Source organism: Leptodactylus fuscus, chromosome 5, assembly GCF_031893055.1.
Source record: "Leptodactylus fuscus isolate aLepFus1 chromosome 5, aLepFus1.hap2, whole genome shotgun sequence".
NCBI classification, from domain to species: Eukaryota; Metazoa; Chordata; class Amphibia; order Anura; family Leptodactylidae; genus Leptodactylus; species Leptodactylus fuscus.
This window is the reverse complement of record NC_134269.1, coordinates 53,516,526-53,660,704: the sequence shown is the minus strand read 5'-3', so window position 1 is coordinate 53,660,704 and position 144,179 is coordinate 53,516,526. Positions and strand designations below refer to the sequence as shown.

The 144,179-nt window shown below is 42.1% G+C and overlaps 2 protein-coding genes across 2 annotated transcripts; both read left to right on the top strand.

Moving 5' to 3' along the window:
- Positions 1-3,181: 3,181 nt before the first annotated feature.
- Positions 3,182-25,063, top strand: ALDH1A3 (aldehyde dehydrogenase 1 family member A3). The gene is made up of 13 exons (XM_075273194.1): positions 3,182-3,352; positions 8,172-8,276; positions 13,848-13,988; positions 14,341-14,470; positions 17,871-17,932; positions 18,039-18,167; positions 18,412-18,525; positions 19,266-19,368; positions 20,589-20,773; positions 20,981-21,145; positions 21,861-22,018; positions 22,909-22,983; positions 23,520-25,063. The coding sequence occupies exons 1-13, from the start codon at positions 3,257-3,259 to the stop codon at positions 23,590-23,592; spliced, it is 1,536 nt and encodes a 511-aa protein (XP_075129295.1). The 5' UTR covers positions 3,182-3,256; the 3' UTR covers positions 23,593-25,063.
- Positions 25,064-59,848: 34,785 nt separating this feature from the next.
- LRRK1 (leucine rich repeat kinase 1) lies at positions 59,849-133,235 on the top strand. Its single transcript, XM_075273198.1, has 34 exons — positions 59,849-59,962; positions 73,323-73,467; positions 85,182-85,345; positions 89,724-89,895; positions 92,566-92,745; positions 94,016-94,161; positions 99,502-99,731; positions 99,813-99,937; positions 101,869-102,032; positions 102,572-102,709; positions 103,766-103,878; positions 104,929-105,005; positions 105,077-105,206; positions 105,583-105,695; positions 105,769-105,983; positions 106,789-106,953; positions 107,200-107,372; positions 107,717-107,837; positions 109,206-109,365; positions 110,235-110,511; positions 114,872-115,043; positions 115,451-115,614; positions 115,861-116,000; positions 116,848-117,091; positions 117,250-117,416; positions 117,595-117,792; positions 118,556-118,836; positions 121,838-122,032; positions 123,965-124,116; positions 125,042-125,159; positions 125,302-125,415; positions 127,642-128,480; positions 131,279-131,380; positions 132,996-133,235. The coding sequence occupies exons 2-34, from the start codon at positions 73,401-73,403 to the stop codon at positions 133,171-133,173; spliced, it is 5,994 nt and encodes a 1,997-aa protein (XP_075129299.1). The 5' UTR covers positions 59,849-59,962; positions 73,323-73,400; the 3' UTR covers positions 133,174-133,235.
- Positions 133,236-144,179: the final 10,944 nt, after the last annotated feature.

Genomic DNA, 144,179 nt, shown 5'->3' with positions numbered 1-144,179 from the left:
CTTTCAAAAATAGAAGTATTAGTTTATATCTATCAATTAAAGAGGACCTTTCATCAGATTGGGCACAGGCAGTTCTATATACTGCTGGAAAGCTGACAGTGCACTGAATTCAGCGCACTATCGGCTTTCTCGATCTGTACCCGGTGTAAAGCGCTATCGGTCCCGGTACCGTAGCGCTTTTGTGTCAGAAGGGCGTTTCTGACAGTTAGCCAGGGACGCCCTTCTGCTCAGCAGTGCCTATCGCGCTGTACAGTGGAGCGGGGAGGAACGCCCCCTCCCTCTGCTCACACAGCTCGTCCATAGACGAGTATTATCAGGAGGGGAGGGGAGCGTTCCTCCCCAGTCTTAAAGAACAGCGCGATAGGCGCTGCTGGGCAGAAGGGCGTCCCTGGCTAAGTGTCAGAAACGCCCTTCTGACTGTAAAGCCCTACGGTACCGGGACCGATAGCGCTTTACACTGGGCACAGATCGGGAAAGCCGACAGTGCGCTGAATTCAGCGCACTGTCAGCTTTCCAGCAGTATATAGTACTGCATGTGCCCGATCTGATGAAAGGTCCTCTTTAACAAAATAAGGTACATGGACAAAAGAGAAATCTAAATTGCATCAATGTTTAGCTGTGATCGGTTTTTCCAGCTCTCTACAGAGACACAAGCAGAGCAGTCAGCGCAGCATCTGATTCTGTACAGCCTTAGCTAAGCAAAGCCAACACAGCTGAAGGGTCACATTGCTCAGCTCACTATTTCTGTTTCTTTGTCTCAGCGATTGGAAGGGGATCTCAGGACTCAGACCCCCTACCAGTGAAAACATTAAACATGTCACTGTAACAAGCAAATTTACATTTTAGTCACCTTCTACATATTCTATTAAGCAGGTTGATACAGTTGTAAGAATATACACACACACACATATATATATATTCTCTACCGTTAGGTGGTATAAAACAATTTTATTTAGAATACTGTACTTAAAGAGGTTTCTCATCTCCACAAACTAAAGGATAGGGAATAAATTACATATAACCAGCACTGATCACAAAAATGAGGTGTTTTACTATTCAGACTGGGGAACATAACGCACCTGTTCTACTTATGCAAACTTACTATGAAAATCGCTTTGGAAAAAACTGTGATGCGTTGCCAGCGTTTCCATAGGTATTATTGACATGCTACAAGCATTTTTGAAATCACAGCCTTTCTGCTGAGGATTATTTTCTGTAATGTGTGGATGGGATTAGCCAGAATTACACAGATCAGTGTGCGGACTGACAGTCTGGGCCACACAACTCTAGGCAGGTTCCTATCCCAATCCTTTTTTTGTGGCTGTGCTTTGGCCGCGGCACAGGCCGTCATGGCAAGCGGTGAGCACATGGTTGTGTGTCATTAGCTTAAGGCTAAGGCCCCATGTTCACCAGTTTTCCTCTGGGGACTTTCTGTTACAATTATATCTATGGGGAAGCCGCCCACGTTTCCGTAGATATAATTGACATGCTGCGATTTTCAAAACCACAATGGTTTTGGAAATCGCAGCGTGTCTCGCTGCGATTTTTTCTGCAAAGTGGGGATGGGATTCTCATAAATCCCATCCACTTTGCAAGTACTGTAAAACGCCGCAATTTTTTCCCGTGGTGTTTCCGCCACGGGCAAATCGCAGCGTTTCCGGCTCGTGGGGCCCCGGCCTAAACCCCCATGTTGCGGAAACGCAGCTTTTTGTTGCAGATTTTATTGCAGTTTTTTGAGCCAAGGCCAGGTGTGGATTGAGCAGAAGGTAGAAGTATAAGAACTTCCTATATATTTCCCATTCCTTTTGTTGCCATTTTTAGCTTTGGCTTTAAAAAAAACGCAACAAAATCTGCAACAAAAAAAAAAGCTGTGTTTCCGCAAAGTGGAACCTCAGCCTTAGGGTGCATTCACACTGAGTAAAAGCTAGCTTATTCTGAACGTAAAACACGTTCAGAATAAGCGGCGTCTAAAGCAGCTCCATTCAGTTCTATGGGAGCGGGGATACGAGCGCTCCCCATAGAAATGAATGGGCTGCTTCTTTCACTCCGTGCAGTCCCATTGAAGTGAATGGGGAGTGCCGGCGTGTACGCTCCGGCATGAGCAGAGCTTGCCGTATACGCCGGCACTCCCCACTCACTTCAATGGGACTGCACGGAGTGAAAGAAGCAGCCCATTCATTTCTATGGGGAGCGCTCGTATCCCCGCTCCCATAGAAATGAATGGAGCTGCTTTAGACGCCGCTTATTCTGAACGTGTTTTACGTTCAGAATAAGCTAGCGTTTATTCAGTGTGAATTCACCCTTAGAGAGCAGTGACTCCCTTAAATGATTTCCAGGTACAGCAGTTTGTCCCTTTGTGGCAGTGCCTGATATCTGATTTATTTGCCTTGACAAACAGTGAAGTGAGCGTCTCAGCCCCATAGAGTAAGGACACATATTCAGGTTTTGTTGAAGCTGTTTTTTGAGCCAAAACCAGATGCAGAGGTGTGAAAAAAAACAATGCGGAGTAAGCATGCTTTTAAAAATATAAGTTTATTTTTATCCCTTAACAATATTATACGAATGAACCAAAGAGAAATCTAAATCACATCATTATTTCCACACCTGCTTAAAACTTTTGCACAATGCTGTATTTATCTTTTTTTTAATCCACTTCTGGTATTGTCTTCAAAAACTGCTCAAACAAAACCTTGACGTGTGTCCTTGCCCTTAGATCTGTTGAGGATAGGCTACTAGAACATATTACAAGGCAATATGAGCTGGTGCAATGCATGTAAAAACTTCTGTGTTCACAGTTAAGATTCTTCAGTGAGTGTCCACAAGCCTGGTATGGGAATATCACAGCTAAATGACTACATAAATGAATGAAGTTATGTATGGAGGTAAATCTGTGAGGTTTATAGGAGACCCATACAGACCTGTGTATGTATACAGCTCTACATGGAAATCCTGGGAGAGATTCTTGTCTTTCCAGACTGTGATCACACTAGATCCCAGCAGCACATCCAGCACACAGGGATCCCAGGGTATACTGTCATATATAGTGTATGAGTGTGATATTGGGAAGTTGTGAGGGGCTGGTGGGGGTGTGGAGGGGCAGCTCCTCCATCCAATCACATCCCTGTCCTCCTCCTATGTCAGGATGCCTCTGAACTTGTCTTATTAAAGGGAGAGCAGCTCCCCTACAGTCCACAGAGCAGGAACCCAGCAACACAGGCTGTACAGGGAGATAAGGACACATAGCCTGCTGCCTATCATGACAACCAATGGCACTATAGAGAATGGACTGGCCGACAAGAAAATCCCACTGCTGCCCAGACCCATCCCCAACCTGGAGGTCCTGCACACTCAGGTAACACCTGCAGGCTACAAGCTGTATCTGCACCATTACTAGTCACACTGCTAGAGAGGATAATATTGGAGAGTGGGGGTATTATCATACAGACTACAGGGGACATACTACTGACCCATTCATCACTTACCATTGTGTTATATTGTATCTTATATACTGTATGAGCACAATGATGACACCTGATGTAGTGTAAGCTGCTCCTTGTAGTATGTGTGATGATAACTACTTTACATCATATATAACTATGTTATTGTTATAGATAATACATAGATACATTGTGTCATCTATATTAAGAAATAATGATAAATAAATTAGGACATAGATAGATCTGGATTATACATACTACACATAAAAAAACAGTGACAATATGATAGATAGATAGATAGATAGATAGATAGATAGATAGATAGATGGTGCGATCATATACAAATATATGCATATAATAACAACACTAGACAGATAGACAGATGAACAGATCTGGATCATATATAGTTATACTAAGCTTATAATAACAGCAACTTTAGGTAGATAGATAGATAAATCATCACTTTTTTTTACTATTCTCCTGTAGAGTGCCATCTAATTTGGATAGATAGATAGATAGATAGATAGATAGGTAGTATGGGGCAATAAATCATCACATTTTTTATACTATTTAGCTGTAGAGTGCCATCTAATTTGTTTAGATAGATAGACAGATCATCTATATCTGGATAATATATACTGTATATATATATATATATATATATATATATATATATTATGCCTATAATAACAGCAACATAATATATACTTCCCTTATCCCTTCTATACACAAAGGATTTGTCTTTACAATTATATTTCATAGATAGAAACCACAGCAGTCATATATTTTATTTATATTTGCATACTGTTAATATATCTATGTTATATGCATATATTAACAGTAACATAATAGATAGATGGATCAAATATAAATATACTTTACATATAATAACGTTAACATAAGATAGAGAGAAACTAAGATACTACCAGCAGTCTACAGTCTATAGTTAAAATACTACCATGGGATACATATAGGTAGTAGATGCAAAGTATCATATAAACCATTTCTGTACTATGAATACAGCTCAGCTCAATGAATTATAGCAAGTAAAAAGATGAGCTCTGCCACAACTCAGCCCTGCTACACCTGTAGATTGAAACATATATATATTGAAACATATATATATGGCATGCAAAATCCATGTGTAAACGTAGACTGTAGTAATAGTGTTATTTGTTACATTGGATTCCTACATTCAGAATTGTATATGATACAATAATTATATATTCAGCTCTGCATAGGAAACTGTCTCATTGCAGGCAGGTATATGGGCAAACAGATGCTTGGACAGATGGACTTCCCCTATAATAAACTAATAAACTAGATTTTGGCAACATATATGTGTTGTAACCGTAGGTGTATGTACTGCATAGAGACCAGGTATGAATGCTTATCTATGTACTTAATAGAGAGAAGCACTTGTCAACTTGTATCTCCATCCTATACAAATGACAAAATATTGTTAAACCTCATGTTATATCTATACAGATCAGTGTGACTATAAACATATAGCAAACATCAGTATATCATATATGTAGAAAGGTTAAATGCATACCATCTGCAATATATATATATATATATATATATATATATATATATATATATATATATATATATATATAGCTTAACAAGCAACATGAATGCTTGTCCCAAACCTTGCAAAGTATAGGTTTACTATACCTATACCAATGCACTGTCTCAGGGTATGGCATTGACACCAAATTCATATAATGCTCGTTTATTATCAGAATAAATCCTATGACAAATGGGCTTAGTCTGGCAATGAATTATAGAAACTTCAGGGTATACAGATTATCTATGGTTTTCTTAACAGCCAGAAAGCTGTCACACAGTTTTATGACAGCCTGCGTCTGCTCCTTCATACACAGAGTATAGGCTGCTGCAAGCAACAGCCTATATTATTTTGAGGTTATCACATAACAATGTTGGAAGTGGTGAACTTCTTGTAGCTGCCTGGCTTTCAAAGGGAATGATTTCAATTTTGGCACTATATTGGGAAACTGCTGTTTGAGACTAAGGCTACACATGGATGGTCCACTGCGATTTCTGCAGTGGATAGCCTGTAGAAGACTGGTATGTGGCAAAAACAAGGTCACAATTAGCTTTGAACCTTGATCCCTAGGGGGTTGGCTTGGCTTTCAGCACATTCAGCACATGCTGGGCGTCCAAAACCCGCAGCACAAGACACTTTACTGTCTGAATAGTACTTGTTTAAATCCTATCCAATGCCATGTTACTGTATATTAGAGCAGTTTATCCACTGGCAATGCGTCCATGGCTAACACGCTGCAAATTTGTCATGTTTTCTCCAGGCTATAAGGGCGAGTTTACACCTGCGCCCGGTCTCCGCTTTGTGGATTTCTGTCTTCTGTCTGAGAAACTGGACAGGAGACAGAAACCTGGCAGTCAATGTCCGCCTGTGAGCGTCTTGTGCCTCTCCGCTGTGAAACCAGTTTTTTTTTAACCAGACACAAAGTCCTGCATGTCCTGCATGTGTGAACCTGCTCTTATATGGAATTTCCAGGCCTCCCCAATGTTTTTCATGCCGAAGATCTACTAGGGATTAAGTCATCAATATATGATCACTTGGGATCTGACACCTAGATGTCACATCGAACAACTGATCCAGCTGCCTCTGGTCATCATATGACCATGGAACGTATATTACATGACCATGGACTGGGAGTAGGCACATTGAATGACAGCAAGCAGAGATCTAGAAAACAGTGAGGAATTGATACAGAATATGTATTGGAAATTTGTTTAACGTTTTATTATATAAAAATGTAACATTTGCCTCTGAATATTGGTCGAAAGTGGCCAAACCCTTTAGGTAATAGGTGCAGAACTAGAGCCCTGTCCATTATATAGCATTGTCACTGGGGTACTGCAGCTCTGGTCCTATCACTATAATAGTGGTGTCTTCTGCTATAGCTTCTGTTCTCAAAGACAGCTGAATCAGCTGGTAGGTACAGGGTCTGGGTGTCAGAGCCCACTGATCAGATACTGATGGTTATCCAGTGGAGACAATCACTGATAGGTAGGCTGAGGAAATGGTACTAAATATAAGTGGAACAGAGAAGTTCCCTTGAACGTTATGGCTGATTGGTGTACAGTCAACAATATAGGAAAAGGGAAAAAAGGAAAAAACAGCCCACTCACAGTAATCCCCAATGTTGTCAATGGTCTGTACTTGATCTGTTGTTTGAGTGGAGAGGAGATGCATGGATTACTAAACCTCATTGGCCTGAGGTGTAAACTTAGAGCAAAAAGAGAAAAGCTTCCAGCAGTCGATCCCATCCAGTTTAAAACATAACTTTTAATTTAGGAAAACATCTTAACAAAAAGGGAATTAAAAACAACAAGTATGTCCATGATGGATAGTGGCATCTGGCTGACGCGTTTCGGAGACACTTCTCTCCTTATTCATAGCCTGATTAGGGCGTTGTCGGTATAGGTCATTTAATATTGAGATGGACAACCTCTTCCATAGTCATGTTTTATCAGGCAGCGCATTAGACAGAAAGTTCAGAGTTTTCTTTTGCAGACTTTCTGTTACAATTATACCTATGGGGAAACCGCCAGCATTTCCGGACGTCTAACTGACATGCTGCGATTTCCAAAACTGCACTTCAGTTTTTACAGCAAAGTGGACATGGGATTCGCTAGAATCCCATCCACTTTGCCCTTACTGTAAAACGCCATGGCAAATCGCGGCATTTCTGTCCCATGGAGTCCTGGCCTAAGATGTGCCTTCAGTTTTGCCAAAATTGGACATTATAATATTGGAAAGCCAAGCAGTCAACAGCTAACTTTGTCATTTCTTATATCCAAGGTGGATTGTCATGTCTTTGTCTGTTTCCAAGAGACAAGTGACTATTAATGCAGATGCTTTTTCATTCTTTGGTTGAATTCACATTATGTACAGGTGGCATTATGTGATACATGTATGACAGAAGTTGCATAATTATATGGAAGCAGGCAGACTGAGTGTGTATTGTGCCATGTATGATACATATACAACAAATATAACATCAATGAGAACATAAAATACAAATCGTATACCACGTTTTCTCTGTATGGGTCACATCGTAACCATGTATTCCAAATACAGGAAAACTAGAGAAAACTGGAAAAAAACTGAAGGAATACTCAACATAAATTAGAAAAATAATAACTTTATTGGTAACATATTAAAATTGGGAAGGAAAGTAACCAGCAGACAGATGTGGGTCACCCCTAATCCTAAAAGCCAATGACAGGGTAGATATCAAAGGTGTACACTAACATACAGTGACAAGATCATAGCAATGGCTAACTGACCGTATTATCATTATCATTATTAGTTAGCCATTAAAAAGGTATCAACTACTGAAGACTATCAAGTTTTTGTTTTTGTTTTTTTATATTTATATTTAATATATAATATATATTTATTTTTATATTTATTTTTTATATTTTTCTAATTTATGTTGAGTATTCCTTCATTTTTTTTTTCAGTTTTCTCATGTATGATACATAACATGTCAATGTCTTGTTATTGCATGTGTAATAAAGGTTTTAGTATTCAGTAGTGTATACAGGGCTCTTTCATAAATGTCATGACTATATTCCTATACGTATTAAAAATCCTGATTATCTCATATATTTGTTACTATATATTGCTACACGGTATATTACGGAGCCATCATGTCTGTTCATTCATTCATTTAGATATTCCTGAACAATGACTGGCACCAATCTGTTAGTGGAAGAACATTCCCTGTGCATAACCCGGCCACTGGCAAGAAGATCTGTGATGTGCAGGAGGCAGACAAGGTGAGAAACAATAGCGAATACAGTATGCAATCCTTCACCGATTTACTTTAACGGAGAAATAGAACTCTAGGCAATATATCTGATTTAGAATAATATAACATTATAATAAATATAGTGTTGTAGGTCAGTATAACATGTCATTTGTTCAATTAGCTCTCTGCTGATTCAGGGCTTAGGAGTCTAGTAGGCGGTCATACTGAGTGATTAACAGTCTGCACACTCACACAGGGAGGCCTATCGATCATTACTAGGACCGCCCACTGGACTCCTAAACCCAGAATGAGCAGATTTAAAGAAGATCTTTCATGTCCTCATCAATGTGCGGTTTTATATACTACTAGAAAGCCAACAGTGAATTCAGCGCACTGTCGATTTTCCCGGTATGTGCCCCAGTGCTGGAGATATCAGTGCCGTTTCAGTACTCACATCTCCCCACTGCCTTACAGCCTAGCGTCATCGCTGGGGTTTGTGGAAAGCTCCCCCAACTGTATTCTGACACAGCCTTGTACAGTCAGAGGGGGCGCTCCTACCGCCCAGTGGTGACGCTGAACTGTAAGGAACCTTCCCATCTGACAGTACAAAGCTATGTTAGGCACGGAACAGTGGATGTGGGGTATCTTTGGCTCATAAAGGTCCATGCACTAAAGATGTGCCACATTAACATCCATTTAAGCCAGAAAACTAGCATAGGTGAGTTGATAAATCTTCCCAAACGTTAATGGATAGCAGATGCCTCTATAGAAAAGGCAGTACGTATTGAGAGCAGATGTTGGAATATAGGAGAAATGAATGATAGAATATGGACATTCACAGCCCTACATGTAGTTGTAATGAGGCACTCAAGATGTACCTCAATATGTTCCTCTAGTCTGCGCCATCCTGGAGGGTCATGTACATAGAGAAAAGATGTATTTTTTAATTTTTAATCGTTTTTCGAAGTGTGTTAGTTCCCATGGTGGTCATGGCAAAATGACCTCCTTATATGTACTGTCCAGTAATATGCTAATGTTTGGTTATTAACACATAACATCACAGGTAGCTTGGGATGGTGAAAGAGTTAATGGTGGTAGTTTAAGATAACGTGTTCCTATCATTTAATTTTATTACATGTGTCAGTACTCCATTACCTTATAGAACCAAAGAGAACTTTATACAAATACTTTTAGGTGTTCAATGTACTGTTCTGTGTATCACTATGTACAGTCCTATGAAAAAGTTTGGGCACCCCTATAAATCTTAATCATTTTTAGTTCTAAATATTTTGGTGTTTGCAACAGCCATTTCAGTTTGATATATCTAATAACTGATGGACACAGTAATATTTCAGGATTGAAATGAGGTTTATTGTACTAACAGAAAATGTGCAATATGCATTACACCAAAATTTGACCGGTGCAAAAGTATGGGCACCTCAACAGAAAAGTGACATAAATACTTAGTAGATCCTCCTTTTGCAAAGATAACAGCCTCTAGTCGCTTCCTGTAGCTTTTAATCAGTTCCTGGATAAAGGTATTTTGGACCGTTCCTCTTTACAAAACAATTCAAAGTTCAGTTAAGTTTGATGGTCGCCGAGCATGGACAGCCCGCTTCTAATCATCCCACAGATGTTCAATGATATTCAGGTCTGGGGACTGGGATGGCCATTCCAGAACATTGTAATTGTTCCTCTGCATGAATGCCTGAGTCGATTTGGAGCAGTGTTTTGGATCATTGTCTTGCTGAAATATCCATCCCCGGCTTAACTTCAACTTCGTCACTGATTCTTGAACATTATTCTCAAGAATCTGCTGATACTGAGTGCTATCCATGCGACCCTCAACTCTAACAAGATTCCCGTTGCCAGCATTGGCCACATAGCCCCAAAGCATGATGGAATCTCCACCAAATTTTACAGTGGGTAGCAAGTGTTTTTCTTGGAATGCTGTTTTTTTGGACGCCATGCATAACGCCTTTTTGTATGACCAAACAACTCAATCTTTGTTTCATCAGTCCACAGGACCTTCTTCCAAAATGAAGCTGGCTTGTCCAAATGCGCTTTTGCATACCTCAGGTGACTCTGTTTGTGGCGTGCTTGCAGAAACGACTTCTTTCTCATCACTCTCCCATACAGCTTCTCCTTGTGCAAAGTGCGCTGTATTGTTGACCGATGCACAGTGACACCATCTGCAGCAAGATGATGCTGCAGCTCTTTGGAGGTGGTCTGTGGATTGTCCTTGACTGTTCTCACCATTCTACTTCTCTGCCTTTCTGATATTTTTCTTGGCTTGCCACTTCTGGGCTTAACAAGAACTGTCCCTGTGGTCTTCCATTTCCTTACTATGTTCCTCACAGTGGAAACTAACAGGTTAAATCTCTGAGACAACTTTTTGTATCCTTCCCCTGAACAACTATGTGGAACAATCTTTGTTTTCAGATCATTTGAGAGTTGTTTTGAGCAGCCCATGATGCCACTCTTCAGAGGAGATTCAAATAGGAGAACAACTTGCAATTGGCCACCTTAAATACCTTTTCTCATGATTGGATACACCTGGCTATGAAGTTCAAAGCTCAGTGAGGTTACAAAACCAATTTTGTGCTTCAGTAAGTCAGTAAAAAAAGTAGTTAGGAGTATTCAAATCAATAAAATGATAAGGGTGCCCATACTTTTGCACCGGTCAAATTTTGGTTTAATGCATATTGCGCATTTTCTGTTAGTACAATAAACCTCATTTCAATCCTGAAATATTACTGTGTCCATCAGTTATTAGATATATCAAACTGAAATGGCTGTTGCAAACACCAAAATATTTAGAACTAAAAATGATTAATAGGGGTGCCCAAACTTTTTCATAGGACTGTATTACCTAAAGGCTATTACCTAATGTTCACTCTTTAAAAAAAGTAAAAAATAAATCAACTTTGCATATGTTAGGGAGCGTTCACACTACCGTCAGTCTCAGACAGGTAGTGTCCGCTCCTAGTGTCCGTTCAAAATCTTGTGTGGACAGTAGCAGCGGACATTAGCTGTGTCCGTGACATTCTGCATTCATTTAAATGGAGATCGGGTGTGTTCTTTTACACTCCGTGCCTGTCCTTAAGTGTCCGTTCCTAAAGATGTCCGACTTTTCAAGTGGACAGAAAAAACCTACATGTCGGGTTTTTCTGTCCGCTTGAAAAGTTGGACATCTTTAGGAACGGACACTTAAGGACAGGCACGGAGTGTAAAAGAGCGCAACCGATCGCCATTTAAATGAATGAAAGCACACGGACCCCATAGACTATAATGGCGGTCCGTGTGTTTTTCGTGCACTGCCTGCCCGAATCTTGCGGACATGAAAATAGATCACAAAGTACTTTCATGTCCACATGATTTGTGCGGGCAGCACACGGACCGCATTATAATCTTTGGGGTCCGTGTGCTTTTACTGCACACCGCTTGCCAATGCGTTTGGTATCCTGTTCGGGGGGTCCCCATGCGTACTCCCCCGAACGGATTACCAATGCAGATGTGAACAAGGCCTTAGATGCAATGGAGCAATTCAAAAATATGGTTGAAAAGATGGACATGGCCTTTAAGGTTTACCAAAGACATTTTATTTACTTGAAGTCCCATGATGCAGAATTCTCAGAATTTCTTTCCACCTGCATCCCTAAGAACACAACCCTGTTGACACCTGCACAGAACAAATGCATCTGTATAAATAAATGCTTTTTCTGCTGGCTCTTGTAGTATCTATCAGAGGGAATATTAACTTTTTCAATATAACAAGGCAGTTCATGAGGCCACGCTGTGCAGGTGGAGACAGTGTTGTGACATGGAATAACTTGTGGGAAGAAAGTCTGAGCTGTCTTAAGGAGCCTCAGGAGAATACAGTTTTAGAATAAGAGATGGATCCACCTCTTATTAAAAACAGAATTTCCAGTCTAGACCCAGTTTCTAATACTAAACTAACTCATGTTTATCTTCTATGTACTGTATGTAGTCTGAACACATGTAGTCCTTGTTGCTTTGACACATCATTTGTTAAGAAAGAGAAGTTGAAGCACATTGAAGAGTGGTATAATAACTTTCTGCAGAGTCTGAACATAGTCCTTGCTTGATTTATTTCCAGAGAGGTTGCTAGGAGAAATATAGTGATCACAATGTAGCGGCGCTCTGTCATCCTCGCTTCATGTGCTTGTATGTTTTTTAATAACACAAAGGTACTTTTACCTCTTGGAGAAACAGCTATGCTCTCCATGGACAGATCAGCTATCAGTTTTCAATTGCACATGTCAACTGTATTCAGTTCTCTCCTTTTATCCATGATACAAATCAGCACTTGGATGGAGAATCAGCTTAGAGTGGAATACAGACGTCTGCTAACATAGAACAGTTTAGCTTTGTTCATGGTTGCTCATTGCCAAAACACTCTTGAAGAACTGAGCTGAAGTATCTATGAGAGCAGCAGATTCAGTAGACTGTATGGCAGTCATGTTCTCCAGAGATTCCACCACTTACCCTATATTTTTTATTTATGCTCTGTCAATACCTTTTTATATTGACAGTGCTCACCCTTTAAGGAAAACATGAGTCCTTTGCCATCTTCCCATTTCCTCCCAACAGTCTGGAGAGGTTCAGCTACCATCTTCCTAGCAGATACATCTCCATGCTTCTGTCCCTCACCAGCTCTGCCAATACTAACCCAAGACTATGCAGTTACTTTACCCACTTGTTTGGAAGCTTTAGATTAGTGTAAACCTCTTTCTCCATTAGTAGATGATCAAACCAGTTCAGTCATATTGGGTAGAGTATGTTGCACCCAGCATTTAGCTATTACTTTTTTGGATACAGTGTTTTATCTTCCACCAATTTCTTAATATATTTTCATACAATCTCCTTCACGCAACCCAGCAAACCCCACTGGAGGTTCTGTAGGATCTATAGTACCATAAATAGTGTCAATTACAGGATCTTCTTCCACAAGTACCACATCATGTTGCTAGACTCGGACATATGACCTAAATCTATAATCTCCACTATGTACCTACGACATTTTGCAAAACTCCAGGACTTCTATAAAACCTATGCCATAAAAATTATTGGGCTCTTCTCTGTCCTACACTTAAAGGGATTCTACCACTAAAACAACATTTTTTCTATTTACCACGTTGGAATAGCCTTAAGAAAGGCTATCCTTCTCCTACCTTGCTCAGTCGCCTCCGGCCCGCAATTCTGTAGAAATACCGTTTTTTACCTCTATGTAAATGAGTTCTCTCGCAGCAATGGGGGCGGGCCCCAGCGCTCAAACGGCAATGGGGGCGTCCCCACTGCTTCCAGAGAACTCTCTCCAGCGACGCCTCCATCTTCAGCTGCATCCTCCCCTTCTCTCGTCTGGGTCAACTCCGACGCCTGTGCAGTTGGCTCTACTTGTGTGTCACTGGCAGAGCTCTGCAAGGTAGGAGACGAATAGCCTTTCTTAAGGCTATTCCAATATGATAAATAGAAAAAATGTTGTTTTAGTGGTAGAATCCCTTTAATGATAAAACTTCTGAGGAGGCCAGCAAGGCGTGAGTATCATATGAACAATTATTGTGATGTTTTCTAACAGGCAGATGTGGACAAAGCAGTGGAAGCGGCAAGAACAGCGTTCAATAAAGGATCCCCATGGAGGAGACTGGATGCCAGTGGTAGAGGGAAGCTTCTTCATAAACTAGCTGATCTTTTGGAGCGAGACAGAGTTATTCTGGCTGTAAGACCACTTATTACATACCAATTTTATTTCAGTTCTGTTCATAGACTGTTGCAAGGAATATTATATATAACAGTGGGATGTAACCTGTAAGATATACTCTGGGAAAGACAAAAAAGAGAGGACCTGTCAAATTCCCATGACATTCATCATACAGCATTTTATTTAATCAATAATATTTGTCCCCTACTTTTGGTCTATAATTGAACAACTCCTTTAAGCTGTGAAAACCTGTTATTGAAATGAGTGGATGACAGGCCATAAGTCTTCATAAGACAACCCGTATAATTGTATACTTCTTATCTTATGACATTACCATATTTTACTTATAGCCACAACAATTATTTTGCAGACTTTAGAGACGATGGACACTGGAAAACCATTTCTTCATGCCTTCCTGATAGACCTTGAGGGCTGTATCCGGACTTTGCGTTACTTTGCTGGATGGGCTGACAAAATTCAGGGAAGGACAATCCCCGTGGGTACGTTCTGGTTTTTGGTTTACTGTGAGGCTTTCTTTTCTCTATGCTGAAGAATCTTCCATTTGCATTATTGTAATGTATTGCAAAGGGTGGCAGTGAAGATCTTCATTGCATTAGGGCCTTTTTACGCTGGGGCTACAAGGCGATTTTGGCCACCAATCTTATTGCATGACTAAGAATGACTGTGTCACCTTGTGACCACTTGACTAATGTACGTGATGAAAGTTGCATTGCAACCTAGTGTACTAGTGGATGTCGCAACTTCCAGTCACAAAATAAATTGAAGACTATGCAATCTTTTTGCCATTAGACGTTTAAGTCGCAGGACCCTTGGGTTGCAATGTGTCTCCATTCTCTTACATGAGAGAAGGGCATAACATTCTTTGGTTGCGTCAAAGGCGTTGTGGCCAAAGTTACTGTGTAGCCTAAGGCCCAATTCACATCTGCGCGTGGGTTTCTGATTGGAGAGCCCGCTTAGGGACCCCTGAATGGAAACCTAATATGCATAAAAAAGCGGTTATTTTAGGAAAACTGTGGACACCATAGATTATATTGGGGACCATGTGGTTTCTGCACGAAAAATGCAGAGAGAAAAGTTCTGCTTGCAGGATTTTTTAATGCGGAGAGTAGAACAGAATGGCCTAATGCAGATGTGAACCGGACCTTACCCTTACAGGGGTCAATAATTGCTTGTTCGAGTGTAAATATAGGCAGTGATCAAGTGAAAAATAAAGATTCATTGGACTGTCATTGATTACATCTTATTCCTAAATCCATCTTTGGTCAGCAGTAAATCAATACCTCTGTAGATGTCTTGTACATCTGAACTTTATAGTATCTTAATGCCGTATACAATCATGACTACTTGCAACTTGAAGACACTGAAACATGGAGACCGCATCTAATACATAGATGAATCCTTTAGCCTTTAAGTTATCGAAACCTCAGTGTAAGAGTCCTGGACTCCTGCAGATTGTATGTCTTGTATAGTTACATATTAAAACTTTTCACAGAGGATAAATAGTGAGGGCGATTAAAAATGTACTTTAATATTACCAGAGAATCATAGAAAACCATTTCCAGGCTGCTTCTTTGATAGGTTTAGTATGGAGACAGTGAAGAACTGACAATATAATAATAGAAATGGTTTATAGTCATTCTTCTCACCATATTGTCAGTGTGGCATTTTGTTTTAATGTCTTGCCAAGAGATTATTTTCCCAGAAAAAAGGCAAACTATTGTTACGTGGTAATATGATTAGAACAAGGGCTCTACTTTACTCCCTTGATGGTAGGAACACTCCCCCTACTTGTGAGAAACTGAACTACAGGCTATATGAAAAGAACACCTTTTGAATAGAGATGAGCGAATAATAAAATATTCAATATTCGTTACTCGTTTCGAATAGCCGCTCAATATTCAACTACTCGATTGAATATCGAACCCCATTATAGTCTATGGGGAAAAATTCTTCGTTTCAGGGGATCCCACCATTCCACTCAGGAGGGTCACCAAGTCCACTATCACACCCCAGGAAATGATGCCAACACCTCTGGAATGCAACTGGGACAGCAGGGGGAGCATGCCTGGAGGCATCTAACACCCCCAAGACCCTGTTTTACCCCACCATCACAGCCTATCAACTACACACTTTCCACACTCAAAAAAACCTCTATCAAAGTGGGAAAATACCTGGAAACCTTCCTTCTTCCCCAAATGGATGGACACAAACCCCAATTTAAGCTAAAGAAACATTAACAAGCACCCCTTTAAATCAAGTTGCCCATGACAACCACGGATGGAATAGGCAATGGGAAATCCAAAAGCCCCCAACCTTAACTGTCATTGTGTGTGTGTGTGTGTGTGTGTGTGTGTGTGTGTGTGTGTGTGTGTGTGTGTGTGTGTGTGATGTGGTAAGACCTTCCAAAATTAACTTATCTGGCCCTTAACGTGAGCCCTTCCAAATTAAGTTAGAGGCCCTTAAGCTGAGCTACCAGCAGAGATTGAGGCCCTTTAGGTGACTTCAGCCTCTTACCAGCAGAGTTTTTTGCCCTTTGGGTGAGTTGAGCCTTGCACCAGCAGAGTGTTAGCTCCTTTAAAACTCTTAGCCCCTAAAATGGTGGGTCCAAAACCATCACTCTCATTGTGTTGGATTGATGCAGTGGATTGGACTGAGGACCCAGACATTGACCTTGATTTTGATTGTGAAATTGATAACATTTTGGCATCAAGTCCTGGGGGTAACTTTTATTTAGAGGACCACAAAGGGGGAGAATTGGCTGCAACCACTACTACCGGTCCTCTAATATCGGACTCTGCATTACCTCTACAGGGTTCTGATCAGGTGTTAATAGTCCAAACAACATGCTCCAGTACTTTAGATGTAGATCAGAACGCAGCAACGCCTACATCTGCCTGAAGCAGAAGCTGTTGTGCGAGGTCACCACACGCTGAAACCCTAGATACCGTATGTTGAGCAGGGTGTGTGAGCCTGATTGAATTGCTGCGTCTCCCACTTAGCTTTGGGTGGTAGACCCTTAAAAATTGGATTGAGCGTACATAGCCTGACTGAATTTTGGTGTCTCCCACCTAGGTTTTGGGGGTACACACCCTGGATATCTGGATTGAGCGTACATAGCTGGACCTAATTGCTCTGTATCCCTGTTTTGGGGTTACACATTGCCTGAAAAGCTGGTTTGCACGTATATATAGCAAGAAGTAACTGCTGTGGATTCCTGCTATTTTGTGGGGGACACCCCTAATAAAAGCTGGTTTGCACGTATATAGCAGGAGGTAACTGCTCTGTATTCCTGCAAATTTGTGTGTGTGTGTGTGGGGGGGGACACTCCAAAGAAAAGCTGGTTTGTATGTATATAGCAAGAAGTAACTGCTGTGGATTCCTGCTATTTTGTGGGGGACACCCCTAATAAAAGCTGGTTTGCACGCCTATCTAGCCCTCAGCAGATATGTCTCTCTTCCTATCTGTCACCGCGAAATGACACAAATATGGCGGCGGCCGTTCTTATGAATGGGAGGTCACATGTTTTCGGCAGCCAATGGGTTTTTTCAATTTTTTTTCACCGCGTCCATTGTCGTAGTTCCTGTCCCACCTCCCCTGCACAGTTATTGGTGCAAATAAACGCGCCAGGGAAGGTGGGAGGGGATATGAATTTTTACTGCGTATGTCACGTGTTATTCGATTGGGAACGAATACATCGAACGGCCTGATATTCGATCGAATACCTATTCGATCGAATGGTGTTCGCTCATCTCTACTTTTGAACATACATGGTCGCAGATTTTATCTCCTGCCAGGCATTCACAAACTATTATCACAAGTGCGGAGCTTTATAGGAGTGAGGATTTCTTTGTATTATAATATATTATTATGTTCTTTTAGATGAAAGTTATCTCTGCTTTACCGTACATGAACCTGTTGGAGTTTGCGGAGCCATCACACCTGTAAGTATTCTCTCCATAGGCAAATAACTCCAGGTATTATAGGGTCTTGTGGTGATATGTCAGGTCATTGTGTTTGCTAATATTTCAATGTATATAATCCTTGCAGTGGAACTTTCCTCTTCTAATGCTGATTTGGAAGATGGCCCCAGCTTTATGCTGTGGTAACACTTTGGTGGTAAAGCCGGCAGAACAGACTCCACTTACATCGCTCTATATGGGATCTTTAATTAAAGAGGTAGGCCTGTATGTCTGTATATGTCAATGTAAATGCCTTACAAGGCTACACCTTAGATACCTGAAGCAAGATGATGGAATATTACACAAGTAGATCACAGCTGACCATTTTGCGAAACTGAAAGATCTTGATGGGTTATCTTGTTGTACGTTAGAAATTAGTTTTGGGGTTGATCGTTTTGTGATATGCTTTGGTAATATAGTTGACGTGAATTGTAAATGGATTCTTTTTTTTCCTTTTGCAGGCTGGTTTCCCTCCTGGTGTAGTTAATATAGTGCCAGGTTATGGGCCCACAGCTGGGTCCGCCATATCTCACCACCCTGACATTGACAAAGTGGCATTTACTGGTTCTACAGAAGTAAGTAGTGGGAATGATCAACCTAAACCTAGCACCACGTATTATAAATCAATATTGTGTAATGACTTCATTGTTTTCTGGACGATTCTTGTACAATCAGTGGTGTAACTAAAGTCTTGTGGGCCCCGGTGTAATCTTTTGTCCGGGCCCCCTAGCTCATCCCTACAGTGAATTCTTGATAGTGATGGTTACGGGAGCTAAAGAGTTTAATCATCCTAAGGATTAGGGTAATCTGTGGGTCTCCTTGGTTTATGGGCCAGATGGAAGCTGCAATCTCAATAGTGCTTATGGGCCCCCTATGGCTCCTGGGCCCTGGTGTGACTGCACCCTCTGCACCCTCTCAAGTTATGCCCATGTGTACATGGTCATGTTCATGGAATACAAATTGGCCCGGTAAAAGGAAATATACTGAAATTAGGATTTTAGTTTAGTTGCCAAAATAAAATGCACAGTTTATGTCTTTCAGGACAAATGCTAAATTTCATAGCATGGGATTAATAGTGTTAGTAGAATTGTTTTTGTATATAATTGCAAAAATGAAAATTTTATGTGGAATACAACAGAGTCATATCAGGATTGCTTTTTTAATCTCCTATTTATTTGTAGTTCTTAGTAATAAAACATGATGAAAGTCTGAGTGTGAAGTTACGGCGCCATCTAGGGCTTCTAAAGCATAATAATGAACATAATGGTTGTAAAAGGTATGAAATTTGACCTTATTTGTGCTTTTTTGCATTCAGGTTGGAAAACTGATCAAAGAAGCAGCTTCTGCCAGCAATCTGAAACGCGTCACTCTGGAACTCGGGGGTAAAAACCCCTGTATTGTCTTTGCTGACGCTGATTGTAAGTTTTAATGTATTGTGAAACATTGCAAATTATTTTGTACCCTTTTTGCCCTCAATTAATAACTTTATATTCATCATAAATAGTATGAAATTATACATATTGACATACATTTTTTTAAATAAATACTAGAGGGAGGACCCGGCTTCACACGGGTATATTACATTTTATGTTTGTGTAGTGGCCCCATAAGAATTGTCCAATTTTGCACTGGTGTATTTTGTATGTAGTTTGTGTGAATGTCCATAAGCGTCATGTGATTATGTGTGTCTCATTTTGGATATCAGTGAAAAACCGGTGATCAGTTGTTATGGATAACTGTAAAGCTGTATCTAATCCTTCCCCATGTAGTACTGTGTTTAGATGCAAGTATCCAATCCTTGTTGGTGTGGTACTGTGTGCAGATGCGCGTATGTAATCCTCCCCCTTGTGGTATTGTGTGAAGAGGCACGTATTTAATCCTCCGGCAAGTGAAACTGTGTGCAGACATGCGTATCTAATCTTACGGCATGTGGTACTGTGTGCAGACGCGCATATCTAACCCTCGGTCGTGTGGTACTGTGTGCAGACACACATATCTAATCCTCCCCTGTGTGGTATTGTGTGCTGCTACAATAAGTGTTTTCTGCCCACACAAAAAAGTGTACACATCCCATGTAGACAAATGCTTATTGGCTTAACAGAACACATGCATCCTCCATGTTGAAAATGGCTATCACAAAATTCTGATGTTACCTACATTTTGCTGCCAAATTGGTCAAAGTGAATAAATATGATAAAATAAAAGAAGTGATAGTCCACAGTTCACTCTCGCTTCTTCCTTCACTGATGCAGTTCTGGCCCTTACCACTAGGTTTTGTTGGGGTCACTGGCTTCTGTGGTGATGGGGGGTATTGAGCACATCATTGCTGCAGTGCTACAAGGACCAACTCTACAGATGGAAGTGGCGGGGAATTAAACTAGTGAACTTCTTGTTTTATCATGTTCACTGACTTTGGACGGCTTTTGGAATACTTATAACTTATATATGATATAGTGAATTCAGAAGATAAACAATAGTGGGATTCGACTTATTTTTCACTGAAGAATGTCATTCTCTAATATCTATATATAATAATATAATATCTATATTTCATTCATTTATGTTCCTTACTTATATGGCACCGTCATGTTCCCCAGCGCTGTTGTTGTGTTAAGAATCCTATTTATGTTTCTTGCAGTGGAGTTGGCAGTAGAATGTGCCCATCAAGGCGTCTTCTTCAATCAAGGCCAGTGCTGCACAGCAGCTTCCCGGGTCTTTGTAGAGGAATCCGTGTATCCAGAATTTGTCAGACGGAGTGTGGATTATGCAAAGAGACGGCTTCTTGGAGATCCTCTTGATCCTAAAACTGAGCAGGGTCCCCAGGTACATGCTCGGAGCAATGATGTATCTGATATGTATTGTGACCAGATATAAATGCTTCACTATATTACTATATTAAATCGAGAACAGAAATAAAAAAAAACATTATATTGATAATGATACTTTCCAAAAGTGTTGCTATATTTGTAGAAATATGTACTTTAGGTAGATAGACTTTGATCTGACCATATCTATTTCTATAATCCACAGATTGATGAAGAACAGTTCAACAAGGTGTTGGAATATATACAGAGCGGGAAGGACCAAGGTGCAAAGTTAGAGTGTGGTGGCTCTGCCGTGGGAGAACGAGGATTTTTTATTAAGCCCACCGTATTCTCTGAAGTAACCGATGACATGAGGATAGCAAAAGAAGAGGTAACTTAGTGTAGTCTGTGGCTGGTGTAATGAATATAGGCATAGTTGATGGTCACACAATTGATGACCATATAGACATGCAGGCACATATTGTTCCAATAGTGGAGCTTGCCAGACCCTTTTATTAGTGCCTGCTATAATAACAATAGTCATGCAAGGTCTGCATCTAAGCTCACCAGGAGAACAAACATAACATTAAGTTATGGTATATTTCTACAATGTGGGGTCAACTATCTTCAAGAATTCCCTATATTAGCCTAATTTTAAAGGGGGTTTTCAAGTTTGTATTATTGGTGATCTTTAGGATAGGTCATCAATATCAGATTGGTGGATTCCTGGGTGATGGCCTCTTTACTGAATACCAAGCACAACGCTGTGCATTCCTTAAAAGCTGTTCTAGGTATTGCACCTCTGCCCATTCACTTGAGTGAGACTGAGCTGCACACAGACCATATGAAGAATGTATGTGACATCACTGGTCTGTGAAATTGAAGCAGAACCCTCCTGAGCTCCACTGTAACTTTGAACAGTTGATCTGAGGGGTCCCAGGGTATGGTCCCCCACCAATTAGTTATTGGGGACCTCTCCCAGAATAGTTTATCAATATTGAACTCCTAGGAAACCCATTTAAATTGCCTATTCTGAAGAAGTGGAAGAACGTTTGGAAAGACTTGGTTTATGTTTGTGCTTAAGTTTATGTCTGTGCTTACTGCAGATTTTTGGACCTGTTCAGTCTATCCTGAAATTCAAGAGCATAGAAGAAGTGATAAAGAGAGCAAACAGCACAGAATATGGACTGACAGCTGCCGTGTTCACAGAAAACCTAGACAAAGCGCTCAGCATCACCTCTGCTCTGCAGTCTGGAACAGTATGGTATGTATATGGCATATCATGTGGCATATATGGAATATTTTTCCTATACTTTATTAAATTTATTATTATTATTATTATTATTATTATAGAGTTTTCCTCTGTATACCTTCTGCTTCAATTACACCTATACTGTATAATTGTTTCCATAGGTATAATTGACATGCCACGATTTACAAAAATGCGACGGCTTTTGAAAGCACAGCATATCCACTGTGTATATTTTTCTGCAATGTGTGGATGGGATTAGCCAGAATCCCATCCACTTTGCAGGTGCTGCATTTTTTTCCATTGCAGCAAAAACGTGGCATTTATGCTACGTGGGAACCTCGACCTGGCTCAAATAGTCAACTCAGGAAATACGGCATAAATTTCGATACTGTTATAAAATATACCAATGTTAGTAAATCTGGGTCATTGACTGTTCGTCAGCAAGGTCTTCACACCAAACTGCTTTTCTATCTCCATGCCGAACTAATGTGGAGTAAACAAGGCAACCCTTGTAAAATATACTTGCCTATCTACGGTACTAATTTGTTATGATGGAGGGCCAATAACATACAGTGGCGCTCACTATGATGGACCTCGCCAGTCTATAATACATGAGCATCTGTTCATTCCAGTGGCGGGAATGAAATAGTATATGTTGTCCGCTCAAGGAGGAAATGTATGGTTGGCTGTATCTTTTTTTATTGGAGGTTTCTAAAGCTGGATCTATACAATCAGATGATCGCCCTGTAGGTATCATCCTGGAAAGGGGTTGTCTTCAAGAGACAACCACTTCAAGGGTGAAATGTGAATTTATATGTTTTACACAATGGATGGTGAGGCAAAGCTACCATGGTTGGCGAGGTGAATAAGCCTGTAAACTAACTTTCTATCTTGTTTTGTAGGGTTAATTGTTACAACGCTCTCCATGCACAGACCCCATTTGGAGGCTTCAAAATGTCAGGAAATGGCAGAGAACTGTAAGTGTTTTATTGTAATATCTGACATCACATTTTAATTTTCCATTTTCATGCTAATATATAATTCAAGCAAAAAGTGCTCCTTTACTTAAAGTCTCACAAGTTCTATCTCTGCCATAGACTTTGAATGGGATGGTATGGCCCAAGCTCTTCGACTACTCCATGTAACCCTCACCTAATCTAGCAGTCAGAACCCACCATCATTTAATATATGTAGTGCACAATGCTGGTATATGTACAAGGGTTGACAAAGTTGCAGTAATATTTTGCTTGAAAGGTCCGTCTGAAACCTGAGAGGTCTGCTGGACCAAATATGGTCCTTGATGGTTGAGAAGAGCCTGATTGATATTTTGCATTAAGGTCCAAGTGCTGCACACTATGTATATCTGAGCTTGTTCATGTGTGTACAGTAAGCACAATGGCATTCAGGAATCTGGACAGTGCTTATTGATAACTGGTTCTTAGCTGTGTATTCTCATGTGGACATCGATATCTGGGGTGCACAATACTCTTACTAACAACCATTTTCCTTGCAGTGGTGAATATGCTCTGGCAGAGTACACAGAAGTTAAAACTGTGACAATCAAATTATCACCGAAGACGCTGTGAAGAAAACCGGACAGAATAACATGGAGTGGGTACGCTATTCTGCTCCAGCAGGACACAAAGCTATAAAGAACTCAATACATTCCAGAAATGTCTTCACCAATCTGACCCCTGGCTATGGAAGTATCTTAATCCTTGTGCTTCAGCACAGTGTACGACATCTATATAATATTTTTGAGAATATGTGGATGGAGCATGTGCCATCTGAGCGCCTCATCATGACATGGACACAGCTTTGTAAAATATGGACTTCATAACCAAACATACCCATTACTTGCTTACTGAATGAACTCTACTGTTCCTCACAAATTGGATAAACTATTTTGAGAACTAATGTGAGAATATTTCTACTTCATCTGCCCAGCATATAAACTTGTGTACACTTCTGTCCATTTCTGGCCCCATTCCTTGCTTGTATTAGTATCATCTTCTGTAAGTCACTGCTGGACTACTGTATCATAATGGGATAGTAGATCTTAGATAACTGTAATACAGTGAGTTTGGGTCTCAGGACAGTGCAGTCTGGGAAATACAGCTAATGTACAGACTGTATGTACAGTTTACCAAAGGATGCCTTCTCTTGTGGCAGATTTTGTTACAAATATTTCCACAATTGAAAATCAGATCCATTCATCTGAATGTACAGGTACGTGCTGTTAAGTCACTTCATTTGAATGAGCTGATTTTTGCAATACAATCTTCTGCTTGTGAAGGCACCTTAAATCTTCTGCTACTAGACCCTTTCCCAACACAAAATAACAAAGAGGACTGAGTATATGTTGCACATATTTTGCATGTATTTTCCAGATGTAAGTCTTACCCTTTAATATTTTAATCAGAACATCTGGTCATACCACCTAAATACTGACAATATTTTATAACAGTGCCCATAGTCTACCAATAATGCCAGTCAGTACAGCATATAGTGCTTCCTATATAGTAAAGCACATAGGCTTACCTGTTCCACATTTCCACACTGTTCTCAATGTAAGCAGCCAGGAAGTTACATATGACCATACTTTATAATGACTGTTACATGTAACTTCCTGTTCTGGTGTTATGAGCGATGACCACTGGACAAGGATGTTGTACAGAAGCAGAGCTCACTGTTGCTAGCAAAGTGCCCAGCCAAATGTAGAGATGGTCAACTTATCTCCAGTACTATAAACGTATGGAATCACTTCTATAGGGCCTGGTTATAGTGCAGTTATAACACTGTTTATTTTACAAGGGAATATTGGGAAGAGATCCAAAAGCGAGAATAAATTTCCTGCCATCCAAACAGGCTGCACCATATCGCCAGCAGACATGTATATGATCCACCAGCAATATTGTTAAATATCCATTATGTTGCTGTTATATGTAAATTCTGGGTACAGAATATTTTATATTGTGATAAGATAGACTGTATTCCGCTTTTTTTTTTCTATGAACCAGTAAAATATAAAGATGATATATTTATGGAATAGAAAGCAATTAATCAACTATGTTTTTGTATTTTCATAGTGCAAAATAAATACTATATAATGTTTCAAGGACTGAGGTTTCATTTTATTGTAGCATTCCTGGAATTGGGGTTTAAAGGGGCTCTATCAGCAAAATTATGCTGATAGAGCCCCACATATGTGTGAATAGCCTTTAAAAAGGCTATTCAGGCACCGCTAAAGTTATATTAAACTACCCCCCAGTTTTAAAATAAAACCCTAAAACAGAATATGATCAACTTACCCATCGTGCACGGTGGGCGGGCATTCAGGGTCCGCCGTCTACTTCAGCCACGCCTCCTCTTCCAGCGATGTCCTCGGGTCCCGTCTAACTAGCTAACTGACATTGTTAAAAAATGGCACGGGTGCATGCGCAGTAGCATGCTGCTTCTACTACGGCTACTGCGCATGCCCCCACGCCATTTTTTATCAGTGTCAGTAAGCTTCCTATATATTTCCCATTCCTTTTGTAGCCACTGCTTAAAAAATGCAACAAAATATGAACAAAATGATGATACAACCTTACTGGAAGCCACACTATACCTGTTAGGGAATAGCCAGATGATAAATCCCCAGAAGCTGCTGGTGAACCCTGGAGGGAGGGGCACAAGGGACAGTGAGCCCTAAACTGAAGCCCCCCGCTTGCCCTTCCTATTGCCAGACTCTATCCTAGGTAATAGGCGACAACCACGAAGACAATCCCTCCCTGAATACGTGAAACACAAAACGCAGACAAGACGTACAACAACAAAGGGAGGTCAGGTAGCCAGGGTTCGGTAACAAGAGAGCGATGCAGTGCCAAATCGGAGTCAAGAGAATAGTCAGTAGGAAAGCCAGAGGTCAAGGATAAGCATACAAGTAAATAACAGCAAGAGATACCAGAAAGCAAGGGCAATAACCGGCACCAGTGTGACTGTGAGCCAAGACTAAATAGAGAAGGAAGAACCCGCCCAGAACCTGACAGGAAGAAAAGCTGTCAATCACAGGCAAGACAGATTAACCACTTAATGAACAGAGGCAACCTTGGCAGAAGACGGGTGTGGTGCAAATCCAATTAAGGACTAGAGCCGTGTTCACACAGTGCAACTAAAAACCTTAAGCAGATTATCAAACTGCACACGCCTCCGGCGCCGCAGCATGCGAGCAGAGTGTGGCGCAGAGGCCCGAACAGGCAGAGATGTTACAGTACCCCCCCTTTTATGAGGGGCCACCGGACCCTCACCAGACAAACCAGTTCTAGAGGGATTCTGAGTTTTCCCTGCCTTGTATTTTGGTTCTGCTTGAACCACAGATGCTTGAGAACCAGGCAAACATTTTTTTTATTAACCTGGCGTTTCTGATACCACCAGGTTTTAATACCGGAGGGGCGCTCCCAACTTTTAGTAGCTGAGACCTTCTCCTCACTGACACAATCAACAGAATGTAAAGCAATAGAGTGGGATGAGCACTGATCTCCCCACTTTACCAACTCCTTTTTACCCCAATCAAAAATAGGGTTATGGAGCTTCAGCCAGGGGAACCCCAAAATAACATCAGCAGAGAGATTCTCCATAACAAAAAGGCTTATGACCTCTGAATGTGTAGAACCCACTTGCAAAGAGATCAAGGGGGTTTTAAAACTGACTTTACCCCTGGCCAGTGGAGTAGAATCCGCTCCAGTAACAGACATAGGCGAGTCCAGTGGCAAAAGCTCAATGCCCAAAGATGCAACAACTGAATATTTAATAAAATTTGCTGCAGACCCAGAGTCAACTAGGGCCTTGCCAGCAACAAATCTGTCCCCAGAGGACAGAGACACAGATAACATCATCTTATTGTTATTTCCACCAAATACCTGGCTGCCTGAGTGGTTCTTCTGATTACCACTCAGGCACTGAAGTTTATTCGCAGGTGACAAGGGTCTGATTGAGCAGTCTCGGATGACATGACCAGAGGAACCACAGTACAGGACAGGTTATTCCTGAGACGATGTTCTCGTCGTGTTCTGGCGTCCACAGCTCCCAGTTGCATGGGTTCCTCACCAGAAGTGACGGGAGGAAAGGTAGGTTTATCAGAGGAGAGAGAGGAAGAGACAGAAAACTTGGAAGCAACAGACCCTACTCTCTCTTTTAAATTTTCTCGGATCTTGCGGTCAATACGGACCGCCAAAGTCATGGCCTTCTCAAGAGTCGGGGGATCTGGGTGACCAACCCAGAGCTCCTTAACACGATCACATAGCCCTTGTTTAAAGTGAGCCTTTAGTGCGGACTCACACCAACCTGCCGTTACACTGTACTTACGGAACTCAGAGCAATACTCCTCTGCAGAGCGTTTTCCCTGCCGCATAGTGATGTGGTCTGGCTCAGCATAGATAGAGCCCAGGGACTTAAAATTTTTTTCCAGATCAACCCACTCCTCAGCCTCAGCAGGGAGTTTAAGGGCCCAAGCTTGTGGGTCCCCCTGTAAAAGAGATATAACCACTCCCACCATTTGGGCCTGAGTAGCATGTGGATTAACACGGAAGTACAGGCGACAAGACTCCCTGAAAGTTTCAAATTTTGCACGGTCCCCTGAGAAACGGTCTGGGAGTAGCATCTTGACCTTATAAGGTGCCAAAACAGCTGGGGATGGTGCAGCAGCATCAGTTAGGGTCTGAACCTGTTTAGCAAGCTCAGCTACCAGGCCTGTCAATCCCTCCAACTTTGCTGCAAGGCACTGGATAGGATCCATGCTATCAGTAGGGAAGCAATGGATGTAGGTTTTTTCAGGCCGGTTATTCTGTTAGGGAATAGCCAGATGATAATTCCCCAGAAGCTGCTGGTGAACCCTGGAGGAAGGGGCACAAGGGACAGTGAGCCCTAAACTGAAGCCCCCCACTTGCCCTTCCTATTGCCAGACCCTATCCTAGGTAATAGGCGACAACCACGAGGACAAACCCGCCCTGAATACGTGAAACACAAAACGCAGACAAGACGTACAACAACAAAGGGAGGTCAGGTAGCCAGGGTTCGGTAACAAGAGAGCGATGCAGTGCCAAATCGGAGTCAAGAGAATAGTCAGTAGGAAAGCCAGAGGTCAAGGATTAGCATACAAGTAAATAACAGCAAGAGATACCAGAAAGCAAGGGCAATAACCGGCACCAGTGTGACTGTGAGCCAAGACTAAATAGGGAAGGAAGAACCCGCCCAGAACCTGACAGGAAGGAAAGCTGTCAATCACAGGCAAGACAGATTAACCACTTAATGAACAGAGGCAACCTTGGCAGAAGACAGGTGTGGTTCAAATCCAATTAACCCCTTAAGGACCAGGCCATTTTTTGGTTTCGCATTTTCGTTTTTCCCTCCTCACATTTCAAGAGCCATAACTTTTTCATTTTTCAGTTCACAGAGTCACATGATAGCTTATTGTTTGCGGGACAAATTGTACTTTGTAATGGCACCATTCAATATGCTGTGCAATGTACTGGGAAGCTGGAAAAAAATTCAGAATGAGGCGCAATTGGAGAAAAAATGCATTTGCGCCATTTTCTTATGGGTTTAATTTTTACAGCATTCACTGTTTGGTACAAATGACATGTTACCTGTGTTCTACGTGTCAGTACAAACGCGGTGATACCAAATTTATATAGTATTTGAAATTTTTTGATACTTTTAAAAAAATGATAAACTTTGCAAAATAGAAAAAAAAATTTGTGTCATCATGTTCTAACACCTGTAACTTTTTCATATTTCCATGTATGGAGCTGGTTGTGGTGTCTTTTTATGCGGGACAAGATGACGTTTCTATTGATACCATTTGGGGAAAGATACGATGGTTTGATCACTTTTTATTCAATTTTTTAAAGGAGGCAAAGTGTTGAAAAAAACGCTTTTTGGCTGTTTTTATTTTTTTTGCCGCTACGCCGTTCGCAGTACGAGATAAATGTTTTAATATTCTAATAGTTCAGGCATTTTGGAGCGCGGGGATACCTAATATGTTTATGTTTAATGTTCTTTAATTACTTTTATAGCTGATCTAGGGAAAGGGGGGTGATTAGAACTTTTATATTTTTTTTATTTTTTTAATACTTTTAAAAACTTTTTTTTTTTCTTCTGTTACATTTATGATCAGACCCCTTAGGTACCTTGAAACCTAGGGAGTCTGATCGCTCATACTATTCACTGCAATACTACAGTATTGCAGTGAATAGGAAAATCGCAGCACTTCTATTAGACGATGCCTCTGGCATCGTCTAATAGATCTAGTGCAGAGACAAGCCTGGAAGCCTTCAATAGGCTTCCGGCTGTCATAGCAACCGATCACCGCCCTCTTGTGACGTTCAGGAGGGCGGCGATCGGGGAAACATGGCGGCGCCCATGCCGCCGGCGCCGTTTACACACTGCGGTCACGTTTGACCGCAGTGTGTAAAGGGTTAACAGCAGCGATCGGCTCGGGCACCGACCGCTGCTGTTAGTGGCAGGTCCTGGCTGTATTATACAGCCGGCATCTGCCGTGTATGGAGCGAGCTCAGCGTGTGAGCTCGCTCCATACATCCCCATGCGACCCATGACGTACAGTTACGTCAAGGGTCGCTAAGGGGTTAAGGACTAGAGCTGTGTTCACACAGTGCAACTAAAAACCTTAAGCAGATTATCAAACTGCACACGCCTCCGGCGCCGCAGCATGCGAGCAGAGGGTGGCGCAGAGGCCCGAACAGGCAGAGATGTTACAATACCTGAACAGTTGATCTGTGAGGGTCCCGGTTGTCACATCTAATATTGATTAGAGAGTGTATAGCCCCTTTATGTCATATATAATTGTGATCATTCCTCAATGATCAACTTGCTATATTGTTAATCGCTAGTAAATCCACCACTGTCCAATGTGTAAAGGCTGTCAGAGTTCTGTTTTACTCCATCTCACATGCAGTCTACACAGATGCTGCACCCCTTAAAGGCAAATCCATTAATTCTCCATCAGAGGTCTCAGTTTATAACCACAAGTTACAGTCAGCAATTTCAGTAATAGGAATATATTAGGGTATATTAGTGTATTGAGGAAATATAAATCCTTATTCACTATTGGTCACTTCATGTTCATTAATTCTGTCTTCTTCTCCTCCCCACTTCCCTTTTTTCCTAATTATACAGATAATAGCTAACAGAACATTTTCCAAGAACACTTCTGTGAGGAAGAGCCATAAGTCTTGTGATATGTGTTATAATGGAGAACTGAGTGCAATAACTTCATGCCGTTATGCTTACAATTTATTTAGCCTAGAAGACAGAAACACTTCTCTTTAGGCTTATCTTTCACGTTGTTGATTCTGAGCTGTCCATAGACTTACAGTGACTGCTGGCTGAATACTCTTTAGTAGGCAGCCATTATTCTGTCCAACTCCCCCACACACGCATGCTTGGTTCAGTGTGCATATATTTTCTATGAGGAGACAGGAATGAACTACTGCTAGTGTTATGGCAGCAGCTTATTTTATACACTAACTAAGGAATGGCCATGTTCAAAACCAACACGCCCAATCCTTCAGGAATATGCTGGGTGACCATCATATACATTAGATAGATATCAGTTCCAACTTCAGTGGTGACTAGTTAAAGGGGTATTCCCACGTCGCATACTCACCTGTCTTCACTGATGGAAAATCTTCTTTCTTCCTGCTTTGTTGCATCATTGGTGGGCAGGGTTACATATGCAAAATGCAAGAAGAATTGACGGTCTTGGCCAAGGGACTGAAATTTGTCCCCACACAGGACTTTGATGTTTTCTCCACAGTTTTGGATGTCAATAAATTTATTAGAACATTAACTGTCAAAAGACATTTTTACAGTAATGATAATATCAATAGTTCATTAACAGTAGAAGATAGGAAGGATGATAGTGATGTTATGTATGATCATGTACAATCTTATTCCACAACTGATAATATCTTTTCCGACATTTTGTTCAAAGAACAGGTAGCCCTTATGAATTTGATGGATTTGCAAAATGAAAATGTCCCACATAATGATCACTCTGTTCATAGGATTGGGGTCACGAGATCCAATCCCAGTTTTTATCCCCTGAAGTCTCGGGCTCCGGTCTACGGTCTGTTCCAGCAGGCCGTGGAAGCGGACCTCGAGACTCTGGGGGAATCGATCCAGACTACCAGGAATAAAAATCAATATAACGGCAATTTATCTAATACGGAACAAAAAACTTTAAAAAATTTGAAAAGTCGGAAAGATATTGTAATCAAGCAATCCGACAAGGATGGAAAGGTAGTTGTAATGAACAGAGACGATTATTTAAAAGGTTGTCTTGAAATTTTAGAGGATAAGACTACATATAAAAAATTGGAAAGTGATCCAACAGATACTGTACGTAAAAAACTGGAAGGCATTGTGAACAAAGGTGTATATTTAGGAATTTTTTCCCAGGAACAGGCTAAATTTTTAATACCTAGTCATCCAATTATGGCCATTTTTCACGGCCTGCCGAAAACGCATAAGGAACGATTTCCTCCACCATTACGCCCGATTGTGGCGGGTATCGGTAGCATTAGTGAAGCACTATGTTCATGGTTGGATGATTTATTGAAGCCTCTTGTTTGGCGTACACCTGGTTTCCTACGGGATTCAAAGGCTATATTGCAAATTTTTGAAAATTTTCTATGGAAATCGCAATATGTTTGGATTGCGGGTGATGTGGAGCAGCTTTATTCGAGCATACCACACGATGTTGCTGTTGTGGCGTTGGAGTATCATTTATTGAAATATAGTAAGTTTTCTTTACAATTATGTGAGTTTATTTCTGAAATTACACTTTTTTTACTTCAACATAATTTTTTCAGTTTTGATGGAAATTTTTATTTGCAGATTAGGGGGGCTCCTATGGGGGCCCCCTTTTCCCCATCGATAGCAAATTTATTTTTATCTTGGTGGGAGGAGGATTTTGTTTTTTCTTTAAAAAATCCCTACTTCAGCAACATCGTGTGGTATGGTCGCTATATAGATGACCTCTTGATCGTGTGGGAGGGTGACATCATTGCTATTCCTGAGTTCATGACTTATTTAAATCAGAACAATTTGAACTTGAAATTCACATATACATATGATGTGTCTAGGGTCTCTTTCTTAGACATTGAATTTTATAGCAATGTGAGTCAACAAAAAGTGGAAACTAGCTTATATCGAAAGCCTACATCAGGCAATAATGTTCTGCTTGCTAGCAGCTTACACCCACGGCACACTCTAAAATCGGTGCCTTTGGGAGAATTATTAAGAACACGTAGGGCATGTTCAAATGATGCGGACTATCATAATCAAAAATGTATTACCCTAACTCGATTGAGGGAGCGTGGATACCCCGAATGGAGTTTGAAAAGGGCAGTTAGATTGACCGATGATAGAACACGCACGTCACTGCTGGCTAATAAAACTAAAACTGATTTGAAGAGGGCCAATAATAAAATTGTTTTTTCCACCCCGTATTCGAGACAATTCACACAAATTAAGACCATTATATTGAAGAACATACCTATCCTTTTACAGGATAACATCACACGTGAGATACTTAAGGATGGTATACAGGTGGTGGCGAAAAGAGGTTGCTCGTTGGGCAGTCAGCTGTCTCCTAGTCTGTTTTCCAGTAAAAGTAAACAATCTGCGACATGGCTTGATCTTCGTGGTTTTTTTAAGTGTGGCATGAGCAGATGCAATGCATGTCAGTATGTCAACAAAACCAAAACATTTCATAATTCTGATAATACACGTTGTTTCACTATTTCGTCATTTTTAAACTGTAACACAGACCATGTCATATATGTTATAGAATGCACTTTGTGCAGACTCATGTATGTAGGTTGTACAATAAGGTCGGTCAAAATCAGAATTAGTGAACACGTTACAGGTAGTAGCAAAGAACATGAGAGCGCTTCGGGGGTGTCTCGACACTTTTTTCAAAGACATCAGGGCAATGTGTCCACTCTCAGATATTATGCCATAGAGCATGTGTCGAGACCTCCACGAGGAGGCGATTGGAGGAAGAAGGTTCTCCTTCGGGAGGCCTTTTGGATAATGAGATTAAAAACTAGATATCCAGAAGGTCTCAACATGAGATCAGACATTGCTTATATTTATTAAATCTAGGTTTATTATAGTTCAAATATTGTTGATAAAACATTTTTATATTTATTTAGAACAACCTAGCATGTTTCACCATGCAGCACATCTTATATATCAGTAATATTATATAACTATGGGTTAACCAGAGAAATAAGCTAGGTATAGTAGTGAATGCTTCCTACAGCAGGGTTCATCTCTCATGGGAGTAATCATCATGAGACTATGGATTATCTATGAGAATTAGGCAATACGGAAGTATAATGCGCTCCACAGTGCGGTTCATTCCGCACGGGAGATTATCACATGATTCAGTTTATCACGTGATGCTAACAGGTGACCGGGAAACCATAGGAACCTGTCAGGCTTGTACAGCTATATAACGGCGCAGCGGGTAAGTTCATACTTATCTTTATATACATTTTCCTTATGGATAAAGTTATTTATGATGAGGCTATAGTGGTTGTTGTTAATTGTATAAACTTATGTTCAGATATGTATAGTTATGAGAATCTGTATGTTTTAAGCGGCTACGTTAATGATGGTTAATATATGTATATCAGATATTATCCTGCCCTTAATGAATTGTGAGAGTATTAGTACTTAATATGCATAGTGTTTGTATTATAGCTATTTTAATAATAAGTTTTTTTGATATATAACACATAACAAGCACAGCAATGTAAGAGTTAATCGTAAGGGCAGTGGGTGTAGTCAAGCCTCTGTAATGGTTTAAATAGATTGTGTGTAGTCATATGTTTGAGCCGAGAAGAAGGGACGTGTGTCCCGAAACGCGTCGCTTTATTCATAGACTTGACACCATGGTTGCTTTGTAACCTTTTTATTGGAAGTATGGAATAAAAGTTATATTTTATCTACGCTTGCCGCGGAATTTTCTATATACATTCTGGATGTAGCTGGCTTCATTTACCGTTTGGCAAGACATTACATATGCAAAGCCAGTGGCTTTCTATCCCGCTGGCTCTGCATGCGCGCTCCCAATGCAGCATTGTGAAGACCAGTCAGTTCCCCAGCCTTCACAATGCCAATACAGACCCGGCATCCGCTGTAATAGCCTACTGAAGCCTAATGAAGGCTCCCAGGCCTGTGTGTAAAGGGTTAACAGCAGCGATCGGCTCGGGCACCGACCGCTGCTGTTAGTGGCAGGTCCTGGCTGTATTATACAGCCGGCATCTGCCGTGTATGGAGCGAGCTCAGCGTGTGAGCTCGCTCCATACATCCCCATGCGACCCATGACGTACAGTTACGTCAAGGGTCGCTAAGGGGTTAAGGACTAGAGCCGTGTTCACACAGTGCAACTAAAAACCTTAAGCAGATTATCAAACTGCACACGCCTCCGGCGCCGCAGCATGCGAGCAGAGGGTGGCGCAGAGGCCCGAACAGGCAGAGATGTTACAATACCTGAACAGTTGATCTGTGAGGGTCCCGGTTGTCACATCTAATATTGATTAGAGAGTGTATAGCCCCTTTATGTCATATATAATTGTGATCATTCCTCAATGATCAACTTGCTATATTGTTAATCGCTAGTAAATCCACCACTGTCCAATGTGTAAAGGCTGTCAGAGTTCTGTTTTACTCCATCTCACATGCAGTCTACACAGATGCTGCACCCCTTAAAGGCAAATCCATTAATTCTCCATCAGAGGTCTCAGTTTATAACCACAAGTTACAGTCAGCAATTTCAGTAATAGGAATATATTAGGGTATATTAGTGTATTGAGGAAATATAAATCCTTATTCACTATTGGTCACTTCATGTTCATTAATTCTGTCTTCTTCTCCTCCCCACTTCCCTTTTTTCCTAATTATACAGATAATAGCTAACAGAACATTTTCCAAGAACACTTCTGTGAGGAAGAGCCATAAGTCTTGTGATATGTGTTATAATGGAGAACTGAGTGCAATAACTTCATGCCGTTATGCTTACAATTTATTTAGCCTAGAAGACAGAAACACTTCTCTTTAGGCTTATCTTTCACGTTGTTGATTCTGAGCTGTCCATAGACTTACAGTGACTGCTGGCTGAATACTCTTTAGTAGGCAGCCATTATTCTGTCCAACTCCCCCACACACGCATGCTTGGTTCAGTGTGCATATATTTTCTATGAGGAGACAGGAATGAACTACTGCTAGTGTTATGGCAGCAGCTTATTTTATACACTAACTAAGGAATGGCCATGTTCAAAACCAACACGCCCAATCCTTCAGGAATATGCTGGGTGACCATCATATACATTAGATAGATATCAGTTCCAACTTCAGTGGTGACTAGTTAAAGGGGTATTCCCACGTCGCATACTCACCTGTCTTCACTGATGGAAAATCTTCTTTCTTCCTGCTTTGTTGCATCATTGGTGGGCAGGGTTACATATGCAAAATGCAAGAAGAATTGACGGTCTTGGCCAAGGGACTGAAATTTGTCCCCACACAGGACTTTGATGTTTTCTCCACAGTTTTGGATGTCAATAAATTTATTAGAACATTAACTGTCAAAAGACATTTTTACAGTAATGATAATATCAATAGTTCATTAACAGTAGAAGATAGGAAGGATGATAGTGATGTTATGTATGATCATGTACAATCTTATTCCACAACTGATAATATCTTTTCCGACATTTTGTTCAAAGAACAGGTAGCCCTTATGAATTATGTATAGTTATGAGAATCTGTATGTTTTAAGCGGCTACGTTAATGATGGTTAATATATGTATATCAGATATTATCCTGCCCTTAATGAATTGTGAGAGTATTAGTTCTTAATATGCATAGTGTTTGTATTATAGCTATTTTAATAATAAGTTTTTTTGATATATAACACATAACAAGCACAGCAATGTAAGAGTTAATCGTAAGGGCAGTGGGTGTAGTCAAGCCTCTGTAATGGTTTAAATAGATTGTGTGTAGTCATATGTTTGAGCCGAGAAGAAGGGACGTGTGTCCCGAAACGCGTCGCTTTATTCATAGACTTGACACCATGGTTGCTTTGTAACCTTTTTATTGGAAGTATGGAATAAAAGTTATATTTTATCTACGCTTGCCGCGGAATTTTCTATATACATTCTGGATGTAGCTGGCTTCATTTACCGTTTGGCAAGACATTACATATGCAAAGCCAGTGGCTTTCTATCCCGCTGGCTCTGCATGCGCGCTCCCAATGCAGCATTGTGAAGACCAGTCAGTTCCCCAGCCTTCACAATGCCAATACAGACCCGGCATCCGCTGTAATAGCCTACTGAAGCCTAATGAAGGCTCCCAGGCCTGTCACGGCTACATTAGTATTGCGGCTGGGTCTATGACCAGCCGTAATAGTAATATACAGAAAGTCCCATAGACTACAATACAGTTGTATTGACGTCTATGGGAACTGCAATCAAATGACTGCAGGTTCAAGCCCCCTGGGGGGGGGGGGGGGAGAACTAATAAAATAGAGAGACACAGGCACGCTCCCGAGAACTTAGCCCCTCCTCCCTCCACCCTCACAGCAAGCAGCTACGTCACTGGACTTTTGACCAGATAAGTCAAGGGATGTGTAAACAATAATTGAATAAAGTAAGATAAGTGGACAAACAAAGCAGTTTTGCTGAAGCAATGTATTTAGAAAAAGTCGTACATTCACATTAACAAGCAGTATAGATAGGATCCTTGTGATGGGACAACCCCTTTAAGGGACACTGGCATTTATGGGGTTACAGGAGCTGACAGGAAAGGGATTACACTTGTTGGTATTTGTTGGGACAGTGGTTATATACATAATCCTACAGCAGGCATACCTCCCAACTTTTGAAGAACCGAAAGAGGGACAAAATGTGTGGCGCGCGTAGCGCGCCGCGGCAAATTTAGCCCCGCCCACTCGTTAATTTTTCATGTGCCCGCACACAGTATAATCCTCCTACAGTCACCCGTAAATTATATGTCCCCCCTCTATCTCTCCCCCAGTTTCATATACACCCTTCATCTGCCCCCAGTTTCATGTCCCTCTTCCATCTCTGCCCCCAGATTCATGTCCCTCCATCTCTTCCCCCAGATTCATGTCCTCTCCATCTCTGCCCCCAGATTCATGTCCCCACATCTCTGCCCCCAGATTCATGTCCCCTCCATCTCTGCCCCCAGTTTCATGTCCACTCCATCTCTGCCCCCAGATTCATGTCCCACATCTCTGCCCTCAGATTCATGTCCCCCATCTCTGCCCCCAGATTCATGTCCCCCATCTCTGCCCTCAGATTCATGTCCTCTCCATCTCTGCCCCCAGATTCATGTCCCCCATCTCTGCCCTCAGATTCATGTCCTCTCCATCTCTGCCCCCAGATTCATGTCCCCACATCTCTGCCCCCAGATTCATGTCCCTCCATCTCTGCCCCCAGATTCATGTCCTCTCCATCTCTGCCCCAGATTCATGTCCCACATCTCTGCTCCCAGATTCATGTCCCTCCATCTCTTCCCCCAGATTCATGTCCCTCCATCTCTGCCCCAAATTCATGTCCTCTCCATCTCTGCCCCCAGATTCATGTCCCCCATCTCTGCCCCCAGATTCATGTCCTCTCCATCTCTGCCCCCAGATTCATGTCCCCATCTCTTCCCCCAGTTTCATGTCCACTCCATCTCTGCCCCCAGATTCATGTCCCTCCATCTCTGCCCCCAGATTCATGTCCTCTCCATCTCTGCCCCCAGATTCATGTCCCACATCTCTGCCCCCAGATTCATGTCCCTCCATCTCTGCCCCCAGATTCATGTCCCTCCATCTCTGCCCCCAGATTCATGTCCTCTCCATCTCTGCCCCCAGATTCATGTCCCCCATCTCTGCCCCCAGATTCATGTCCTCTCCATCTCTGCCCCCAGATTCATCTCCCCCATCTCTTCCCCCAGTTTCATGTCCACTCCATCTCTGCCCCCAGATTCATGTCCCTCCATATCTGCCCCCAGATTCATGTCCCCACATCTCTGCCCCCAGATTCATGTCCTCTCCATCTCTGCCCCCAGTGTCATGCCGTCCTCTCCTTCATCTGCCCCCAGATTCACGTTCCACCTCCACATTAAACTTACCTTCTCCTCCGCTCCCTCGCCGCTCTCTGCCCGCCTCTCTCACTGACACATGCGGCTGAAGCAAGGAGCTGAAACAGGTCAGCTCCTCGCTTCGCCGCTGCCCGCCTCTCTCCCTGACACACGCGGCTGAAGCTGCTCGCGTGCTCGCTTCGCCGCTGCGTCTCTCTCTCGCTGACACATGCGGCTGAAGCGAGGAGCTGACCTGTGTCAGCTCCTCGCTTCGCCGCTGCCGCCGGCTCCTGGCTTGTACATCGCGTCTACAAGACGTGTGTCAGCTCCTTGCTTCAGCCGCATATGTGTTCAACTCAGATCTGCGTCCTCTGGACGCAGATCTGAGTTGAAATCGGGACATACCTCCCTCCAACCGGGACCGCGGGACATGTCACCCAAATCGTGACTGTCCCGCGGAAATCGGGACGGTTGGGAGGTATGAGCAGGGGTGGATTATAATATGTGTGATTACCCTGGGCCTGAGGCTATAAACCCAGTGGCAATTGTACATTTACCGCATTATAATCCGTGCTTGTAATCAACTGTATCATGGCGTGGCACAGGAGTCTACTGCAGGTGAGTACATGCTGGGCAATTTGCCTGGCAGTTTCGTTCGGACTGTACACATCCAAATCAGAACTGCCATTATTATACTGTGGGGTCTCTTCAGACCTCATAGTATAATATACAGAGGCCCAGGGGAAGAAGGTGAGCAAACATAACAAACATCACCTTCCATGAATTCCAGCCTGTCCTCTTGAGGCCTGAATAATATTAGGGACTTGATGAGCCTGTGATTGAGGAAAAATTGTCAAAAGACAGGATCACCATAAAAACATTGTATTTATTTATAATCAAATATAAAAAAAAAACACACCAAAATTGTAGTTCATATAAATATCAAAAATATTGGCTAAATATAGGAGGACCAACACACCACAAAATACGGTGAGTGGCAGGCAACAATGAACAATAAAATATAAACATGCAAAAGTGTAACAAAGTGTATAAAACAATAATATTATAATAATGTGTCAGCTAGCTGAAAAGTATATGCACAAAAAAAATAAAATAAATAAATATAAATATAGTAGCAATACCCCTAAATAGAGATAGAACTCAGTGTAGGTGCATAAGGGAATACACACATGTAGCTATATACACAAGTGGAAGCATGGTAGCTAAATAATGAAGTGAGTGCAAGGCTGAAAAGACATTACAAGTAAGGCATGACACAAAGATTAACGAATGAACAACTTTGAACACAATATATTGCAAAAATAATAATGAATATGCCTACCAAAGACCAGAACGCCCAACGTGCATTTCACCACGGATGGCTTCGTCAGGGAGGGAGGAGGGGCTAAGTGCAGGGAGCCAGCCTGTGTTTCTAGCTATTCCTGTGTCTGCACCACGTGACCTAGCTTCCTGCTATCAGATAGGGGAGAGGAGCTGCTTTCATTTCTGAACTGTCTTCTGTTCTCCCAGTTATCAGGCTAGCTAATTAAATTGTGTTCATTGTGGCAGAGACAGGCAGTCTCTGTATGTAACACAGAATGGAGTTGCTCCTGCCTGTACTTCATAGTCCAATAATATTGTACATATAGTGTTGTTTGAGGACCTTTGATGACATCACAGGCCCTTCAGCCGCCCCATAGGATCACGCTATGCGGCGGGTGGAGCTACATGCTAATTTGGGGCGGAGCTAAACAGCAGGTTGCATGTGAAACCCCGCCCACCAAATGATGCAAGAAACCAGGAAGAAAGAAGATTTTACAGCAGTGAAGACTGGTGAGTATGCGACATGGGAATACCCCTTTAAGGCTCATGGTACCCTTAATACACCCCTTACCATTACACCAATGCTGCAGATTTTTGGTGCAGATTACTGTAAAGCAATATTTTGTCAAATTTCTTTTTCTTATGGTAGAGTTGGAAGGGACCTCAAGGGCCATCGGGTCCAACCCCCTGCGAGTGCAGGTTTTCCTAAATCATCCCAGCTATATGTTTATCCAGATTCCGCTTGAAGATTTCCATTGATGGAGCGCCCACCACCTCCCGTGGCAGCCTATTCCACTCTCTCACTACCCTCACTGTCAGAAAGTTTTTCCTAATGTCTAATCTGTATCTCTTTCCCTTTAGTTTCATCCCATTGCTTCTTGTTAGAGATGAGCGAACACTAAAATGTTCGAGGTTCGAAATTCGATTCGAACAGCCGCTCAATGTTCGTGTGTTCGAACAGGTTTCGAACCCCATTATAGTCTATGGGGAACAGATACTCGTTAAGGGGGAAACCCAAATCCGTGTCTGGAGGGTCACCAAGTCCACTATGACACCCCAGGAAATGATGCCAACACCTCTGGAATGACACTGGGACAGCAGGGGAAGCATGCCTGGGGGCATCTAACACACCAAAGACCCTCTATTACCCCAACATCACTGCCTAACAACTACACACTTTCCACATTCAAAAAAACCTCTATCAAAGTGGGAAAATACCTGGAAACCTTCTTTACTCCCCAAATGGATGGACACAAACCCCAATTTAAGCTCAACAAACAGTAACAACCACCCCTTTAAATCACGTTCCCCATGACAACCACAAATGGAATAGGCAATGGGAATTCCAAAAGCCCTCACCCTTAACTGTCATTTTGAGTGTGTGTGTGTGTGTGTGTGTGTGTGTGTGTGTGTGTGTGTGTGATGTGGTAAGACCTTCCAAAATTCACTTTTCTAGCCCTTAACATGAGCCCTTCCAAACAAAGTTACATGACCTTAAGCTGAGCTACCAGCAGAGATTGAGGCCCTTGGCATGAGTAGAGCCTTGCACCAGCAGTGTTTTTGGCACTTAGGGTGAGTTGAGCCTTGTACCAGCGTGTGTCCCTTAACATCAGGCGGGCCCTAAGTTCTGCGCTTTGCACAAAAGTTCCACATTAACTAGGCTGAATGGTACAAAGATTAGTAGGCCCGAGAACCAGGAACAGGTCTTGCAATGGCTGTCGGATAACGCTTAAAGCACATTGTCCACCAGCCAGTCAGCCTCTACCTCCTCTTACCCAACAGTCTTGTCCTCCTTCCACCCAAAATTCCCAATCTTCTCAGAACAATAACCCCAACTGTCCCTGCTCCCCAGAGCTGTTCTCCCTTCCTTTGACTGTACCGCAACCTGCCCCTCCATTTCGCGATTCCACGGACCTAACAGACGAGTATCTGTGTCCAGATGCTCAAACACTAGAGTCTCCTCCATTCCATCTCCGGTCGATTTGGTGGCGGATGACCAGCAACCCACCCTCATCGACGACGATGAGACGCAGTTGCTGTCAGGGCAGCCAGTTGACATGCGCATTGTGCAGGAGGAGGAGGCGAGACAGGAGTTGGAAGAGGAGGTGGTGGACGACGAGGACACCGACCCCACCTGGACAAGGCAGATGTCAAGCTGGGAAAGTAGTGTGGATGTTGAGGCAGGTGCAGCACCAAAAAGGGTAGCTAGAGGCAGAGACATGTCCAGAGGCAGAGGTCAGCTGCTTTGCCGAAGCCAGGCCAGACCCGGAATGTCCGAAGATGTTCCCTTTTGTACCCAGCCCAGAAAAACTCCCCCATCGAGGGCACGTTTCTTGAAGGTGTAGAGTTTTTTCAAGGAATGCGCCGAGGACAGATATAGTGTCGTCTACACAATTTGCCTCTCGAAATCGAGTAGGGGCCCTGAGAAGAGCAACCTGTCCACCACTTCAATGCACCGTCATTTGGAATCCAAGCAATGGAATCAGTGGCAGGCAGCAACGGCAGGACAAACGTCGCCCGCCGTTCATGCCACTGCCTCTGCTCACAGTGCTGGCGATGCACTCCAGAGGACGAGCCAGGACATCACTTCATCTGCCTCCGCCACTTTGTTGACTTCTCCCTCATCCTCCCCTGTTTCTGTCTTATCTCCTTCTCCTGCACTATCAAAGGCACCATCAGGCGCTTCTTTACAACAACCCACCATCTCTCAGACATTGGAGCGCCGGCAGAAATACACCGCTAACCACCCACCCACGCAAGCCTAGAACGCCAACATCGCTAAACTGCTGGCCCAGGAGAGGTTGGCGTTCCGGCTTGTTGAAACTCCCGCCTTCCCGGACCTGATGGCAACTGTGGCACCTCACTATGCCGTCCCTAGCCGTCTCAACTTCTCCCGGTGTGGCGTCCCCGCCTTGCACCAGCACGTGTCACTCAACATCAGGTGGGCCCTTAGTTCCGCGCTTTGCTGCAAGGTCCACTTGACCACCGACACTTGGACAAGCGCCTGTGGTCAGGGATGCTGCAGTGCTTATCTTTAATGACAGGCAGGGTGAATGTGGTGGAGTCTGTTCCCCGGGTGCAAACTGGGGTGGCCTATCTCCTCTCCCAGGCCAAAATTCATGGCAGGAGTAGACTGAAACCCTACGACGCTGCAACCTCCACCACAGCTACTAGCGGCAAACGCTAAAACACTGGTGTGGGGAGACGTCAGCAGGCGGTGCTGAAGCTCATCAGCTTGGGGGACAGACAGCACAGTGCCTCCGAGGTCAGGGATGCCATCCTGGCTGAGATGGCATTTTTTTTTCCCTGCTACACCTGGGGCCTGGCATTTTTACGCCTGTGATAATGGCTGGAACCTGGTAGCGGCTCTGGAGCTTGCCAGCCTCCAACACGTTCCATGTTTGGCCCACGTCTAACCTAGTGGTGCAAAGTTTTTTAAAAACATACCCAAATGTACCGAAGCTACTGTTGAAAATGCGGCGCTTGTGCGCCCACTTTTGCAAGTGCACAGGAGTCGCTGCTAGCCTAAAAACACTCTAGCAAGGCCTACATCTGTCCAAACACAGGCTGTTGTCCGTCATTCACACACGCTGAAACCCTACAATACCATATCTTGAGCAGGGTGTGTGAGCTGCACAGACCTTTGATGGAGTTCCATCTACAAAACCCAAGGGTTCCTCAAAGTCAGCAACCAAAGTTTCTGCACCATGAGTTTCCAGGGGTGGCAGAGTTATGGCTAGGGGAAGAGGCATGGATAGGGATGATGTCTAGGGGCAAAAGCAGTGTGGATGTGGAGGCAAGCTAAGCAGGAAAAACTGGGGGTACAAGCTAAGGCATGGACTGGGGTGATGTCTAGGGGCAAAAGCAGTGTGGATGTGGAGGCAAGCTAAGCAGGAAAAACTGGGGATACAAGCTAAGGCATGGACTGGGGTGATGTCTAGGGGCAAAAGCAGTGTGGATGTGGAGGCAAGCTAAGCAGGAAAAACTGGGGGTACAAGCTAAGGCATGGACTGGGGTGATGTCTAGGGGCAAAAGCAGTGTGGATGTGGAGGCAAGCTAAGCAGGAAAAACTGGGGGTACAAGCTAAGGCATGGACTGGGGTGATGTCTAGGGGCAAAAGCAGTGTGGATGTGGAGGCAAGCTAAGCAGGAAAAACTGGGGGTACAAGCTAAGGCATGGACTGGGGTGATGTCTAGGGGCAAAAGCAGTGTGGATGTGGAGGCAAGCTAAGCAGGAAAAACTGGGGGTACAAGCTAAGGCATGGACTGGGGTGATGTCTAGGGGCAAAAGCAGTGTGGATGTGGAGGCAAGCAAAGCAGGGAAAATGGTGGCTAGAGGCAAAGGGATGTCCATAGGCAGCAAGGGCAAAGATGCAAAACTCTCCCGTTTCAAGAATTTTCCTGACTTGTTTCCCCACAAAACATTCCTGGGAGGAGGGCTGAAACACCACCCTCCTCCTCCTCCGCTGTTAGATTTACCCCAGCTACGAGCTGAAAACACTGCAACACTGGTGTGGGGAGACGTCAGCAGGCTGGGCTGAAGCTCATCAGCTTGGGAGACGGACAGCACACTGCCTCTGAGGTCAGGGATGCCATCCTGGATGAGATGGCAATTTGTTTATCCCCGCTGCCCCTGGGGCCAGGTTTTTTAGCTTGTTGGAGGGCTCTGGAGCTTGCCAGCCTCCAACACGTTCCATGCCTGGCCCACATGTTCAATGTAGTGGTGCAATGATTTTTAAAAACATACCCCAAATTAGCTGAGCTAAGGGTGAAAGTGCGGCACTTGGACACCCACTTTCCCAAGTCTACAGTACCTGGAGCTAGCCGCAATACACTCCAGCAAGGCCTACATCTGCCTGAAGCACCTACTGTTGTGCGAGGTCACCACACGCTCTAACCCTAGATACCGTATGTTCAGCAGGGTGTGTGAGCAGCAGAGACCTTTGATGGAGTACCAGCTACAAAACCCAAGGGTTCCTCAGAGTCAGCTCCCTCACTTTCTGCACCATGAGTTTCCATGGGTGGCAGACTTATGGCTAGAGGCACAGGCATGGATAGGGGTGATGTGTAGGGGCAAAAGCAGTGTGGATGTGGAGGCAAGCTAAGCAGCAAAAACTGGGGGTACAAGCAGCCGGTGACATCATCACTGACAAGCACAGCTGTCTGTCAGCTGACAGGCTGACTTTCACCAAAATGAACAGACAATGGATAGACTCATCATATACATGTCAGTTACATGACAAATTTAGTGCAATTTGCAAGTCCAAGATGGTTTGGAGATCTGCGGAGAGGAATCTCACCACCTCTTGCGGGTGCCATCATTTGGAAGGCAAGCCCTGGGCTCAGTGGGTGAGAGCAAGCGCAGGATAATCGTCGTTTGGCCTGGCGGCCACTGCCTCTTCCACTGTTGACAGGGCTGGCGCTGCAGTCCAGACCAGGAGCCAGGACACCTCCACATCTGCCTCTGACACTTTGGGGAGTTCACCCTTATCCTCACCTTTTCCTGCCATTTCTCCTTTTGCCCGCGCCATCATGCGCCTCTTCCCAGCAACTCCCCATCTCCCAAGCCTTTCATTTCATGCTAAAGTACAGCGCAACCCACCCACATGCCCAAGGCTTCAACGGCCTCATCTCAAGAAATCTGGCCCAGGAGATGTTGGAATCCCGGCTGGGGGACACTCTGCCCTTTTTGGGCAGAGTGTCTACTGCGCCACCGCACTGTGCCGTCCACACCAGCACTTTCCCCCAAACATGAGGCGGTCCCTAAATTCAGCGCTTAGCCCTAAAGTTCCATGTGACCAGTTACGAATGGACAAGTGCATGCGGACAGGGACGCTACCTTTCAATTTGGGCACAGTGGTTGAATGTAGTTGAGGCGTGGACCGGGTCGCAAAATGTGGTGGCCTGACTTGTCTCCCCACACAACATTCCTGGGAGGAGGGCTGAAACACCACCCTCCTCCGCTGTTAAATTGACCCCAGCTACGAGCTGGAAACGCTGCAACACTGGTGTGGGGAGACGTCAGCGGGCCGTGCTGAAGCTCATCAGCTTGGGGGCCAGACAGCACACTGCCTACAAAGTGAGTCATGCCATCCTCGATGAGACGGCAATGTGGTTTTTGCCACTGCACCTGGGCCCAGGCATGTTGTCATGTGTGATAATGGCCGTAACCTGGGATTGGCTCTGTAGCTTGGCAGCCTGCAACATATTCCATGCCTGGGCCACGTTTTTAACTCATTGCTGCTAATCTTTTGAAAAAGGTACCCCAATGTTCCTGAGCTACTGGTGAAAGTGTGGCGCTTGTGCGGATAGTTTTTAAAGTGTATAGTTGCCGCTGCTAGCCTCTATGCACTCCTACAACGCCTGTACCTGCTGGAACAACGGCTGTTGTGCGACGTCTCCACACTGCTGGCACTAAACATATCATGTGTTGAGCAGAGTGTGTGAGCAGCACAGACCTTTGATGTAGTTCCAACTCCAAAACCCTCGGGTTCGTCAAAGTCAACTCCCTCAGTTGCTCAACCATGAGTGGCCATGGGTGGCAGACTTATGTGAAATCCCATCCCATCCATTGCACTGGACACGAAACATTAGCATGCGCTCAGCACAACTTCGGATATGGCAGATGCGTTAAGCAGGGTGCAGGGTACAACACAGACCAGGCCCGAGCACCAGGAACAGGTGTTAGAAATACTGCAGCATCTGCCATTTCCTTCCAATTTTGGGGTTTTGGACCCGCCACCGACTTGTCTGGACCTAAGTGGGGATCATGAGACACAGTTGCCATCAAGGCAAGCTGTGGTCATGTGCGGTTTGCAGTAAGGGGGCAGTGCGCAATTGGAAGAGGAGTTGGTGGATGACGAGGCCACCGACCCCACATGGACAGGGGTGATGTCTAGGGGCTAAAGCAGTGTAGATGTAGAGGGAAGCTAAATCAACAAAAAACCTGGGTAGAAGCAAAGGCATAAACTGGGGTGATGTTTAGGGGTGAAAGCAGAGTAGATGTGGAGGGAAGCTAAGCAGCAAAAACAGTGGGTAGAAGCAAAGGCATGCAAAACTCTACCCTGTTGGAAGACTTATTCCTAGGTCTGGAACACGTTAATGGCCCCCCTGGACAAATTACTGCCACTCAGGGGCCTAGTGTCACCAGGAGGGACAAGTATAGGCGCATGTTGTGGGAATACCTGGCCGACACCAGCTCTGTCCTCTCCGATCCCTCTGTGCTCTACAGCCTAAACTTATTTTCTCATCTTTTTTTCTGAACTGCACATCTCTTGCCTGCTTCCTTTGGGATCTTAGAAATGGTGGTCCACTTCCACAGATGGTAACTTCAATAGACAGTGTAACGGGAGTAGCTGAGGGATCGCTGTCTTAACCACTTTTTGGCACAAAATTAACTTCCAAAGCCAAATATGGTGCAAGTATATGATGCAAGGACACCTACACACCTATCTCTGACACATTGGGGAGTTCACCCTCATGCGCCCTTTTGGCCTGCACCATCATGCGCCTCTTCCCAGCCACTCCACATTTCCCAAGCTTTTCATTGCAGGCAGAAGTACAATACAACCCACCCCCATGCCCAAGCCTGTAACAGCCTCATCGATAAACTGCTGGCCCTGGAGATGTTGGTGTTTGTTTATGCTTCTGGAGACCCAGGCCTTCCGTCAGCAGATGGCAGCTGGGGCACCTCCCTATGCTGGGCCTAGCCGTTACTACTTCTCTTGGTGTGCTGTCTCTGCCTTGCGCCTGCATGTGTCCCATAACATCAGTCGGGCCCAGAGCTCTGCGCTTTGCTGCAAGGTCCACTTGACCACCGACACATGGACAAGCGCCTGTGGTCAGGGATGCTGCAGTGCTTATCTTTAATGACAGGCAGGGTGAATGTGGTGGAGTCTGTTCCCCGGGTGCAAACTGGGGTGGCCTATCTCCTCTCCCAGGCCAAAATTCATGGCAGGAGTAGACTGAAACCCTACGAAGCTGCAACCTCCACCCCAGCTACTAGCGGAAAACACTGTAACACTGGCATGGGGAGATGTCAGTAGGCCGTGCTGAAACTGATCAGCTTGGGGGACAGACAGCACAGTGCCTCCGAGGTCAGGGATGCCATCCTGGCTGAGATGGCATTTTTTTTTCCCTGCTACACCTGGGGCCTGGCATTTTTGCGCCTGTGATAATGGCTGGAACCTGGTAGCAGATCTGGAGCTTGCCAGACTCAAACACGGTCCACGCATGGCCCACGTTTTCCAACTTGTTGGTGCCATGTTTCTTTGAAACCTACACCATTGTGCCTGATATACAGGTCAAAGTGGGGCCATTTTCGTAAGTGAGAACTAGCCTCTGCTAGGCAGAAAACATTCAGAGCACACTCCTCTCATCTTCGCACCGTTGGCTGGCGGAGGAAGACGAGGGGGTTGGAGTGGCATCTGATGTCCCTATCCCACACGAGGCTAGAGGGTGCACTTCAGTGCATCCCATTGCTTCACCACAAATGGTGTGAAGGGGAGTGGAAAATGGAGGAAATGGAGAGTGACCCTTACAGTTGGGGCCAGCAAAGGCATGCCAAGTAACACACTGGCACACATGGCTGACTTCATCTTGGGTTGCTTTTCAACACATATTTCACATCATGAAGAACAAATAATACTGGATTTTTTCAAGCCTCGAACCCCGGTCTAGGTCTAATGTCTGTTCCTTTCTTATATTAGGGGAGAGGGAAAAAAAATTACTTCAGTGATACGTTTAGCGTACATAGACTGACTATTAATGTGTATCCCACTTAGTGTTGTTAGGGTTACACACCGTCACAACCTGGCTAAAGCTTCTATAGCTGTTAATAAAGTCAACATAACTTTACGGTATCCAAAAAGACAGCTGGTACCGACAGAGAGCAAGACAAATGTCACCCAAAGCTGTGAGCTCTGAACACCCACAGTGACTTTGGCGTCATCATCATTATAAGGGAGCGGGTGGTAATAAATAACTTGGCAGTGCCTAAAACCCAAAAAGCTTATACAACTATATTTACATTAAGATACACAAATGAAACTTTTCAGTAGCATGTCATGAGACAAGCTGATAAGCTCTTCCTTTGTGCAGTGCTATTTGAAAGTTAAACGCTGCCTTTATTTTAATTCTGGAGAAGGTGCAGACATTAGATTTAGAACATGTTGTCTTCATTGTCCAAATCCTCTATATAGGTAACGTGTTTTTCGGGCCGAGCTGTCTGGGAACGAGCTGGTGCAGCACTGACAACCTGGGTGAATATGGCAAGAGCCTGAGATGTAGGGTGAATGAATCCCCAAATTATTTGTGGAATTCCCAGTGAGACAATGGCACTGTATACCAGTATTAAAAATTGTGGGTGCACATAACCCCCATATATTCTTTGAATTCCCAGTGAGACAATGGCACTGTATACCAGTAGTAAAAATTGTGGGTGCACATAACCCCCATATATTCTTTGAATTCCCAGTGAGACAATGGCACTGTATAGCAGTAGCAAAAATTGTGGGTGCACGTCACCCCAATATATTCTTTGAATTCCCAGTCAGACAATGGCACTGTATACCAGTAGTAAAAATTGTGGGTGCACATAACCCCCATATATTCTTTGAATTCCCAGTCAGACAATGGCACTGTATACCAGTATTAAAAATTGTGGGTGCACATAACCCCCATATATTCTTTGAATTCCCAGTGAGACAATGGAACTGTATAGCAGTAGCAAAAATTGTGGGTGCACGTAACCCCCATATATTCTTTGAATTCCCAGTCAGACAATGGCACTATATACCAGTATTAAAAATTGTGGGTGCACATAACCCCCATATATTCTTTGAATTCCCAGTCAGACAATGGCACTGTATACCAGTATTAAAAATTGTGGGTGCACGTAACCCCCATATATTCTTTGAATTCCCAGTCAGACAATGGCACTGTATACCAGTATTAAAAATTGTGGGTGCACATAACCCCCATATATTCTTTGAATTCCCAGTGAGACAATGGCACTGTATACCAGTAGTAAAAATTGTGGGTGCACATAACCCCCATATATTCTTTGAATTCCCAGTGAGACAATGGCACTGTATAGCAGTAGCAAAAATTGTGGGTGCACGTCACCCCAATATATTCTTTGAATTCCCAGTCAGACAATGGCACTGTATACCAGTATTAAAAATTGTGGGTGCACATAACCCCCATATATTCTTTGAATTCCTAGTCAGACAATAGCACTGTATACCAGTAGTAAAAATTGTGGGTGCACATAACCCCCATATATTCTTTGAATTCCCAGTGAGACAATGGAACTGTATAGCAGTAGCAAAAATTGTGGGTGCACGTAACCCCCATATATTCTTTGAATTCCCAGTCAGACAATGGCACTATATACCAGTATTAAAAATTGTGGGTGCACATAACCCCCATATATTCTTTGAATTCCCAGTCAGACAATGGCACTGTATACCAGTATTAAAAATTGTGGGTGCACGTAACCCCCATATATTCTTTGAATTCCCAGTCAGACAATGGCACTGTATACCAGTATTAAAAATTGTGGGTGCACATAACCCCCATATATTCTTTGAATTCCCAGTCAGACAATGGCACTGTATACCAGTAGTAAAAATTGTGGGTGCACATAACCCCCATATATTCTTTGAATTCCCAGTCAGACAATGGCACTGTATAGCAGTAGCAAAAATTGTGGGTGCACGTCACCCCAATATATTCTTTGAATTCCCAGTCAGACAATGGCACTGTATACCAGTAGTAAAAATTGTGGGTGCACATAACCCCCATATATTCTTTGAATTCCCAGTCAGACAATGGCACTGTATACCAGTATTAAAAATTGTGGGTGCACATAACCCCCATATATTCTTTGAATTCCCAGTGAGACAATGGAACTGTATAGCAGTAGCAAAAATTGTGGGTGCACGTAACCCCCATATATTCTTTGAATTCCCAGTCAGACAATGGCACTGTATACCAGTATTAAAAATTGTGGGTGCACATAACCCCCATATATTCTTTGAATTCCCAGTGAGACAATGGAACTGTATAGCAGTATTAAAAATTGTGGGTGCACGTAACCCCCATATATTCTTTGAATTCCCAGTCAGACAATGGCACTGTATACCAGTATTAAAAATTGTGGGTGCACATAACCCCCATATATTCTTTGAATTCCCAGTGAGACAATGGAACTGTATAGCAGTAGCAAAAATTGTGGGTGCACGTAACCCCCATATATTCTTTGAATTCCCAGTCAGACAATGGCACTATATACCAGTATTAAAAATTGTGGGTGCACATAACCCCCATATATTCTTTGAATTCCCAGTCAGACAATGGCACTGTATACCAGTATTAAAAATTGTGGGTGCACATAACCCCCATATATTCTTTGAATTCCCAGTGAGACAATGGAACTGTATAGCAGTAGCAAAAATTGTGGGTGCACATAACCCCCATATATTCTTTGAATTCCCAGTCAGACAATGGCACTATATACCAGTAGTAAAAATTGTGGGTGCACATAACCCCAATATATTCTTTGAATTCCCAGTGAGACAATGGCACTGTATACCAGTATTAAAAATTGTGGGTGCACATAACCCCCATATATTCTTTGAATTCCCAGTGAGACAATGGCACTGTATAGCAGTAGCAAAAATTGTGGGTGCACGTCACCCCAATATATTCTTTGAATTCCCAGTCAGACAATGGCACTGTATACCAGTATTAAAAATTGTGGGTGCACATAACCCCCATATATTCTTTGAATTCCCAGTGAGACAATGGAACTGTATAGCAGTATTAAAAATTGTGGGTGCACGTAACCCCCATATATTCTTTGAATTCCCAGTCAGACAATGGCACTGTATACCAGTATTAAAAATTGTGGGTGCACATAACCCCCATATATTCTTTGAATTCCCAGTGAGACAATGGCACTGTATAGCAGTAGCAAAAATTGTGGGTGCACGTCACCCCAATATATTCTTTGAATTCCCAGTCAGACAATGGCACTGTATACCAGTAGTAAAAATTGTGGGTGCACATAACCCCCATATATTCTTTGAATTCCCAGTCAGACAATGGCACTGTATACCAGTATTAAAAATTGTGGGTGCACATAACCCCCATATATTCTTTGAATTCCCAGTGAGACAATGGAACTGTATAGCAGTATTAAAAATTGTGGGTGCACGTAACCCCCATATATTCTTTGAATTCCCAGTCAGACAATGGCACTGTATACCAGTATTAAAAATTGTGGGTGCACATAACCCCCATATATTCTTTGAATTCCCAGTGAGACAATGGCACTGTATAGCAGTAGCAAAAATTGTGGGTGCACGTCACCCCAATATATTCTTTGAATTCCCAGTCAGACAATGGCACTGTATACCAGTAGTAAAAATTGTGGGTGCACATAACCCCCATATATTCTTTGAATTCCCAGTCAGACAATGGCACTGTATACCAGTATTAAAAATTGTGGGTGCACATAACCCCCATATATTCTTTGAATTCCCAGTGAGACAATGGAACTGTATAGCAGTAGCAAAAATTGTGGGTGCACGTAACCCCCATATATTCTTTGAATTCCCAGTCAGACAATGGCACTATATACCAGTATTAAAAATTGTGGGTGCACATAACCCCCATATATTCTTTGAATTCCCAGTCAGACAATGGCACTGTATACCAGTATTAAAAATTGTGGGTGCACATAACCCCCATATATTCTTTGAATTCCCAGTGAGACAATGGAACTGTATAGCAGTAGCAAAAATTGTGGGTGCACGTAACCCCCATATATTCTTTGAATTCCCAGTCAGACAATGGCACTGTATACCAGTATTAAAAATTGTGGGTGCACATAACCCCCATATATTCTTTGAATTCCCAGTGAGACAATGGAACTGTATAGCAGTATTAAAAATTGTGGGTGCACGTAACCCCCATATATTCTTTGAATTCCCAGTCAGACAATGGCACTGTATACCAGTATTAAAAATTGTGGGTGCACATAACCCCCATATATTCTTTGAATTCCCAGTGAGACAATGGCACTGTATAGCAGTAGCAAAAATTGTGGGTGCACGTCACCCCAATATATTCTTTGAATTCCCAGTCAGACAATGGCACTGTATACCAGTATTAAAAATTGTGGGTGCACATAACCCCCATATATTCTTTGAATTCCCAGTCAGACAATGGCACTATATACCAGTATTAAAAATTGTGGGTGCACATAACCCCCATATATTCTTTGAATTCCCAGTCAGACAATGGCACTGTATACCAGTATTAAAAATTGTGGGTGCACATAACCCCCATATATTCTTTGAATTCCCAGTCAGACAATGGCACTGTATACCAGTATTAAAAATTGTGGGTGCACATAACCCCCATATATTCTTTGAATTCCCAGTGAGACAATGGAACTGTATAGCAGTATTAAAAATTGTGGGTGCACATAACCCCCATATATTCTTTGAATTCCCAGTCAGACAATGGCACTGTATACCAGTATTAAAAATTGTGGGTGCACGTAACCCCCATATATTCTTTGAATTCCCAGTCAGACAATGGCACTGTATACCAGTATTAAAAATTGTGGGTGCACATAACCCCCATATATTCTTTGAATTCCCAGTGAGACAATGGCACTGTATAGCAGTAGCAAAAATTGTGGGTGCACGTCACCCCAATATATTCTTTGAATTCCCAGTCAGACAATGGCACTATATACCAGTAGCAAAAATTGTGGGTGTATATAGCCCCAATTCTATTGCTAGGGGACTTGCAGGGTATTTCTGAGGTGAAGGTGGGGGGGCACACCGTTGGAACGGGGATTTGGGGTGTATATATGGGGTATACGGGAATACACTGTCAGTGTGTTCCATTCAGGATCCTGGGAAAGCTGGGTTGCGGCGATTGAGCCCGTCAGTGCCACGTTACACTGACAAGCTTCTCCCTGGAATTGAAGTTATATGTAAGCCCAATATATTCTTTGAATTCCCAGTGAGACAATGGCACTATATGGCAGTAGCAAAAATAGTGGGTGTATATAGCCCCAATCCTATTGCTAGGGGACTTGCAGGGTATTTCTGGGGTGAAGGTGGGGGGGCACACCGTTGGAACGGGTATCGGGGGTATATATCGGGTATACGGGAATACACTGACAGTGTATTCCATTCAGGATCCTGGGAAAGCTGGGTTGCGGCGATTGAGCCCGTCAGTGCCACGTTACACTGACAAGCTTCTCCCTGGAATTTAGCTCTTACAAGAGCTGTTGTGGTTGTCTTCTCCTTCCTATCCTAGCCTGTCCCTGCCTACCCAGAATCTAACCCCTAGCTAACTGGACGGAAACCTCCGTCCTCGGTGAATTGCAAGCTCAGAATGACGCGAAGCTGGGCGGCGCTGTTCTTTTAAATTAGAGGTCACATGTTTTCGGCAGCCAATGGGTTTTGCCTACTTTTTTCAACGTCACCGGTGTCGTAGTTCCTGTCCCACCTACCCTGCGCTGTTATTGGAGCAAAAAAGGCGCCAGGGAAGGTGGGAGGGGAATCGAGTAATGGCGCACTTTACCACGCGGTGTTCGATTCGATTCGAACATGCCGAACAGCCTAATATCCGATCGAACATGAGTTCGATAGAACACTGTTCGCTCATCTCTACTTCTTGTACTTCCTTGTGCTAATGAGAATAGGGTAGATCCCTCTGCACTGTGACTATTTAAAGCAGTAACATAAAAAAGTCAGTGAAAAAATGCCACTGAAAGAACATCAAAGGTCTTATCCAAAGGTAATCAGTTTCCTCATTCAGCACAGATTACAGGACTTCTTTATCTTTGTGACAAACCAGAATCTGCTTAACCACATCCTGTCTTATGCCATAACTATATGGCGCTGTGAAGAGGTCGTAGACTCACAGTGCAGTGAAGTTAGTGCACTGCCATCATGCAGGAAATAGGAAACAATGGTATTGATGTTTTTGCCCTCTATGTTAAAAAAATATAAATAAAATGCTAATTAACATACACAAGAATACCCAAACATCCATTACCTTACCGTACATTACACTTACTTAACATTACATTACATCCGTAGCTATTGTCCGTTAAAACGGACACTGACTGAACTGTCAGAAATCCATTAAAATTTCTATTAAAATCAATGGCATTTTATCTGCTGTCCGTTTACAACCATGTCTGTTCTTTTCCAGTGGACTATAAAATCCTACATGCAGGACTTTTCTGAAAATTAGAAAAAACGGTCGGCAAGTGTCCATTATTTTTTTAACATTGAAGTCTATGGGCAACGGACAGATAACAGACAGTAACTGATAGGCATCAGTTACTGTCTGTTATGATAGGTGTAAGCTTTTTGTTTTTTTTGTTAAACGGACACCATCATAATGTAATCCAACGCCAGTGTGAACCCTTGCTTAGTCACATCCTTAGACCTGGTTCACATCTGTGTTTAGGTCCATGTGTTTTCTGTGCGGTGCCCGCACAAGTCATGTGGATAGGAAAGTAGTTCATGAAGTACTTTTCTCTCCACATATTCCTTGCGGACACCGAGTGGAAAACACACGGACCCCATTATAGTCAATGGGGTCCATGTGCTTCCATAAGCTCACTGATTGTCATTTGGTATTCCATTTGGTGGGTCCCCAAGCAGATTCCCCGAACGGAATGTCAAATGCAGATGTGAACTAGGCCTTAAAGGGGTATTCCCACGTCGCATACTCACCAGTCTTCGCTGCTGTAAAATTTTCTTTCTTCCTGCTTTGTTGCGTCATTGGTGTGCGGGGTTACATATGCAAAGCCAGCGGCGAGATGAAGTCGCTTCTATGCCGCTGGCCCTGTGTGCGCGCTCCCGATGCAGCTAGGCATCGGACGTACAGCGAATAGTGAGACCAGTCAGTTCCCCAGCCTTCACAATGCCAATACAGACCCGGCATCCGCTGTAATAGAGAGGCGGATGCCGAGGAGGGTTAGGCGCCAGCACAGGTGCCTGCGACATCACTACGCTCCTGCCCTGTATGAAGCCAGCAGCGGCAGGAGCGATGCTGCTATTCTGCTCCTCCGCCCCCCCTCCGGAATAGTAGCATCGCTCCTGCCGCTGCTGGCTTCATGCAGGGCAGGAGCGTAGCGATGTTGCAGGCCCCGGCACCTGTGCTGGCGTCTAACCCTCCCCGGCATTCGCCTCTCTATTACAGCGGATGCTGGGTCTGTATTGGTGGCCCCTTCTCCCAAAGTGTAAGCTACCCCCCCCCCCCTCCAGGCTCGCTCCCGTGCACTTAGCCCCTCCTCCCTCCCCCCTTACAGTAGGCAGATACATCACTTGACTTTTGAGCAGATAAGTCAAGGGCTGTGTCAACAAAGAAATGAATAAAGTAAGATAGTGGACAAACAAAGCAGTTTTGCTGAAGCAGTGTATTTAGGAAAAGTCTTACATCCACATTAACAAGCAGTATAGATAGGATCCTTGTGATGCGACAACCCCTTTAAGGACAACCTCTCATTGCCTGCAGGCTTTTGAATCCCTTAAAGGGATTCTACCACTAAAACACATTTTTTTCTAGTTAACACGTCGGAATATCCTTTAAAAAGGCTATTCGTCTCCTACCTTTGGAAGTGCTCTCCGCCGCGCCGTTCGTTCAAAATACTGGTTTGTATCGGTATGCTAATTAGTTCTTTTGCAGCGATGGGGGCGTCCCCATCGCAGGAGCAGCGATGGGGGCGTCCCCATTGCAGCTCGAAAACCGACCGCAGCGCCGCAGTGCGGGCACCGCAATTTCGCGCATGCGCAGTACGTTCGGCAATCTTCGCCGAATAGAGCGTACTGCGCAGGCGTCCGACAAGACGCTGAAGAAGGAAGGGGAGGATACCAAAGACCATAGAGGCGGCGCTGCGGTCGGTTTTCGAGCTGCAATGGGGACGCCCCCATCGCTGCGAGAGAACTAATTAGCATACCGATACAAACCGGTATTTTGAACGAACGGCGTGGCGGAGAGCACTTCCAAAGGTAGGAGACGAATAGCCTTTTTAAAGGCTATTCCAACGTGTTAACTAGAAAAAAATGTGTTTTAGTGGTAGAATCCCTTTAATAGTCACTGCACCACTGATTCTGATGCAGTTGTCATTTTTTCTTCAGTCTCCACTTTTCCTGAGCAATAAGTGCTGTTAGTTTTGATGCCTGATATGCTAATTAGGCTTTGTCCTGTCAGGAGGTAGGTGTCAGATGGGAACAGGTAAAGGGGTGTGAGTCAGAGCTTTCTCACAATCTCCAGAGGCAGACAATGAAAGAGATCAAAATCATGCCCCCATGTCGTCTTTACCACTAGACCACCCAGCAGAGAAACTATTTAATATATTAGGCACCAATACTAAGGGGGCTTTCTAACATAGCACTGATTCCAGCACAGAGGGATGTTTTTTTCTCTAGTACCCACCATTCCTGAGCAATCAGGTTAAAGAGGTTATCCAGGATTTTTTTTTTTTTTTTAAATGCCTGGACAACCAGGTGAGGTGAAAAAATAATAATAATAATTTTCACCTGTCCCCGATGCTCTTGTGTCCTTCCGGTGCGTTCCAGACCTTCTGTTCTGGCACCTTTTCAAAGTGAAACTGTTCACTGGCTGTGATGTCACAGATCCCTTCAGCTGTTTGGCCTCAGGAAGAGACCCATGATGTCACAGGTAATGACATCTCAAGCCCTTTGCTGAGGCCACTAATTGACCTCAGTGGTCACGTGTGGCTGAGACTTCCACCTATTTAATACTTAAAAGGTTTGTCCATTTTTGTCTGGACAACCCCTTTAAGGCTAAGGTTACCATGTAGCAAAACGTTTTCTCTGCCAAATTTCAGCGCATCCGGTGATAAAGTCTTCAAAAAGTTCTTGCAGTACTTTTCTCTCCGCATGATTCGTGCAGACACCGAGCGGAAATCACACGGACCCCATAATAGTCTATGGGGTCCGCGCAGTTTCTTATAAATGGAATACTGAACACAGATGTGAACCACGCCTTAGATGTCAACTACTGAATTCCCCATGCATACAAAAGAAACAGAATAGGTAACTTCCACACATATACTAACACAAATAAGTCTCAGTAAGAGGAGAGGGCCGGAGTTCTGCTTTGAAGAAGGTAAATGAGTAACACAAAGGACAAAGGCTTGGATTTCTTCAAATTTATGAAACTTATACAATAGGGTTACAAAAGAGATAAAGAAATGGAAATATAGGAAGGAATAAAAAGAGAGAAGTATGTGGGCAGATGCTAATTCAGTTACCAAAGAGCTGACTGTCTGTCTTATGGCGTTTGCATAGTGATGTTTGGTACTACCTCTACACTTACTGTATTATTTAGTGTGCATTATATAGAGTGTGCACAGTTTGGTACCACGTTTCTGACAGATTTAGGAGCAGATTCTGCCCCCAATCCGTGGCAAATTCCATTCTGAATATACCTCCCATTGCTTCAACTGGAGGTAGAGATTGAAGTAGGACAGGGGAAAAAGTCAGCGCCTTGCTTGACTTTTGCCATAGATTCCGGGAGTGTTAGGGACAACAAGGGGTTCCCTGAATAGAGTACGCTGTAGAGTTCCAAATTGAGTTATATTATTCAGATCTGAAGAGAAATCATCTCATACACAGCTCTGCTTACGAATCAGAAGAATTCTGCTAATTGTATCAGTCCAATTCTTATAGTGCTTTCCTGGGAAGGTGTCTAGACCTACAAGAACATGGGAACAATATGCAAATCTGTCTTCCATGATGTAATTAGGAAGACAGTGCCTCAGTCATGCACACCAATAGAGTACAGTCGCTCAGCCAAGGACAGCTGTTTCGATCTGATTGGATCTCTTCAGCCCGGCGCATCATGTAAGACAGATTTGCATATCCTCAGGCAGCGCCCCCTGGTGGGCTGCATGACTGAGGCACTGTCTTCCTAATTACATCATGGAAGACAGATTTGCATATTCTTCCCATGTTCCTTTGCACAGTGGAGTGCAAAATGGTTTAATAAGATTCCACACACCTAAATGGTGGTCTCTCCCTAAGGAGGGACGATATCCCCTTAACCCTAGACCTACAAGATTAATAGGTGTAGGGCTCCTTGACAGAAAAAAGGTAAGAACAATACACAGGCCACAGATGTGTCCTCTCACAATGAGGCCTCCAAGATAAGAATCAGCAGTTTACAGACATGTCCAGGTCTACATCCTTTCACACTCAGAGTAACCTCAACTCGTAGCATTTATAAATAATTGCTAGTATATATATTCGAATACAAAATGGACGACAGATACAAAATGGAGGACTACTCATGGAGGACTATCTCTAATAGGAGTCTCTGCCAATGGACTGCCAATGCCCTTTAACCCCGCGGCCGAATACCACGATGGAAAATGAAGAGGAATTTCTCTTATTTCCCACTATGTGTACTGAGCCTTAGGGCCAGTTCACACGGAGTTAACACGCTCGCATTCTGGCATGTATACCTGATCCCGTTCATTTCAATGGGTTGTTATGGGCATATAATGCGTGCAATTTTGCAGCCACAAAATTCCGCGCATTATACGCCTGTAACGACCCATTGAAATGAACGGGATCAGTTTTGAGCGCTCACATTCTGACACGTGTATACGTGCCAGAATACGCGTGCGTTAACCCCGTGTGAACTGGCCCTTACAGCACCAATGAATGAGATTTTAGTTATTCTTATCCACATAATACAGAAAAAAATGCTGCAAAAAGTGTTTTGCTAAGTGTAGCCATAGCATAAAAAAGGTAAGGAGAAGTGTGTGTGAATTAGACCTTAGTATAGTAGGTGGGTCTTTAGATCTATATTCACACCTAGCGGTTGCGTTTTTTCCACAGTTTTGCTATGTGGTAATTGACCATATTGGTTTTTTACAGGTGAAACACAAGTTACAAGGTTAATCCCTCAGAAACTTGGCAAACTGCCTAAAGCCACATGCGGTTTTTCAGATGTGGTTTTTCAACTGCCACATGTGAATATGTCCTATGTCAGTCAGTGTCACATACACAGATAATATTGTCTATGATCAATATGATTGGACTACTATTGAAGAGTCTATGCGCACGATAGTGTGTTCTAGCAATGGTTTTTATCGGTCTGGACATAGTCACGATGTCGCGATAGCCTTCCTATATCGCGGGTGACGGCGGGCCCTGGCGGCTCCTCATAGCGGCTCTCCCCTCCAGGCAGCCCCGGCTCCCGCCTCGCCGCCCTCCCTCCTACATCTCTAGGAAATCGCGACACTCGCTCCTCCCCGAGAGGATTGAGGAAGTAAGTCTGAGTCCGGTACGGAGAAGATGGGGTGACGGACACACTGCTGGGAGGACTGACTGACCGACCGGCTACGGAGCAGACCGGGGAGGAGACGTCCCGCCATCCCGAGCGGAGGAGTACATGGCAGGTCAGTGAGTGCAGACATTGCAGGGTGACAAGGAGCCGTGTACTGTGGGGTTACATGAGGAGATAATCCCTGCAACCAGCTGTGGATTACAGATTATTAGATTGAGGGCTCATGCACTGCCTTGTCTATACAACTCATCTGTATATGGCAGCCCCTATAGGAGGCTGTGCTGCCATATTGCAAAAGTTTACACAAAATAGTGTTTTTTGCCATGACACATGGTATTATGTAGAGTTTGCATGAAACCTCTAAATTGTGATACCGGAGCCGTCTGATAGCATTGTATGGCGACTTGTGTGCGGCTATAGGCACCATGTACATGAGGCTTACAACCAGGTCACAAGTTTATATGTCAGTAGGATTGGGTGAATTCTGCAGAGATTGATTTATCCCGTACTTTATACCCTATTACTAGTGTGGGGTGCAGGGATCCCCCTTCTATCCTGCACAGTCAAGGCCAAGAGCTACAGAGGAGAGGGTGCACCATCTATTAGGTGGTCCCCTATATCCTTCAGCGGGTACCTTATACTACTGCATTGTTAGGCTGAGGTTATATAAATTGTGGTTTCCTCCTATAACAGAAACTTACACAGTACCAGGTCTGTCTCACGATAGTGCCAGTGGTGTCCAACAAACACTATTGATTTAAAATGGGGTCCACTAGATCCTGCTGGGGTGTTCGTCATTTGCTGGAAGAAATAGTGCTGCATGTAATGTAGTGTCACATCACTGCAGATGTGAACAGAACCTAAGGGGGCGTTCACACTTGCACTGACGTTGGCCCGCTGTGATTCCACCAAAATTCTGGGAAAAACAGCTTGGGGACGGTTTGCCAGCGGTCAGTTTAAAAACCCATTTATTTGGATGGGTTTCCTGCAGCCTCTCCAATGTGAAAGGTTTTTTTTTTTTTTTTTGCACGGACACAAAGTCGGACATACCCCCTTACACATGACGTGCTGAAAATGGGGTCAAAAACAGGACATGATTCGTAATTAGCTGTCCTTGAATATGGCATGGACATACGGCTGCAAACATTGCGGTCATGTGTCTTGGTCCATAGAGATGTAAGGACCATACTTTTATCCGCAATTGCAGATACAACCTACAATAGTGTGCATCAGGACTAAGGCTGGGTTCACACTTGCATGGTGTAGTGTGTTTTTTTTAGTTTTGTCCTAGGTATAGAAGAACAAGCTTAATTTCACCAAATGAAAAGGCTCAGGATGAGGATGTTTTCATCTGTAAGTTTAGATGGTCTGTGATGGAGTCACCAGGTAAAGACTCTGATACAAATAGGAATATAGCCTGAGAGCAAATGGCAGCCTGCAAACTGTAGATGGATAAGGGTAAAGTCACACATGGCGAAAATAACAGAAGAAAAGCAGATTGGCACCTTCATCTACAAAACTTGCCTTCTACTTGAACCCTGCTCGAAGCCTACGGAAGTGTTCCTGAGATGACAAACAACTTCAATGAGACACATCCAAGAAGATAAAGAAGACTCTCAGCGCTCACTATTCCATGTGCAAGTTTTGTTCAAAATCTAGATGCAACATGTACAACCTTATGTCAGGGCAGGAGCGCAAAACAGAGTTATAAATCTAGACCATGAATAAAACTTTTGGAAAGGTGAGTGCCGAGATTCTTCATTATATTGGATGGAGTTACACCCATGCAAGCGTTAGGGTTTTTTGGACCGGAAATTGAGGCGGAGGCCACCTCAGGCTCCGATCCAAAAAACAGGTAGCTGCGACTGAAAGCTGGTGCACTGCATCGGCATCCATTTGTGCACTCCGCTCTGGATTAGACCCAAATGAATGGGCCTAGTCTGGAGGAGGGAGTGTCTTGAGGCCGAATCGCAAGGCGAATCGGCTTGAAGAATGAGCACCTCGCTTCTTTTTCCGGGACCCAGAACAAACCAGCTCCCGGAAAAAAACACCTGTCCAGCTCCCATTGAAGGCAAATACGGCCTCAAAATCCTGACCAAAAAACCCTGTGTGAACTTACTCTTCGGAAATCTTCGTCATAAAGTCTTGCAGAATGAAGTGACCAAAAAGCAATCTCCTGTACTGTATACTGCAACCAGTATATGATTGGGGGGGGTGCATGATGGAATGTCTGTTAAATAAAGAAATACAATATGAAATGGTTCCAATATAAGGGGGTCTTTAGACATATTTTTCTGTATATACTGTATAGACGGAGGAACACATGGCACAAATGAGTTAAAGGGCTTGTCTGAGAATATCGTAAATTTAAATATCTGCAATATATATATATATATATATATATATATATATATATATATTAGAAAAAAAACTAAACTATTAGTCACATGCCAAAGCCTCAGAACTTGATGGTCACTTTTGCTGTAGTAAAGACATAACTTATGCCCTTGTTAACACTGCTGCAGCGAATGTAAACAGAGACCAGTAGGACCAGCAGAGCGACACTGCTAGATTTGACAGGTGAATAATGGTTGGTTTGTTATTGTATAACATAGTTACATAGTTGATGAGGTTGGATAAAGACATTAGTCCATCAAGTCCAACCTATAACTCTACAATCCCTACAGTGTTGATCCAGGGGAAGGCAAAAAACCCCATGAGGCTCATGCCAATTGCCCTATTTCAGGGGAAAAAATTTCTTCCCAACTCCAAATCTGGCAGCCAGTATAAAACCCTGGATCAACGTGTCTTTAAAATCTAGAGTCCATAACCTGTTATATTTTTCTCTTCAAGAAAGGCGTCCAGGCCCTCTTTGAATTTGTATAACATTTCCTTTAAATGCTATCATTTATGATATTCTCAGACAACCCCTTTAACTGATAAAGGACATTACTGAAATAAAGAGTGTCATTTACAGATCTGGTCATAAAACATGGCTGGATAGAGTAGATTAATGTTATAACCCTTGTGATATAACTTTGAAGACTTCTCATAAATGTCAATGACTGGAAAACCCTTTTTGGTGTTTGATCAAGCCTTATGTACAAAAGTGGGGTGTTACATAGTAAATAAGGTTGGATGAAGACACAGGTCCATCAAGTCCAACCTATAACCCTACAGTGTTGACCCCTTTTTGAATATTGTCCCTGCATTTTCTAAGAACCAGTCCTTGGAATAGTAGAACAATAGAGAAGTATGGGTGGGCACTCACCAATCAGTAGAAGGCATTTTCTTTCTTTATATAAAATAATACTTTTATTTGAATGCAGTAAAACAAGTCCTCAGGGAGGGAGAGATGACATAATTGGCAGAAAAAAACAGGCAACAGCCGTTTCACGTTGTCAAACGCTTTTTCAAGCCTAATATGCATATTAGGCTTGAAAAAGCGTTTGACAACGCGAAACGGCTGTTGCCTGTTTTTTTCTGCCAATTATGTCATCTCTCCCTCCCTGAGGACTTGTTTTACTGCATTCAAATAAAAGTATTATTTTATATAAAGAAAGAAAATGCCTTCTACTGATTGGTGAGTGCCCACCCATACTTCTCTATTGTTCTACATTTTCAACTTTTTTTCTAAGGGTTGTGAGCACCAATGTCCATCAGAAGTGTTTCCGATCCATAAGGACTTACAAAAAACAGTGTATTACTAATTTTTGCCGACATCATTGGAGTGAGCAGTGCCGTCTACTTTTGCTCTTTATCTCTAGTCCTTGGAATAGACCCAGTTATTACTGAATCCTTAAATTTAGATATAAGGGTCTGTTTCACTGTGTATAATTCCCTCAGAACTCTGAGGTGTATGCCATCTGGACCCAGCAAATTCTCTATTTCACTATTTTGAATTTCTTTTTGGGTTGAAGAGGTGGCATGTATTGGAGAGCTTATATTATCATAATAACATATGTAATAATCATGGGTCATTGGATTTTCTTGTGTAAATGCCGTAGAGTAGAAGGTAGTTAATATAGTCAGGGCCTATAAGTACCTGGGTGTGCTCCTCAGTAATAAACTAGACTGGGCTGATCACCTGGAGGCGCTGCACAGAAAGGGCCACAGCAGGCTCTACCTGCTCAGGAGGCTGAGGGCCTTCAGAGTCCAGGGGCCACTTCTTAGGGCCTTTTTCAGCTCTGTGGTTACTTCAGCCATCTTTTTCGGTGTGGCCTGCTGGGGAGCAGTATATCAACCAGGGACAGAAATAGACTTGACAGGCTGATCAGGAGGGCCAGTTCTGTCCTGGGGAGCCCCCTGGACCCAGTACAGGTGGTGGGTGACAGAAGGATACTGTCCGTGGTGACCTCCATGCGGGAGAACAAATCCCACCCCATGTATGGGACCGTGATGGGACTTGGCAGCACTGTAAGTGACCGTCTGCTCCACCCCAAGTGTGAGAAGGAGCTATCGCAGGTCCTTCCTTCCAACCGCGACCAGGCTGTATAATCTACATCAGACCAAGCGAAGATCACTCCGCACAGAAAACTAATGATTATGATTATGAAGTCTTCCTTAGTAGAGATGAGCGAACACTGTTCGGAACAGCCGTTCCGAACAGCACGCTCCCATAGAAATGAATGGAAGCGGCCGGCACGCAGGGGGTTAAGCGGCCGGCCGCCGGCAAAGTCTGCGTGCCAGGTGCTTCCATTCATTTCTATGGGAGCGTGCTGTTCGGATCGGCTGATCCGAACAGTGTTCGCTCATCTCTATTCCTTAGCTGCTATGGACTCCTAGTATATCTTCTCTTCTAAGCTTATGTGTGTCTACGTCTGTAATATATTACTGTGTATTATCCTGTATCTGTATTACTATGCTGCTGTAACATACTGAAATTTCCCCACTGTGAGACTATTAAAGGATTATCTTATCTTATCTTTTCCTCCTCCTCCTCCACCATTACACCCAGGTTTAAGAGGGCGTACATTGTCTCTTATTAATGACATCGCTAAGTAATTTTGAATTATAAAAAACAAAAAAAACTTTGCAAGTCTTCAGTAGGTGATACCTTTTTTAATGGCTAACTCATAATGATGACAGAATATGACGTTTCGAAGCTTTCCTCTGAGCTTCTTCTTCAGATATAACTAAAAAACACTCTGTAGAGGCTGCATATTTATGACTGGACACAGGGCTAGAATTACAGGAGGGAGGGGGGAAGAGGCTTATTACTATATACTTATAACAACAAACAATCAATTGCCAGATCCCCCAGTTCTTATCTTAATGGCTGTCTTAATGATGTGTATAAAAAGACATAAACCCACGTGAGATGTTCATCCCATTGTCCAACGTCTGGAATAGGGTCATGGCCTTGTACTCATAAATCAGTCGCTGTTTCCTTGATTTAAAGTTCCCTTTTAAGATCAAGATTTTCATGTCATTGATGATGCTGTGGTGTTCCTGGCAAAAATGATTTGGCACGGGAAGATCAGTTCTCTGTTGTTTGATTGTATGGCGATGTGAATTAATTCTCATTCTGAGTTTCTGACCGGTCTCTCCAGCATACAGATTTTCAGTGGAACATTTGGTGCAAATGATCAAATACACCACATTAGGTGTGTTACAGGTGAACGTACCTGGGATTTTATATTCCCTGTTAGAGTTTGGTATCTCTATCTTGTCAGTGGTCAGTATGTGGGGGCAGGTTTTGCACCTCTTCTGTCCACATGGGAATGTTCCTTTGTTAGTTGGAGGTGACAGAGAGCTGCTAATAATCATATTCCTGAGGTTTGGTGGCTGTCTGTAGCATAGGAGAGGGGGGTCAGAAAATATGGATTTTAGACGGTTGTCTTTTTGCAGTAGTGGATGTAATTTGTGTGTGATTCCTCTCAGCGTCTCCAGGTGGGGGTTGTATGTGACAACCAGGGGTACCCGAGTGTTCTCCTGTTTGGTATTGTATTTTAATAACTCCGATCTTGGTATCCTGTCTTTTACACAATTTATTTAGGATGTTTTTGAAAATTTCCCCCATGTGTTTGACATGAATCAAACATATTGGTACTAATGTTTTATAACTGATCTATGTTTAATTTCTCATAAAGGTTGAAAATCACATGATAAACCTGCAGCAAAAATTGAGACCTTGCAGGTTGAAAACAAACAGTGCAGGTTTGGGTCTTAGGTTGTTCTATGCATTGTTTGGTCCGTTCTCCTGTGGTAGGAACAGAAGAGCAAGACAGATCACCATATTGTGTTACGTATGGTAATGTGACCTCCTTGTACCATAAAAGCTGTACTGGCGATATTACTAGGACTTTTCTTTGAAAAGTTAAAAATAAGAGTTTGCAGTAAAACTTGAGTATGACAACATCCGTTTGCGATGCTTTGTGTTCTGTGAGTTTGTGGTGTGACAGGTCAGTCTTGGTTTTACACTTTTGCAGATCCTTTAACTTACGGTATCTATTTTGTTGAAGAATAACGCTAATGTAACGTTACACATTTTGTGAGTGCAATATACTGCTTGGATGTTATATCATGAGTTGGAGATTTGGGAAGAAGAGCTGCACAGATGCAGGGCCATGTATGCAGATTAGTTTTATACCAGAAAGAAGAAAGTAGTATTCCTAATGTCAACTATAGGCAAATCTTACCTGGGGAGATGTCTGCAAGACTTCCTACACTAGTTGTGTCTTCACAAGGAAATGGTTGCATTCACATCTGCATTGTTTATTATTATTATTATTGTTTATTTATATAGCACCATTAATTCCATGGTGCTTTACATTTGGGGGTTTACATATAATACACAGAATATACAGGTAGATATAATACTAACAATGAGCGAGTGGCACGGTGGGGTAGAGGGCCCTTCCCGTGAGGGCTTACAATCTATGGGGGAAGGGGGTAGAGACAGAAGGAGAGGGGGAGACAGTTCAATCCATTCTGGTGCATTGCAGGACCAGAAGGACGGATTGAACAATAAAAATGGACAACAAGGGACTCCATCGGACCCCATTGACCATAATGAGATCTGTAGAGTATCCTAACATATCCCTAACCTTTACATTCCAACAGCGATGTCAAACATGTCACACAACCAACCAGAGCCCTACACTGTATTAATGAGGAGCAGAAACCCCAAAACAGTGCTGTCTACTTGTTCTCCGTGCAGGCTCATATTTTTATTTCTTTATAGTCTTGGATAACTTATTTATGGCCCCATACACACTACTATAGTATTGGACTGTGTACTACCTGTTATAGCAGATCCATAATAAGATAGCATATGACCCATTCATTTCACATTTCAAAAGAAGAAAAAAGAAGACACCGAGCAAACCGTAGTGTAGATCTGTATAGTTAAAATTTTGGTGAAATAACAGTGTAGGCTCACCTTCAAGAGTTGTGTGGATACACAACACTTCACAAAGCAACAAGATCACCAAGCAGGGATCCTATAGTTGGGTACAGCTGCGAGGTACCTCACACCACATGGGTGTGTGAATATGCAAGAATGGACCAAGTTGTCAATTTGTGATTACAAATCCAGGACAAGAAGGACCCGCGCTGATAGATTTAGGTGAAAAAAACGACTTTATTGGAACAACACACTACGCGTTTCGGGCATACACTCTGCCCTTCTTCAGGTGCAATGGTTAAAATTGGTTCTTGTGAAGCTCTTTAGCTTTTCTCCTTGTATTGTGTAATATTTCACATCCAGGTAAGATGAAAATATTGTGTTTGCATTGCAGTCACATGCTTGGCCATTGTAGTTACCTAGGAGTTTTCCATAGCCGCACCTGCCTTTGTAAGCCATGAGATTATAGTTAACATATTCAAGATCTGGGAGTATTTGTGGCGCAGTAGAGAGAACATTGCCTCAGGTCATTCCAACTGACATCCAAATGTTTCTTCTCCTGTCGCTGTGAAAGACATGATCAACGCTTTGTAAGGTTCCACGTTAATACCACCTATTGGTGGCCATTCACATGTACATCTTCATCTTGCTACCTGCAGTAGTGCAAATAGTGACTGCAATGCAAATGGAAACACAATATATTCATCTTACCTAGATGTGAAATATTACACAATACAAGGAGAAAAGCTAAAGAGCTTCACAAGCACCAATTTTAACCATTGCACCTGAAGAAGGGCAGAGTGTATGCCCGAAACGCATAGTCTGTTGTTCCAATAAAGTCGTTTTTTTCACCTACATCTATCAGCGCGGGTCCTTCTTGTCCTGGATTTGTAATCACAAATTGACAACTTGGTCCATTCTTGCATATTCATTTCACATTGGTAGCTTTTACAGATCCATGTGATGGCCGTAGGACAAAACCACAAACTATAAAGCAGGCCTTTTGTGGCTTGGTCTGTCTATTCTGATAATAGGGCCCAAAGGTCCCATGGAGTTCCATCTATCTGCTATATTTTCCGTTTTTCATGGACCTGCACACAACTATGGTCATGTTCATGAAGCGCTAGGCTGGATTCACACGGCCATATTATGTCTGCGTTACACAGATCTTATTATAGTTGCAAATTCTCTCCTGACTACAATCTAATGGAGGACATTCAGGACATTCAGATATTTTATAGGGCCCATGCACACAACCAAGTGTGCATCCAAGTAATCCAGTCATGAGTGACATCTAAGTGCATTTTGTAATGCATTCATGTCTGTGGGGCTTCTGGATCTATTCCTTTTCAATAACACGGAGCAGAATAGGGCCTGCTCTATAATCTTCCATATTATTGGACTTATTTTTCATGATTTTTCTTTTAAAGGATGCCTTTTAATGGCTAATATTGGGGTTGTGATATTAATGTAATATGTGAGCAAAGGGAAATCTAACAAGTTATGTGGATAAAACCAGCGTGCACTCCAGGGCACTAAACTGATCAGGATGCGGGTCTGGTCTGTAAACCATTCACATACACTGCTGTTTTGCTACATTCACTCCCAACTGATGCAAACAATTGGTATGTCAGACTGGAATGCTTTGTGGTAAAAGCCAAAGTCACTTTTTTTTTCAGCTTGGGCCTTTTTCTACGCCAAATGATATCATCGTATATTGCTTCATGATTCATTCCAGATTTAGTAAGAAAATACATTGAAATATCCTGCTTAATAAATACATTGTGCTATAAATATGTCTTATAACCAGCAGTATAAATGCTACAGAAACACATTCAGCGTCCTGTATGACAGGGCCCCAGTACAACCACCATACATAATACTGACCATGTGATTGGTCCATGCTGGTGGCCCTAGAGGTTTGCGCATGTCCCGTGATATATTGAATGCTCCATTCTTACAGCTTTGTAAGGGTGATACCTGCTGCTGTATATTAATCATTCTGTGGAGTTTGCATCCATGTTATGGATGTCCAACAGCTAGTGTCCACTGCTAATGTCCGTGAAAAATCTTGTGCGGACATTAGCATCAGACACTAGCTGTGTCTGTGACATTTTGCATTGATTTAAATGGACATCAGGTGCGTTCTTTTACTGTCCGTGGGTGTCCTTAAGTGTCCGTTCCCAAAGATGTCTGACTTTTCAAGTGGACAGCAAAACCCGACATGTTCGATGGCCTACAAGGATCCAGAATATGTGTCTCCATACTGTCTTATAGGAAGGGTGAGCAGAAACTCAAAAACTGCAGCTGAATCTAACCACTTGGATGCCATGGCTATAGTCTAGCATTGTTCACTTTATATTGGTCATGTGATTGGCACGAGGCCAGGAGACCCTGGGTTCTAAGTCTATGAAAGTATAATATACATAGAGTGATTTATGGTTGGTGAATCCGCAGGTCCACATGCCAATCACATGACCAGCCAGAGGACCCTGGAGGTGTATAAAGTGAATGAAGCTCCCGATGATGCATCGCTCACTGTACATTGTCCTACATTATTACAATGCGCTGGAAAGGGGCTATAGCAAATTAGCCGAATGTAGAGATTAATTATAAACTAAACCATGAAGATACAGATATACTTTACATAATGAAATGTATCTGAAGGCTTAGGGCGGATTCACACCTGCGCCCGGTCTCCGCTTTGTGGGTTTCCGTCTTCTGCCCTAGAAACTGGACAGGAGATGGAAACCTGGCAGTCAGTGTCCGCCCGTGAACATATTCTGCCTCTTTTTTAACTGGACACAAAGTCCTGCATGTCCAGCTTTGTATCTAGTTAAGAAAAAACGGTTTCGCAGTGGCCAGGCACAAAACGCTCACGGGTGGTCACTTTGCAAACCCATTCAAGTGGATGGGTTTGAAATCTGACTGCCGGTTTTCGTCTCCTGTCCAGTTTCTTGCAAAGCAGAGATCGGGGCGCAGATGTGAACCTGCACTTAGCAAATCAGTGGCTTTGGTTTTTCTTCCACAAAAGTCATCTTGCGCCTATTAAAATCAACTTTTACTTTGTATTCTCTGTGCAGAATCTGCAGAGGTATGAATAAGGCCTAAATGCATAGCTTTATATTTGCCCCCTTTGCTGTCGGAGGTTATTTTGCAACCTTTTTCAGATGTACAGTAAAAGCCTACATTGTGCTAGGTTCACACTAGTGTTTGGCTCTTTCGTTCGAGTCTGCATGGGGACCTGAAAGACAGTGAACCTGTCTACTTAAATAGTGGTTAACCGAGGACACTAGTGGACACCATATGCTATAGTGGGGTGAGCTGCGTGTCCATCGGGTTTCCACTGTTTTAACATGACGACTGATTTTAGGAGGAGATTTCCAACACAGATGTGATCCTAGTCTTACAAAATAAAAAAAAAAATACAGTATTAACCCCCAACATAATATGATAATATACTTCTGCCACTCTATACACACTAGCACCTTCATGCAATTCTGCACCACAGTGTAATTTTGCATAAAAATGCAAAACAATGGCAATGTCTGAACAGGAAGTTCTATGCGCTACATATACAAACGGCTCATTTTCACATGGAATAAAAGTACATTTTCTCATCAGCAGGTTTGTACTTCAACACAAAAAATGTACAACATATTCACTGTGTCTGTAACCGGCCCTAGAAAAACCATTTTGGTCGTGATAGACTCCTTTATAAAAAGTTACAACCTGGGAGTTGCAGAACTGTGGCCATAAACCCTATATGTTTCCTTGTCAGGTTGTTGACAGACCATATACATCTTAATGAATGTTTGCAACAAACAGAAATTTAAAAAATTCTTTAAAATAAACATTTTCACCCAAAACTCACATCCAAGCTGTGGGTTACACACACACAAAAACAATATTAAAATAATAGATACAGGTGTGCAAAGATCATATATAGTGCAGTCCGCAGCACAGAGGATACCATGTGTAAATAATACACAATAACACAACCTACTTAAAAACTGCATTAACCCATTAGTGACGGAAATATAGACTTCTGCACTACATCTGCACTCCCAGAGGCGGGTGCCCACTGATGTATTTGGGGTCCAATACCTTTTACATGGTAGTGAGAGGCCTAACGAAAACCTCATGGTTGCTTTCTCTAAAGTCCTATAGAAGGCCTAATATACTGCCTGTCAGACTATACAAGGTTGTGCAATGGATTTTCCAAGTGACCAAATGATTGTAAGCTAATAAACCCCCCCACAATCATTAAAAATAGTAAAAATACTTTAACCCTTCCCATCTCAAAATGTGTAATAAACAATAAGACTAGAACTCGCACATTTGGTATATACATGTCCATAATGTTCTTAAGTAATACAAGTGACATGTGATTTCACTTGTATGGTGAATGGTGTAAAACCAAATCTGAAAATGATGCTAGAATTGCTATTCTTTGCCACCGTAAAAATGTTACAAAAATGGCATCAATCCAACAAAAAATAAGACCTCACTCAATTCCATTGATGAAAATAATAATAATAATATTCCTGGAGCGCAGTGGTAGTTGTCAAATTATGGAGCGGTCACTCGGGATCATACTGGTTTGTATGCAGTTCTCTTGTCTACAGTATGCGATGGGTTAAATACAGTAGACTTTAGGAGTTAGTTTGACCTTCCAGTGTCTCAGAAATAAGACGTTTTATAGACCTCAACAGCAAATAATCCATAAAGTGAGTTTATTAAGGTGCTGTGTAGTAACTTGTCTGTGGCCCTGTTTATCTGCCGACCTTCTGTCATTCACTTGTGGAATCTGAAACCAAGATAGAAAAGGGGAACTTTTATGATACTCGGGGCGTGTACCTGTTATGTGCCTGCCGCTCATTTATATTCGTTCTTTCATTTTCTATTATTAGCTATTACATCGCTTACAATAAAAATCAACCACGACCAGAATATTGTAGACCTATATGGGATCAATATTGAGGGAGTCCAAGTCTTGAATGCAATATATCTGGTTGTGCCGTTGTGCCATTTAGATGAGGACAAGCTCAGAAGTGGTGGATTTTCTGCAGGTTCTTCACCACAATGTCTGCCGATAAGGTGACGTAAACCCCATCCATGTGCAGTTTTGTTTGTCGGTCTTGATCATCCCTGCTGTACTGGAGAAGGCACCTATTTTATCACAAGGTGCAGGATTCCTCATAATATAGGCACATCCTCTGGCCTACACTGAAATCAACGCCATCTTGTAACTGGTATAGATTTTAGCATTTATGAAGCAAACTGGTGTAAATGATGGTAAATTTGGCGGGGCTGATGGCCTTTCAGGAAAGTGGCGTACAGATAAGTTATGACAAATTTTGATGTGTGGTTCTGACTATTCATGTCGCAAAACTGATGAAAGTCTATGGAAATATACCCACCAGATGGAGGACACTCAGTTGGATGAATGGAGCATTCCCCAGAGTATATGCCAAATGTAGGCTCCAAGCAAGATGTAGATGCAGCCTAACCCGAGTTCACTTGTTAAAAAGGGTAAATCTAGGTGATGAAACACTTAACCTTGACTGTGACAAGCCTTTCTCTGTTCCCAACCAAGAGAACTAGGAGCATGAATAATTCATCTGAGTGCTCGACAAGCTGCGATCTATACCCATTAGGCACATTCCCTCATAGTAATTTGATTTGTTCCTGTTTGTGAACTAGAGATATATCTCTTCATACATCCGCCATGATACATTACTGTCACATTTCCCAACTTTTTGCCATCTTTGCGAGCTTTTCTTATCCATTTTTTTTTTAAAAAGGCTTTTCTGCTTTAAATATTTGGTCATGAATAGAGATGAGCAAGTACTATTCGAAACTATTCGAAATGAAGAAACGGCCGGCACGCATGGGGTTAAGCAGCCGGCCTCTGGCAAAGTCTACCATGCTCATTCATTCCTATAGGTGCGTGCTATTCGAACTGTTTCGAACAGTACTCGCTCATCTCTAGTTATGAATGATATACAGATGAACAATTTGCAGCAAAATACTCCCCAAAAATTATTGTAATTTTAGATTAGTAAATAACATTCATCTTGACTATGTGGTTATTCTAATCTGGTCTATTATTTACTGACAGATGGAGATTTACAGCAAGACAACTTCTGGGTGATTTGGAGTTGAACCCATTGCGGTGCCAACAAGCTGGTTGTAGACGATGTACTGGTGTGTGGGGGCAGAAGCATGTGCCGGAAGTCGTGCCGGAAGCATGGATTCACACAATGGTAACTGAACCTATATTTATTTATTTCTCTATTATGTTTTATTTTATTTAATTTATATTTATTTATTATTATTATTGTTATTATTATTTTTAATCTTTAGTAGCATCAGAGAGGTGAGAAGAAATGTCAGATAAGGCTCAATTCACATTACAAGTTGGCTCTCTGCTGAACTTTCCCCTAAGGAAATGCCTGAATACCCAAATATGATGTTCAAATGTATCTGTTTGTCCTGAAAATTATATTCAGATGTTTTCCATAACAGGCCCATTGACTGAGTAATGGAGCAAACTAATGTTAAGTCACATTTTCCTCTGTTTTCTGTCTGTCCATGTTTTTCGTTTGCCTCATTAAAGTCAGTGGGTCTGCTGTTGGATATGTCTGAATAACGTTTTTGGATATTCAGACATATCCCTCTGAGGGAAGGCTTAGAAGAGAGACAAATCCTGAATGAGCGCTAAGGGTGCCTTGCCGCAATAGTCATGTATGAATTACAAGTAGTAATTACAAGCTTTGCAGACAATTTAAAGGGATTCTATCATTAGAATACCCTTCTTAAACTAAATACACGTAGGAATAGCCTTAAGAAAGACTAGTCTTCTCTTACCTTTATTATTCTTATTATTATTATGTGCGCGTCGCCGTTCCTGAGAAATATCTTCTTTCTTTCTTATGTAAATGAGTTTTCTTGCAGCACTGGGGGCGTTCCCCTCTGCTCAAACAGCACTGGGTCGTCTCCAGTGCTGCTTGAAAACTCTCCAGCGTTGTTTCCTTCTCTGGGCCACCTCTTCTCTCACGCTCCCATCGTGTCTTCGTCCAAAAGCGTTGACTGCGCATGTCCGTCAGCCATTTTCCTGTGGCCTCTCCCGTCGGTCACAGGAAAATGGCCAACGGACATGTGCAGTTGGCGCTTTTGGATGAAGATGTGATGGGAGTGCGAGAGAAGAGGCGAAGAAGAAGATAGGGGCATCGCTGGAGAATTTTCAAGCAGCACTGGAGACGCCCCCAGTGCTATTTGAGCATAGGGGAACACCCCCCGTGCTGCGAGAGAACTCATTTACATATGAAGAAAGAAGACATTTCTCAGGAACAGCGACGCGGATCAGAATAATAAAGGTAAGAGAAGAGTAGCCTTTCTATGTTCAGCAAATTGCTGTCGTCGATGGTTCGCCTGCTCCAAGCTGGCCTGCTGCTGAACTCGTTCCTCACACTGTGCCTATGATTGTTCCAGCATCTCAACAGCTCAGGGCTCGTTCACATCTGCGCTTGGGACTCCGTTCTGCAGGTTTCCGTTTCCTGCACAGAACAGGGCAGGAGACGGAAACCTGCAGGCATCTTTCAAACTCATTCATTTGAATGGGTTTGAAAAGTGTCCGGCCGTGAGCGCCGGTGAGCGTTTTATGCTCTCCACAGAGAAACCGATTTTTTTTTTAAAACCGGACACAGAGTCGGACATGCAGTAAGCTGTGTCTGATTTAAGAAAAAAAACAGTTTTGCCGCGGAGAGCATAAAACGCTCACTGGCGTTTACGGCCGGACTCGGCATGACAGGTTTCCGTCTTCTGCATGCAGAATACGGAAACCTGATAATGGAGTCCAGACGCTGGTGTGAACCCAGCGTCACTGTGACACCATATAATAAGCATGTTGTTGGTGTCGATGATCCGCCTGCTCCGGTGTTTCAGCAGCTCTCAAGCTGGCTTGCTCGCACCATGCCTATGTTGTTCCTGCATCTCAACAGCTTGCTGGGACACCATATAATGAGTGTGTTGTTGGCGTTGATGATCCCCCTGAGCCCCTTTTGAGGAGAATTCTGTTGAATTCTGGCTACCTTCATAGCTCTCATTGTTTTAGAATTTTGCAACAAATTAGATTTTCTTTTTCCTGGCATGTTTAAAATTAGCAAACGGTCAATTTGGATTAAAGGTGTTTTCCAATCCAGCGTGTCTGCACTGCCTGGAGCAGATCAGATAATATTCAAATGCATGTACAGAATGGACTGAGAGTTAGCTGAGGGTTTACACAGAGAGATAACAGACCTTGCTTTATCAGAACGTGAGATAAGCTGCTGCAAGAGCAGTGTAATATAGTATGTGAACATAAATTCATAACAGTCGTGAAGCCACATCATTTACCGGGATAAAAAGTAGCCTGTGTTTTAATCGAGGTTACAAACTATCTATGTGCCAAATTTCATCTAAATCCAAATCCGTTCAGCCGTTTTTGCGTGATTGAGTAACAAACATCTAAACACACCAACATCCAAACTTTCACATTTATAATATTAATAGGATGACCCCTTATATTCTTTGTGTGCCCTTATATAAATGATCTTCCCCATATACAAGTTACACTCGCCTGCCTGTTATCCCTTGCTGTCTCTACCACTGTCTCTCCTCTTCTTCCATATACAAGGCATCTAAGCACAGATAGGATATCTGTGTCTCAGCACAGGAGGAGCAATGCTGTGACGTCATTGCCCTTGTCTGTGCCGGAGAGTAGACATCTTGTCTGTGGTCCTGGCGCCTTGTAAAATGCAGGCTTAATGTGGATTGTAGCTTACAGAATGGAAGAGCAGAAAAAAATAAAGTGAAGATAAAAAACCGTACTGAGCCTTTAATAACATTTCTGACATAGATATCTGAGGCCTTGGGGTGGATGCTGTACCACACTGTCTAGTTCCTAAAATAGACTTCTGGGAAGGGAAAATATTACAGGTTTTTTTACTATGAATGTGACAAACAGTACAGGGAACATTTGTTCTGTTAGTTTCAATTCCAGGATATTATTACATTAACATATTTCTCCAGAGAAACACATTCTGTGATAACGCCAATTCTAAAGGAAGATTTCCCATACCAGCCAATATCGCCTCCTCTGTTACACTGGAACATTCAGGGCTTACGTGTTACACTGTGACTATTCTCATTTATGGTCGCAAATACCACTCCACTAAATCCTTGCAGTCAATAGATACAAATGAATACTATTATTACATAGTCTTTGTCAAGACACTTGTAATAAATATGTTGATGGGGTTTTCTAGTGGGATGGCATTTTTAGAAAATGGGCCCACTGTAGTAGGACATTATATGTGGACATGCAGCTTCATGTCCGCTTTCTCTATGCTATATGAGGTCATTCGCTGAGTTATAGCTCTCTGGCAGATGGTTAGCATTTCAGAAGAAACAACACCCTTCTATATATTTGTTTTTGTACTTTATGAGTTTAATTTTTGTCACGCACTTGGTTTATAAAGATATTTTGACTTACGGTATGTACTTGCTTTTATCGAAATTATGTCAGTCAGTAGCTCCTATTTACCTTTAACATCGAAGCCTTAAAGAGGATGTGCCACTAATGACACTTTATTCCCTATCCATAGGTTAGGGGATACGGGTTTGATCACTGGGGGCCCAACATACATTTGCACTAGTGTACCATTTGCATGAAGCATTCAGGCAAACTTTTGGGTCCCCGTTCTCCTGATTGCTGGGAGTCACAGTACTCTTCTTATCACAACTACAATCTAATGGGGTCTATTTGCAGCAGCCACTGTACACCAGAAATACCACAGCTCTGTACACTGTGTAGTGTCACTAAACACTATGTAATTATGTCATTAAGCCTGTACTGGCAGTGTGTAGTGGCTCTGTATACTGGTATTTAAGTCCATGAGCCTGTGCTTGTAGTGACCTTACTGGCCTCCACGCAGTGCACTTGGTTGTACTCTATGGTCACTGAAGACAGCTGATCAGTGGGGGTGCTGGAAGTTGGTCCCTACCAGCCTGCATCTCTGCACTCTGGAGACAGACTATCTCCCTTCTGTTTCCTTGTGGCTTGGTAAAATTTAGGAGATTTTTTGCTATCACCTTAATTAGTCTGTAAATTTCATTGTAAAATTGCCCTTTTACTTTTCGGCTAGGACCCCATGGCGAATTTGGCTGTGAATCCAATCATGTTACCAAAGATCACTGGGTCTCCCTGCGTCTCCTTCACTTATGTTAGTGTGGAGTGGAGTTGCATTGTAACCCCTGAGAGTACTGTAATTGAAAAAGTTCCCATGTTACTCCATTTACTATCGTGAAGGAGTTGCACAGCGACACGATCATCTAGCTTAAATACTGACCATTTTATTGGCTGCTGTCACTCTGATAGTGACTTTTCTGTTGGGTAAGAAAGGATCAGGAATGTTGAATTTTATAATTCCCCCAGAGAAGAGTGCGGAGGCGCCTATACACATCATATAGATAACTGGTGATCAACACACAAAATAGAAAATCTCACACAAATATTTCTGACAACTGTTGTAGACCTAAAACTAAGTGAATGAAATGTTCAGATACAACAGGATGTATAACAGGTACATGTGTATCCCCTCGTTGTGTATTTATCTATAAGCAGCAAATAGCTACCCAGCATGAGCGACTTGATGATGGAAAGATGGCTTGTAAAGTGTTTATGCTTCATGCCAATAATGTAAAGACATGAGATAAATTATTGTCTCAGTCCTGCTTTTTACAATTGGACTTGGTGGTAGAAGAAGCTTCTTAGAAACAGGGTATTGATCTGTCTGTGTGAGGAGGCAGTGAAATTCAATGGGCAATATTGTTTTACCATATTTATCCTCCATAAATCTTATTCTGTTAAAAAAATATATATATAAAATAAAAAAGAAATAAAAAGTTTCTATAATTAGGAACCAATAATGAAAGAAGGCAATCTTCTTGTGGTCATACTGCCCATTAACGGCTGTATGTACCAATCCATATATACCTAATACCTCGGGCTGTGGGCTCAGGGTCAGGAACAATTTTTGGTGGGGATAGAGTGAATTTTTTTTCTGACTTGGCTTCAAAATAAAATGACTTTTTTTCTAATTTAAACTATAAAATTATTATATAATTAAGTAGATGCATAGTTTGTTGCATGTATACTTTGTTAGGGATTCAATAACTGGCTTTTTAATGAGGATTTTTGATGATTTTTACAGCTTCTGACTGACCATGGCTGTCAGACATTTATGAAGAAGTCTGAGTCAGAGCAGGCATTGGGTTGTGGAAAAATTGAGTTGGTCTTCACAACCGTGCAGATTCTTCCACACACATAACATTATAACTACTTGCCTAATATTGTATAGGTCCCCTACACAAAACAGTTCTGACCCATCGAGAAATGAACAGTAGCTGCAGTTCTTTTAAAACCTGGAAGTTACAAGGTGGGATCTTCATGAATCAAACTAGTTTTTCTACATAAGATAAGATAATCCTTTAATAGTCCCACAGTGGGAAAATTTCAGTATGTTACAGCAGCATAGTAATACAGATACAGGATAATACACAGTAATATATTACGGAAGTAGACACACATATGCTGAGAAGAGAAGATATACTAGGAGTCGAAAGAAAGAAAGAAGACTTCAGGATCATTTAGTTTTCTGTGCGGAGTGATCTTCGCTTGGTCTGATGTAGATTATTCAGCCTGACCACGTTTGGAAGGACTTGCGATAGCGCTCCTTCTCACACTTGGGGTGAAGCAGACGGTCACTTACAGTGCTGCCAAGTCCCATCAAGGTCTCATACATGGGGTGGGATTTGTTCTCCTGCATGGAGGTCACCACAGACAGTATCCTTCTGTCACCCACCACCTGTACTGGGTCCAAGGGGCTCCCCAGGACAGAGCTGGCCCTCCTGATCCGTCCGTTTCTGATCACCCTGTCAAGTCTATTTCTGTCCCTGGTTGATATACTGCTCCCCTAGCAGGCCACACCGAAAAAGATGGCTGAAGCAACCACAGAGTTGAAAAAGGCCTTAAGAAGTGGCCCCTGGACTCCAAAGCTTGGGGGCCTCCTGACTGGAATACCGAACGCATTAAAAAGCAGAGAGCAATGAACTCCACACGGACTCCATAGACTATAATGGGGTCCATGTGTTTTCCGCGCTATGTCCGCACGAGTCATGAGGCGAGGATGTACTTCAAGAACTACTTTCCTCTCCGCATGATTTGTGCAGAAAACACACAGACACCATTATAGTCTATGGAGTCCGTGTGCTTTCATTGCTCACCACTTTTTAATGCATTCGGCATTCCGTTCGGGGGTCCCCAAGCAGACTCCCCAAACGGAATATCGAAAGCAGATGTGAACCGGGTCTAAATGATTCACATGCACGCAGCCATTGTCCGTTTCTTATGCTCATATTCCCATATCGAGCTTTTATTCATGGTAACGCAGGCAGTATTTTTGTTACACCAGTGAAAATGATTAATACTTGTTTTATGGGATGTAATAGACACCCCAGTAATGTGGGTGCGTTTTATGAGACTTCTTGTACAACGGTGCTATCACACGCAGTAGAGATATTTGGGGTTTATCACCTGCTCTATGTGGTAGATCTTTACTGGTGTGGAGCCACCTTATAACTGCTGAAAATGTTCATTTTATATGTTTTCCTTTCTACACTTTGTCCATTCTTGTTTGAAGAGTGACGTGACCGTCCCAGCACAGGTATGTGTGTACGTGTACTCTTGTACCGCACACATGGATGTTTGTTTTGTAGGTATTTGAGACTAGTAAAAGTCCAATATCCTGTACTTCTCATCACCTCTTATATTTCAGTACCTTATGCAAAACATAATAGAATTATACTGAAAGATAGTTTTGATAGATCAGAGTGGGATATTTCAGGTCTTTATGGACATTGGATATTTATCAGATACAGTCTGATTTGTCCGCCACTTGTTTGTCTCTATTGAGGGAAAAATGAATAGTTTAGGTGTCTCTGGGTTGTTGTTCTCATCTCACTTCCATGAAATTGGCCAGGGGCTCTGACAACAGGGTACCATGCTGGAATGGACTCTTTTGATGCAAAATACCTGGGATGCACCACTTGAAAAATAGCGCTGACAATACAGGAACTCCCCAGCCGCACTCTCCTCTCTGAAGAGTCAGAAGCTTATGTTACGCTAATGGGACAGGGAATTGAATATTGCCAGGAAGGTTTCAGACCAAGCTGTCTCCTCCTCCCCTCTCCCCTGATATCTCCGCCTGTCTGAGGTGAGCGAGTCTCCACACAAGGTCCTTGCATCCACAGATGCTTTTATTGCAGGAAGGTCATCTGCATCCATCCTGAGACTATGACAGTAGTGGAGGATACTTATTTCTATGTAGTCAGTTCAGCCAGCTGATGCGTCCACATGATGAAAAGGTCAGTTGTTTTCCTCCATGCTACCTGTATTACATGGTATTCATCACATGCTCCCGTTGTGTAAGGAGCTGAGGATTTCTGCATGAACGCTGTGTAAGCTCTGTAATCGCACACATTTTCTTCCCATGCATTGCTGTGGAGTAAGCAGACTTGTACAGAGGCATCAGGTTATAAGCCATAAGTTATTTCTGCATGTGGCATAAGAAGTGAGATATTACGTCCATGATGTGTAGCTGGTGAGTACATTGCTTTTTGCATTGTATATTTTTAATATATTCAGTTTAGCCCAGGAGTCCAGTAGTCAGCATGGTGGTTCACTGGTTAGCCCTGTTGCGTTGGCTTCATATCTGACCAAGGGCAACATCAGCATGGAGTTTCCATGTTATTCCCATGTTTGTGTGGGTTTCCTCTGGGTGCTTTGATTTCCTCCCACATCCTAAAGACATACTGATACAGAATTTATATCTGGAGCCATACTGGAGACAATACTTTTAAGGAGCTATGGAATATGTTGGCACTATATGAGCACGAGACGTATATAAATGAAATTGTATCCTTTACTTGTTGACTGCATTGCTTGGGTCAATGGTTCGAAGTCTGAGGCTAAGGCCCCACGTTGCGGAAATGCAGCTTTTTTTTTGTTGCAGATTTTGTTGCAGCTTTTTGAGCCAAAGCTAGGAGAGGACTGAGCAGAAGGGAGAAGTATAAGAACTTCCTTTATATTTCCCATTCCTTTTGTAGCCACTCCTGGCTTTGGTTAAAAAAAAAAAAGCAACGAAATCTGCAACAAATTGTGTGTTATAAAAACTTGCAATAAAAACTTTGAATTCAAAAAAAAAAAAAACTGCAACAAAAAAAAAGCTGCATTTCCTCAATGCGGGGCCTCAGTCTTTTAGGGTGCATTCACATGAAGTATACGCTGAGCTGATTCTGAATGTAAAGCACGTTCAGAATCAGCGCGTACAAAGCAGATCCCATTCATTTCAATGGGAGCCGGCATACAAGGTCTCCCCATTGAAATGAATGGGCTGCTTTTTTCCCTATTGGTTTCAATGTGATACGCACATATCACATTGAAACCAATAGGGAAAAAAGCAGCCCATTCATTTCAATGGGGAGCGCTCGTATGCCGGCTCCCATTGAAATGAATGGGATCTGCTTTGTATTTGCTGATTCTGAACGTGCTTTACATTCAGAATCAGCTCAACGTATACTTAGTGTGAATGAATGAGTTTTCTGGGGCAATTTTCATACTGATGAACTATCCTCTAGACCCTGAGGTTTTCTGTACAGAACAGACACAAAGCTGTCATAACTCTCTATAATGTAATGAGTTCAATTTATACAGCCGAGTGCAGTCTGGGAAATTCTGGCCTGTACACAGACAGTTTTAGTTGTGCGAAAGTGGCCTTACTCAAACTTAGCCATCTGCTTCTGGCTGTGTCCTCTGTAAAGTTGCCAGTACACTAAGGCAGGCTGGAACAGCTGATCGGTGCAGTTTCCTGGTGAAGAACCCCCACCAAACTGATATTGATGTCCTATCCTGAGGATAGGTCTGTATGAAAATTGCCAAGATATGGTAACTCTGTGATATAACATCCAGTGAAATATGGCAAGATTTTTTTTTCCTATTGGAATTGTACAGAATGTGACATAGGAAGCCTATATAGATACTCCTGTCAGTAGAATTTCTGTACCCCGTGTGAGGTTACATTATGTGTACATTGGTTCAGAAATGTGTATATATCATATTATTTACTGGGGGGTTTTTTTGTTTTGTTTTTTTATAAAATAATTTATTGGAGATACAGTGGAGCTATGGAGTTATAATAATAACTTTTTAACTTTAATCTTTTATAACTTGTTGGAGCTGTACAAATAACAATAATAATGATGTCTTTATGTAAGGTTAGCCCTGTATGCCCCAGCGCTGTGCATACAAAGACTTCAGCTAGGACCAGTTTATACAGCTTTGTTTATTTATCCCATAGAAGTCCCTTCTACCTCTTGTATACCTCATAGATTGTAAGCTTTTGTGAGCAGGACCCTCTCGTATTGTGTAAATTGATTTATTACTCTGTAATGTCTCAGTTTGTCTGTATATGAACCCTATGATTTAGAAAATGCTGGGAAATGTGCAAATATTTTATTATTATTATTATTATTATTACTAGCTTTTACCCGCGACTTCGTCTGCGGTGATTGGAGAATTGGGCGGACACAGACGTGTGAAACTGTAAAAGTGCTTTAAAAAGTTTGGTGGGCTAGCAAATGTGATGTGATGTGTTGTATTGTGTATGTCGTGATACAGACAATGTGATGTGTTGTATTGTGTATGTCGTTATACAGACAATGTGATGTGTTGTATTGTGTATGTCGTGATACAGACAATGTGATGTGTTGTATTGTGTATGTCGTGATACAGACAATGTGATGTGTTGTATTGTGTATGTCGTTATACAGACAATGTGATGTGTTGTATTGTGTATGTCGTGATACAGACAATGTGATGTATTGTGTCAGACAATGTGATGTGTTGTATTGTGTATGTCGTGATACAGACAATGTGATGTGTTGTATTGTGTCAGACAATGTGATGTGTTGTATTGTGTCAGACAATGTGATGTGTTGTATTGTGTCAGACAATGTGATGTGTTGTATTGTGTATGTCGTGATACAGACAATGTGATGTGTTATATAGTGGAAAGCTATATGTAAACGTGAGTGAGTAGAGTGAGGGCTACTCCTGAGGTGACAGTAAGGAGTGTGCAGGCAGGTTGAAGCAGGAAATTCCAGGCAGTGTGTGTGAGTGTGTATGTAGTGATACAGACAATGTGATGTGTTGTGTATGTAGTGATACAGACAATGTGATGTGTTATGTGAGTGAGTAGAGTGAGGGCTATTCCTGAGGTGACAGTAAGGAGTGTGCAGGCAGGTTGAGGCAGGAAATGCCAGGCAGTGTGTGTGAGTCTATAGCTGGGGCTAGGAGTCCTGCTTTTGTGAGTCTCCTGCTAGGAAGCCATGTTGTTTAGTGGCACCAAAAGTAGCCTGTGACTCAATCCTAAGGGAAAACTATGTTTGTGGAAAATTGCACGCAAATCCGTCCAGGCGTTTTAGCGTGATTGAGGAACAAACATCCAAACTCACAAACATCCAAACATCCAAACACACAAACTTTCACACTTATAATATTAGTAGGATTAACACCAAAATGAAATGTATTATTGTATTTGTGCTGCTTTAATTTTTTTTTTTTAAAGGGGCAGTTTCAGAAATTGCAGTTGTTCTTGTGTTTGAGCGCCAAAGGAGTTAAGAATGAATTTGTCCTTCAGAACTGGGAGAAGAGGCTGAGAAACTGCGGTGCTATTGATATAAACCTCAGGAGTCCTCTCGGATGTCTTGGTGACTTGAAGTTTGCTGAATAATTAACAAGCAGCAATAGTCAGAATCTGTCTGCATTATGGAAGGCTGAGGAGTAGAAGAAAGCTTCGGTTTCCTGTTCTGGACGTCTCAGCAGTTGCATTTCCAGCACTAGAAGTCCTCGGACCCTTTTCATTAGTCTACAAGATTTAGCTGCTTCTTAAGTCCCGGCCCTTATGTTTTTATCTGTTTTGTCAGTATTTTCCAGTTGGCCTTGTTCTTGTATGATAAGACATATTCTGATTTCACATTCTTGTGACTTTTCACTTCTATATTTAACTTGTATAATAAGCACCAAGTAAATGTCCATCTGTCAGAATCTGTTTCTCCCAAAGTACGGTCTGAAAAACATAACTTAACTCAAAGTAGAACTCTGAGCATAGACAAAAAATGGTTCTGGCCACATAATGTTACATGGATTGCTTCTAGGTATTTGGGCCAACTCAAGTATTGGGGCCAATGTGAGAATGTAACATCTACCTCGCTGTAGTTACAGCATTGATTCTGGGCGAACAAGTGATAGAGCCCCAAAGTCGTCTTTGTATCAGCACGGTCATCTCCAATTTTGGTAGCTCTTGTAATATAGATATCACATCTGTAAACTGATTGCTTTAAAGGCAATGTACACCTTCATGGCTGTTTCTTTTTATTACTGCATTGTGTGTGTTACTGGCTCGAAAACATTTTTCAGATAGGGTTTTATTAAAAATTCAGTTTTTTTTCTGCAGCCTTTACTTGCTCTTATATAGCGCAAGCTACTTTTATCCCATCTCACAGAGATCCGTTTTATAAGCTGACTAGTGTTTCGTTCTGTGAGCGTTATCTCTATTGGCCTAACTGCTCATAAACTGAAATCTCACCAAACGGACAACAGAGATGACACTCATGGAACCAACTCCAGTCATCTTCTCAGTCTCATCTCTGGGAGACGAGGAAAGAGCAGCTTGCACTGTATGAGAGTAAGTGAAGGCTGCAAAAGTGAAATCAAACATTATTTTGAATAAAACCACTTATTGAAAGTCAGATAATTCTGTTGTATTGTACCGAGCCTGCCGTATTCTGAACCTTTTCTATACATTTCTTTTTGCCTTAGGCTCCACAGGTATGGGAAACAAGCAGACCATTCCCGGGGAGCTAGTGGTGAACCAGAGCCCTGTGATAGCCGACATCCAGGCTGCGTATTTTGAAGGGGAGAGTGACAAAGCACAGGACCTGGTCAAAAGTGCCTGTGAAGAAAACCTTCCCCGGCCTGAAAAGGTATGAATTTTCAAAGCTTTTGTGAACATAGAAATGAAAATTGAAATTTAGGCCTTCTGCAGGAAATGTGAGGAAAAGCTTCATAGGTTCAGTTTTATCTTAGGGCTAGTTCACACGTGAACTGCCCGCGCGGGTTTTGACAGAGAGAGAGACGCGGCGAGCCACGTCTCTCTCTTGTCAAAACCCGCCCGCCGCGACCATCGCTGTCGCGGCTTAACCCTCTGCTGTCGGCTCAAATGAATGAGCCGACATAGGAGGGAGCTGCCGGGGGCGGAAGCCGCGCGGCTGAGCCTGCGCGGCTTCCGCCTGAAGAAAGGACATGTCCTTTCTTTTCGCCGCTAGCAGCAGCTCGCCGCTAGCGGAGAACAGAAGCCCGGCGGTCTCCATAGACCACCATTATAAGGGGAGGTTTTGGACGCGAAATCCGCTGTCAAAAACCTCCCCTTATACTCACGTGTGAACTAGCCCTTACACTTGGTTGCACTTTATTCCCACAGACAGGAGTGATAATTCATTATTGGAGCACATATCTGTTAGGGGCACAAGACCCCCAGAGCTTATGTTGTTGTAGTTTCAAATTAAATAACAGGCCTGAATAGGCTTGACCCATCCTTTAGCCTGGAGAACCACAAACACACAGATGGTGGTGTATCAAAATGGATTCTGATTTATTGTTACAGAGAGGTAGTTTTTATACAGACAAAAAGCAGGTTGGACTTATAACATAACATACCAGGATTGGATGTGGAAGAGTAGCCTCTATCCATTGGCTAAAGCCTACTGTAATCTCCATCTAATTATTACATTCCAACAGGAAGCTATCCCCCACAGTCACTGTATATGTGTATCTCAAGGCTCCGAAGATAATTAGGGATCAAAGGCTTGGTGTCACTTCTTGGATCTAACATTCAATAGACTATAGACATCCTCTGTTTACACACTTCTACATTGACACAAAAGTGCAGCCCTGAAATGATCAGCTAGATAAGGAATCATTAGCATTCCATTTCCTTGTAGCCCATAGCATCTCCATGTTAATTAGTCTAACCAATTCCTTTTTGAGACAAACCACTTATCTTTGATAGAGAAAGATGGATGCCAAAATACAAGATGGAGGATGTGATTCTAACATATCTATACTTTCTACATTGGTCATTAATAATGTAATAATGCCCCATTAATGACTCATTATTACAATATTGCTGTAATATTCTAGAAGCGTTATATCCACTTCTACATCCACATCCTATAAGTTACATTCCCCCCAAAAAATAGCTTGGAGATCTGAAGAAAAGTTGGTCAGTTTGGGCTCACTTCTTAGCAAAGAGAAGGAGGGTTATATGTGGTCACTTGTTAAGTTACTTCTGTCTTTATAGGAACAGTTTAGAGCTAACTATGTGTAGAACATAAGCAGGTGCTACAGGAAGTATCAGTGTATATTCTTGGACATATAAACAAATTAGAGTTGAAGTGACGTTTTCTGTGACATCTTGGGAGGTTTGGTCATACACAGTGTGTAACAGGAACCAGGGAATATACATAAATTATAATACTCATATAGTTCTTACAATTTCTTTCCCTTTAGTTTATAAGAACTGATCTTTGGAGCAGAGGAAAGGATTGTTGGCTTATTTGTATTAGTAAGTGGGTTCAAGGGGATTATTCACATTAAAAGGGTTGTGGATAGGGGATAACTTGCAGATTGGTGGAGATCTGAACGCTCAGGCCACCACAAATCAGGAAAATAGGATGTTTTGGTCTCCATTGTCAATGGAGTGGTGTCTACACACTGAGTGCTCTATCCCACTTATTTCAATGGGAGCAACACAGATAGTCGAACAATGTAGTTCGGGCACAATCCTGCAGACAGCGGATAACTTCTCCTGAAGGGAAAACCCCTTTAGGCTGAGGCCCCACATTGCGGAAACGCAGCTTTTTTTTTTTTTGCAGATTTTGCTGTGTTTTTTGAGCCAAAGCCAAGAATGGCTACAAAAGGAGTGGAGAATATCAAGGGAGTTCTTATACTTCTCCCTTCTGCTAAATTCACTCCGGGCTTTGGCTCAAAAACTGCAGCAAAATCTGCAACAAAAAAAGCCGCGTTTCTGCAACGTGGGGCCCTTGCCTTAGGCTAAACGCAGATTTTGTGTTTTTTTTTTTGTTTTTTTTTTTTTTTTAGCCAAACCTAGCAGTGGCCACAGAAGGAATGGAAAATATATAGCAAATTCTTATACTTCTACCTTCCGCTCAATCCACTCCTGGCTTTGGCTCAAAAAACCTCAGCAAAATCTGCAACAAAAAAGTTGCATTTCCTCAATGTGGAGCCTCAGCCTAATGTGTGTGCACTGAACTGGAAGACGGGAGAAAGCTCATTCCAGACATTTCTGTCAGAGGCTTATTTCCCTGAGAATAAAAATGACCAGGCAATTGTAAGCTTGAGGGAGTGTCAGGAAGCCCCATACTCATTGGATGGTCCTCTGAAAGTGTGAAAATTGGTGGCTTTAGCCAATACACATGTAATGTGTACGGCCAGCTTTTGAGTCTTTCATCAAGGGAGAGAAGAATGAGACTTGTTAAAGGGAGTCACCAGGGTGATGCATTTAATGTAATGTAATTTGGAGCACTGAGAGGGGCTCCATTTCCCCAAACTACTACACCCCACACTCCTCCTATACGTCAGCACAAACACAAGAATACAGGGCCATGTCGCTCAAAGCTAGCAATTTGGAGCAATGGTCCCGCCTTGCTTTCTCCAGACTGCAATGTTAAAGTTTCTTATGGGTTGTTAGTGTAATTTTTGTTTTTTTTGTACTAATTTGTACAGTATATTGTGAAATAAATGAATATCTCAGCAATGGAGGCGCACATTTTTAAGAGGAAAAAGGTGCTTCATTCAGATGAACCTAACTACTGTTTTGATATGTTTAACCCTGGTGACACACTCCCTTTTAAATTCCAGAATTCCTAATCCTTTTATTCTCATAATGTTTTTAAAGGGGCTCTATCACTGGGAAAAGTCATTTTTAACTAATCACATGCTTGCATAGCCTTTAGAAAGTCTATTCCACACCTACCTTTAGTATGTAGATTGCCTCAGTGGTTTCTGAATAAGTCCGTTTTTATTCATATGCTAATGATCCTCCAGCCAGCTCAGGAAGTTCCCAGCAGCCTCCTCTCTCCTATTATCTTCTATGTGTATGAGGCAAACAGGAAGCTGAGTCATCATCAGCAGCAGCAGCAGCCTCCCATAGGAAACAACAGGAGAGGAGTGCACGATGTATCGTACACAGTCTAATTAGCATATGAATAAAAACGGACTTATTCAGAAACCACTGAGGCAATCTACATACTAAAGGTGTGAAATGGCCTTTCTAAAGCCTATGCAAGGATGTGATTAGTTAAAAATGACTTTTCCCAGTGATAGAGCCCCTTTAAGCATTTCTCTCCCTTGCTTGGCCTAACCAATAGTTTACTGAACTTTATTTTAATATAAGGCAAACTGATATTTTATTAAGGGCAACAGAAAATCAAGACAGTTTCTGTTGCGGGTGCACGCCGATTACCTTGCATGGGGTCACCAATTTTTAGTGTGAAGGGGAAAAAGGTGCCAGTCGCGGTCTCCCATTGATAACAGTTGGATGCAGATGAGGCATTTTTCAGAGCAGTTTTTTCAGTTTCAAAAAGCGCATTTTAAATATACAATAAGACACCCTTTAACGCTAAGGCCACACGGTGCAGAAATGCGTGTTTTGTTTTGTTTTTTGTGTTTTTTTTGAGCCAAAGCCAAATGGCTACAAATGGAATTGGAACTATATTGAAAGTTCTAAGGGGGCATTCACATGGAGTAAATTGGCACTGATTCTAACGCGATAACTTGTGTCATAATCCGCGCGAAAATAAAGCCTCCCATTGACTTCAATGGGTTCCGGTTTCCGCGCGGAACCCATTGAAATCAATGAGAGGCTTTTTCCCCATTGAGTTCAATGGGTTCCACGTGGAAAACTGAACCTTGTGAAATCAATGCAAGGCTTTATTTCTGCGCATATTCTGATGCGAGTGTGAATGCCCCTTATACTTCTAACTTCTGCTCAATCTAGTCCTGGCTTTGGCTCAAAAAACCGTAACAAAATCTGCAACAAAAAAAGCTGCGTTTCTGCAAAGTAAGACCCCAGCCTAAAACCGTTTTTACTGAAGTTAAGTACAGTTTCTAACCATTGTTAAAAAAAACCCAAACACAAAACAGTGGGATATTGACTGTGGATATGCAGAGACTGGAGGCCCAGGACCCCCTGCATAAATATAAGGATGCTCCTACTAATACCTAATAAAATATATTACACAGTCACTTAAATTAATGTAACTATTTTGTATTTTTGTGCAGCTTCAGCTCCTGCGAATCACAGCTGCTTATGGTGATGTGCCCTCCGTGCGCTACCTGCTCCACGAGGCGAAAGTGGTTTTACCCACTGACCCCAGCGACGACAATCCAGTTGTTATGGCGGCTCATTATGGACACGGAGATGCTGTAACATTGTTACTTGATTCTTTGGCAGGTACAAAAACATATTATGTTAATTGTTTTATTTATGTATTAAATTGCCGTAGAATGCAAAAGGATCAAATTAACTTGTGCATTTACAGTATTGTATTATTTGGCGGGTAGAAATTCATTTAAAAAAAAAAAAAGTTAAACTTCTTCAGAAAAAGCCAGATGTTCAGGAAGCGAGAGCTTGAGATACCACAATGCTGTTACTATTCCTGGCTTCTTAGAATGACAGACAGTACATTTATGTATCACAAATCTACAGAGGGAGTTAATGAAGCAGAGACATTGTACTAAACTGGTGCAGGGTGTGGAATAACTGGTGAATAACAATATGATGTAATCTGTCTACTTGCCTTCTTACCAGTACAGCAGTCTTCTCCACATCGCTGGTTGGTTTTTATATAATCTTTGCAATGAAAGGGTCCACATAGGATGGAATCGCTTTGGCTTTTGCCTGTGTATTTGCAGAGGTAAAATCTGCAATGAATTATAACACCAGGCAAGTAGATGAATCTTACAAATGTCGTCCACACACTGACAGATTTCTTCTAAGGATATGTTCACACTGACTTAATTTGCCAGCAGACTTTGTGGTAGAATCCATATCAAAATCTGCCTCAAAAAATACCTCCCAACTTTCCCATTCATTTCATTAAGGCTCCGTTCTCACAGAGTAACGTGCCGCTCATTTAGATACGTAAACATGTGTCAGAGCGAGGCGCTTCAAAACGGATCCCATTGACTTCAATGGGTGCCGGCTTACGCGCGCTACATATTGTAATCAATGGGTTACAAAGCCTCCCATTGATTTCAATGTATAGCGCGCGTAAGCCGGCACCCATTGAAGTTAATGGGATCTGTTTTGAAGCCCTCGCTCTGACACATGTTTACGTGTCTAAATGAGCGACGCGTTACTCCGTGAGAACGGAGCCTTAGGGCTAATTCACACGGGGGCAAGGAGGCGGATTTTGACAGCGGATTTCGCCTCAAAATCCGCCTCCATACAATGGTGGTCTATGGAGACCACTAGCGTTCTTTTTTCCACTAGCGGCATGTTGCCGTTAGCGGAAAAAAGAAGAGCCACCCTTTCTTCAGGTGGATTCCGTGGCTCGCTCCGGAGCATTTGAGCCATTCATTTGAGCCGACTCCGGAGGGGGAAGCTGCGACTGTCATGGCAGGCAGGTTTTGACCCGAGAGTAACGCAGCTCGCCGCATCAGCCCTTAGAGTCAGTAGCAAATGTTTTCTTCTAGCTGATTTTTCACCTAGAGTTAAAAAGAAGTGTCATGACCCATTTACAGGCGGATTCTGCCTCGTAAAGTCCATTGAAATGAATTGGAGGCAGAAAACAACGCAGGTGGTTTTTGGAACATCTTTTTGCTTTTTAGCAGTGTTTGCAAAAACAATTGCAGACTTTCTGTGAAAAACTCTGCTAAGAAACTGCAACCCGTTTCTGCCGTGTTCTTTTCCACAGTATTTTTCAGCTGTGGCTCGCTATGTGGGGCCTTATCCTGAAGGTCATGGCACTTTTTCCTCTAGCTGACAAATCCACTGCAGGAAAGCAGGTAGGAGAGTAGGATGGCCTCCCAAAAAAAAACACCTGCAAAAAAAATCTGTGTGAACTTATCCTGAGGGTCAATGCACATGGAGTTTTTTGACGCTGAATCCGCCTCAAAATCAGCCTCCAAAAAAGACTCCCAATAGAGGCTTTTGGGAGGCTTTTTTGGAGGCTGATTTTGAGGCAGATTCAGCATCAAAATCAGCACCAAAAAGCTCTGTGTGCACTGACCCTGAGTGGTTCAGATTTTAAAATCCACAGCTTGTGAATTATAATGTGGCTTTGCCTTGGATTTTCATTGCAGATTTTACTGCTTTGAAGTAGGGGTGACATTTGTGGTGAATCCACAGCAAAATCAGTCACAAGTTTTCCTCAAGATCACCTATGTTAAATTTTTGCCCCATGTAGTCTCTCCCGTATTGTCATAGTATGAATGCAATTCTTGAGCAGCGGCACTTGTAGAATCTCACTTTTGATATTGGACTGGTGTAATGTTTATCAACTTTACCATTTCCTGTCTGAAGATCAGCTTGCGGTACATTTCTTTCTGTTGTGTGGTTTCACATAAGATATTAGGCATATCAGTAAATGTTATCTCATTTCCCATCTCATATTACGTGTTGTGTACACTGTACAACCTTTTTTTTGCCTTGTGCCTTTAAAAAAAGTTAAATTGGGTCAATCTGAAATATTAGAATAGATTATTTCCTTCTACTCTTCATCTGAACAAAACACAAATCCTGTGTAGTCTTCATCTTCAGTCATACACTCTGCCATCTTTACCCTAAGTCTTGCTGACATACTGAATATGAAATGTACATAGATGGAAGAGTGATTGACTGCAGGATCAGACTACATTGATTTTGTTTGCAGTCTGTTACCATGGAGTCACAAATGTCTTCAAAAACAGAGACAAAACATTAGGACGCTGAGCTATATTATTCTACATTTAACAGAGAAATAAACTTACCAGTGACCTTAAAGTCCTGCAAACAGCAGCACAGATACGAGCATTTATGATGAAATTTCAGGATGAATTGTATACAAGTGGAGTTGGACTGTAAAGTTTCTGTAAATACTGAACTTCATTCTGTCTTGATATTACTTTTCTTGTTTTGCAGATGCATCCAGCCACAAACCTCTCTTGAACTGGCTTCTGGTCACCTGCTGTGAACAGGGTCATCTTAGCCTAGTGAAACTCCTGATCCTAACCTATCATGCCGACCCCGATTGTTATGCAACAAGAAATAATGAGTTCCCGGTTCTCCGCAAGTTGCCTCTTTATGCCACCTGTATGGCAGGTAATGTATAGACCCATGATTCTTCTGCTGCTGTAGCAAAGGTTTGCAGAGAATATCTCCCTGCTACTGTTGCATTAAGAGTATATTGCTTATGGAGGGAAATTGATTTCTCTCAAACTTTCCTAGCTTTTTCTAAACATTTTTATGAACTAGAAAACCCTTTCTAAGGCTGAAGCCTCACATGGCGTAAATGCCGCAGCAAAAAACATGGAGTTTTACAGTCCCAACGAATCCCATCCACACATTGCAGAAAAATACCTTCAGCGGAACTGTTGCGATTTGCAAAAATGCTGTGTTTTTGGAAATCACAGCATGTCAATTTTACCGACTGAAACGTTGGTAGTTTCCGTATAGGTGTAATTGAAGCAGAAAGTCCGCAGAGGATAAAACTACAGGTTTTCTGTGCAAGCGCTGCGGTTTGCAACATGGGGCAGTAGCTTTAAGGTGCATTCACACGGAGGAAAATGGTGCTGAATTTGGTGTGGTATTTTTCCACGCTTAAAAAAACGCCTGGAGTTTTTTGGGGCATCACGGTTTTTCCGCGCAGATTTGGCAGAATTTCAGCCTCCCATTGACTGTGTTGGCTTTTGCAGGCGGAATCCATCTGAAGGAACAGTGATGCTGTTCTATGGTGTTTGAGGCTTATGTGTAGGTATTTTGTGCTACATGTAATTATTTGCTGAATTTGGCATGAGATTGTCACTTTGCTGGTTGACCAAGTAGAAAAGAGAAGAAAGGTTAGTGCTCCATTTATGACAGAGCCAGCCTACTCAATGACAGGGTGACTTGTAGAGATTTACAGTAGCTGAGGTAAGAGATAATAAGTGCCTGTACAGAGGAAGTTTTGTCCATTTCTCAGGTAAGGATAAGATACCAGATAATATATGTTATGGCTAGTTTAGTATTTAGGATAAATAAACCAGATTGGTTTACCTAAGTGCATTGACGTCACCAATGTCGTGCACATTTTGTAGAGCGGTATATATTCATTATGACATGGAATGGACAGCACTACAGGTATGTGTTTGCTTTGTTAGAAGAGATAACGTTTATATTCGCCCTTTGCACCTGTTATATCTATAGAGAGCCAGTGATATAAAAAGCAGATTGTCACAAGGTAGCGCAGTAGTGTCCTGCAGGTTTATTGCCACTGCTCTTCTATGGGAAGAAATGCGGCTTCCTTTGTTCCCTTTTTGACTGTGCACGTCTGTGAAAAGGAAGAGTGTCGCCGCTTATACTAAAAGCTTTGTTATTGTGGTGACTGTTCCAGGACATGAAGACATTGCAGAGTTCTTACTTCAGAACGGAGCTGGTTTCTGTTCGTACATATTAATGGATAACCCAGAACTTACCAAAAAACTTCTAAGGAAGAGAAGCCTTAATGACCCCTCTATGCCCAAGGACCAGGCCGCTGCAGTAAGTATTTGGGCTGGTATGTATAGTTGGTGTGATGCATACTACTTTAAATGTGGGTTTGGGGGGAAAAAATATGGATTGAACCAATGTTTCTCGCATTGTTCTTATAGGTAAATAGATAAATAATACTAATCAGTTGATTTCGACATATTTTTTGTTTTTGCCTTTTACGTTATACTATATGTACAGTATATGTTGATTTATGGATCCTTTTCTAAATTGTTTGAGTATTCATTAATTTCCTGTCACTTATTTAGCCCCTTGATATTCTGTAGCACATCACATGTATCACAATTTACAGCGGACACTCACAATCTGAATACCCTCAGTTACAGAGGACTTTACTAATTCCAGCTTTTTGCCTCCTTCAATATGTGTCACTGCTGATTCTAATGCTGAGAATTTTCTGCATCCAATATGCTAATTAATCTCCCTGTTAAGTGGTTAGTCCTGTGCTGTGACAGACGGACGCAGGCCGCCCACCTGACAGTAAAGAGTCTAATTTGCATATTTGGTGCAGAAACTAATAGCATTTATTGCTTAGGAACAATCAGGGTTAAATAAAACCTCTCTCATCTTACATTCCTTCCTTCCTCACACCCCCCTCCCATACACCCCTCCCTGTCTCTCTAGCTATCCCGCTCTTCCGTACCTACTCAGCCCAACCCCCGACCTATAATATAAATTTACCCTCCACACATTTTTCTGTGAAACGGCCCCTCATCCTCCTGTACTGTGTCTGTGCGAGATCTTCTCCTCCACTGACGACCCGCCTGTACTGCGCATGCTGTATCCGCCTCAAAATCCTGACCAAAAAGGCGGCTTTCATTGAAATTAATGGGAGCTGATCAATTCTTTTTTTTCGAGGAGTAGTTCGCTTGCCTTCCAGAAAAAAGAAGCGAGATGCTCATTCTTTCAGGTGAATTCGCCTCGCAACATCCGCCTGAAGACACTCCCTCCCGACTAAGCCCATTCATTTGGGCCTAATCGGGAGCGGAGTGCGCGACTGGATGCTGTGCATCGGCATCCAGTCGCAGCTATCCGTATTTTGGACCGGAACCCAAGGCGGCCTCCGCCTCAGATTCCGCTCCAAAAAACCCTGTGTGAACTTACTCCGAGGTTGAGTTCACATAGAGTTTTTTGGTCAGAAAAAATCTGCTCAGGAAAATTCCTGAGGCGTTTTTTGAAGTGTTTTTTTTTTTAAGTGTTTTTTTAAGTGTTTTTAGAAGTGTTTTCCACGTGAAAAAATCTTCCTCCAAAAAAAGCTAGCGGTTTTTCTGCATCCTATTGACTTTTTTTTTTTTTTTTTTTCCGGCGGAAAACTCCTGAAGAATGGACATGTCAACTATTTTTTATTTTTTTCCCACTAGCAGAAAATCCACTAGTGGATTTTTCCGCTAGCGGGAAAAAAAAAAGAAAAGCAGGTTACATAGGACTGTATGGTGAGGTGTTTTTTTTTTTTTTGGAGGAGGAGGATTTTGAGGTGGATTCCTGACCAAGAAACTCAGTGAACTCAGCCTCATGGTTTGTATAATAAAAAATTATACAATTTTCCAATATACTTTCTGTATCAATTCCTTACAGTTTTCTAGATCTCTGCTTGCTGTCATTCATTCTGTTACTTCAATGGTCATGTCACAAAAACAGAGGGCACAGCTTGTTACAGTCACAGCACAGAACTCAGGGTATCTGCCTGGTAATGGGTTGTGCACCTTTGTGTTCCTCATGGATTTTTATCCACTGGAATAAGCAGAATGAGTAAATAAAAGCAAAGCTCAAGAATCTTGCGTGGAATTTATACAGAAAGTATATTGGAACATTGTACAACGTTTTATTATACAAACCACAACATTAGTCGCTCAATATTGTTCTGAAAGTGGCCAATTCCTTTAAGGAAACTGGCAAATGCTCAAATTCGGCCTATCATGCCAGACCCGTGCAGTTATGGCCATCCTGTTTTGCAACCTGACCAGTTAAATTTTTGCAGAGTGAAGTCTTCCGTCATCCCTGAAGTCTGCCGATAGTTTGCGCTAATTTTTAATTTTTAAGAACTACTCATGTTCTCAAGAAATGAGAAAGCCTGTCTCTTTAACACTTCAGATCAGGCATCTAATACAAAAAATACAAGGTTGTCAAAAATAGAAAGTAAGGAAAGTCCCAGACAGTGTGGTACGTTCACTTCCTTAATGGTAGCCGTGCCATTACATTTACTCCAGTCACATTGGCCTTTTCACAGCCTGGTGTGAAGATTCTCTTAGTGGTAGCAATGTGTGTCTGTTACAGCCAGCGAAATGAATAAGACTAGGCAGTAATAGAGGACATTATTATAAGCAGAATACAGACACTGGGATCCTTTATATGGGGCATCAATATCTCTCTTGAGAACAGGACCCAACAGAGTCTGTTCTCATGTCACATAATAGCAATGACTTAAAGTGTACGTTATGTTTCATTTAAAAAAATTGAAAGCTTCTTGGGGTGTTACCTGGCATTTACTTCACGTCTGCATTATACTCTAAAATCCATTCTGACTTAGCCTGCAGTCTGTAGGTGAGTTTTTTGTAAAACCCCATTCACTGGCTTTGTATTGTACATTTATTATGGATTTTTGCTATAGAATCTGATTTCAAAATCAGAAGCAAATGTGCCATGTGTGAGCTTGGCCTAGTCCTTGGCATTCAATACACATACCGTGCTCCATGACTGGCATAATCATAAGGGACATTACAGGAAAGGAGACCAGATGTGACTTCTGTATAGATGTCTACAGGATTTGTCATTCAGAAAAGAACAAAGGAAGTCTTTGGTTCTTTGACATAAAGAATTGGATGGTCGAAAAATGGAGAGTTGTCATCTGTAACTCATTGATCAGGTGTTGTTAGACACCATACCATTTTAGGGTATGTTCACGGAGGAAAAGGTGGCAGAAACAGTTTCCGCCGTGTGAACTTTCCACGCAGCTAGCCACGACGGGATACTGATGCAGCATTGGTATCCCATCACGGTATCCTGCTATGAATAGTCCCGAATGAATGGGCCTAATCAGAGCGTGTCTCCAGCTGCGGACACTGTGCCTGACTCAGCCGCACAATCCGTGGCAAGATAAGGCATCTCTCTTCTTGTTCCCCGCCAGCGGAAAAAAAAAAAAACACGAGTGGCTCCTATTGAAGTCAATGGGAGCCTTTTTCTGCAGACGGATTTTGCGTCAAAATCCGCCTACAAAAAACTCTGTGTGAACATACCCTGTTGTCAGGGTGAAGCATATTTAACCAACCATACAGTTGGGTAGGTCACATTCTCCTTAATGCAACACCTTTTCCACCCATAAAAATTTGTGTCTCCATTGCCGTGATATTTATTTATTTCACAATATGCAAATGAGCAGTCTGGAGCAACAAGGGTGTTCTTTTGCTACAGGCTGCTATGCTACAAACTGCAATAATATGGGCTCCTTCACCCCTCTTTTGTTTGAGTGAGAGAGCCAAGGAGCAATGCTGAAATATTCCATGGCTCTGTGCTGTTGTGTTTATGCCGGCGTATTAGAACAATGTGAAGCATAAAAGCAACAGAGCCTCATTTGGAGCAACAGAGCCATCCTTGGTGCTCCAGACAGCTCACTTGCAAGTTGTGAAATTAACGAATATAATTGCAAAAGAGGCAAAACTTTTCATGTGGAAAAATAGTCATTAGCCTGACCTATCTCCCCTGTGTTGCTGGTTTATTGTGCTTCACCCTGATGACAGACTCCCTTTAGCACATCAATGGGCCCCATTAAAAGCTTTATTAAGTGTGACCCCCAGCATAATTTAATGTCTCCTCCAGTGGCCCACACAATAAAGTGCCCACTTAAGTAGCGCTCAGATAATACCCCCTGCCACCTCATTGACCATTTAATCAATCAATATATTTCATACAAATTAAAAAAAAAAAATGGACTCCCCTAACCCTGATCTTACAGAGCTGCCTTCAGGCTCAGACTGTAGTGATGTTTCTAGCTTGACATTTATCAGCTGTAGCTGGAATGGTAGAGCATGAAGCTAATAAGCTCGGTGCTCCACCGTTGTTTTACTTTTAGTATAGAGTTGAAATCAGGAGTTGTCACCCAGTGGGACCGCACCTGGAATGCAGGACTATTCCACTGAATGTGCTGTGACTGAGGGTACCCCTCTGCCCTAAGGCCTGCTACAGGGCCTTGTGGTTAAAGTGGCCCTGAGTGTTATCTCTTAAGGATGCTGCGTCTGGCAATACAAATGTAAATGTATTGTATCAGATAAATGCCCGACCAAGTAATATTCAGATTCTACAGGTTCAACCGAGAGAGATCCTTTATTTAGAAGGAACTCAATGCTCTATGTTATAGTTCGGGTCTATGGAGAGGGATGGTCTTCATGAGACAATCCCTTGACATCTTCCCATGCGTGGTTTTACAGTGGTAATACAGTGGTCTTATTCTACCGAGCAGGGGTTTTTGGAGATGGAGAATAAACTCTCTATGGACTCCAGTTTGGTCAGGTTCCTAGCTCTCACAGTGACACAATAAAGAACTGTCTGACCCCGGTGCAGTGCGTACACTAAGCCTAATATTAATACATTACAATGTAAGAACATGGCATGTTTGGTTATAGTGACTTGGCGTATAGGAGTCCAAATACTAATACATAAGTAAGTATTATAAGTGTAAAATAAACATGTAAGACACTAATCCCCTAATAAGCATGATTATTTAGTATAGGATACATTGTCTTGTTCATACATTGCATAAAACAACCACCTTATAGCTAATACTTATCCAAACTATGGTAATAATAAGCGAAAGGATTAATATAACCGGTTATTCAGTGTGCAGCATGAACAGGTAGAAAATAAACAAGACGATCATGCCCAAACAGGCCAGGCCATTATGGGGTTAAATGAAAAGCATTGTTGTCTCCTAGGGAAATATTATTCAGGTAACGCTAGGTTCACACTAGTATTTGGGTTTACGTTCTTTGGGTCCGCTTGGGAACCTGGGAAATGGAAACCCTATCTGCTTAAAAAGTGGTTACTCATGAAAACCTATGGACCCTATAGAGTATACTGGGGTCCACCTGGTTTCCGCCCATTTCTGCATATTTTAAGCAAAATGGGGGACAGACTCCCCAAATGGTCACCCAACGCTAGAGTGGCCGCAGACTTAATTGTATTATGTAGTCAGTACTCCATTATTTTGTCTAAATTTATCTGGTACCATAGATCAGAACATCTGACATCTTTTCCTGTCGATGGCCATAGTATATCTCATGCAGAATATTAAGATATATAAATGTTTGGTGATGATCCAGCAATACTCTGGTCTCTCAGCAGAACGTCTGTGTGAAGTGGTCCAGTCTTCGCTTGCCCTGGGTAGATTTCGATTGGTTTATAGATATCTCCTGCCAGATAAGAGAGCTGGATATCTCTTCTAATTGCTTGGCGTCCCTTCCATCAGTCCTTCCTTGGGGGCTTCTCAATTTACAGAAGTTGAATTTAAGTGACAACCAGTTATGTGATCTACCCAGTGTCCAAAGCTCAGAGGAAATCATCTGCTCAAGGTCTGTATGTCAATGTATTCTGGCCCTGACACATTTTGTGATTGGCTATGGGATTTATCTCTCTGTCCCTCTCGTCTTCAGACTGCTGGAAGTTAATGTCTCTAATAACAAGCTGACATGTCTGCCCCCCGGGTTCCTTCATCTGAGTCGACTTCAGAAACTCTGCGCCTCCAAGAACTACTTGGTGAATCTCTTTAAAGAAGACGGTATGAACGTACTGCAACTTTATAACCTGCATCTATGTGAAGCTGTATTTATCAGGCCCCTGTGTTAGTTTATAAGTAATGTAAAGGATGCCATCTATATGCATTCAACTATATATCAGATAATATTCTGACCATCACCATCATCCTTTTCAGAAATAAGGCCTGCAGCAACTGAGCTCTGTATTATGATGCTTTGCAGCAGAAGGATGATGGGCTCTGGTTAGGCCCACAGACTCCACAACCCCAACAGGGACCCAGAGAGAGGGAGCACTACATGTCCGCCAGTCAGTGGTGGGCACTAATAAAGGAAATGACTGCAAAAGCAATCTGTGACACAATGATTCTGTAGGAAGAGATGAGCGGTGCCTATGTAACACCACTTATCACTGTATAATGATCAGATTCTGACCTCACAACCTCATGTTTATACAAATGTTATTGCACCTGGATTAGTATGGAGCATGGTCAATATGGAGGAGGGAAATATTAATGATGGTTACTAATAAAGTGATCATTTCTACCATGTTGGAGGAGACTGCCTTGAATTAGACTCCATTGTCGCTATGCTGATACATATACTAGTACACAAGTCATCTGTTTTACCAGTGCTCTTCAAGCTGTTTCTCTTTTGTTCGCCATTTTAAAGTGGACCTGTCACCAGAAAATTGGGATCCACTCAGCCGCAGTGCATTGTAGAGGACTTTATGCAGAGCACATCATACCTTTAGGCCGAATTCACACGGGGTTCTTTGGTTCGGAAACTGAGGCGGAGGCCGTCTCAGTTCCCGGACCAAAAAAAATGGGTAGCCATGACTTGATTACGCTGCAGTGCATTGGCAACCAGTCAGGCGCTCTTCTCCGGATTAGGCCCAATGACTGGGCCTTGTTGGGAAGAGGGAGTGTCTTCAGGCCGATACGTGAGGCGAATCTGCCTGAGGAATAAGCATGTCGCTTCTTTTTTCTGGGAGCCGGAACTAACGGCTCCCGGAAAAAAGAGCTGACCGGCTCCCATTGATTTCAATGGGAGGCGACTTTTTGGTCAGGATTTTGCGGCGAATTCAGCCTCAAAATCCTGACCAAAAAACTACGTGTTAACTCAGCCTTAACTAGTCCAGTTGATGCATTACCTTGAAAAAGGCATTTGAACTACATTTGCATATTTATAAAAAAAAAAAAAAAGTTTTTCAAGTAAATGGTATGTGTTACCCTGAAGGTATGGCAGTGTTCATGTCCCCTACAATGTAGTGCAGCTGGTTTGATATTGAGTTTACAGGTGATACACAACCTTTAAAGGCAATGGTATGTTACAGCGCACGAGAAGCTGTGAAGATTGATATATAGCTTTGTGGGAAAAGATTCAGACTAACCTGTCATTTATCCATTTATTTGTGTTCTTACCCCGCTTAGGAATAATGGTGGGTGTTCCGATCAGTGTATGTGCATATGGAGATAGCTGTCACTCACATTTGGGACCACCCACTGGACTCAGTTACTCCTTCTGAGCAGAGAAATAAATGAGTAATTTGACTGTATTTTCATGGTGACAGGTTCCCTTTAAAGGGAGGGGAGTCTGTCATTAGAAAAACACCTTTTTTAACTGTAAAAGCTAAAGGCTATTCTACTCCTACCTTCCATTGTTTTATTCTCCCCGCCATTTATGATATAATCCGTTTCTTCTGTTATGCTAATTACAATCATGGAGCATCGGGGTCGTTCTCCCAGTGCTCCAAACTCCCTCTGTGTCATAATTTTCTACCGCCCCTTAGCTCATTGTGTTTGCTCCCCTCTTCCTCTTCTCCATATCTACTACCTTTCGCAGCGCTGTAACAGACCACCAGAAAATGGCGGCCTGGACATGCGCAGTCGGCTCTGCCATATTGAACATCTATGGTTTATGGCATTCCTAAACTACAAAAATATTTCATCCCTAGGAATCAACTGGATTGGTCTGCGGAGATTACAGGATCTAGATGTGTCTGACAACAGGCTCTCAGAGCTCCCCTCCTCTGTCCTGCATTGCCTGAAATCTCTGAGAAGTTTGAATGTCTCCGGAAATAAGCTCAAAATCTTCCCGGAGCCCTGGGCCTGCCCACTGGTAAGTGTGACTGGAATCCAATGCATGTTGTTGTTGTTATTATTATTATTATTAGGAGTAGTAATAGGAGTAGTAATAGGAGTAGTAGTAGGAGTAGTAATAGGAGTAGTAGTAGTAGGAGTAGTAAGAGTAGTAGTAGGAGGAGGAGGAGTAGTAGGAGGAGTAGGAGTAGTAATAGGAGTAGTAATAAGAGTAGTAGGAGTAGTAATAGTAATAGGAGTAGTAATAGGAGTAGTAGTAGGAGTAGTAATAGGAGTAGTAGTAGTAGGAGTAGTAAGAGTAGTAGTAGGAGGAGGAGTAGTAATAGGAGTAGTAGGAGGAGTAGGAGTAGTAATAGGAGTAGTAATAAGAGTAGTAGGAGTAGTAATAGTAGTAGGAGTAGTAGTAGGAGGAGGAGTAGGAGTAGTAATAGTAGTAGGAGTAGTAGTAGTATTCATTGAAGTATGTTCCTGTTTTTATAAGAACACTTCTGTATTTCCCCCTCTTTTAATATGTTCATTATCTGTAATGGTTTTCCAATCTCTCTCTGTCTCTTTCAGAAATACTGTAAAGCTTCTAAAAATTGTATTGAGATGATTCCAGATAACCTGACTATTTTTTGGAGGAATCACTTGCTAGAAGTAGACTTTTCAGACAATGCCTTGAGGGATGTTCCCCGGGACCTGCTCCAACTGGAGGTAATATGGTCTGCTGTGTATTAGGGTCCATTCACACGGAGGAAAATGGTGACAAATTCAGTGTGGAATTTCAGCGCTGAAATTCCACACTAAATTCCTCACCATTTTCCTCCATGTGAATGCTCCCTATAAGTCTCTTGTCCAGTGTTAGTAAAGATGTGTGACAAACCTCAGCTAAAAACCGGTCTCGCTGTGTATTCACTGGACATTATGCATTGTATTATGTACTGAAAAGGCTGATAAAATATTGAGCGCAATTTATTAAAACTTGTCCAGATTAAACTGGTCCATTTCTAAAGGAATTTTGGAAAGTGAGAGCCGCGGTTTGTTTGGTTTCTATGGGGAAACTCCTGCACTTTTTGTTTTCAGCACTTTTAGTAAATCTTCCACGTTTTTTTCGATTGTAGTCCAAAAAATTTTAGTAGTTCATGCCCTAATAACCTGAATTTCCAACTTACTACTATATTACATGGCTCATTACAAAAGTGTATATTTCTAGTTAAAGGATGTATCCAGCTTATTATAATTGAGAGCCTGTCCATATAGATTGTGCAAACTCTGCAGCTTCTTCATTGTCTGCTTAGAGTTGCTGGCTGGTTAGTACTTGTAAACGCCGTATATGGCAATGCAAAGTATTTTAGTGTTGTCCCTTTCACTTTTAAAAGCCCTTCTTCTTAAAGTATACTCTAGACATCAAAGTTATTTTCTTAAAAAATTGTGTAACTTAAGATATATTAGAAATCTTGGTTTCCGTAATATATTATCCATTGTTCTAATGGCTTTAGCAGCTTACTGCTCATAGTTTCCGAATGACTGACGCATTATAAATTTTCCATCCATCTCTTTAATTTTGCAGTTCATAGATTTCACCACAAGAGGGCGATCTTAGTATGTATTTTGCCAATAGTATTTAGAAAGTTCCCTAGACCTAGAATTATGAAGAAGCCTTTTTTTTTTTTTTTTTTTTTTTTTTTTTTTAAAGTAGGGATTTAGCTCGATTTACAGTAGTAAAAAGCACAAAAAAAAAGTCTCTGACTTTGCTGTTTGTTCCTTCAGGCTTTACAGTCTTTGAAGCTGTCTGGGAATCAGCTGACTTCACTGCCACCTCCTGACACCTGGGCATGTAAGCATCTCAAGTGTTTGGATTTATCCAGGAATCAGCTCGGAAGGTTGGTTAAGTCTTAATACAGTCTTAAAATAAAAATTCAAAAAATTCTACTCTAATTTCTTCTTATTGTATTTACATTATGTAATTTGTACCAGTGGTTCTCAAGGCGTAATACGTGTACCCATGGGGGTTGCTTCAACTATCCCTGGGGGTATGCGCAGTGATAAGTGCAACCACTCCACCCCAATAACAGTTTGTGGGGTTCCTCACCCACAAACTACTATTATATTCAGACTCTGAGAGTATAATAAGCAGAAGTCTAGGGGAGGTGATCAAGCATTAAAACTGTGTCAGTCCCCTGGGCTCCAGTGTTGCTCCATCAGCCTCCAGAAATGATGCCAGGGACCGCTGAGGCCTGTGATTGTGCCCCAGCGGTCATGTATCCTAATGACCACTGAAGCTGACATCATCTTTAGACGCCAGAAGGAGAGAAGGGAGCAGTGCTGGAGCCCAAGAAACTTGAGTAACACTATTTGTTATATTTATTCACCTTCCCTGAACCTCCACTAAATATACTCTGAGGTCTGAAGTGATGAGCCCCCCAAAATTTCTGGAATTGTGACAAAACAAAATTTTTTAGAAAATCCCTATGTAGAATTTTTTAACTGTATTATTGTAGGGGCCACTTTGGGATATTATACTATATGGAGGGGCCACTATGGGACATTATACTGTACGGGGCCGCTATGGCACTGTGACAGTTGCTATTTTACACGTGGGGGCATGTTATATTACATGTGGGTCACTGAAGAGGCCATTATACTGTGTGTGAGGGTGTTGAGGGGGCATTATACTACGTGTGGGGTTGCTGAGAAGGACATTTTACTGGCTATGGAATGCACGGAGGGGGCCATTACATAATTGTTAATGAAAGCTCCAAACAAGGCCTTATTATATTAATATTTATAAGTGATCACTACTTTGGGGGTACTCGGGACATTTTCTCACTAGGGGGTACTTCATTTGAAATGGTTGAGAAATACTGATGCAAACTACTTTATATAGTCACTTTTAAAGTTTACGAATGAAACTTTACTCCCTTGCTTCACAGAAATGAGGAGGGGATGAAGACCAGACGGGTTCCATTTTTCTCTACCAAATATAGGACACGAACGGGGACAGATTCAGGTACATACGGTAACATGACATGTAAATGACATAAGATTAGGATGGCGGCTTATGTCATGTTCTTGTTCTAGGTTTCTCTGTGGAGTTTCCTTTGTGTCTGAAAGAATCTCTAGAAGTTTTATACCTCAATGATAATCAACTAGATGCCTTTCCACATTCGGTGTGCCAGCTGAAGAGCCTTACAGAGCTGTACTTGGGGAAGTAAGTCATGAAATAGGGTCAAGTGAGACTTCTTTATTTCTGTTACGTAGATCTTGTGTTCTTCTTGGAATTGTGTCCAGTGATTAATTCCTTTGGTAAGATGGTGATCACACTGCTTATCTCAATCTTATGGAAACATTAATGTGAAGTGTAGCAATCTTAGCTGTTAGTGATACAATAAAGTACAGATTATGATTGCTTGATATTAACCAATTAAAGAATTTTCCATATGAAGTTTTTCTGTGTCAAAGCTGAGCTGGAGTATACATCATCTAGTGACTGGTTCTGCTTGCAGCACAGTACAGGGCAAATTCTATAATAAATTTTTGTAAAGTAAACTGTATATCTTGCAATAACTTCTCATTTCCTAACATAGTAATCCGGGAATAAAAGAGTTACCTCCTGAGCTTGGCCAGCTGGCATCTTTATGGCAGCTAGACCTTGAAGACCTAACCATTACAAATCTACCCACAGAGATCAGGAAAGAAGGTTAGTGTATTATTTTTAGTTGTTAAAATCACTATTTTTCGGCGTGTATGTTCACACATCTTGTTATGTGAAGGACCTGTGACCATCTTGGCATATCTACGTGCTCAGCTCAGAAAAGCAGAGAGGTGTCCACTTGTAAAGATGATCATTGTGGGACCACCGCGCCAAGGAAAATCTACACTTTTTGAGGTCCTGCAGACTGGAAAAGTGTCCCAGCAGATGCAAGGAGAAAGTACTATCCGAACTACCCGATGGGAACTACAGAAACCTGTGGGGACTAAGGCAAAGGTAACCATTTGTCATCTGTGCATTCCTGTCCCTGTGTGTGTCTGTGGCATTTCTTGTTTTGGTTCTGCGCTGCTATTTTCCATCCTGTCTACATGTCAGCTGTTGATGTCACCAATGATTACTATTTCAGGAACGCAACTTAGGGATTCCCTTTGGGAAAGTCCATACGCCCTTGAGGGGGTTAAGGGTAAAGAAAGGATAATCCCTTAAGGGATTATCTCTTAGACTCTGCTCCCTTGTGTTCATTATATCAAATCTGTTAATAACTTACACTGCCTGTCTGTTGGCTTATATGACTTTGAGTACTCTGCTATTACTGATGGTATAGAAGAAAACTTATGTTTAAAAGTTATATATCAAGCAAGTATAAATCTATATAGTAAAGAGGGAACACTAGTTGTTACAAGACAATTAGAAGTCCTCCCTGCTATTTTTTTCCATCTTAGATAATTATGGACAGATGCAAAATACAAGAGTGCTTGGACTATGACGATATAGCTTTAGATTAATTTTCTAACAATTAATAAATGCATATATTAGTATCTAGAATAATCATTCTAACGTTAGAAAATTTTACCCCACTTTCACTGATTCCGTGCCTGCTCCGTTTCGTCGCTGCCTGGGTATCGAATCACTTCAAAAATCCCTTTTAAATCTGTATAACTATGTTTTTAGGCAAAAAAAGTCATTGAGATTGATCGGAGTTGCACTAGGTAGTTTATATAGGATCCTTGAGATGGGGCTACCTCTTTAATGGATTGCTGATTACTTTATTCCTTCTTTATTTCCTTTCTTGTTTAAGTAGGTTGATTCTGTGCACTTTCATGTTTGGGACATGGGAGGTTCTTCTACAATGTCGGCAGTGAACCAGTGCTTCTTCACCGACAAGGCCTTGTACATTGTGGTATGGAACCTGGCTCTGGGGGAAGAGGCTGTATCTAATCTTCAGTACTGGCTTCTTAATATCGAGGTAAGGAGAAATTATTGTAAAGGTTGGGATGAGAGGAGTTAGAATACTTGCATGTTTTGTCAAAAGTATCAATTGCTTATACAGGACTTCCTACTCACCCAGATTGTCTCTTTGGGCTGCTGCACATTCCTTTTTATTTGCAGTATAGAACAGCACAGTACGTTGCGCTATCCCATACACAGGTATTCAGTACAAAAAAAATAATATTCTAGAGAACATACATTATTGTGTATAATGTTTCTTTAGGCCAAAGCACCAAATGCTGTGGTTCTAGTAGTTGGAACACATCTGGACTTCATTGAAACCAAGTTCCGTTTAGAGCGGATTGCCACTCTTCGTGCCTATGTTTTGGCTCTTTGCCGCTCTCCTTCTGGGTCCCGAGCCACAGGATTCCCAGATATTACCATCAAGCACTTGCAGTGAGTATTGCTTGTACTGCCTCTTGTTCTTTGTCCTTAGTAGACCCCGCTGAGGTTATAGTTGCTCTTTTATATCTAATTCTTATCCTTTAGCTGATGGACGACAAATAACCGCAGTTCTTTAATAGCACATTAGATTAGGCTTATAGAACTAAATTAAATATTCATGATATATATTGGACATTAGATACAATGTGATTTTGCTTTATTAATAAGGTGTGTGTATATACATACAAAAGAGTTTCTGGTATGCATCCCAGGTGCCCGACTAAAATTGATTGTTGGATTTCCTATATTATCTCCGTAACCATATCCATTGCTTGCATCATTTGTTTTGCTCACAGTGAACTCTCCTGCAAAACACTGGAAGGCCTAGAAGGTTTACGACAACTGATATTCTATGCCGCCTGCAATATGAAAGATGTGGGCAGTACAATTGGGTCCCAGAAACTGGTTGGGAGGCTGGTAAGGTGGTAATTCAGTTTTATCAACTAATTCCTTTACTTTATTCTGCCTCTTCTTCTGTTATTGTTTTTGTACATTGAATCACCCTGTTCCTGTTCATTGTACTTGATTTTTTCTGCAAATATTTATATGCCTATACATGTGGCCAAGTTGTTACCTAAAGCTGTTTTGTACCAGTACGGTTCTATCCATATAGCTATAAATTAGGTATGAACTGTAACGCTGGGTTCACACCTGCGTTCATGTCTCCGTACTATGGTTTCCGTCTTCTGCATGGCAGAAGACGGAAACCATAGACCGGGTCCGGCCGTGCGCGGCGGTGAGCGTTTTAGGCTCTCCGCCGCGAAACCAGATTTTTTTATCCGGACACAGAGTAGTGCATGTCCGACTCTGTGTCCGGATTATAAAACCCGGTTTCGCGGCGGAGAGCGCAAAACGCTCACTGCCGCGCACGGCCGGACAGCTTTCTCACCCATTCAAATGAATGGGTGAGAAAGTCTCCTGCAGGCTTCCGTCTCCTGCCTCTGTTTTATGCAGGAAACGGAAACCTGCAATAAGGACCCATGAACGCAGATGTGAACGAGCCCTAAGGCCAATAGATACACCTAGAGGATGATACCTGTCATTATACCTTTCTGGCATCTTACTGAAGGGGGTGTCTATGAACCCTCTTTAATATATTCTAATACAAAATTAATTCAAATAGGCATTTAGGGTAAAAAGCCAATTCTTGCACTAGCAATTTGCTACCGACTATAAATGTTCCAGAACTTGTCATATCAACCCAGCCTCACAGATAGGTCAGATGCATCAGATGGTGTTTTCTTTCCCTTGTGAATTGGTGCCTTCATTGCCTAAATATCAGAATGCAAAAGAGTTATTGGGAGCAACAAAGGTATTGCCATTTACCTCTTTGGAGCAATGATAACGCTCTCATTGCTCTAAAAATTTACAAATGGAAAACACCATTTGATTCAGATAAACCTTACCTGTTCATCTGCAGGGCCGGGTTGATATGCTAGGGTCTGATGACAGATGCCGCTTAATTTTCACTGAACTAGTTTTGTCTGTTAAGAGAATTTTTGGTAGTTTCCTATGATTTCTCATAAACTTTTTTTTTTTCTTTTTTTTTTAATAAACCATTTCCATTTCTCATAAACTTGACCATATCATAAGCTGATTTGTGACGACGATTTTAGTGATAAATCAGTTCCAACAAAGAAATGTACACTGTTACAAACTGTACATATGTTATTAGAAAGTCCCATAGGCTAATCCTATGGTTAAGATAACCTGTTAAACTGTAGCTTAGTACTATCCCGATCTGCATTTAACATTAATGTAAATGTACTCATCTTCTTCATACAGATTCCCAAAAGCTACTTGAACCTGCAGGAAGCAGTATTGAGAGAACAGCAGATAAGAGCTCATGAGGATGAGGTACAATATCTGACGGACGAGCAAATCGAGCAGATCATAGAGCAGAGCCCTGGAAATGACATCCAAGACTATGAGGACATGCAAGCAGGTAGGAAAATCAAGTTAAGCCAGCTGACAGCCAAACAGCTTTTACTACTGACTTGTGTCACATTAACCAATTGTGCACATGTTCTCAACTATGAGAGGGGAGTAAGGCGTTATCAGACACCTTTGGTAGTGGAGAACAAAATCCATCATCTATTGTCATGGAAGATTCAGCACAACCCTTATTCACCTTGTTCAGCTACTTCTTCTTAAAGGGGGTGTTCTACATTCAACCATAATGCAGACAGGTTGAATGTGGGACTGGTGATGGTTGACAACCCCATTTACTTCAGTTGGTACAGCACTCAAGTATCTCCCACTGAAGTAAATGGGAGTGCTGTAGATAGCTGAGTGCTGTACTTCTGCTATCTCTGCCCCTCCTTTTGAAGTGAATGGGAGCACTGACCACTGCCAGTCCTGCCCACGTTCAGCCAGGTTGCTCTCAGATTGAATGAGGAGCACAAGAAAGGTCCTGCTCACTTTGCTTTATGGGGCAACCCCTTTAAACCGTCAGGTTTGGCAAGTGTTCATCTAATGTGCAAGATGTTTCAGTGGCAGTCTAGAAGCATTTAGAACCATGATGGCAAACCTATAGTAAATGATGAACATTAATTGTTCAATATTATACCAAATGCAGTACAAAGTTCTTTGTATAATTGAAAGCTCTGTAAAGCCTCATTCACACGACTGTATTTTGTGAGTCCATAATTGTGGATCCGCATAGTATTAAGATTAAATTGCCATGTTGGCACTTTGTGGTAATTTAGTGGGTTTTGGGTTGCAGTCTGGGCACTCAGCCTCTAAAACATTTGCCGTCACTGATTTAGAACATTATTCTTTGTCTTACATTTTATTTTCTTCTGTTCCTTACAGCAATTGGGTTTCTCATAGAGACAGGCACCTTGCTTCACTTTCCAGACACCAGTCATGGACTAAGGAACCTCTATTTCCTGGATCCTGTCTGGCTCTCTGAATGTCTGGAGAGAATCATCAACATTAAAAGCTCCAAATCTGTGGCAAGAAATGGGGTCATCAAAGCGGAGGACCTCCGGATGCTGCTAGTAGGCACCGGCTTTACCAAGCAGACAGAAGAACAGTACTTTCAGTTCTTGGCAAAGTTTGAGATTGCTCTTCCTGTGGCAAACAATAGGTGAATATATTGTAAATGTATGTTGCATCATATGGCCTGGCTTACAGGTGGAGTAAAGGACTAGTATAAGGTCATCTGTATTAGTTTTATTTTCTCGTAGTACAATGCACATGCTCAAACACTATATGTATACTTTCACAATCACATGAAGCAACTTTGCAGATGATCTGTATTTATGCTCTAGCAATTTTTTCTAAATGATTCCAACTATCCTTTCCAATACGGATGCATTTTTATGGCAAGCAGCGCATGCCAGCAGCAGAGTAGAGCGCTGACCGTTCAGTTTCCTATGAGAAAAAGGAAAGGATGATATAATACCGAGATTATTATGTGCTGTAGCTCTAAGGATTGTCAGAAACACTAGTTCCCAATATTCTGTCTACATCCCTGAGAGTTGCATTGCTATGATTGAATAAGATCTTTATAAGTCTTATGTTTCTATGTAAAACATGTAATGCAACTTGAGTTGTTTAGTTGTTTCTCATTCTTTATATAGAAGAGGCACAACTTTATGGGGATGATTGGTATTTAAAAGAAGGGTGTGGGTGTTTTTTTTTGTTTTTTTTTTCAGAAATAGCATCACTGTTGTCTATTGGCCGTGACTGGTACTGCAGTTAACTTGAATGCAGATGATCTGCAGTATTAGACACAAGACACAGACTATGACCAAGTGTGTTACTGATTATAAAAAGGCAAAAAATACAGATTTTTTTTTAATAATCTTTAGTGATCTATGTCTGTAATTTCATGCTTATAACCATGCTCAGTATATTATTATACAATGCTCACAGGTCTTCTGCTGTATGTAGCCTTAAAGGGGTTTTCTCAGCAGCTTTGCCTGCTGTCTCTTCTCACTTCCTGTGTTCTTCAGCAAGCTGGTGGGAGGCAGCTTTGACTGTTTGATGAACAGGACACTATGAAGATATAAACTTTGCCTTTACCATAAGAGATTATTATGATTATTGATTACTAGAAATCTAATATAAATGCAGATCAGAGAATATAAACAGTACATGTATATTATAAGACTTACCATGCTTCTACAGAGAATCTTTGTATTTACATAAAGAGATAACAGACAGGGCTCCCAGAGCCTTTATTTGCAAATATATGACCTGATACAGGCCGTGCACCATGTAAATGCTGTGTAACCATTGAAAGAAATAATCTATCATAGCAGGCAAACAAAGCATCATTGCTAAGCAATGTATTTAGGAAAACTCCTGAAGTTCCGTAATTCCTTTAAAGAGGTTGCCTCAATCCAGCAGCCGTCTCCTCATATACAGGCTCATTATTGACATGACATATTTACAGTGCTCAGAAGTGATGCCAATGAATATGGCACATGAATGCTGGTGCCAATAACTGGCTGCAGTGGTCATGTGTCCTTATGGCACATCATTACAGCTTGTACATATAGACCATTAACCCATCTGAGCTGAGAACTGAAGAGGTACTCTTTGGTTTGTTTTTTTTGTTTTTTTTTTTTGGGGGGGGGGGGTTGGAGGGGGGGGGTTCCACCTACCAGGCAATTGTTTTAAAGGAGTTTTCTGGGACTTGTTTATTGATGACCTATCCAATATATGATCAGTGGGGGGTCTGATACTCAGGGTCACCACGGATCAGCTGGTTGAAGAGACTACAGTGTTTGGGTGAACACTGCGACCTCTTCACTGAATACTAAGCATAATGTTGTATGTTGTGTAGGCATTGTGCTTGGTGTTGCTACACCTCCCCATTCATTTCAATGGAGTTGTTGCTCCACCAGATAACTGATAAATGTAAAGGTCCATTCACATGGAGGAAAATGGAGATGAATTTGGTGTGGAATTTCAGCGCTGAAAAAAAGGCTCCCATTGACTTCAAAGGGTTGCTTTTTTACTAGCAGAAAAATTTTGAATTCAATGGGATTCCTTTTTTTCCAGCGCTCAAATTCCTCACCATTTTCCTCCATGGGAATGGACCCTAACATCATCGCCACAGGGAAGAGGCCAAAGTGCCTGTGAGCTTTGTGGCTTCTTGGTTCCTGGACCTTATGACCACATATTGATATATCCTAGAAATAGGTCATCAGTATGTAAGTCCCGAAACACCATTCAATGTTTAGAACTTAAATGTTTTTTCCACAGAGTAATTCACTTGTCTGTTTCCAGGGATTGCTGATGATGGAAATTTCATCCATGTCACAACCCATGGGTCATGTGATCCGATGCAGCTTCACCTCCCCTCCCCCCGCAATTCCCCGATAACTAATTACCTGTGCTATGGGAGCTGGCTCACTATAGTAAAGCCAACCCTCATAGTGAGATTGGGGCAGGAGTGCGTGGAGCAAACCGGGGGACGCCAAATGCTGCTTTGCCTCACATGACCTTGGAGGTTGTGACATCACCAGAACCCCCAGGTCCATCATCAGAGATTCCCAGAACGAGATATGTAAATGATTGTTCCCCAGACAACTCCTTTAATCACAAATATCACCACTTCTGATAAGACCCTTTATCTTTTCCTTATTACTTTCATTATCAACTGAGAACAATTTCAAGTTTGGTGATCTTCTTAACTTGGGTGTAAGGAGATTAGCTGCTACTGCCATATGTTACATGTATGTTATTAGTATCACCATGTGAATCGTTCATATCCCAACATAAGCCACTGGTGTCACTTCCTAGAACACATCTGCTATGGCCTCTTATTTACAAGAAGGATAAATATTTATTTAACTAGTTGAGATATTTGTAGAATTCGAGTCCAGAACTGACACATTTAGTAATCTGTAGACCATCGCACTCCTGTTATAAGGGCCGCGCAGTTCTAGTGAGCTAAACAATTTGCATAACTGCATCAGTAGTTGTCATGAGAAAGATCTGTGTGTGCTGATATCAAAGGAAAATGTCACGTACTGTCCAAGAGTTTAGGAAATAACCTCTGCCAAAATGTTATTAAATAAAAAGCCAAACATTACTCATGTCGTAAATCCTCACTTCTCCATCCCCTATACTCCGTCTATCCTCGCCAGTCTTTATTTTCCTAGAAAGATGACGTGCTGTGTATGTGACCCCTACACCTAAATACTGGCCTCAGCGGCATCACTACAGAGAAATAAACAAGCGCTGGTGGGCATTACTGGAGCATTGGTGATGGAGTGAAGGAGCATCGAATAAATCTGTAATGTTTGGTCTTTTATAACATTTATTAAAGGTAGTTTCATTTATTAACCTCTTGGACAACTCCTTTATTAGATTGTAAGTGTTATCGGAGAAAAAGCTCCATTGCACCATTGGAAGTCAGATTGTAGATTGGGGAACTGTATAAAGACCAGAAGGCTTTATTTGTAATGAAATTAGCATTTGTGTCCTTTTTTATGCTTAATCTTGAGAAATGCAGCAGGGAAATGTGTTATGTCGAACCTCTGGCCTCTATTCATCTTTATCGTGAAATTCTGGGACTCATTTTGTATTGAAAGCTAGTGACATTTAAGAACAATGAAATTTTATGTCCTGGAAAAGAAGAATCCTCAGCCCAAAGCGACTGCATTTTGTGATGTTGCTTGTAACATTTTATTGAAGTTGGAAAAGAATCGGAATGATAACAAAGGACACATGTCCCGCTTCACAATTTCCAAAGCTTCAAAGGAACACCCATTGTTAAAAATGACTCATAGATTTAAGAGTGGCTTCTCGTGGAGTGTATACAGTATCTACTTCTCTGATAGAAGTGTTAGATCTACCTATAGAAATAATTCTATGGTTGCTTCAGTTTGTTGTTGGGCCTGGATATCATACACTACACGGGCCCATTCAGAATGAGGAGAAGTTGAGGGAGCCCAAAGCAAAGGTCTGGCTTTCTGCCATGGCTTTCACTGGCTATCATCTCCAGATGAATGGGACTGATCAGCTGAGTGGCTTCCACTGTGGCTGATCAGCGTCGGGGGGGTCTATGTCAAGATCGAGCAGGACACTTTGTTTTTTTCAATGGAGTGCAGATTCAGAGGACTGATTTTGAAACAAAATTTGCCTCAGTATCATCGCTAAATTCAGCCATGTGATCATACACGTAGTCAGCTAGCCCTGTCTGTCTGCGTGTCATTTAGGGATGTGGGATTGCAATTCCACTTTCAATTCCAGTTTAACCCCTCTATGTAGCCTACCAAATATATTTAAGAAAAAATTTAAGAATGATGGAAAAAGATTGAGCTGCAAGATAAAATAACAACATGTTAATGCATAGTTAACAATAGGTAATTGGTTGCAATGGTGGATGTCGTTTTGAAATGATCTGAAAACTATAATAGTAAAACACTTTTCCAAAGGCTTGCCTTGTAATCGTGCAATATTAATAATGTATGTATTGTATCCCACAGCTACCTCTTACCTCACCTCCTTCCAGCCAAGCCAGGCCTGGATATCCACTCCTTACAGCAGTCTACTGGGAACACTGTTCAGAGGTTGTTCAAGATGAGTTTTGTACCTGTAGGATTCTGGCAAAGATTCATAGCTCGGATGTTAATCAGTTTGTCTGAGATGGATCTTCAGGTAAGACTATGCCCATCTTCTTAAAGCTAGTAAACGGTGTGATATATCTTAAGATAATTATACATATTAGGTTAATGTTTTGAGTCTGACAAAATGGCAAGATCAGTCAACCATCTAATGTGTACTCTCTCCCAATAGCAGATGTTCAGAGAGTTCAAGTTCAGGCTGTTGGATTTTAACATGTAGGATCCTGTTGTTCTGAAGGATGATAAACTACCACTCAGCATATCCCGCCATTTAGACAGCACATGAATACTCATCCGAGTATGGCGGTGTTAGGAAAGGTAGCAGTAGTCAGTTTAGGAGTCCTAACATCTCCCACTCACCAATGGTGTTTAACAACATATCTCCCTACTTACTGTAGTGGCTTTCATATTGTACATATTCATTCACTTTCCTTTTACTAGCTATTTGAGAACAAGAAAAATGCAAAGCCACGCAACAGGAAATCTGCAGTATACAGCTTCACAGGCAACCAGCGCAACCGGTGTAGCACCTTCCGGGTGAAGAGGAACCAGACCATCTACTGGCAAGAGGGGCTGATGGTTACTTTTGAGGGCGGGTACCTCAGGTAAGAGACAACAGCCCTATAAACAAGGCTATATTGCACATCAGTTCAGCATATACCTAGTTAATACTGGGCTAGGTATATATTTACTGCAGATGAGCACCTAATATTAGAAGAAATAAAAATAGTGTATAGGAAAAAAATACATCACTTCCATCAATGCATGTATCCACCATAGGTGGTAAACTTTGGTGATATTGTCAGGATAATGCCTTATTCTTATGTCAGATATTTGTATTTTATCCTCAGTGTGGAATCCTCTGATGTTAACTGGAAAAAGAAGAAGAGCGGAGGCATAAAGATCATTTGCCAATCGGAAGTCAGAGATTTCTCTGCTATGGCATTCATTACAGACCACGTTAACTCCCTGATTGATCAGTGGTTTCCAGGTAAATTTGGCCAATATGGAGGAATTAAAAGTTAAAAACCATAAAATGATTTCCAAACAGTATTTATTATACACTATTAGCATGTAAAGTGCAGTTCACAGTTTACTGCTTTTGTTCGTGTATTCGCCAACATATATCTCAGTAAAATCTTCAGTTGGCCCCAGATTTTACATTGTGATGAGTTATCCACAGGAGGGTGGGACCTGTGAGGTTGCGACAGCTGGAACCTGCATAGCTCAGCTGTTCCGACAACCTCCTGGTCGCAGGAATTTGCGCCTATTTGTCCCTGCTTAAACTAGGCTCCCTATTCATTAGCAGCTCCAAGGTTCCAGCACCCGAAAACTGCCATGACAGCTGATTTGTGCACAGTTCAGGTGTCAGATCACATACTGATGACCTATCCTGTAAAATCAATCTTGGGCTGGAAAACCCAGAGGTCATGCACTACTTTACTTTATTCCATAGTGAAGAAAATTGCAGCAGACTACACATTACTATACAGTAAGTCAGATCAGTATGCCAAAGCACACCCACCTGGTTTATGGTAATGGAACACTCTAGGTATAGGTTTAATGCAATCACACTATGGGGCTCTTAGAGGAATATACAATCATCTTCCTATATGCCATTGGGACCTGATAATTGTAAAATATAGACATAGTAGACGTTTCATGTTGTTTTCCAATACATCTAAAATAGGGGGAATCGGATAATTAACTGGGGCAAAATGAGAATGAAGGAATAAATTCTTATGATCTTGTTAAGGTTTGTTAAGGATAGTTATAATTATATAACACTATGGTTTAATTTTTTTTTTTATTGAACTACTGCACTTTGTATGTTGCAGCCCTGACAGCTACAGAAAGTGATGGATCCCTTTTGATGGAACAGTATGTCCCTTGCAACTCTTGTGCTGCTCTGTCACACCAGGACGTTGGAGAGGAAGGGAAGGAGCCTTACTACTTCAACATGGAGGACTGCGTGCTGGCTGCTGTAGACAAGGACTATTTGGAATGTCCCAATCACCCTGAGGACCCGGCTCCCCTGCAGGAACTTGTCCCTGAGATCTTTATGACTGATTTTCCATCCAGGTAAAACCCCAAGTTCCAACATATAAATTGGCATTATTGTGTGGATTAGGAATGATACCATGAGCCTCTCTGCATTTTAGCCTCACATGAGTTCTTGGGAATGTATATTGGTTTACATATTTGCCATTTACTGTTGCGTTATTTGTGTGCAATTTCAGGCTGTTTCTTGATATTGAGGACCTGGAATACTCAGAAGAGAACACTAATATTCTCGGACAAGGGGGAAGCGGAACCATCATTTTTAGAGCTGTGTACAAACATAAACCAGTGGCATTAAAGATGTTCCAAATTAAGAAGTATCGGACCTCTGCTGATGTCATCAAAGGTATATAGTAGTCATTCTTATGTAATACATAGAGAACATTAGTCTGCACACTAAGGGTTAAGATTACTGCGTGTGCGCGCGTGTCTGTGGCCAGAAATGTTTGTTCCCAATCTGATCATAAGGGCACTGACTTGCTCTTCAGTATTCAGCTCACCTTCTGTACCATCTTTTTATACAGATACAATGTTCAAGCACTTGCAGGCCATGGATGCTATGAGAAACTTTTCAGAATTTCGTCAAGAGGCCAGCATGCTCCACTCATTGCAACACCCTTGCATCGTCTCCCTGATTGGCATCAGCATCCATCCTCTGTGCTTTGCTCTGGAGCTGGCTCCACTCGGCAGTCTGAACACCGTCCTAACTGGAAACTGCCAAGGTAACCTACTGCTTTGCATTTCATCGAAATCATAACTGCTCTGTATTGAAATAAATTATTTTGGAACACTTTTATTAATATTATATGCCAACTTTGTGGCAGAAAAGAGTTGCAGACTTCAGACTTGCAACTTTTTGATTAGCACTTACAGTAAAAATTGTTGCAAGTGACATTTTTACACTGAAATGCTGCATTCCTGAAAGGAGGTGTTTTCAGAGTGTGCGGCATGGGACAGGACCATCAGCCTTCATCACATTTATCATTTTTACTTTACTGGTGTACATAATGCCTGAAATCTACGCTATCTACAAGCTCACACAGATTTTATAGCATGATTGTGGCCCGCTGGAGAATGCACCTCATTTTTGAGGAGGCCGTGTGCCTTATGGTAAATGAGGCGCATCCTCTGGCCATGCAGGGATTATCATATTTGTCATACCATATCCCTCCCCATTGTGTCTGGAAAGACTAAACACTAGTTATGGACATTATAACTGCTTACTAGTAGTTACATGTCAGGTTACATTGTCATAAAAAAAGAGTAAAAACAAATTTCATGTGTCAGTAATGAGGATTGTAAGGCATACAAAGATTTAATACTCTAGGACAAAACCTGCAACATTTCCATCGACATTCTAATGCATTGAAATATATTGAACTGTAGGAGACTAGATTTACTGCGTGACAAACTCCTGTATTGTGTATTATACCCAAGTCTAATGCTTTTTGGGAATGTAAACATTTTGTATTTATATTGTTACAGGATCTCCCTCATTCATGCCTTTAGGTCACATGCTTACACAGCGTATGGCCTATCAGATTGCTTCTGGTCTCTCATACCTACACAGGAAGAATGTCATTTTTTGTGACCTTAAGTCAGACAATATCCTAGTCTGGTCCTTGGATGTCCGAGAAACTGTGAACATAAAGCTGTCAGACTATGGGATCTCCCGTCTTTCTTTCCATGAAGGAGCCCTAGGTGTGGAGGGTACACCAGGATATCAAGCACCTGAAATTCGTCCTCGGGTGGTCTATGATGAAAAGGTGTCCTATCTATCTATCTATCTATCTATCTATCTATCTATCTATCTATCTATTTGTCTATTTTTTTATCTATTGATTTTTATTATTATAGAGGTTTTCCTGAATTTCAGTACTGATGACCTTTCCTTATCATACAGTATTACATTGCTGCACCCAGCTTATTGAAGTACTTCAGCTCTGTAAGCACTGTGGCCTCTTCTTCAGCGAGGGGTATCACATTCACTAGTCACAGGGTCTTCTTGCAACTCTGCTACATACAAGTGAATGAATTTGAGCCACAAGACCAGGCACAACTGCTACACAAAGTCCAGTGCTGTGCCTGTTATATATTAAAGGGAATCCCTTCAGCTGATTGTTGGGGGGGGGGGGGTCTTTGAGTTGGACCCCCATCAATCCAATCCTGATGACTTATACCCTAAGGATAGATAATAGCTAGTAGTTTTAGAAAACCCTTTAAGTTTTAATGTCATGCGATAGCTACCAGGCCTGATGCTTCATTTCGGTATGAGAATGGGATCTCTATTTTCATGATTGGTGGGGCTGAATCCCTACCGAACAGAATGTCGTCCACCCTCCTTTGGATAGGGGATAACCATAACACTTGAACCAACCCATTTACTGTTTAAAACTGGTGTTGTACTGACTAAGTTAACAAGGAATTGGGGAATGACATATCATAGTAATATTACTCACACAGCATTGTCCAGACAGGCTGCAATTGCATTCACTTGCTAGCTGCGAGCAGGACCAGGTACTATGGATCTGCATGGTCAGGATGTAATAAACAAGAATGGTTTTATTCACTGACTTCACATACAGTTGTTTTTTTTTGTTTGTTTTTTTTTATAAAAGTTAGAAATTGAAACACGAAAAGTAATGGAAAGATATAGAACTTCATATCTATACAGTGATAAGCATTACATGGGTTTATTAATAATAATAATAATAATAATAATAATAATAATAATAATAAATTGTATTTACATAGCACCAACATATTCAGCAGCACTTTACAATTTGTAGGGTTCAAAAAGATACACCACAAAGAAAGTCATTTCACACAATGGGACTGAAGGCCCTGCTTGTAAGAGCTTACAATCTATGAGATAGAGGGGGTGACAGAGGTAGCAGGGGCGGCATTGCTTATAGAGAGGTCAGACAATTTTGTAGTAGAGGTCACTGTCATTACACAAACATAAAACTTTATGAGCCGTCATCAGTCGTGTCCTTTAACATATGGATGGTGCTTGGACATATAAAGTTAGGGAGTGTTCACACTACAGTCGGTGTCCGACAGCTAGTGTCCGATGCTAATGTCCGCGCAAAATCTTGTGTGGACATTAGCAGCGGACACTAGCTGTGTCTGTGATATTTTGCATTGATTTAAATGGACATCGGGTGCGTTCTTTTACACTTCGTGCCTGTACTTAACTGTCCATTCCCAAAGATGTCCGACTTTTCAAGCGCACAGCAAAACCCAAGATGTAGGTTTTTGCTGTCCGCTTGAAAAGACGGACATCTCTGGGAACGGACACTTAAGGACAGGCACAGACAGTAAAAGAATGGACATTTAAATCAATGCAAAATATCACAGACACAGCTAGTGTCCGATGCTAATGTCCACACAAGATTTTGCGTGGACATTAGCAGCGGACACTAGCTGTTGGACACCGACGGTAGTGCGAACGCTCCCTTAGCCTGAAACGACATCATATCATGTGGTGTAATATGGGAGCTGGAACAGAGGGCTCATTTTAGGGATTCTAATTACAGTATGGAAGGTTTTACATTAGGAATTGTGAGAGGCTTGCCTGAAAAGATGTGTCTTTAGTTTGAGCTTGAAGCTGTAGAAATTGGGAGTTAATCTGATTGTCCGGGGTAGAGCATTCCAGAGAAGAAGTGCAACTCGGGAGAAGTCTTGTATACGAGCGTGGGAGGTTCTGATAATGGAGGATGTAAGTCTTAGGTCATTGAGTGAACGGAGAGTCCGGGTTGGTCGGTAGACAGAGATGAGGGAGGAAATGTAGGGAGGTGCAGTGTTTTTATAGTAATTTATCTAATTTACTAACTATTCACAGAATGGGTGACAAGTGCCTACTTAATGGGGGTCATACTGTTGGAAACCCACTGATCGTGACCGTGTGATAGGAAATAAGTTTGTTTATAGGAGGACTATTTTAATAAAATAAAACCAATAAACCCTTCAAGCAGACCATCTTTATGGCAGTGTAGGATATGAAGGTTTTAATCACAGATGGCACGTCTTTTGCATAGTTCCAGTTTAATGACCAATCTGAGATTTTCCATCTCTAATTGCCTCATTAGCGGGTTCTATCTCAGATTATTTCTGTCATCCCTCTCTTTGTCTTTAAGTAACAAACATTTCAATAACTCTCAATTAAATTCTATTTTGGGACATTTGGAATACGGAAATTCCGATGTCAGCTATTTTCCTTTGTAAGTCTTTAATACATAATGACACATAGGACCTGCTCATTTAATGCAGCCCTGACCAATAAACAATAGTTGTCTTGTATCCATTAACCAGCTGTTCATATGGAAAGTACATTTGTCCTTGTATATGCTTGTAATACTGGAAATGCACATGCGTGCCAAGGAAAGGGTTAAAAACCTAGAAATAAATTTTCTATTTTCATCGTCACTGTGATTATTAGTGTTACTAGTCGGGATTATAGAACTGTTACTACCTTTGTTACACTCAATGTGTCTTCCAATCTGGTTTTCTTAATGAGCTGGAAAATTAGCTCTGTGTAGTCAATGGGAGCTGAGCTGAAGTACCAGCCCTTGGCCACTACACGGCGCACAGAGCCAACTGCTTCTGGCCCATGTGTCCGAAATAATCCTGTACATCTGATAAGGGCAAGGATTATTAAGAATAGGCCATAAAAATGTATCCTGGACATCCATTTTCTGAAGCATTAACTAAAAATATACACTAAAGTGCATTCTTTGTATTTTTACCAAATATTTTTCTTTTAAGGTGGATATGTTCTCCTATGGGATGGTCTTGTACGAGCTGCTATCTGGTCGGCGACCATCCTTAGGACAGCATCAGCTACAGATCTCCAAAAAACTGTCCAAGGGCATCCGTCCTGTCTTGGGGCGCCCAGAGGAAGTTCAGTTCTCCAGGTTGCAGGAGCTGATGATGGAGTGCTGGGACACAAAACCAGAGAAGGTGAGTTCTGTATGACTTCTCCTTACTTCTGCCTGTCATATCATCTTTCTGACTTAGCAGATAGTTCATGTATGCTTTAACTGCATATAACATTTATAGTTCAATACCAATATATTATACAGTGTTATCGCAACCTGTCACCAGGTTTAGGCCCTAAACTATCAGCATGTCAGTCTTTTTGTTGCTGGAGTTTAGGACCCAAAACTGGTAAACTCTGTCCCATCCATCCTCTTAATACAAAGTTTCGTAATATTTAATTCTCCATAAATAAGTCCTGAATCCCTCTCTAGTGGCTCCCCATACATGGAAAGTGCACTACTGAATGAGAGGATGGTACATTTCACTTCGCTGTGCATGTGTACTGTCCAGTAACATTAATGTGATCACCTGTCAAAATGCAGAATAACCACCTTTGGCAGAGCGGACCACTGAGAGACGTGCAGGAAGAGAGGGGATGTTGTGATGATGGTCACTGGGATGTTGAGCCATGCCAACTCCAGTGCTGTAGCCAGCAGCGCTAGGTTACGCGGTTGAGCATCCATGGCACGAACAACCCGATAGAGGTGGTCCCACAGATACTCGATTGGGTTCAAGTCCAGGGAATTTGCTGGCCAAGGGAGTACGGTAAAGTCATCCTGGTGCTCCTCGAACCACGCATGTACAGTACACTGCGAGCTTTATGACACGTCGCATTGTCCTGCTGGTAGATGCCATCATTCTGAGGAAAAACAATTTGCATGTAGGGGTCAATATGGTCTGCAAGGATAGATGCATACTTGTGTTGATCCATCGTGCCTTCCACAATGATGAGTGCACCCAGATGGCTGATGACACGTGCCTTCTGCAATTGGTTATTTAACGTTGATGTCAAAAGTAGGCGGTGGTCACATTAATATGACTGGACTGTGTACGTTAACAGATGGGATTGAGATTACCAGGCTTGTGGCCCTAAACCCCAGTAGCACAAAAACTTCCTGGTAGTCTAGGGGCCTTAAACCTGGTGAGAATATTCCATGAAAAATGATAGTTTTCATCTCTCAAAATGTCCATATTTTCCTTCATGGTCTGAGTTCAAAGAAGCACAGGTCGGTGAACTTCTTCCCCCAAGGCCTGTTTGTGTAGTGACAATATTGTAAATCTTATTTTCCTAATTCTGGTGTAATGAGCCTAGAAAGGATTGTAATGTGTAATGTCCTCCTAGCACAGCTGCTGGTATCCTAATATTGACTTACTGTTGCACTTTTCGTTGTCACCATCTGTTCCAGATTAGCCCACCATACCTACACGCACAACTGTAAAACCATTACACAGGGTCACACAAAGGTGCAGAATATGAAAGCTATTATTTCTATGCAGCCTCCAAACATGCAAAAGAATACTGTAGTACTTGTACTCATCATAGCATTGAACTTGTGTGTGAATGTGACCAGATAGAATAGGAACAGTGAGGTGACATTTCTACTTGTAGCATTTTTATTTTACCTAAGGTCTAATTGCAGAGTTGTATTTCTCAAAATTTCTCAAAACACGTGATTTTTCTCAAAAACAACCAGTATATACCAAGAGCAGTTTCACTGAGCCAACCAGAACACTATTCTGCACAGTCTTTGGTTTGACAGATATCCCTAGCCATGTTCCAATAGGTCGTCAATATCTGATCAGTGAGGATATGACTTTGATCAGAGCGAAGTGTACATAGCGAGAAGCATACTGCTCTGTATGCTGTGTATTGGCCGTGACACGGTATTGTAGCTCATTTCCCATTCACTTGGCCAACATATAACATAACAATATAATATAACCTAATAATACAATGCTTTTATTTTTATACTCTTACAGTGAAATGATGTAATACTGTATAATGTGATTTTCTTTCCATTCTTATTGCCATTGATTTATATATCTGACGTTCTGAAATTTCTTGTTTTATAGCGCCCTCTTGCTGCATCAGTGGTCCGGCGTATGAATGATCCAAGTTTCTCACTTTTCAAGTATCATATCCTATGTGGGATGCAGGACACGTTCTGTGCTTCCAGGGAGCAGGACAGTACCATTGTGTTGTGGGCAGGAAGCGGACAAGCCAGGTACTTGCCAGCTACCAAGGACCAGATTATTCATACAGTGAACATTGTCTCTCTAACCTTTACAATAGGAATAAAAGCAGGGAATTAAATATTTGCTACTTCTTTTGGACACCTGATACAGATTTGCTTATATCCATTCTAAGCAATACAAATCCTTCTCCTTTTTCTGATGCTGTGCTTACAGTGTGTCAGTGTAGTTAAAATGTGTCCTGCTTTCCAGGTACAAACCAGCAATCCTGAAAACAAGGGGGCCACACCACTGTTGTAGTGCTACAGCCCCTTCTAAGCTTTCCCTGCACTGTGGTGCTCTGACCACCCGCTATGTGGCACTGCTCTATTCACATACATAGGGTTGACTGCAGTTCCATACATAGTTAGATGGCCCGGAGTGCAAAAAAACCATACAATGGGCTTCAGTGTTGATTCAACTGAATTTCCAGAATTGATGGAGGACCTGAAGGATGGACCCACATCAATCCTAGCAATATCCATCATATTATAAAATAGAGAGAATAGCCCTTAACCTGTGAGATGACTTAGATCTATGTCACTAGGCTGCAAGTGTTGTCAGCATTCTCCTATTCATTGGCAAGCAGAGATTGGACAGGGTAAGAAACCACATACCAATAGTTATGTAGTGTAAGTTGGCCATACAGATTACATAACTAAATGTGTGGTGTGGTCTTATTCTAATATCCCCCATTGACACGCACGCTTGGTAAATAACCCACTAGCTGTTAGTTGTGCTGCCTCTGCCATTAGCCAGCAGATATCTTATGATGGATGTGTATTCTAAATCTAGAGAAGTGGAGTAGATGTGACATCTCTGTAAGATTCCTGTACTTCTGATGACACCTGTAATGCACAGCAGGCTTGCCTAGTAATAAGACTACTAAAGTCCCAGACTGACTCTTTACTTCTGCAGGAACTATACAGTCGTTGATGTAGGGAAGGGTCAGGTGGAAGTGCGGGGTCTGAGCTGTCCTGGGCTGAAGATGTGCAGTCAACTGAAGGTTCAGAATACTCTGTGGATATCTACTGAGGTGGGAACAAGTGTCATATCACTAATTTGAAATGTAATATTATTCTGTATCACACAAAGACCTAATCTTATAGAAACAAATATATTTTCTACTGACAAAATTGTCTAAATTTCCATTTGTTTGTTTTAAAATCATTTTGCAGGACCAAAAAATATCAATTTACAGTCTGCAAGGCATGTGCCCACTAAGTGCTCCCCTGAACGTAGTTGACACGCCAGCAATTGTGACCTGCTTCCTGGCAGTTACTATGGTAAAGGTGGGTAATGGGACAAATCCTTTCTCATCATGTAGCATGCTGTTTTCACTGTAATTACCATGCCAGTATAGATGAGGAGAAGAGGAACAGCTACACAAGTGTTATAGCACTGTGATTTGTGAGTTCCTGGTCCCACTTTGTGTATTATGTATGGCTCTTGTTAAAGAGGACCTTTCACCACTTTTGGGCACATGCAGTGTTATATACTGCCAGAAAGCAGACGGTGCCGGTACCGTAGTGCTCTATGGTCAGAAGGGCGTTTCTGACCATTAGCCAGAGACGTCCTTCTGCATCGCGGCGCCTATCACGCTGTACTGTGGAGCAGGGAGGAACGCCTCCTCCCTCTCCTGATAATACTCGTCTATGGACGAGCTGTGTGAGCAGAGGGAGGGGGCGTTCCTCCCCACTCCACAGTACAGCGCGATAGGCGCCGCGAGGCAGAAGGACGTCTCTGGCTAATGGTCAGAAACGCCCTTCTGACCATAGAGCACTACGGTACCAGCACCGTAAGCTCTTTACAGCGGGCACAGATCGGGAAAGCCGACAGTGTGCTGAATTCAGCGCACTGTCGGCTTTCTGGCAGTATATAACACTGCATGTGCCCAAAAGTGGTGAAAGGTCCTCTTTAAGACTACGTTCAGATTAAGGCCCCACATTGCGGAACTCAGCTAAAAAATGCTGCAGAAAAAAAACACAGTGCAAAAGCACCATGGGTTTTTTTTTTTATCCACAGCTTTTTTCATTGCATTTTTGCTGCATTTTTCTCTGCAGATTTTCTTCTCTTATTACACCTATAGTGAGCGTTACCACCGATATGATTGACATGCACCTTTTTCCACAACGTTTTTTTCTGCAATGTGTGGATGAGATTAGTCAGAATCTTTCTCTATTCTGGTACTGTAAAATGCTGCATTATTTTCCGCTGCATTTCTTCAGCCAAAATACTTAAAAAGGTTTTTCCACCAAAGACATTTATTGTATATTCACAGAATATGCCATTAGGATCTGGTTGGAAGGGAACACTTCTGGGACCCCCTCTCTTTTGGAAGAACGTGGAGTCTGGACTAGCCCCTTGTTTGTTTCCATAACATATGGAGCTAGTTCTCCATGTCCTCTCTTTTTAGAATTGGTAAATAAAGGGACCCCTCTTATTCCAAGAGGTTAACCCATACCAGGCATTCGTAATATATCTTGTGGATACCATAAATTTCTTTAGTAAAAATAACATTATGGCGAAGTTGTATAGTCTTACACAAAAGTATCAAGGCTGCAGCTCTACACTGGGGCCATCATTTGCATCTAGGTTTTGCAAAGGCCCAAAGCTAGAAGCTGGTTTGCATGAGAGGAGACTCCTTCTTGTATCTAGTGATATCTTCCTAAATATTAAAGTGATTTTAGGGACTTTTTGAATCGATAACCTATCCTCAGGATTGGTCATCAGTTGAAGATCCTTGGCAGTCCAATACCTGTGGCCCCTGTGGATCAGCCATATCTGCTGCACAGGGCATGGGACGTCATGTTATCAGTTACATGGCCTGATCGCAACTCAGTCTCATTCAGATAAATGGGCTGTGCTGTGATACCAAGCAGTCTCTATAAAAAAGAAAAAAAAAATGTGTTTGGTAAGTAATGAAGAGGCTGCTGCACTCATACAGCTGATTCACAGGAGATCCGGGTGTTGCTCCTCTGCTGACATTCAGTTAAGTACCTGTCCTAAGGATAGGTCAACAGTTATTTAGCCTGGAAAACCCCTTTAGAGTAAGTTCACACAGGGTTTTTTGGTCAGGATTTTGAGGCCGTATATGCCTCAAAATCCTGACCAAAAAGACAGGTCCCATTGAAATCAATGGGAGCCTGTCGGGTCTTTTTTCCCGGAGCCACTTGTTCTGGCTCACGGAAAAAGAAGTGAGATGCTCATTCTTCAGGCCGATGCGCCTTGCGATTCGGCCTGAAGACACTCCCTCCTCCATTCATTGGGCTTAATCTGGAGCAGAGTGTGTGACTGGATGCCGCTGCAGTGCACCAGCATCAGTTGCGGCTATCCGTTTTTTGATCCGGATCAAAAAACCCTGTGTGAACTTGCCCTTAAAGTGGGGTATTTATTAAAGGCTTTTCACTTTTATGACACAGAAAAGTTGTAAATCACTGTTCAGACTATACTTGCACTATATTTACTGGACACTTTTTTTTCTTTTTTTTTTTCCTCTTTTTTTTTGTTTGATGCAGAGCACCTCCTTGGTATTTGCTGGCCTGGCAGACAGCTTGATTTCTGTATTCCCAGTAACTGATGGCATACCCAGCACAGATTGCTCCTATATCTGTTCTCGCTCAGCCAACCGTGCCATGTTCAAAATAGGAGATGAAGATCCCAGACAGAATCCATACCCAATACTGGCCATGGAGCTTTCTAATGGAGGATCTGAGGTCTGGTACAGCAATGGACCTGGTATCCTGATAGTGGATTGTACTTCGTTGGATATTACTAAAAGGCTTGAGCCTTATACCGCTCCATCACTTATAATCTCAATGGCTACCAGTTCAGACTGCAATGGAGAGGAGGCTGTTTGGTGCTTAGACAATAGGACAAACACATTAGTCATGTATCATGCTGCTAGTTACCAGTTCTGTGCCCGATACTTCTGTGGTGACTGCAGTCCTTTACGAGACATGTTTACAGTAAGGATGAATTCTGAACTAGCACCGATTACCTTACCAGAGGAAAATTGTGACAGTCAATGCCAAGTAAACGTCAGTATTCTGTACAGCCAGGACAGAGGGACGCAGCTCCTCAGCCACCAGGACTCTCTGACAGACTATTGTTCTGTGTCTTCAGTCTCCTCTTCTTCTGTGCTTCAAGGGGCAGCAAAGTCTTCTTCCAGCCTGCCGAGTACACCAGTCAGTTACAATAGTGTTCTTTTCTCCACGGACAGTGAGGAACCTGAACTGTCACGACCCAGAATTCCTAGTGAGAGCTGGGGAAGCAAAGCCCCACCGACTGAAGAGGAGAAGCTGCGCTTGCAGGCAGTGCGGATCCTTGCGGTTAAGGATTTGCTTTGGATTCCAAGGTAAGCCTTACTCCAGTCTCCAAGTACTAACTGTGGAGGTGTACCCCATATTGGTCAATAAGATTAACATGCACCCCCACATAGGACTGGACAATTTATTGAATACATTCGATTAATTCACCATTTCAAAAACAGTTCTGATTTTCATCAGAATCATGAATTTGATCATTTGATGTTGACCTAACCCCCAGAGTGTTTTGTTTAGTTTTTTTTGCTATTATATTGGAGGTGTTTGGTGAACATTTTTTTGATATACTTAATTAACGTCCTTTTAAGGAGGACTTTTCTTGTTCTCTGACATTCGCATTGAATTCAGCGCACTGTTAGCTTAGCTGGTATGTATCCTGGGGCCAGAGATATCAGTACCATTAGTTTCAGCACTGATATCCCTGTATGGTCAGAAAGGCTAGCCTTACAGCTCCGAGTCTTTGCTAGGCTGAGAGAAACACCAACCCCTTCCCAACCCCACCTCGGGCGAGATTTTTCCATAGCTTTGTACCATCAGCGTCTTACAAAAAGAAGCATCAGGCACTGCCTCCCAGGAATATGGAGCTGATTTTGTGGTGGAATACGCTTCATAGTGGGCTGTAAATTATATAATGTGAACTTGGCCTTAACCAATCCCATCCCCCCGAGTATCCAGTTAACTTTTAGCTGTGTAATAGTTTAAGAAATTCTGTAAAATCTCTAAACATTTTCTGTTCATCAACCAGATCTTAGTACATGTTGAACCTTCCTGATCCAATAAATTTGGAATTAGGCTAATACCAGATTATAGAATTTTCAGGATTAGAGATATTCTGGAATTTAAGACTTTTGAAGTAAAATGTCAGCTTAAAAACTTCTTCCGCCATGGGTGCAAGTCCTCAGATTTGGTGTCCAAGTAGTTAGTTTAGTGAAACTACGATGTATAACACTGCTGAATGGAAACTAAATAGAAGGACCGTCCTTTCCTTCTTAGGGATATCTGGTCTGTCTTTAGCTCTATCAGTAACACAGTTTTTCTGTAAAGTTAATTTTTAGGGCAGTTGGATGTCATAGAGGTTAGTAAGTGGCAGGAACCTGCTCTATGAACCAAAGCAGATAGCCACAAATAAGTGATGGCTCACATTCTGCTGGACTTGTGATGGTTGGTCATTGAGTTGTTTGGAAGAAGTCTTGGGCTAGTATATGGGATGACACAATCTCTTTGACGTATAGAGAGGTTCTTCCATGTTGCCTATTATATACATTTACTTCAGTTTACATGTGAGACCCCGATCACATCTGCGTTTGGGCCATTCCATTCCCCTCTCCGCAAGAAAAATGTGGAGAGAAAAGTCCTGCAAGCAGCGCTATTCTCTCCACATTTTTCATGCAGAAACCACATGGACCCCATTATAGTCTATGGGGTTCGTCAGTTTCCTAAAGTAACTTCTTTTTTATGCGGATTAGGTTTCCATTCTGGGGCTCCCCAAGCAGACTCCCTGAACAGAAACCCGAACGCAGATGAGAACCGGGCCCAAGTCTATCTTTTATGGCAAATGGGTGAAAAGTGTAAATTAGAGAGAGTACATTGCTAACAAATACCTCACCCTAGATTTCCTAGGGACAGAATTCTTGTGCAGCAGTGTGCATACACATGCATTAAGTGACATAGACACTTTCCAGCCTGCAAAACAAAGCAGTATGGCTTGGCAGAGAATAGCGTTAAAATATTGCCACGTTGCACACCTTAAAGTTGGGTAAAGTTAGACAGAAGTGCCTAAAGGCGCACTAAATTTAAAGAGAGTCCAGAGGAAGCGCCCGTGCACAAAACAGCCCATTGTCTGTGTGTTGGCCTTCCTACGTGCTGTAAACATACGGCTGTAATAAAGGATATCACTGTTTGCTTGGTAAGTCTGCCATCCTTCTCTTCAGTGCATTATACAATGTGAGGCATTGACATAAAGCTGGCGCACTTTCCGACTGTCTAGTCTGCATTTCCGCTAACTATTAGATGGATTAATTTTTTTTATTTTGCAAATTAGGGTAAAGACAATGATCAGCTTCTCTGTGACCAGATCAGATTTTACACTGTATATAGGTTACAAATTCCTTTTTCAACCTGGGATCAATTCATTCAGTTTAATGGACTCTAAATTACGCAACATTTTACAAAGGGGCCCAGACGCACACTTACATATAAAAACATATACGTGGTCATGACACATCCTGGCTGTTATGACTAAACTAAACCACCGAACTTTAAGGGGTGGGGGCCCTTGTGATGTAGTCCTGTTGCCATCTTTGGCCATGATTTGAGTCTAGCCCAGCAGAATGCAGGTCAGAGGATGTCTCATTCTCTTGAGGTTCATGAGCTCAGTATGTTTGGAGAAAAACCTTCAAGAATTTAATGGTCTCAACCATTTTTGGGCATTAACAAATGTGGACTGATCTGTCACTGTTCCTGAAGAATCAATGATCAGTACTGGAGGCGGGAGATGCAGATTGTCTGTCACTTTAGGCTCCAGTCAGGTCTGTCTGTCTTTTGCAAAAAAATAAATAGAATAAGACTGAATTTTCGTAGAATTTCACACAGTATGTGACACCTATAGGCAGAGCCTACAATGTCTTTAGGTAAATCTGCCTCTGTCTATCATATTGGGTTTAAAGCACAAAAACAGTGAAGGAATCTCCTCTTTTATATAAGGTAATGTGTATGTCAGCTAAGGAGTGATAGGAATTTTGTATTTTTTTCCCAATAACTTATCTTACACATAATGTAGTATTCTGTATCATTACTACAAGATTACAAGATTGCTTCTGAATTCTTTCAGGCGCGGAGGTGACATCATCATCATTGGACTCGAGAAGGAGAGTGGTGGACAGCGAGGCCGAGTAATTGCTGTATTACAGTCTGGACAACTGGCAAAAGATGGGTACGTTCATAGAAGGGCAAACTATCACTTTGGTGAATCCCATGAACTTTAATGGGATTTGGGGTTTTTTCTTATCTGTGCTTAAAACAACTTTAAATCTAGTTTTGGGCTATCAACTTTAGATCATCGGGGGTCCGGCTGTTGACACCCCACAATCAGCTGTATTTATGTGACCGCAGCTCTCGCCATTGTTTACATGGTGGGCACTGCACTCCATTCACCCACAACCCATTATTCAGTCAGTAGGTCATTTTTTGACTGTAGTTTCTTATGTTCATGTGGCTGCAGTAAAGCAAATCTCTGAATTGCTGTTCGCAGGACATCAGCTGAGTGAGAATGGCTACCCCATAATTCTAGTATATATACAAAATAAAACAAGTATCTATATAACAAGAAAATAAAAAACAAAACAAATATAAACTGTAAAACTATATATAATATGTGCAGTGTTTGTTTTTTGTGTACAACGTGACTTATTTTGAAAGGCCATGTCCTATTAGGTGGGCGACGCAGCTTCAACTGACCAACTCATTCAATAGTAATTGGTTTTAATAGTATAGTAAGTATATGGTCGTTACATGACCTAATATCCCATTACTAGAGAGGGTCATTTACAAAGACGCGGTGAGTCCATCTAGTACTTTCCATTAACAAGGACTAGGGAACGTACCCAACTATGGGCTTCCAAAACATCAAGTAGCACACATTTTCCTGCTCTGCTCTGATCAGACACCATCTTGGTTTTCATATTTCTCTTTCGTTACTATTAAACCCATGATGCCTAAGCACAGCAATGCATAGGCAGCTAGAGACAGTACCAGCTCTGTCTTCTAGGGAACAGTGTAATGATCCTGTTTTATATACTTAGTAAATAATCTAAAATACTATAAGTATACAGTCCTGGAGGGTGGCTGGTCATATTATTCATATTAATAAACCAACAGTATGAAAGGAGATAGTGCTCCCCCTGTGGAGAGTCTGTGTGGCACAGTCCATGCAGTTTTATCATACCGGAAGTGAGATTGTGACTTTTGAAGATCATAGAAATGTAATTCCCAGCAGGGCAGAATAAGGTCATATCACATGGAGGATAAGAATCCCAGCAGTAACTAAATAGGTTAATATTAGGTGAATGATATATTTGGAGGGACTTGGTACATAATAAGGTTTGTGTGAATGGGCAAGTTCATGAGAAAATGTCATGGATGGCAGACACATGATATCGGTGTTCTGTCCGTGCTCTCCACGGATACATTGATTTCATTAATGAGCCTGGGCCTCCAAACTGACAGGATTAGGATTTGTCCTGGGCTCACAACCCCCTGCATGGATCTGTTATAATACATTGTATGTGTGTGTGTGTGTATGGCCATAGCAGATAATGAGTCAGTGTGTAGCACGTGTCGGTATGCATGGAGCCTTTGCCAGATTTGTTGCTTTAATTCCAATGGAAAGTAACCACACATATCTACTACCTCATGTCTGAGAACAGGCTTCTCTTTTATGAGAGAGGGTGTTGCTTTCACAGACTACTGACTTCTGTAAAGAGCAGGAATTTGTATCCCAGTGCTGCCTGTTACACATTACAGTAATCCATTTGCTGTTGTCTTCTCAGGATCTGTGTGGAGGCCGCGGCTGTGTCCAAGGATTCAGTAGTTTGTTGCCTACGGAGTGACGCTCTGGGCTGGATTCTGTCTGTCTGGCGGGGATGGGGAGCTGCAGAGTTTGACATTTTTTATCATTCAGCTGATGAACTGAGGAGACTGGAGACCTGCATGAGGAAGAGGAGGTAGCACAAGCCTTGCACCCCTTGCAGCTAGCTAGCCTTCTTAGTCAGTAGATTCTCTATGAAGAAGAGGCGCATGGTAGAGATATGTCCTGTGAATTGTGGAATGTCATTCCCATGGCTTTCCTACCAAGCTGTCAGGGTAATTCTGTTGGTCTATGACCACAGTATGTCTTAGGCTATGTTCACATTTGCATTGCACTCTGAGTCTGTCTACAATTGCAGATGAACAAGTCCTGCATGCAGTACTTTTTTCTCTGATAAAATGACTATGAACAAAGCAGATATCTTATGGCCACCATTACGGTCAGCGGGTTCCCTTCGGATCTGTTGGTGCCTATCATTAGACAAATCGTCTGTTCCTATGAGTGAACAGAAGAACCGATGCAGTGAACATTAATGTGAACTTGCCCCAGCAGAAGCATCCAAAGATTTCATATTAGTGATAACACTAAAATGCAATATATAAACATGGAGAGGAGAATTGTATCTCAGGTATAAACTAAGTACCCAATTATCTTTGGCTGAGGCTTATGACTATAATATATCTAGTTTATAAACTATGTCCTCAGCTATTGCTGGACTCCTTCACTTCAATAGTCTTTTCTAATGCTGTCTTGTAGACTTAAAGGGAATGTGTCGTAAGAAAATGGCCCATTTTTTTTTTAATCATGTTTTATGCTAAACCTATTTTGGTGAGGTTTTTAAACATTTTCTTTGTTATCTATATTTCTAAATGAATCCTAAAAACCCTGCAGTTCTAACTCTGTCCGCTAGGCCATATATTATGCTGAGAATGACGGTTTTCTGCAGGACATTTATTTGCAGCAGTCCTCACTTTTCAGCACACTGATGATCACCGCTACCATGTATATGTAGATGAAACCTAGAATCCAGCACAGCTTATCTATTCCCTCCTCATAGAGCATACCTAGAAAACTCTCACATACAAGGGAATAGGGTCTGCCCCGGACTATTGTGTCTATGGCCCATGGTCCTTCTTAAGGAAACAGGAAGACACAGAATGCTTTAGGATTAGTGACAAAAGTTGGAGTTGCAAGGTTTGTAGGATTGTTTCAAAACATATAGATATTAATTTTGAAAATTAAAAAGAGCATCACCAAAAATTCTTTAAAAAAATCTGTTTAATATAAAAATGTAATATTAACAAAAAGACATTTCCTGGCGACACGTTCTCTTTAAAAAAGATAATTTATTCTTTGCACTAGCTGAGCTGGATTGCAAATCTTTACTTCTGAGTTTTGCTAAATGTACTACTTGTACCAAACCATATGCCTATGAGGCGCCTACTTTGTGCAATAGTAGAAACATCTCCGTAGCTGTCATGCACTCTGTCAAGATAAGGAGACGTGCATGCTCGTGCTGGCCATCGTGCTGCATTATAGCACAGGGTTTCCAGGTTACGCAGTGTGCTGCTGTATCCAGATGTCTGTTCTCATTGTGGGAAACTGTGACACTTGGACGGACGGCCACATTTTGTGCACTAAAATTCTGGCTGCAGAGAAAGCACAGCCAGGTGTCTGGACTAGACAGCAGCGTGTAGATTATTCCATAGAGCTTCACTGCCACCCGTCTTATGATGCTCCACTGGTTCTTTTATGGACAGGATGTTTTGTAGTTCTATTATAACTTTTTGTACAAATATTAATGTATATTAAAAACTGAAGTAAAACATTTGTCTGAGTCTGAATGTTCTTAAGGAAATCACTGATATTTGAAGTAAGATGCTTGTTTTCAGCAGAAGAGGACCACAAAAGGACATCGCTTTGGAGCTGGTTATTGAAGCTGGAGACCATTCTGTATTTGGATTTTTAAGTGTTTTTATTCTAGTTTTAAAATGTGATTCCTGTATTTTGTTGTCGTACTTAACGGGATTCTACCATTAAAACTCCTTTTTTTTTTTTTTTCTCGTTCACATGTCGGAATAGCCTTAAGAAAGGCTATTCGTCTCCTACCATTAGAAGTCATCTCCGACCCGGATCCAAACAGCACGCTCCATAGAAATGAATGGATGCACCTGGTACTTCCTCTTTGACGGCGGCCGGCCGCTTAACCCCCCGCGTGCCGGCTACGTCCATTCATTACTATGCGAGTGTGCTGTTCGGATCGGCTGATCCGAACAGTACTCGCTCATCTCTATTAAAAACCCGTTTTTTGTCAAGATGCAAATGAGTTCTCTTGCAGCGACGCCTCAATCTTCTTCAGCATCTGCCTCTTCACTCGTCGTCTTCTGGCTGGGGTCACGCTTCAACGCCTGCGCAGTTGGCTCTGCCATCAGGCCACAGGCAAAGCCGAGTGCACAGGCCGGCGGCCATTTTTTGGAGGCCACTTACGCCCGCATGCGTAGTATGCTCCTATAATTCTATGGAGAACAGAGCGTACTGCGCATGCGCACATAAGCGGCCTCCAAAAACTGGCCGCCGCCTGCCTGGTCTAGTTTACACTGTCTAAATTTTAGGAATAGTAAATCTACGCCAATCTCTATCACAACACCTACACTGTTATTTCTAAAGAACTACTGTGGAGAACTTGTGTATATATGCCGCCACCATTTAATTGCCTTCGTTGTGTGCAGTTATGTGACTTGTTCTGTATTGTGTGTCGAGTTCTTTTATTCCCAAATTAAGAAGAATCTCGGCCAAGCACTCTCTGACTGCTGAGACATGTCTCTGTGAGGCTGACAGATGTTCAGAGCTGTCTGGACATTTGTTTTATTTTAACCAGAAGAAACATATGTGGGAGGGGGAGATCGCTTCTTAAATGAGGCTGCTGGATTGTGTTAAAAGTTGCAATGTTGTTATAAAAACCCCTTCAAAAGAGGCCATTGCCTTTAGTGTGTATCATAGCGTGCAGTGCAAACTTTCCACTGCAGCGTTATCTTAGCTTACAGATTAACTTGTTTTGGACCGAGACTTCCTGGATGTGTAAAGCATCTGCGTATAAACAAAATGACTGTAGGTCACTGCGCCCTATCTGTATGGAAGCTTTACTGTAAGACTTTTCTCAGTCCCTTCATCCTATTAAGCGAACAAAGTCAAGAGATGCTGTCATATGTATTAGAGATGGACTAATTCCACTAATAGATTAAGGGGGTTTATGACGCAACAAACACAGGAATGTGCTGCAATACAAATGCAGGCCATGGACAAGAGTGGTGCTGTTTCATCACATACAATTCCTGTATACCGCCAAACTGTACATACTGATATGTCACATTGGTTAATATTAAAGGAACACTCGAAGCCAAACTAGTTCAGTGTGCTAGATCTAGTGAAGTGTGAAAGAAGGGGATGCAGGTTGTTATCATTTACTAATGTAATTACTGCACCATAAACTAGTCACACATGCAGTCATGTGGCCAGGCTTCTCTTGTTTAGCTCTCATATAAGTGACATCCTGAATTCTGAACAATAAATAGATTGTTCATAGTCGAAGTAGTGGAACCTTAGAGTGCTGTCTGTGACCCTGCTGATAACATCCACCATGATACACTGTCTACCAATAAGTATGTGGACATCTGTGGTAGAATAGAAAAACAACATTTCTTCCTATCCAATAGTTGGTAGAGCCCAGCAGATGCTTCTTTATGGATGGTATTGATGGACACAATACTTCCGGATGTCTGATGAAACTCCTGGTATATGTGAGCCATCGGTTGGGTGCGGTTTCTCTGGCCAGCACTCGTCGGTCTCTATCTCCCAGTTTCGGGGGTCTGCCGACTTTGGGCAATCACTGTTCACCTTCCACTTTATCACATAGGCCACTGTTGATTTTGGGTAATTCAGTTCGCTTGCTATGTCCCTTAAAGGGGCTCTATCAGCAAAATTATGCTGATAGAGCCCCACTTTAAAAAGGCCATTCAGGCATTGCTAATGTTATATTAAACTACCCCCCCCCCTTTTTTTTTTTTTTTTTTTTTTTTTAAATAACTGAACATACTGAGCATGTTCAGTTCCCCTGCTACTGCTTCAACGCGGGATTGAAGACGAGGAAGACGGGACCCAAGGAGTAGCAGGGGAACTGAGCATGCTCAGTTCCCCTGCTACTGTTCCCTTGCTACTACGCCGGCGCGGGATTACAAGCAATGACGCCGGAAGAGGAAGACGGGACCCGAGGACATCACTGCAAGAACAAAGAAGATGTAGGCGTGGCTAAAGATGACGTTGGAACATGCATGCCCGCCCAGCGTGCACGATACGGTATGATTATCATATTCTTTTTTAGGGTATTATTTTAAAACGGGGGTAGTTTAATATAACATTAGAAATGCCTGAATGGCCTTTTTAAAGGCTATTCACACATATGTGGGGCTCTATCAGTATAATTTTGCTGATAGAGCCCCTTTAAGGAGCGACCATTTCTGTGGTACCCCATAATTACCCCTTTCTCAAAATCGGACAATTCTGCACTTCGTGGCATCTTGCATGCGACTAATGCCAATGCGGTTTCCTATTTAATGGAGGAAGGCGTGACGTACATCACGACCACAAATATCTTCATTGTCCAAATACTTATTGGTAGACAGTGTAGAAAGCAATGTCTGAAATCTGTAAGGTTAAGGGTGTTAATCGTAGGAAGTGTAGTCCTTTATGGGTGGTAAATATACTGATTCCACCCAGTGCAAACCATGGCAGCATAAAAACAACTGTGCCACACAGAGCTGGCCAAGATTGACTTCATCTGGTGAGCATTTAGACACATATAGGTACTTTTTGGTATTTTCCATAAAACCTTTTAAGGCTAAGGCGCCATGTAGCAGACCCAGACCTCAACAAAAAAGTGCTGCGGGAAAAACCGTAGCGCATCGCATCACAGTTTTTCCCACAATGCCGCCGACAGTTCTCAGAGATTTCCTCTATGGACTTTCTGCGTCAATTATTCCTATAGGGAAACTTTCCATATGTAACAATGGCTTTGTATATCACAACATGTCTGCAGCACGTATTTTTTCGCAATAGGTGGATGGGATTCACTAGTGACTGTAAAACGCTGTAGTTTTTGCTTATCAGTATTCAGCAACCCTACAATTTCCCACTGTTTTAACAGGACACACCACAGAAAGATCAACAGTTGTGTCCCCACCACTAGATACACAATAAATACCATAAACAAATGCAATAACCTTTATTATAAATAAATGCAGCCAACAATTAATCCAAGTGAAAACAATGTTTCAGCATGTTCTATTTAATTGATAATAGCCACAACATTCACCCTCCAGCCCCAACATGTGCTTTGCCCTGCAGCTTCCTGACGTGCCCATATACCCCACACGACCATTATATGACCTCTGCAGTTAATGCAAAAGTCATTGTATTTCGGTTTGTCATCTGGTTTCAGCTCCCAAAGAAGATGTAACTAATTGCTTACAACACACGTTTTTGGAAGATGTGCCATACTGTGGTGTGTGGCTCCTACAGTTTCATACTTGTCAGCCTGGTTAACGTTCTAGGATTAGGCTTGTACACAGCTCGAATCCTGTTCCTGACTAATCCCATCCACACCTTGGACAAAAATCTGCAATGGAAACGCTGCAATTTCAAAAACTCGAGTGTTTTCATAAATCGCAGCCTGTCAATTATACCAACGGAAATGTTGGCGTTTTCCATATAATAGTAGCAGGAAGCCTGGACTTTTTCCATGACAAAAACACTTAGTGGTGTCGATTGCACTTTTTTTTTTTTCAAATTTTTCTTTTTCTTTTTCTACTTCAAGCTAATATAGGTGGAATCCACACTGAATCCAATCCTGAATTTTATTTTATTGCAGATTTTGCTGCATTTTTTTTTTTTTGATCCATCCACAAGCAGCTCCCACAGTTTCCTTTTCCACTATCCAGACACAGGTAGCACCTTCATTACACACCCCTGTTTCCGAGATCAATTGCCTAGGAGAGTTGGTCACTTCTAGTCAGTGGCGTAACTACCGGGGCATTAGGGGCCTGGCGACAGCCACTACCACTGCATTTTTTTTGTTTTTGTTTTTTAATGGGGCAGGGGCCGGGAGCGATAAGTGACACTGTGGGCCCCATAAGCACTATTATACTGGGTGGGGGAGATCTTTTCGGACCCCCCGAGTATAATGGTCGGAGGCCCAGGAGAGGTTGCGGAACATAAAGAACAGTGTTAATTACCTCTCTGCGCTCTGGGCATGCTTGGGGCCTACTTGCGTGAGATCCTATGACCGGGCCTGTGTCCTTATGCATCGCGACGCATGCCCTCCGGTCACATGACGTCCTGGCCATCATTGAAGATGGCCGACAGGGGCGGAGAATGCAGCGGAGCTGGGAGATCGGTAAGTAACAGTGTTTTTTTATGTTTTCATCCCCCCTGGGTCTCCGATTATTATACGCTGGGGTCTGGAAAGACCCCAGCGTATAATTGTTCATGGGTGTCCACTTTGGCGTCGGTCTGGGAGGGGGGGGGCCATGTCAAAAGTTCACCACGGGGCCCCTCCATTCCTAGTTACGCCACTGCTTCTATTAGTGATTTGACGGACACTATCAATTCATCAATATATGCGGGACATCATACGGCCACATGTGTAGCCTCTTATGACCTAGCTCCGAAGTAGTATTTTTCAGCAGTAGATATATTGGAGAATTTTTTATTTATTTTTTTATACATTTCCCACAATTTTTATTGCAACATAAGACAGAACAAGATCATATCATCTGTGTATGTTTCTACATTGTGTTTAAATCTTCTGCTTTTATGTTTGGAAACATGAAATGGAAAAAAATGAAAGGCAAGATTGTTATCTGAGATTGTAAAATGTGTCAAAAATATAAACCCTCCCCAACACTGTGACATACAAATCTTTTTTTGTTGCCTCCTTTCTCAGCTTTTTTCACTTTCATGTGTTGCAGAGGATGACTCAAGGCGCCACATCTTTACTGTCCTTTCCTTATTCTAGGAGCTTTGATCTTCTCCAAAGACCAACCCCCAATTAGAAGGAAATCTGTAAGCAATTCTCCCGACCTAACAGTTTACTCAGTGTAACTCTGTGCAGTGTGTTTGCTTGCCGGCCCTGCATCATCAAAGGCCCATTGATTCTGTAATTGCAAGTCCCTGCACACACCTCCCACTGTATAGCCGGACCCAGGCCGATGAATCATTTCCTAGAAAAAGTTACTTTCTTTTAATCCTTTCCTGGAACACGGAAAAATCCCTTTCCAAGATAATAGTCCTGAGAATATTCCTAAGGGATTCTCGAGCCTGCAGAAACCGGCTACCTACGAAAGGGAAATGCATGACTTGAACAATTCTATGAATAACTGAATATAAATACTGTACATGCTCAGTGTTTAGCATTTTCTTATTTTTTTTTTTACAGTTGCATTAGATTAAAAAGAATTCAGAAGCATTTATTAAAGAAGGGGATTAATATGGAACCCTCGTATCCTGCAGGAGATATACTGTTATTCTGCAGCAGTTCTGTATGCACATGGATAACACATTGCAATATTTTAGAAAGATGAGTAAATCTGCATTTAGAGTCTGTCAGAGATCCTGGACAAAAACTCCTGCAAGATCCGCTTTTTTTCATCCAGTGATGTCTGTGAAAAAAAAAACCATTATATACATTGGGGCCATTCACTCGGGATCTATTGACGCACCATTTACCCTAAGTGTGAACCTATAGTAACAGTAATAAAGGAGATGAAATGACATTTATAACAGTCTGCTTCTGCAGTAAGAGATCTGCAGCGCCTACTGTATGTATGGCATTAGGTTTTCACTTTAGAATTTGATGTCCATACAAATATTATTTGCCGACCTATTATAGATGTGTCATTTGCAATAATTAAAAATGTATTTATCAAACTTTCTAGTGTAAAAATGTTGCTGTTTTTCTTTATTACTCCTGCAACCAGATACATATAGTAATGACACGTGGTGAGCAGCATTTTCCCATATATATATATATATATATATATATATATATATTATCCCTGTTGTTCCTTTGGTTACATCCCAAATCCCAGTTACTCCTTTCATATAACAAATTAAAATTACGCTGTACTTATGATGTATAAACAATATATGGTTATATGTCCATTGCATAGGTCTAAAAGTGGTGACATAGGAGTAATATACTGTCTACTTTATGTTCCCTTTTACCCTTCATTTCTCAATCTTACCACCTCCCACCCTTACCCTTCGGCTAAGTTCAGAAAAATCTCTCCCATTGAAATCAATGGGTGCCAGTCATTTCTTTTTTCTGAGAGCGGTTTGTTCCCGATCGCGGAAAAAAGAAATGACGTGCCCTTTCTTCAGGCAGATTCCGTGGCCGGTTCAGCCACGGACATCCGCCTGAAGACACTCCCTCCCGACTAGGCCCATTCATTTGGGCCTAATCCAGAGCGGAGTGCCGCGACTGGATGCTGGTGCACTTCACTGACATTCAGCTGTGGCTACTTGTTTTTTGGTCCGGAATCTAAGGCGGCTTCCGCGTCAAATTCTGGACCAAAAAACCCCATCTGTACCCGGCCTTCTCTACCGCCTTCTTGACCCCCTTTTTACTCTACCTGATGGCTCTGCGTAGCCTACACTTCCCAAATTGTAGGTATTTTTTTCCACTCTCATCCTTTTTTTAAGAAGTATCATGCCAGGTTAAACCTGAGTAATGAAATTAAATTGTCGATTTGTCTCGAACAAACTAAAATGGCCACACAACATGCATTGGGGTCAATTATTAAGCTTTAGACTCCAGAGTATACTAGGTGGAGGTCCTAGGGAAGAAAAAAAAAAAACTTTTATACTTACGTTCCCTTTCCCTTTTGGGCCTCCTCACAGTGTCCAGCACTATTGCTCGGTCTTCTCTGTGACAAGAAGCGCCCTTGCCAATCACAGGCCTCAGCGCTGGTACTGGGTGTATGATGTCACCGAGGAGACCGTGCGAGAGTGACGGACGCTGTGAAGAGACCCAAAAGAGGGAAGGTGAGTATAAATGTATAATATTCCTTTTAGTTCTATCCAAACGTTCTACGTGAAAAGAATCAGGGACCCAAGCTGCATTTCCGCAACGTGGGGCCTTAGCCTTAAAAGTAAAGAACACAATGGAGCCCACTATAGTCAATGGTGTGTGTGTAACCAACAACCTGAACAACAGAGATGCAATGCTAGTGTGAACATAGTGTAAAGTAGTGAAACGCTCCACTCTTTTACATGAGCGTGCTGCACCCCCAACACAAAGCATCATGATCTATTATTTCAGGACTGTACATAATGCATTTATTCTGCATGGTTCTATATCCTCTGCTTGATATACTCCTTAAAGTATGGCAGCAGTGGGCTATTATGACAACCTTTTACTTCCTATAGTTAAACCCTGGTAGGTATCAGCGCCGCACCGCACGTAGCTTACTTCTTTCTTGTGTTATTTTGCCCCCACATGGGATATATTGAATTACCTATACGATTACCCATGTGTTATGTCTAGTATGTAGCGGTGGGATTGACGGGATACAATGGCTGTTTGCATAACCTTGAGGCTGTACAGATACAATTCCCTTGTGTTTTATAACCATACAATATGCAGTTTGACCTTCAGAATGAGAACAACATTGGGGTTACAGTGATGGTGCCCTAGTGAGGATGTAATGTTTGTGCCCCCCAGAACGTTGCGGATATTGCTGTAATTCCTTGTGCTTGTAGTTTTTTTTTTTTTTATAAGCGGCCCAATTGCTAACTTCCTTATTCTGTAGAAACTCCTATCCTTGTATTGTTTCCCAGTACTTCTATGTTTAGTCCACACTTCAAGATTTTCAGATGAAACTCAGCTAAAACACAACAGAAACACGTCTTGGAATGTAGTCAGCAGACATGGCTTTACCACAGGCTTTTACATCATTTACTGGCAACTGGACTACTGGCTTTACACCAGTCACAGTCATGACCATAAATCTCTGGGACGGACCACTAGAGGGCGCTGCTCATTTATTATTCCTGCTATCAATGACTTTACTGTCTTATTCAGTGAGTCTACAGTTCCAACTCAAACAGAAAGTTCTGCGTCATTTTCTCTCTCTAGGCTGAGTTTTGCTCCCGGCTGTGTTGGAAGTGAACAATATAAATCATGACTCTATTTATTCCCATGCTTGCTAGGATTCCGCTTATTTTAAAGGAATCCTGTAATAAATAGATTTACTTTTGGATCGCCTCCAAAAGCAGGAATTAGAATAGTAGTTTTATATTCTAGAATTGCCATCTATGTAATTGCAGACATTTAGTGTATGGTATCCCCAGGGCCTACACAGGGAAAGGCATTCCTTACAATAAGCTGCACACTACAATTATTCACTAGGAATACATTAAAAAAAATAATAATTAAACAAATCCCTAAAACTGTGGAAATGTCCATAGCTCTGCTTAGTAGCAGATGAGGCCTTTAATCCTTTAAAGCAGGGGTCTCAAACTCGCGGCCCCCCGAACAATTTTGTGCGGCCCGCACAAGCCTAGGGACGCCAGATCCGAGTTGAATACATTGTGAGATGATTATATCCACTAGCCGCTACGTTCTGGCTAGTGGACATATAGGCGCGATGTGATGACGTCACATCATCACATCGCGCCTACAGGTCTATTAGTGAAACTGCAGAGCGCGGCGAGGGAGCGTTGGATGGTGAGTATAAGTGTTTTTTTTGTGTGTTAAACATTGAGGTGGAATGAAGGGGCTCATGACACTGGGGGCAGACGAAGGGAGGGGGGAGAACGGCATGACACTGGGGCAGAGATGGAGGGACATGATTCCGGAGGCAGAGATGGAGGGACATGAATTTGGGCCAGAGATGGGGGGACATGAATCTGGGGGCAGAGATGGGGGGACATGAATCTGGGGGCAGAGATGGGGGGACATGAATCTGGGGGCAGAGATGGAGGGACATGAATCTAGGGGCAGAGATGGGGGGACATGAATCTGGGGGCAGAGATGGGGGGACATGAATCTGGGGGCAGAGATGGGGGGACATGAATCTGTTGGCAGATGAAG

What these genes read in the sequence shown, in the direction of transcription:
- ALDH1A3 (XM_075273194.1), top strand. Translation starts at nt 3,257, where the DNA reads ATGACAACCAATGGCACTATAGAGAATGGACTGGCCGACAAGAAAATC. An exon ending in TGGAGGTCCTGCACACTCAG is followed by an intron (nt 3,353 to 8,171) that starts GTAACACCTGCA and finishes TCATTCATTTAG; the next exon opens with ATATTCCTGAACAATGACTG. An exon ending in CATTTACTGGTTCTACAGAA is followed by an intron (nt 18,526 to 19,265) that starts GTAAGTAGTGGG and finishes TTTTGCATTCAG; the next exon opens with GTTGGAAAACTGATCAAAGA.
- LRRK1 (XM_075273198.1), top strand. Translation starts at nt 73,401, where the DNA reads ATGTACTGGTGTGTGGGGGCAGAAGCATGTGCCGGAAGTCGTGCCGGA. An exon ending in AGAAACTGGTTGGGAGGCTG is followed by an intron (nt 107,838 to 109,205) that starts GTAAGGTGGTAA and finishes TTCTTCATACAG; the next exon opens with ATTCCCAAAAGCTACTTGAA. An exon ending in TTTGAGGGCGGGTACCTCAG is followed by an intron (nt 115,615 to 115,860) that starts GTAAGAGACAAC and finishes TTTTATCCTCAG; the next exon opens with TGTGGAATCCTCTGATGTTA.